General features: G+C 47.8%; 4 protein-coding genes across 11 annotated transcripts in view; 1 reads left to right on the top strand and 3 right to left on the bottom strand.

Moving 5' to 3' along the window:
• Positions 1 to 14,398, bottom strand: part of Rbp (RIMS binding protein) — a 394,065-nt gene extending 379,667 nt beyond the window's left edge. For 5 of the 7 annotated variants that reach the window (XM_077676865.1, XM_077676856.1, XM_077676857.1 and 2 more), the window contains exon 1: positions 14,084 to 14,398. In XM_077676865.1, the coding sequence (XP_077532991.1) occupies positions 14,084 to 14,194 (111 nt within the window). In that variant the 5' untranslated portion in view covers positions 14,195 to 14,398. The remainder of the gene's footprint in view (positions 1 to 14,083) is intronic. The other 2 variants (XM_077676863.1, XM_077676862.1) reach the window with 1 other exon arrangement.
• A 2,624-nt stretch (positions 14,399 to 17,022) lies between these two features.
• On the top strand, positions 17,023 to 41,916 carry LOC144147407 (carbonic anhydrase 2-like). Its single transcript, XM_077679535.1, has 8 exons — positions 17,023 to 17,159; positions 21,277 to 21,351; positions 23,397 to 23,561; positions 26,539 to 26,687; positions 27,053 to 27,148; positions 28,621 to 28,848; positions 30,996 to 31,117; positions 41,750 to 41,916. The coding sequence occupies exons 1-8, from the start codon at positions 17,072 to 17,074 to the stop codon at positions 41,847 to 41,849; spliced, it is 1,023 nt and encodes a 340-aa protein (XP_077535661.1). The 5' UTR covers positions 17,023 to 17,071; the 3' UTR covers positions 41,850 to 41,916.
• A 16,363-nt stretch (positions 41,917 to 58,279) lies between these two features.
• Positions 58,280 to 84,495, bottom strand: LOC144145299 (P2X purinoceptor 4-like). Of its 2 annotated transcripts, none has more exons than XM_077676855.1 (11): positions 84,288 to 84,495; positions 81,301 to 81,484; positions 79,823 to 79,894; positions 79,630 to 79,714; positions 75,891 to 75,993; positions 66,795 to 66,884; positions 66,076 to 66,217; positions 64,908 to 65,038; positions 63,928 to 64,075; positions 60,716 to 60,817; positions 58,280 to 58,505 (listed from the first exon to the last, which is right to left on the bottom strand). In XM_077676855.1, the coding sequence occupies exons 1-11, from the start codon at positions 84,449 to 84,451 to the stop codon at positions 58,389 to 58,391; spliced, it is 1,338 nt and encodes a 445-aa protein (XP_077532981.1). In that variant the 5' UTR covers positions 84,452 to 84,495; the 3' UTR covers positions 58,280 to 58,388. The 2 variants fall into 2 exon arrangements, with proteins under 2 accessions (XP_077532981.1, XP_077532980.1); XM_077676854.1 differs by lacking the exon at positions 84,288 to 84,495 and adding an exon at positions 82,393 to 82,595.
• A 14,453-nt stretch (positions 84,496 to 98,948) lies between these two features.
• LOC144146265 (P2X purinoceptor 4-like) lies at positions 98,949 to 115,603 on the bottom strand. The gene is made up of 11 exons (XM_077678227.1): positions 115,440 to 115,603; positions 111,339 to 111,522; positions 110,077 to 110,148; positions 109,902 to 109,986; positions 109,009 to 109,111; positions 108,629 to 108,718; positions 107,851 to 107,992; positions 107,310 to 107,440; positions 105,571 to 105,718; positions 103,116 to 103,217; positions 98,949 to 99,047 (listed from the first exon to the last, which is right to left on the bottom strand). The coding sequence occupies exons 1-11, from the start codon at positions 115,601 to 115,603 to the stop codon at positions 98,949 to 98,951; spliced, it is 1,320 nt and encodes a 439-aa protein (XP_077534353.1).
• Positions 115,604 to 144,179: the final 28,576 nt, after the last annotated feature.

Genomic DNA, 144,179 nt, shown 5'->3' with positions numbered 1-144,179 from the left:
AAGAAAACAAAAAAAAAACCCGAAAAAATAGAACAATCGAAGGAAAACGGAGGAAAGAAGTAAAACAGGCCCATCCGAGAAACCTTTCCAGGTGACTGTACACACATCAAGCGTTTGCGTCAGGTAACAAATGTTGAGGGGCTTGGTTCTCATGACACGTACCAATTCGTCGCGGTGGTTAACCCGGAAACTACTGTAGAAGCGTTGACTGCTTACAAGTAGAGTGAACTGATTCGTTGGCTTGTCGATTTTATTGTGGCTTTACTTGGTTCTGCAGCGTTTCGTGCAATTTTCTGCAATTTTCTTCAGCTACCTGTTACCTGTGCAAACTATATCCCCTATATGATGCGGTGCACGGGAATGAGAACTTTCTGCCTTTGTCATAAAGTAGGAACTCCATACGTTTTTTTCTTCCCCTTCCCTCCCCACACACACGCACGCACACGCGCACAGAGAGAGAGAGAGAGAGAGAGAGAGAGAGAGAGAGAGAGAGAGAGAGATGAGAAAGCTATGGAGTTGTTTTCTTTGACAAGTGCACACATTATGCTAGGCGAATGCTGCCCCTATTCAAAAAGAAAATCTACCCGTCTCCAACAAAGCTGCGGAGGCTTCGCTGTCTTCACTGAAGAACTTTGTTTTAGAAAGTGGAGCGAACCGTGGCGATCCGTGATGTCCATCTGAGCTAATTTATTATATTGTGCATTTACTTTCAGCGCGTGTTAAGTCTCTAAAAATACCTGCGAAGCCAGGTAGCAATAATTCTTTTGGACTGCCTGAAAATTACTTGGCAGTCACGCTCTTAATAGCCCTGTAAGTTGTTTGTCTTGTTTATCAAAATTTAAATTTACCGTTTAATGAGCCAAATAAACGGCGCCTGCGATAATAGCCTCATTGTGGAGGGCTATAGCTTAATTGTGAGCACCCGTACCACGAAGCACAGCAAAGGTGACGTCCGCATCAGCCTCTGCATTTCCCGTGCGTTGAAAAAAAATCGCCGCAGCCAGGCATCCAATTAGTTACCTGGTGCCTAGATGCCGGAACCCGTAGCCGTATCCACGAAACATAGCCCAAGCACTTCAGTCTGCTTACGGGCTTTGAAGGAGAAAGAACTAAGGCGTACCCTGGCGACACTTATCAAAAAGTCATTCGCTGCTACATCACGTTTGTACATCTGTCTTCGTTTTAGTCTTTCTTTCTCTTGGCGCAAATTTCTCCTACATGAAGACTGGCTACACTTTACGTAACAGCCTCCCAATAATCAGGGTTTCCGTGGCTGGGGTTTGTCTGTTGTACTCGCGCGCCATCACGTTCACTTGTCATGCGATTTGACGTTAGCACCGCATGCACTAGGCAAAAATTTGTTCCGCCGCTGGCAATGTGCTGATGCACCCGGTGGTACCGTACTTGGCACCTACTAATGAAGTGAACCACGTTTGGTTTTCGTACGAGCTCCAACTTTCTTTCCAAACTGATTGATTTACATTATTCAAATCAACCCACATACGCACTTTGGTGCAGATTTAACATTTTTGTAAGGGGTTCTTACTCTCCACAACGGGGGCCATCTTCGGCGCTTTTTGAACTACACCGCCGCTTTTTCAACGATGGGCAATTAAGGCTACCTTACAACTGCATCGTTGCCGTAAGACGTTGGCCGAATTTAAACCAGAGACGTTGTTTGCCAAAAACTGGAGCGTAAAAGCGCAACAAAAGACACCGGAAATACGATAAAAATGAAGGAAGCTCACACTAACGCGTAACTTGAAGATAGCGAAGCTGTACGCAACCTTCACGACCATCACAAAAGTTTAAGCCCCTGATTGCAGCCGATTTGCTTTTTCTTCGCTGCCGCAACGACCTTTACTCCATCGTTGGTTCGAAGAGTGTGAGCTCCCTTAATTTTTTGTAAGTGATAGTCATTGGACATCACCTTGAAGGGGCGTACGCTATGACGTGTCTTTCTAGTTCCGAGCAATTGTTGCCACGATTACGGCGGACGCTGGAGTCTTTCTCGTTCCGGGCAAGTGTTGCCACGATTACGGCCGCCGTCGCAGGTTTTTGTTTGGCTAAACTTGGCCAGTATCACTAGGTGGGTATGCTTGGCTTGGCAAGCGTGCGCAGGGGACGCTGGGCGGTCACCGCGAGGCCCGCGCTCACGTGCGCGTGCGCTCGACAATTTCTTGGTATTTTGAACTGCGGACACGAAAAATTACGATTTGCATAAAGAGCTTCGCTGTTGAGAAGAGCGTCATATATGTGGAAAAGACTCTCTCCTCCTTATCTCCTGGAGATAAAACCTTTTCCGTATGCACACCCATTCCCTGGCCATTCATAGCACACTTTCAGCTCATCCCCTCAAGCGGACTCTTACAGGGACTGAATTTTTTTCTCCTCAACGATGGAAGCAGACTTATTGCCTGAATGTCGGGAGGGGGCAGTTACTAAAGAAAAGGCATCACGGCACAGATTCGGACTGCGTGAGCGCCTGACTATCGCCGCTTGCGGGAGTGTGTCTCTCCGTCGCAAAACGTGTATTCGGAGTCAGGTACGTCACGACCGCAGAACATTGTATGCGGCCATGGCATGGCCATAGAAAATTACGATTTGCTACGGCACATTATAATTTAACGGCCCTTAGGAAAAACAATGCGTTTTTACAAAATGATCATGCCTAAGGAAGTGAACGAAATGTAGGGGCATAAAACAAAGCCTCGGAAAAAAACAAAGGGGAAAACGAGCGAGACACGACGAATAGGAAACTAGGCGAGCAGATGTGCCTCCACGTGTTCTGCCATTTCGACATCCGGGCTGGGTCAGGAAACTAAAATTCCATTTTCAGAAATACCGACTATTGCGAGGAGAATGATCCCCCATGATTATAATTAACCGTAAGTTTAGGTAAAATAGGTAGTGATTTGGGGTAGGTGTGTGTAGGGTTCATTAAAAAACTTCAAAAAGGTGTTTGCTTTCATATACAGTGAAACCTGGTTAAACCGTACGTGACTGGGCCGCGAACAGAGTACGCATTAACCGGCACTACGGTTTATCCGAGTGCATTAGGCTAAGGGGAAACCGAATCGGAGATTCGGCCTAACGACGCATAAAAAGAAACTACGGCTTACGCGGGTGCGGTTTAACGAGATTCCGCTGTAGTCGCAATCGCGGGCATTCAAAGAAAAGTCATCCCACCGTGGGAGTATCTCCGCAGAGGTTAATTACCTTGGTGGCCATGAGGGGTGGCAGTTGATTCTGGATATGCCTGAACCTACTCGTCCAACAGTTGTCTTCACAACACTTCAATTCTGGAAACATTATTGAACTATATATACTTGCCGCTCGAGTCACTTAGGTGTGCGTACTGTATGAGTATCGCGATGATAGCCTTGTTCTATTTATCAGTAAAGAAGAGCGAATTGCTAGTTTACTCTTCCCGACAGAGAAAGAATTAATTTAAGCGGCCCCCCCTGTTCGTAAGGAGAAGCGGAAGGGCCGCTCAGTGGCCTGTATGGAAGGCCAACGTGTCTTATGAGTACGATTACAGAAAGCGTCTCTCCCTCCCTCCCCCCCCCCCCTCTCTCCTTCCCTCCCCCCTCTCTCTCTCTCCCCCCCCCTCTCTCTCTCTCTCTCTCTCTCTCAAACTCTGAAACTCGTATTTTATAGAAAGTATCCCGAAACTCATCATATGACATTATTCAGCCACTAAGACAACCCTAATATTACGGCGAATTCTATTTACTTGTCATCATCAGCGCACTGCAAAATTGCAAACCGTTCAGAATTACGGCTTGGTGTAAATAAATGCACATCTACATAGGGAGTATATGTTACAGGAACAGGATGTAACTGTTCTTTCGATGACCCATTGATGACTAAGTGCTTGACACCGGCTGCCATCAGTTTCTTCCTTGAAGCAGCTACGGCACAGCATGCACCGGTCGCTGCACTGGGGCTGTGCGCGCCGTGGAGTCAAGATGGCGGGCAATTAATGAAACAGTTTAACCAGAGCGCGAGACGATTACCGCCGGTTATGGCCCCGTTGGAGCCATTACAATGAATGCGGGTGACGCTGCCGTGTGAGAGACCGTTCCCCCTTGAAGAGCTGCGGCTACCGTGCATGTCGATGCACCTGTAAGCGCCGCCGTTTATTCTAGGAACCCAAGAGGGAGCGCGGCGGCGTTCGACGTTTCCTCTCCCGCTCCTGTGGGACAACGGGGCGAAAGGAGGAGAGAAGAGCGGCAGGAACGCTGCTAATACCGGTTGCGCAAGCTCGGTCATAAGCGATCCGGACAGGAGGGGGCACTTTGTAATGGCGCACCCTCTCTCCCTCAAGGGCCTCGGCGGCAGACACCCGCCGCGTACAATTCCAAGTGAGTCTCCACGGGGAGGTCAGCGCGTCCCCTGCACTGTAGCGGCTGCGCAGCGGTAACGGTGCACGCACGTGAAAGTACCAATGTAGGAGGGTAAATGAAGCATTCCTCAGTGTACCTAAGTCTGTTTACGTTCTTTGAATACGAAAGCCTGGCGGTAAATATCAAATACTTTTTTACTGCCGCGTCGAATGCGCGTCCTATTTCTTCCCTTTCGTTCAATCGCCTTTTGGCGCGAATCACTGCAACAGGCAGTCTGGGGACACTTCACGAAACAGCTTCCCCAGAATCAAGTTTTGCGCGGCTGGAGGTGGGGGGGGGGGGGGGGGGGGGGGGGGGGGGCTATAGCGATATGCAGCGGCTAATAAATATTTGCGGCCAGGAAGCCACTGACCTCGGATTAAATTTCAGTGCAGAAAAATCAGGAATAATGGTTTTCAATGACGCTACCACCGACGTAGTGTCTATGAAGCAAGGCGAATTACCTAGAGTGAAGGAATATAAATATTTGGGAGTGTGTGGATAAACGAAGCGGATAACTACTTAAGCACTCACGAGGAGCAACTTAAGGTTAAGGGAAAGCGAAACGCAGCTATAATGAAGCATAGAGCTCTGTGGGGGTATAACAAATATGAAGTAGTAAGAGGAATGTGGAAAGAAGTAATGGTTCCGGGTCTCACGTTTGCGAATGCTGTACTCTGCTTAAAATCAGACGTTCTATCAGGCCTTGAAGTAAACCAGAGAACGATAGGACGTTTGGCCTTAGGCGCGCATGGAAAAACAACTAACGAAGCAGCTCAGGGAGATATGGGCTGGGCGTCGTTTGAAGTTAGAGAAGGTCAGAGCAAAATATGCTTTGAGATGAGGTTGAGGGCAATGGATCAACGAAGGTGGGCATCTAAGGTTTTTAGGTACCTATACTTGAAAAGCGTGGACACGCAGTGGTTAAGAAAGACTAGAAGGCTAACGATGAAATACGGAAAGAACAATGGGGAATCCAAAACAGCCAAGGTAACCAAAAAAGAGGCAAGGCAAATTGAAACGAATAAATGGAGGGAAAAAATGGAAGCTAAAACGTCGTTAGAGATGTACAGGGCTGAGAAGATGAACATCAGAAAGGAAAATTTCTACGATAATTCCCAGGGCAGTGCTTTGCTTTTTGAGGCTAGAGCAGGTTGCCTGCGAACTAAGAGTTTTGTGGGGAAGTATTCACAAAATGATGGGGTATGCGTGGTCTGCGGAAAAGAAACAGAAACTATGCGGCACATCGTGTTAGAATGTGAAGGTATCCATCCAAATCTACATGAAGGGAATATTGGGCTTTCAGAAGCCCTAGGATTTAAGGGTATCACAGAGGAAGTTACCTTCAAGGCTGTCGAGGGGACGAAAAGAAGATTAGAATGCTGGTGGACGAAAAGCAGAGAGGGGAATATTGCCTAGGACAGTTACCACCTGTAACAGGAAAAAAAAAAGTATTTTGTGCTAATAAGCTTTTTGTGCCTGCCCTAAGCAGCGCTAGTATTAAACCAAAAGTGTAAAACATATGTATATTAGTCCTTTTTGGTAAGATGACATGTCATCACCCCGATACAAAGGGGAAACCAATAGAAATCATCATCATCATCATCGTCATCATCATCTCACGTGCAGTCACGTTCATATGTCACGTGGCCAGCACCTGGCTAACTTTTGTTCCAACGCTAGCTGCGTGCGGAAATAGCATGGTGGTAACGTGTTCGGGGTTCAGTTCCCATACGAAATCAAAAGTGTTTTATTCACTTTTTGCAGAGGCGACCACTGCCTGTCCTGGACAATAAAGACACCTAGTTGAACAGCGATGCTCTTTGCCACAAGGCGGCACCTAAAGCTTCTGTCCCAACATACTATGGCTAGATGAGATGCCGTGCGGGAATCACGCTGCGAAACCTTGCGCCCAATGGCATGTAGAGAAATCAGCTTAGCGACAAAGATGCTACACTGACACTTAATCAAGATAGCGAGAACTTTATTGTGTGCCCGGTATGAGGTCGAGGTAAAAGGAAGATGTTGGATATCCTGTTCGGTGAAGGTTATAGACCACTCGCCACTGCTTCGAACCCACACACCGTGATGTCGTAGTGTTGGTGCTTTGAATAGATATCTGCAATTCTTTCAAGAGCGGGTACATCATCTAGTTGATGATGTGGTGCACAATATAATCGCCTCTGTGAGTCTTATTTTGAGACACAGCATCCGGCATTGTCGAACGCCGACCCTAGAACGACAAAAATTGGCAGTGGAAATGTCATTGCAATTTTGTAAATGCCATCGACTCTCAGAAAAAGCGAAGAGGATTTGTATCCCAAGTGTGGCAAAGCAGCAGAAGGCGAATGGTAATTGCAGTCGCATTACTGGAAGCGCTAGGTTCACGGCTATACCACGAAATGAAGACGATGAGGTGAATGACACGCACATTAGTTGTACATTTTTTAAATCCTTCAGAGCAAAGTGAGGATGGCGGCCCTGTGGCAAAAATGAGTGTTGTCCCAAAGGGAAGCTTCAGATTTGCGTCAGGGAAAAAAAAGTTGAAAGGTTTTTCTTTCAATTTTTCTTGTCTGGAACTATTCTGTATAATCGGAGGCTTCTTGGTTCGATTAAAGCGAAGCTCTGTGTGCCTCACTGATGGCGACGTTGCCCCAATAAACATTGCAGGAAAGCCAACGTTCTCGGGCGATGATGATGATGATGATAGTGGGTGAAGGGCAAAATGGCTGAAATGAGAAGCTTTCTCTGGTAGGAAGCCAATGCCTTCATAGTCCAAAGTCAAAGTACAACATATTACATAGCAATATTACGTCCCAACGTAACCTAACATAACATATGCTCACCGAACCTAACGTAACCTAACCGAACTCATCCTAACAAATCCACCCCAATTGCAACAAACCTAATCTAACCCAGCCCAGCGACACAAAACACAACCTGTATTAAACGTAATCTAACCCATTCTAGAAGTCCTGTCCGACGATCTATTGATATAGTAAAAACCAGAGTAAAAAAAGCATTAACAAAATTATGATTCCGAAAAATTCCGAAAGCCAAAAAAAAAAGAAAAAAACCCGCAATGTCGGACTCGAACCTGAGCCGTCACGTTTAAAAGCCAGTAGTGCACCACAGCGCTACAGGGGCAGCTACGGCCACAGCTTTTTCGGGAATATTTGTCCCATAGAATGTCCGGGTAGCGTGCTTAGCCAATGATAGGCGACTGTCGTGAGAAATTTCTGACGGTAATTCTCACGGCTGCCGCGATAATAGACACTACCTAAAAAAAAAACCGCTTCCGGTGGAGCGGGAATTGGACCCAGGTCCCCACATTATAAAGCCGACGTTTATCAGATTGCGTCATTCCGACACGGTCGAAGCAGTTCGGATTTTGGACTGTAACTTTGACTCATGTTGCACGCGAGAAAGCTTCGCGCTTGAACCATAGCTCCGTTAAAAAAGAGGCTTTTATTTTATTCATTTATTTTGACACCAAGCGTCATTGATCCAGCTGTGTATGCGGTCTCAGCTGATGCCAGCGGCGCGTGTCGTCCGAGCACGACAATCTGCAGTTTCTTGAAAAAGGTTGCCAATCACGCCAGGCTGCGACGCAGCCTAATCGGGGGCTCCACGTCTAATAAGCTCATTCGTCAACTCCCGGCTTTAATGCGCATAATGGACGCCCAGTTCAGTGATCCAAAGCATACATTATTCAGTAAACAAACGCAGATGTAGATATATTTTTCGAAGAAGCCGTCATTATTTTCAGCTTTCCTATGTTCGAAAGTGGCTTTTTTCCTCGAACGCTTAGGGCAACAGCCTGCGGTCATTTATTATTGGGGTAACGGCACAGCGAAGCGGGATCGGCAATATCCGCCGCCTTGCTCACTTATGACCTTTCCGGTTTTACTGATGAAAAACGAGCCGCGATACTTGCATCCGCGCTGCTGCTGCATTTTCGCTTAGGGGAAGTATACAAAATCTCCCAGTTCGCCAGTAGTTCGCTTCTCACGTTAAGGATCCCCAGGTGGTCAAAATTAATTCGGAGCCATCCGCTACGGTGCGCCTCATCGCCTGCGTTGCGTCGGTGCGTTAAACACCGCAATCAAATAAAAAATCAGCTTTAATTTTGGAAACATTATTGAACTGTATATACTTGCCACTCGAATCGCTTAGGTGTGCGCATTGTATGAGTATTGCAATGATCACCGTGTTCTATTTATCTATAAAGAAGAGCGGATTGCCAGTTTACTCTTCCCGATAGAGGAAAAATTAAGCGGCCTCCCCTGTCCGTTAGGAGACGCAAAAGTGCCGCTCACTGGCCTGTATGGAAGGAAGGATGTAGAAGAAAGGCAGGAAAGTTAACCTAGCTAGAACCTAGTTTGCTATCCTGCACGTGGGAATGTGAACATAGTGGAAAAAGAGAAAGGAAAGAATGAAGAAAAGTTGGAGCAGACAGGTATGCCCAGCACTAAACGTTCAATTTCAGTGATTGCCACTGAAGGCTTTCAGCCTATAGTGTGGAGTTTAAGTTCGTCGCCCGTAGAAAGCGTATGAGTTCCTTAATCGCTGTCTGAGCGGGTGACAGAGAAGGCCAGTGACGCAGAATCTTTCCCTCCGAAAAGGGTGAAGCCAAGGTGTCTTATGAGTAGGACTACAGAAAGCGTCTCTCTCTCTCTCTCTCTCTCTCTCTCTCTCTCTCTTTCTCTCTCTCTCTCTCTCTCTCTCTCTCTCTCTCTCACGTAAGCGACGTTTGGGTCTCGTTATATAGCATTAAACGGTAAGAATTAATGAATTAATCCCGACCTCTCTACTACGGCGACCACTAAATAGGCTCTGCGTCGGCGAGTGAAATCTTCAATTTTACCCATTGTCGTCTCCTTAACACAAATTTCACTGGAGTTGTCAGCTATCTGGACTGCGGGCAACAGGCCTGTTAAAAGCTAATCGCTATGGCCGCAGCCGCTCCCAGGTTACAGACGGACGTAGGGACCAGGGGAAGCATGAACGTTGCGTTGTCCTCATAATTAAATCATATAGACAGTTCTTCGCCACGTTCATGAAATATTTATTCATTCATTGCTTCGGAATTTACCCCGCAGATTTTGGCGCAAAAAAAAAAAAATAACAACAGCCAAGCTTTGGAAAGCGTAACCAGGGCTTTTTTTAACGTGGTACAATTTTATACACAAAGAACGGTCATGAACACTGGAAGTCGAAGTTTGTTTGTGAACGTAATCCGACTGGTACGAAAGTATAATGTAGCGATCACTTATCTCTGGATTTTTATGGTGGATACGAAGTTACAACGAGATATTAATTACCTGCGGATGAAGATAGCGATGTTTCCTATAGAAAACTGCTACTATGCGCGCATTTGCGGCAAATGAGGCCAAGTTGTGACCTTCAAATTGCATTGTTTACACGGTGAAACTGGGGAGGAAATAATGACAGTTCACCTCGCGACCAAATATCTTCGAGTGCATGAAACTGGAAAATGCGCCGACCAACCAATTAAGCAAGCAAGCAGGAGATCATGCATGCGATTGGTTGAGTGCCTGGTTAGGAACGTGCCCACGGCAGAAAGGGCGCGGTAAACGAAGCACTAAAGCTTCATAATGAAGCGTGTTCAAAAATGGGTCATGACACCAAAGCAGTCCTACGGTGCACCGTAAGCTTCCTCCAATTACAAGAACGGAAGACAAGGAGCGTAGTTCAAGCGGTGCGACATTGCATTCGGGTTGTTGTTGTTGTTGTGAAGAAAGAAAGAAAGGCCACCCGAAGGAGGTTTAAATGGTGGTGATAATAACGGCTTGTGATGGCTTTGCCCTTCGCAACGTGCTGCTACAGCTCGTGGAGTGGCAGAGCTTAGAGAAACTGAAGCAAAAAGTTCACCACTTTCAGCATAGCTCGACAGGGCAGCTACGCTCCCGAAGCTGCCAATCTCTTGGCCTCGGTGAGCTGTTGTGGTACCAGAATTCGAAGTTTCGTTTTTTGACCTCCATGCATCCTCCGAACTCATGTGTGCCACGATCACGTGTATCATGGTTTCGTTGCGCTCCTCACAACGGAACCATGAAACGCGTGTGCTCGGGCCCGCATGGCAGAGCGCGACAACGCTGCTACGGGCAGTGGACTCAGGCTCTGTCTTGCTACGCGTGCGCTCAACAACTACTTGATTTGATCGTCGCACCAGATACGCCTTCCATTTCCACTTTGTTTTTGTGGCTTTATTGTTAAAGTTGCTCTCGAAAAGCGTTCATTGCTGCAACTGAAGGAAAACCGGCCCACAGCCGCTACATGGCCTTAGTGACGAAAATCGAGCCGTCAAGGAACGTCAACACCGGGAAAGGGAGAGAAATCTTTTGAGCGAGTTTACAAGTTATCTCATGGGCATAGAGCAGTAATTTTTGGCTGAGGTACTTTGCGAGCCCCTAATCTAAGTACTGGGTGTGTTGGGTGACTACGTTCTGCAGACGTTTAGGATTTCAAAAAAAAAGTTGAAAAAAGTGTTTCAGGGTCCCTTTAATGGGGATCCGAGGGGATAGTCACTCAAAAGAAGCGTAGCGTAGAAGAAGAAGCATTTGCCCAATCGTGTTGCTGCAATCTTTATCAATTTATGGAAGGCGGTATGCATGGTTGTCGGCAGGATCTTGTCTTGAGGGGGCGAACCCCTAGCATTGCGTGGTGAGGGGGGGGGGGGGGGGGACGGCGGAAGGGGGCAACTGTTCCGGTGTAGCTTGGTGGTGGTGCAAACTCCCTTTTTGCACCCCCCCCCCCCCCCCCGACGCCCATGGCCATGTGGCTGCAAGGGAGGACAGGCAAGGAGGAGGAGTCGGATAGCCAGCTACACCTCCTCCGGCAGGAGTAGCCGGATGTGACGAGACCGGGAAAACCATAGAAGAGATCATTGCAATCGGTAGAGCCAAGCTATATGGTGTAGCAAGGCTCTATTCTATGGGGGAGCTCATATGTCGGGTGAGGACCATTGTCCATTACCAAAATCGTGTAAAAATTATTCACTGCGAGTTATGGCCAATTTGCGCACTTCCAACATAAAGCGCTTATTTACGTGGTTCCCACTGGCGCGATTGTTCGGCACGATCACGTCCACAGAGCGTAGAAGATCACAACAATGCAGCTGTCTAACGCAAAGAAAAAAAACATCGTTTATAAAATGCGGCTGAAATCTTGTACATCGCGACAATCTTATTGAACCTTTGAATGCGTGTGGTTTCCTTATAACAGTACGTGCTTAAGCGTACATTGATTTTTTTTTTTTTTTTTTTTTTTTTTGCAGGAAGCGTTATCTTCTGAAGAAGGCGGCCGTCCCAAAACTGGCCTCCTGCCGGCTTGCACAAATTTTTGATCTGAGAAACAGCCACACCGAAAGAGAAGGACCGATATTTTTATTTCCGTCAGAACAATCCCCACAGGTTGCGTTCTTATAAGACGTTCGGTTTAAAATGAAAAGTTGAGTTACTATTATAGAAACGATTCCCGTCAACTTTAGGCGCAAAACAAAAGGACTGCTATAAAAAGCTACGCAAAAAAAAAAAAAACCTTCGACGTTTCGAAGAGATACGTGTCGCATATCAAAACAAATTGATTCGGCATTGCTCAATCTGCAGCCGGTGTTTCGAACGCCTGACGTCAAGGAAATGATGGAATGTCAAGGAAACAATATGTTAATACAAGGCTCTCTCACCGTTGCCTTCGTGGGTGTGTGACCTGCCTTAAGCATTTTTACTCGACATCACCTAACCATCAAAATGTGTCTATTCAGAAATAGCATAGGGCATGTGGAAGGTTTCTTTACTTGAAAACATTGCAGATGACTGCAGATGTATACCCGTGCCTAGCAAAGCCTCTGTTTTCCCAGTTCGATCAATGAAAAAGCGCTATACCCAACAGGTGAGACATGGCCTACAAATCACCATGACTTGTTACTCCACTGGGGATTTATCACATATTTCTTACCCGATACCGCTTTAAAATGGCTTTCACAGTCCAGACAAGCCGGTGTCTTGGCCAATGGCACGCACGCTCAGTTAGAGCCCTTCGCGGTGGAATATGTCTGATTGGCATATGGCGAGGCACTTTATCCGTTCAACGCAGTTTTAGTTTCATGAAGCAGGGGAGTAGGTACAGGCTACTTATCTTCCGTTATAGAAACACTGACTACCTGTTGCGAATACCTGTTTTTGTTTGACCCAATTTTGAGGCAGTGCGCGTGTATAGCTCAGAAATACAGCGCGCAGCCGACAGAACAGACGACGGGTTTAAGAGTAGGCACGAACAGGTGCTTACTAGTTTTTTTTGTATATTTTTGTATATTTTTGTTCAGGCAGCGGAACACTTGCACGTCCGTACTGAAGTATACTGGAGTGCACCTGTCTGGCAAATAGCACTCTGAGCAGTTCGCTCTCTGTGTTTGTAACTTCCTACACGCCGATACTAACCTGCCAAATGATTTGTGAGCATCTACCTGCACCTTGAGGCAGCGTTCTTTCGTATTGGGGAGCTGTGGTGCTTTCATTTCGTTTCGTTTATTTAACCCGCAAAGGCCCGAGAGCATTACATAGGTGGTTAATTGCAGTATATGTGGTATGGTATCGCATACACCCTGGAAAATTGCACGGGTCGCTTCATCGCAATGCACTTGGCAGTACGATCACTGCGTTCAAAAGAGCCAATCTGACTAATAACGAGGCCTGACGTCTGACAAGACACAAAACACGACCTGCACAGTGACAGCGCACGATACAACTCGCCATTCTTGCGCAGCGTAATGTCGCAACGCTGACCGTATCTTTGTTGCGCCTCGTTATTGGTCTGCGTGCCCTTCTGATTGTGATGCTTGGTCACTGCGCTTACAACCGCGATGTTTTTGAGCAAGTAATCACAATTATGGAGGTAGTGTGTGCGTGAAGCTCGGAAGCGCGGAAATTCCTGTAGTTCACCGTCACACTATCCCCATCATCAATGTCTTGTACCAGAGAAAATTTCATCTACTTCCCCGGCAACTCATCATCATCATCATCATCATTATCATTATCACTTAAGGCTATATATATGAGCTGGAGCTCAGAGATGCTGGGAGACCACTATAATTAGGCTACCGAGCCCACACCTCCCAAGGAACGAACATAACACAGGAGGATGATGATGATGATGATTATACACAGATGATAATGGCGACAGATTTAGGGGGGTAGAAGTGACAAGGACATTGACCCCTTAGCTTCCACACTGCATTTGAGGACGACGATGTTGCGCACGCATAAATATCAGGACAGCACACCCCCAACTCCCACATGTTTTTCCCCGCGGCTGCGAAATACAAGTAGAATGCACCGCATATAATTCTGTGGGAGAGAACGCACCGCCACATATATTTCACACGAGCAAACAGATATTCCGCCTGTGATCACCGATGATAATTCGGCTTCTTGACCAGTGAACGCGAACGCGCGTTCGTGCCGGGCCGACGCACCGCTGCTCCGCATACCCGCGCTCTCCTCGTCGCCGGCTTACGCGCGCCATGTGATATCGGCGCACGCAGCGTCCCTTTTCACGGCTGTTCGCGGACAGCTTGTCCTCACGACATCTCGATATGATCGCCGCTATGTGTATCTCTTCCGCGGAGCGCACACGACGAGGAAGCGCTCAAAAGACAGAGAACATGCGCTTACGCATTGGCGGCGGCGGTGGCTGAAGGCGGCGTGGAGGAACTTGTCCGAAGGGTAGACAGTTTCGATTGCCTCGATTGGCCTCGGCCCGCTGCGTACCAGGAGGCCGACCATGGTCGTCTGCTGCTAGGTCCGGTCAACGCACGCCGAGGTGGGGCAGGCAGGGCGCCGCCGCTGCTGGCGCCGCCGGTGTTTATGTGCACTTTCGTCTCCGCTGCTGCTGCACTGCGGCCTTTGCTGCTTGCTACTTGCTGCTGCGGCCGCCTCCTTTAGGTGACGCGGAACGGCAAGTTTGCGCGCACTGGAACTCGCTGTTAAAGCGCAGCGCTGCACACTGCCGACAATGTACGGCCGCTGTCCGGAGATCGAATTACCGGTGTCGAGGGAAAGGAGGAAGCCTCCTGCCCAGAGCAGCGTTTTTGACGTTGCTTGCGTCGCTCTGAAACAGCTGCGATAAAGAGGTTAAATGGATGTTACGGCTGCCATCTGGCCTCAAAATGAGCGAGGCGTACAGTGCTCAGCTAACCAGGAGACACGGTGTCACCCGTGCGGCGCCCTCCAGAAAAACGTGTCTCCTTCGTGCTGCCAGTGACGAGGAGGTGGTCGTCAGGTGTCAAGATTTCACCGGTAGCAGTGTAGAGAATACGGTGGACTCGAGGTGTCAATTACGAAATAAACGTTACATTACGCAATCAGACAAAACCAAGAATGCAAGGCAGAAGGTGAATAGCTCTAAACATATGCGCGACACCTGCCCCGGTGGCTCAGTGCGAATGCGGTGTGTTACTACGCCTGAGGACGTGGGTGCGATCCCGGACGCGCCAGCCGCTTTTCTGTGTATCCACAACGGGACCCAGTTTTAGTGTTTTAAGTTTGTACCCTTTCCTGCCCTGGAATATTACCGAGCGTCCTGGTTTAGACAATCAGTGCCTCCAATTTCGCGCTGTTAATCACCGCGTAAAATATATAATAACAACTTAGACAGCATCCACGGTGACAACTTGTCTTATATTTTAGAAAACAAATGTTGCGAAGATGATGGCAGGTAAAGAAAGAATTAGTCAGACGATCAGAGCAGATGACAAAGAAGTCATTTGGTTTTATCGCCTTTTTCTACTATAGTACACACGCAGTAATTTGACAAAGTTCAGGTAATGTGCGGACCTGACGTTACAATTGCTTTAATTTTTATGTAATAAGTTACACCATGAAAGTTTTTTGATTAGCTTTGGCCATTTCCGGTTCTTTAAGAAGCTCACAATTACAAGCAAAAAACAGAAGTTTTCGTCGTCGTCAAAACTCCCATCGTCGTTGTCGTCGACCCAATCAATGATAACAAGTTTACGCCGTAGCAAAACTATACCCGCTTTTTATACATTTCCTTTTTCCAAGGATAGCAAACAGGGTCATAACCGATTTTACATTGTAGCCGCATCATCCGGTCACCGCTCATATTATGTTGTACCGGAAAACCAGCCTTTGCTGGGTCAATCGTTTCAGAGCACTTCGCAGATGACGACGCAAAGAAGAAAAGGCCGCGGTGGTGGTTGACGTGAAGGCGGTTGCGGCTTTCTATCGCTGGTGGAGGCAAGTGTCGTTTGTTTCCAATCATAGTAAATTGTTTCAGCGCACGCCGCAGCGTTTACTTTCAAGAACTCTCGCCGCTCGGGCCTTACCGTTTCGCCCATTGAAGAAACCGCGAGTGGTGATCTCCCAAGTTCGTGTCACTGCAGCATAGGTTACGAGCCCGCATGCTCCCTGCATGCTCCCAGCTGACACTACCGATGTTAGTCTGCATGCAGATATATACGCTCAACGTAGTTTAGGTACTTACACAGGAAAAATTCAGACGATAGTTCGTTATTTGTTTGCGTGGTCACGGCAAGTCGGCGGAACGACCTACTGAACTCGCCTCTTTGCGCTGCGTGTGTGGAGTGAAGCAAAGCTGAATCGAAGTAGCTTTCTTTTTCGTACCGTATACTGCCGCGCCGGTAAACGCAGCTTGGGACATGATTACGTGCTGCGAGGGAACTGTGTTCAGGGCACGTCACTGGGTGAATGTGCAAACGCTGCTAGTGTTTGTCCGAGCATAATGTTTACCTGTCGGCAAACATAATAGACGCGTCGGACAGGAAACGCGGCCACCAGGGATAAGCTTCTTTAAGGTGCGTCTATAACGAACTTTTGGACGTATTCAATCAACGCCACGCGTTACGTGCCCCCATTGATAACGAGGCGCCTGCGTTAAACAAATTATCTATGCAGCTTAGTGGCGCTGAGGTAAGTGTGTTCCGGCTACCTGACAGGACAGGAGATTATTTTGTTTAGTAGGCGCATTGATTTCTTCCTCGAAAGCGGGCGCAAGTACACATGCATCTGCTCAACAGCATCGTTAAGTGCACACAAGCTGACAAACACGTCTCACATTGGCGACAAACTCGAAGAGGTCTATGCAGTTGACGTCATCAAGTGCACCTTCAAAATAAATTATATAAATTTCGAAAAACCAAGCAAATCATGCTCGCATGTTGCTGCAAATATTCCAAGGAAAACTGCAGGGCGCAGGTCCACCTTGTATAATAAAACAGCGTAAAGACAGACGAAACAGAGTGGAATAAACGAGCAGGGCAAGCGCTGTTTTCTCATCTCATCTTCATGTTTAGCCTCATTGTTTCGTGCCTGTTTTTACGTTTCTTGCATCGCTTAAGGGCCACTGCTTACTGTTTCGTAATGGACACGGATAGCAACTCGCTCAACTCACTGTTTTTTTTTTCGGCTTTCTTTTCGCGTCATATACTGTGTTTCCCAATGTCGTGATATGTTACGCTGACGGATTTACGATTTCCGTATAATACAGAAGCTTCAAGAAGTTTTAACTGAACGCCTTCGCAAGAAGACGCACCGATCCACCTAACCCCTTTATCCTTCTTTTTCAGAGCACAAACGTGCTGGCACCCAGCGCCGCAAGCAGCTGGCGATGTACCGGCGGTGATGACAAATTTTCTGGCGTGGCTCTCGACAACAGCCTCGGCCATGGGAAGAGGAGGTCTCGTCTTCACCCTCCTGTGGCACATTGTCGGTACGTGGACAAGCGTCGACACGAGTGAGAGGCTGATACGTCAGTAGACACCACGCAAACTACGGAGAAGCGAGTTTACCAACATAGCTCGTTACTGTCTCTGTGGCACAAGCTGTTTCTACGGCAAAGCTCTTCAGAATATTTAGTGATTTCTTTGTCGAGCGAGGCAGAAAGCGCACTGCGGGAAAGCCAACTTTCCTGCTAAGTTTCTATAGCTCTCAATTTATTGCGAATATTTTGGGAAAAAAAATTTAGTGCAACTGGTCGCTGAGACGTCCTTGAGCCGGGTATAATTTACTTGCCCTAATTAGTGCGTGGTGGGGTTGTAAACATGTTGGAATTCCCGCCTGCAGTCAATACATGGACTTCTACGGGAAGCGTACAGTTACAAAACAAAAATAATAATAATAATAATAAAAAAAAAACGGGCCATCTGCACTTGCGTGAAACCTGGGGAGGGGCGAAGCACGCAGTGTATAAGTGTATCCAAAGATTGCAAGTCGCTCTCTTGCCGCATGGCCCGCAGTGATTGGGTGATGGAGAAGTGTCGATAGGAGGAGATATCACTACCTTGCTGCGGTGGTGGCTCCCTCTCTTGCGGTGAACCGGATTTAGGCAATTAAATGACAAACTGGCTATAAGTTGTCTTCGTGTCACACGCCACAGCATGCGAAGAAGCATGCTTTACAGGAGAAAACCTGGTGTTTGAAACCAATTTTGACTTGGAATTTTACATATTCCATGTAATTAATGCAACTTAATCCTGATTATTCCTTTATTTTAGATTAGTTTAAATCATGGTAGTTTATTTTGAACCGCTTTTACCCACTATACACTTGTTTTTTGACCATCGTTTGACAACTTGATTTACCGGGATGACAGGAGACGACGACAGGAAACGTCGACAGCCCTAACCCCTCAGGTGCTTCGCCTCTAAAATGGATGCCATCGCGCCCTGCAAAAGTGGTTGTCCAGCGCAGTTGTTGTAAACCCCTACGCAGGCTGATGGGGGATTGCAGGAAATGTTCCTCACTGTCTCGGAGGGCTTGTCGCTTGCACTCTGCTTCCCCGGCGGTAAATGCTGGGTCCTGACGCATGCGCCCGGCGTTTTGCGCGAGAACAGCTGGGTCCTCCCTAGCCAGACGCATGCGCGGGTCCTCGAATGATATTAACCCCCCGTCCATTTTGAGAGCAGCTGCAAACATAATCGCTACCAGAACACATCGTGGAGGGGAGTACCATTGTTCCTTCGCACCTTATCACCTATCATGTGGTTTTGATGCTTGTCACTGCAAAGTAGTATAACTCACACCACAGTTTTCATTAAGGTGATACAGATGCACCCCGCGCCGCTCCTGGACTCCTCCTTGCCACCGCCGACAACTCTTTTATAATCACAACGATTATTCCCCTCGCCACCACTGATTCCTCTTTCCCAAGTGGCGCAGTCGGCTGACAGCGGCTGTAGCGCCGTTATCGGATTATTGCGGAGAATCAACACCAGCGCGATTGGGTGTAAAGACGTCCGAAAGCCGCCACCACCGCCGCCGCCGAGAATGTAGCCGCGGCCGTTGCCTCTTCAAATTCCCCCTCGCCCACTAGCTGCGCGCCCCTTGCCAGCTGAAAGCAACTTGCCCCGTTGGAACGCCGGCTTGCACACATTTTTCTGCTTTAGCTTGAAAAGCATTCCGAGCAACATTGTCGCGTCGGTTGCCCTCGTTGACCAGCTGGTCATATTCCTTCTGGCGGAAGAATAATAATAGATCGTAATCTGGTCGCATATTAAGTCTTTCTCTCTTCCTTCGCCAGTGTAATTCCCGCCTAATTAAGCGCCTATCCCCCGTTGCCGGTTTAGGCGTGCACGTATTGGGGGTGAAGGGAGGAGGCATGCACGCACATCAGGGCTTAATGCCGCTATCTATGACCTCCCCGTTGTTGTGGTGGGAGATATCAACGTGGCAGTCATGGCTCAATGCGCCAAGTCAGCTGTCCTCCGCAATCGAGCGGTTTGGGTCTGGTTTCGTGTGTTGCACCGACAATGAGATGCCTACGAATGGGAAACGAAAGGGACGCCCACGTGTGTGTCCACTAGTATGGAGGTTGAAGCCCTCGAGTGTTAACTCGCTATGGGACGGACGCATGCCGCTCGCTTGGAGGAAGAAGAGCGGAAAATTAAGAAGCGTGAGCCCGAACACAAGCGTGAATGGGTGCGAAAACCACGGAAAGTCTCTGCCACCGCGTGTTGCCGCCTTAAGTGCCAGCTGGTCGTGTAGCTGCGAATCCCTCCTGGATGAACAGCGACTGGCCCGCTTGGAAAGCCGACGTGGGCCAATGTCACTCGTTCAGCTTAAAGGGCTTTCAGGGCGACATGTTCGACAGTGTCTTTCACTTCTAAGCACCCGCTCATGACCGGTTGCCGGTTTATGCGTGCGCGGGTTCGGAGAGGAGGGTGGTAGGGAAGCGGGCGGGCATGTGTAGATATAGGTCTCATACCCTTACTAATGACCTGTGCGTTGTGTTGGCGTGAGGTTCAATGTGGCCGTCAAACATTCCAATGCGACCGGTCCGGTGTCATCTGGGGTACAGTGGATTGAGTTGGCGTGCTAAAGAAACGGTAAGATGCCTACGACGCGGGAGGGAAAGAGGTAGCTCTACGTTTGTCCGCTAGGATAAAGCTCGGGTCTGTTCCAAGTTTCATTCAGGTAATTGGCTAGGAAGTATTATCAGTTGTAAATTACAAACTGCTCTGCAGGTCATCCTTCTTCACAGAGTGGAAGGGCACTAAATGTTTTGTGTTTTTTTTATTAATACTGAGCTCTATGCTGCACGCCTGATTAGCCTGACGCATGCGCTCGGCGCCTTGGGCGAGAACTGGTCGGTCCTGGCTGGGTTTTTGTTTACGACACGAAATTTTCCGACCCACGAGAGGCTAACAGCTTCGCTGTAAAAACGGCGACACGAAACACGGCTTTTCACTGCTCACACGACTACATAACCGTGGAGAGTTTTATATCAGGCGCAGTTTTATCACAAAATACATGAAACCACCGCTCCTAAAGCATTCCTGTCGCATAACAAGAAGTTGCGGCAAAGGCACCGTCAAACGGGCAGCTTCATGTTAGTCTGCTAAACGACGACTGCACTCCTCCCTGTTGCATTAAGCTAATCAATCCAAAGTTACTGAAAATAATTCTATAGAGCCAATAGGTGCCGTCGGCAATGACGTATGAGGCGCAGACTTGGCGCCTAATTACACACCATGAAGGAAAAAATAGGACGGGCCAACGAGCAATGGAAAGGAGGATAATAGGAGAACTGCATAGAGATAGAAAGCGAGCGCCTTCGATCAGAGAATTGGTGGAAGGCATCATAGATCAAATGAAGGAGCAGAAGGCAACCGGTGGACGGTCAAGGTGACGGAGTGGCTGCCGAGAGACAGGACTAGAAGTAGGCGAAGAACACTAATTCGACGGAGGGATGAGATCATTAAGTTCGGAGACAGAGAATGGGCTAGGGCAGCGCAAGACAGGAACGGACAGAGGGACATGGCAGAGTCCCTCGTCCTGCGGTAAAAACGAACATGCTGCTGCTTATGATGATAATTATGATAATTTGACAACGACGACGGCCGCGATGAAGAACATGAGGACGACGATGACGATGAAGAAGAAGAAGAAGAAAAAGAAGAAGAAGAAGAAGAAGAAGAAGAAGAAGACAATGAAGAGGAGGAGGAGGAGGAGGAGGAGGAGGAGGAGGAGGAGGAGGAGGAAAGGCCTGAACAGGAACAATGGTCGTCACTCTTTAACACGCAAGTAATGGCTGATGAGCTACTTCTGCTTCCTAGTTTACGTTGCGGAAAACCCGGGTACAACCTCCATTCAGCTCACGAGGAGCCCGTACTGCCCGTGAGATATTCAATATCTGAAGGCAAAGTCCCGTCCGCGCAGAAGAAACTTGCTATGGGTCCAGCGAGTCCCTTAAAAAAATTACGCACGCAATTTTTGCACGTGTTCTACGCCCGTGGTGGTTCGTTCAATGAACTATGGTACTCGCCTGACGCATTTTCCCTGTCAGTGTGTCGTCCTCACCTTGATTCTCGCCAGCTTTTTCCTTGCAGCTGTGCGAGGTATGGTGCGCGAGAGGTGGCACTACTACGTGCCCGAATGCCACGTTCCTGGACCCCAGCCGATTAGTGAGTATACCATACTCTGTATGGAAGCTGCATGCACACGTCTGCCTTTTCGTTTCCAGTAATTTTGTGGCAGCAGCATGCGACTTTTTTGTTCGCGTTTATAGCACGTGTTTTCGAAGTTTGATGCAATTTTAACGCAAAATGCATTTTTGGGGAATACAAGTATGGAAATTTGCGCATGTTAACCGTAGTTACAGTTTAACGCTAAATTATTTCTAGAACGGTAATAGCGAGTGCGATTTTACCATTCACTTTGAGCATGTGACGAGTGTTGGGAACCTCGGTGCATCCTGCGCTATAGAAGTCTGCGCTACAATGGCCTTCTAGTTGGTCTTACATTTCTTTACATCCCCATATGTTCGACAACGAACAAGAACGCGGACCTTCTTACTGCACGACAGATGCCACGCTTCTTGTGTAAACAACTCTATACAGAACAAAGTCAAACGATGTTGAACAAAACAATGCATCGACACTAATTCCCTTTTTGAGAGCATAGAACGTGCAATATACATTTAAACGAAACTACATTGAAAAATCACCAAAACATTACTTTTATTTTTTTCGCGGATATTAAATGTCGCGAAGACAAGGTGTGTTGCATTAGTGGCTTAACATAAAACCATCCGCTGAAGATGCAGTAGAGGCGTTCCGGAAACGACCACAAATCCACACTTAAGTAATAGCGGTCACATGTACGAATCGAGCCATTATAGTGCTAGTAATTGAGAAACATCTTTGCGACCCGCCGCGGTGGCTCAGTGGCTTGAACGTTGTTGTGCTGATCCCCAAGGATACAAGTTCAATCCAGGTTATGGTAACAGTTTTTTCTCAGTTCAGGCGAAAAACGGGAACGCCGGTGCGTTGAGAATACGGCGCACGTAATAGGTTGTTCAACTTAGCCCGTAGTCCCCTAATACCGCGCACGTGACTGGCCAAGTGTACCTTCGACGTGCAAAACGCCTGAAATTTGACATTTCGGTAAGCGTGTGTGCCTACATATACCTGAGATAGCAGGGAAGCCAACCACGCCTTGTAAAAGCAGTATTAGTAATAAGAAAAAGGTTGTCGTTATTGTGATGTTATTTTCGTCTAACATAGAACTCGTTTTTGGTCTAGTTGGTGATGTGACCCGCGCGGTGGCTCAGTGGCTAAAACGTTGTGCTGCTAAGCCCAAGGACATGGGCTGGATCCCAGCCGCAGTGTCTCCTTTTCAGATGGAAGCGAAAAGCTGAAGCGCCCGTGTGCCGAGATTTTGGCGCACGTTCAAGATCCCCAAGTGGTCGAGAGTATCGGGATTCCTCTACTACACCGTGCCTCTTATCCCAGGTGTAGCTTCGGCGCGTTAAACCCCCAAATCTGGATCTAGTCGGTGGTGCGATCCTGTGATGGGAAAAGCAGCAACAAGCTCATGCCCAGGGTCTCTTTGTTCGTTCTTTCATACGCTGACTCTTTCGATTCCCACGGTCTTATTGTCAACGCGGTACATGATGCTCAGAACAGTTACTGCGGCTGGGGACTTAGAAAGAGTCACAGAACCACCAAATAAGCTACTCTTCGTCTAACAGGCACTGCACTGCTACGGTAAACAATACAACCGTAATTACTCAAAACACTCATAAAGCAAGGCATAGAGTTTTATTGAACATGAGGCTGACGAACCAGTATTGTGACATCGCCTATACGCACACATTCTGAAGCTAGCTTTACCGAGCCACTAAACAGTCAGATATTGGAACTTTATGTGGTGAATCTACTCTTGGTCTAGGATGCGCGACATAGTGGAGAGATATCCTCAGTAACTTACACCCCTTGCGGACCTTTAAGGGGCTCTCAAATACCTACACACTGGTGTGCCCGTTTTCCACCTCTCCCAGAAAAACAACCACCACGGCCGGGGTCGAACCCGCGTCCTTAGGCTCAGCAGCAATACGCACATAGGGACTGGGTCACCGCAGCGGGTTAACATGCGTGCCCGCATATATAAGCGACGATGCTCCGCCGGCGTCCTTCAGCGCGCCGTTTCCCCTCGGTGTCCTTCGCAGTTCCCCGCGAGTGGGGCCAGGAGTGGGGCAGCTGCAACGGCGCCAAGCAGTCGCCTGTGCTCCTCCTGCCCCACAAGTCGATTGGCATCACGGTGCCACCGCTACACTTCACCCACTTCACCACGCCGCTCGCCAACCCGGTCATCTACAACACGGGGAGGACTCGTAAGCGCCGTCGTCAGCGTGGTTGACGTATAGTTTGCGCCTGCGATGTGGGCGCCCACGTACGTGTTTTAGAACAAAAATTAGTCTTACTACCCATTGTTAAGTTGGATGTTAAGTGGAGTTAAGCGGAGTTGTTAAGCGGAGTTTTATTGGTTGACCTAAACAACACCGCTCAAACGGCGCGGTCGCATTGGGGAAGCGTTCAGTGGAATTGAGAGTGGGCTTCACTGTGAAGCGTTTGATGCGGAGAAGCCAGCTCACAAAGATGAAGCTTTCATCAATTTCCTCAACTTCTAAACACAAATGCATTTCTGAGAAGACATTTTTAATGCGTAGCATTCTTTGCCGAGTACCCCTACATCCAGGACCATGTAACGCCCTTCATTTCCGTAAAAGTGCAGGTATCGCGGAAGTTCCACCTGTAATCGTTATAATAACGCAAATGGAGATACCTGGTCGGACGAAATTTTGAATAACTAAAAAATAGGAAAATATTAAAACATTGCGGAAAATGGCAAAACGTATAACGCATGGAATTTCCACAATATTGCAGATTTCGCGACAGTTTCAGCTGTAATCGTTGTAATAGCGTAAATGGAGACAATTGGTTTAACAAAATTCTGAAAAAGTAAAGAAATAAGAAAATATAAAATATTTACGGAAAATCGCGAACCGTGTATCGCCCAGCCTTTCCACAATAATGCAGATTTTGCTTAAGCTCCACTTCTAATCGTTGAAATAGCGTAAATGGAGATGATTGGTCGGACAGGAGTTAGGTAAACCAAAAAATTGGCTGGAAAAAACTCACACTCAAGACAAGCGGCATAAGAATACTACGCATTAGTAGATACTTCTCTGAATTTCTGCAGAATTTTTGCGGGGCCGTATACACCATATTGTATCAAAATAGGAAGCGCCGGAGACGAACAAGTGGCTGAAGGGAGAGGGTGTGCCGAAGTGAGGAGGAGGGTACGGGCATGCTTTTCTCGTCCTACGGACGAAAAAAAAAAATAACTGGGTGAGTTAGCCCACAACCTCTCCGCTGTAAAAACAATTACGGAAAATTTCACGCAGTTTTTATGTGTATACCGGAAGCGTGCTCTCTGAGCGCATCTGGTTCGATCACTCGAGCACTTACACTTGCGTTGCTCACCACTGGGTAACATAACAATCACCGTGTGTGCCCTTGCTTAAGCAGTAGTCGAATGAAGCGATATACCACCGGCTAATCTATTTATAATCCCTGGCGTTCCCACAGAAATATTGCATAACCCGAATCGACCAATTGACTTCTCGTACCTCTCCATCCAACAACCTATCCTGTACCATGTTTTGCAAGAGCCTTTTTTCATCCTTTCGTGCATCTTTTTCCGTTTTCTCCATTTTTTATCTCTTCCGGCAATATTCTCTTCGCAAGGATGGGATCTGTGCCCTCCCCAGAGGCAAATATTTCCCGCACTCTAAGTCAATCCCGCGGTTCAGCTTCGCCACAATGCACTTGATTGACCAATGCATGCGGCCAACAATGAAATGAATACGTCGTATAAAACCCTTATGAATACGTCGAACATACGATTTGAGTCAAATATCTAGTCTGCATTGTTGCATCATGCGATTCAAGCAATACGTTCTACATAACGCAATGCCATAGGGCAGATCGCATTTTTGAACCAAACGGTATTCGCGTTGCTGTCATTCGCAGAATTTGCTTCGTTGACGGCACGGGTTGGTCACTCGAGCGCATTGCAGTGAAGCCCACTTACTATTAAAACAAGTTGGCCAATAAACGTTGGCTACCTCTTTCCGGCTCCCCACTATCCACCAACATCAGTCTCTTCACCTGCCGCCCTCCTGGTCTCCGCGTGTCGCCTCCCCTCTCACCTTCCAGCCAACCAGCTGCCAGTCGTCCTCCTCCTGCTTTCTTGCTAACGTACTCTCCAGGGATCCATTTTTTTATCTTCCCAAAAACTCGGGCTTAATCCTTTGTGACCCCAAAATTTTAGACAGATATCCCCATAACGTTTCGCGTTAGAAATTAGAAACAGGGTATGATTGCCTCATGTGCAGGCCGAACGTCAGTTACGGTACAAAAAAAAAAAACGTTGAGCGTCCAAGGTGGCTCAGAGAAGGACGCACCAACAACTGGCGCCAGCAGCTATGCTTGATTTTATTTTTTCATTGTTTGTTCCTTGTCGTTAGCACTGTTTTCGTATTGACCAGCAGCCTACTCAAGCCTGTGCTTTAAGAGCAATGAGCCCAAACAACGAGTTCTATTGGGAAAACGAAAAAAAAAGGAAGGTCACTGCAATTTCACTCTGGGACGGTGGATAATCAGTGGAGCTGTTTGCGGGTTATTGGTTGGCCAAAAACTCCCCCTCCAACCGCGTTGTCGCGCTGAGGAAGCCTTCAGCGGGATTGTTAGTAGGCTTCACTGTGAAATACTTTATGTGGAAAAGCCAGCTTTAAAAAACCAACCTTGCATCGACTTTTTTTTTTTTTTTTGTTAAAGCCAGCTTCACTTGCAAACGCAAGTACATCGCTACAAAAAGTATTGTCAGGAACAATATCAGCCATCTTATTTAAAAATATGAAGCACCGGAGCTAAACACGGGTGTAAAGGAATGGGTGTGCCGAAGTGAGGAGAACAGGCGCGGCTTTTCTCATTCAACAGAAGCAAGACACCACAACGGGAAGTTAGCCTATGACAACTCTGCTGTAAAAAAAAAACGATTATGTACGAAGGCCGCAACCATCCAAAAACTTCGGCACATTCTTTCCTTCGAAGCTACTGAAAGGTTTATCCCGTTAGGGCTACTTTAGTTACCAGAGGAGAGCTGTCTTGTTGAGCTTCCAGAGGTATTACAAACCAGTCCAGAGTACGTTATAGTTCGTAGATCGGTTAATAAGCCAAGTGTGAGTCGAAGTATGTGCGTATTTTAAGCGTACCTTACGTACGCTGGTTATTTCGTGTACGCAGTACGCATCCGGTCATCGATGCCGAAGCCGATCGTCACAGGTGGAATCCTGACGGAGGAATACGTCTTTGACCACGCCGAGTTTCACTGGGGCCGCGACGACCACAGTGGAAGCGAGCACATCATCGACGCACTCAGCTACGCCGTCGAGGTATGCCTGCCCAGAAAAGGGTGCGGCTACCGAATGGTTCCGTCTCAGTGCTGCCGGCGTACATCAGGCCGTCAGGCGAGAAGGCGATGCGTGTACTTAATTACAAAACTAGTTCAGGCAACATAAAGGCATGCAGCGATGAGCTCAGAACAAAAAAAAAAGCTCGAGTAAGCCTTGAGGAATTTGATTTTACAGTGTTAACAAAAAAAATTTCTTGCTTTTTTATGTCTACGAAAACAAGGGTGTCATGAATAATTATGACGATTACATTCCTTAGGCCTCATTTGCCAAATAATTTTTAACATTGCGTTCCGGAGACGTTTTCAGAGTCCTCATGAGTATGATTACCAATCCACGTGACGCAGGTACAGCTAACGTTTCGACTGCGAATGCCGTCCGCACGGGTGAACTGCAAGCAGCTGTGCCCGCCTGCTTACGTCGCTCTGTCGACTCAGTTCAAGGTATACGCGCATACCCAATTATTCGACACTCTTTTTGACCAGAGGTGCGCTATAGTACGACATCAGACAGCCGCTGGGCCCAAACCTCTTAAAATACGGCTGAAGCTGATGTCGGCGATCTATGACTTCACTGTTTTTGAAATGGCGCGGGCGGTAACTTTACGGAAATTAATAGTTACGAAGATCGAAGCAGTTGAAATGAAGCTTACGGAAAGCATGAAGTACGTTCTGTTTGTTTTGTTCCCAGTGGAACAAGGGTACACTGCACCCTGCTCCACTTTCACCAAGATCGTCGTCTGTTCTTTTCGAGCTGTTCGTCTCAAGCGGATTTCTTTTGCATTGAGACTACGGAAAGCCAAACAGTCTTTGTTACGTGGTTAGGCATATGCGACAACCCGGCTTAATCGAGTACGTCTGAGCGGGTGTTGGCTACACAATTTCTTCAAAGCGACCCTGCAACACTTTTTTCAATTTTTTAAAGATCTTAAACGTTTGCAGAACGTAGGCACCCAAGACACCCAGTCCTTAGATTATGGCGTCGAAAAGTACCTTAGACAAAAATGACTGCTCTATGCCCTTCAGATAACACGTAAACTCCCTCAAAAGATTTTTCTCGCTTTTCCGGTCTTAAAGTTCTTCGACGGCTCGAATTACGTCACTAAGGCCACGTAGCGGCTGTTGGCCGGTTTTCCTTCAGTTGCAGGAATGAACGCTTTTCGATAGCAACTTAAAAAAAGGACACACAAACAAAGCAGAAATGGAAGGCGTATCTGGCGCGACGAGCAAATCACGCAGTAGTAGTAGTAGTAGTAACTTTATTTTGCCCAAAAGTTGTGGTGATTGCACCACTGAGCCGCTCTTTGCTGGCGATAACTATAGCTTTCGCAGTGGTTCCAGACGCGAAGGAAAGAGTGAAAGCGGTTATCGGAAGTGTTGCAGGGTCCCTTGAATCATGGAATCTTACATCGCAGTTGCCTTCGTGACTTTATAAAGAAATGCTGCAGAAACAAGTTCACAAGAACACTATTAACCAGACCATAGACGTAAACGTTAAAACGAAGAGCTACAGCTCATCCCTGTGGCATACCGGAATTTTACTTTCCATCATTTTAATTCATCCTTACCTACACTGACACACTGTGCTCGGTTACCTACTTCGGCACATGTACTTGATTACTTAAATGTGGTTAATGAAAGGTTCTCACAGCAACAATAACAACAGTACCAATAAAATGTCATTGATACCTCCAGCAGAGGGTAGAACCGTTCACTGGCGGGGCTGCGTGTGCGTAGATGCGCCGAAACCGTTTGTGCGCATGCGCGGATGCACCGACAAAATCGAGTGCCCTACCGGGACAAGTTCTATCCTGCTATTACTCGCGATGATATGCGTATATGCCCGCCGCTGCCGAAGATGCCTCAGATGATAACAAGTCCTAAGCTAGACTGCTGGTGATTCCCGCGCTACGCAGACGGTACGGAAACGGAACCCGCTTCTCCGTACGCTCATCTCGTCGCTGAGCTCCGTGACGTTCGCGTTTGAGCGGACCGACCTGCCGCTGCCGCTGCGACTGGTGGCATTCCTGCCGAACGACACGGACAACTACTACATGTACGAAGGCTCCAGGACCGTGCCTCCCTGCACCGAGAACGTGCTCTGGATCGTCTTCCGCCAGCCAAACTTCATCGGCAGAGAGCAGGTGAGACGACCTGTGCTTTCTTCTGGAAACAGTGCGGAACAGTTCGGGTATCAGCTCGGAATCGATAAGATTTATTTGGAGCCAATCTGTCATTCGTTTTAATGCGAAGTTTGATACTTGTGTGAAGGCGGAAATTTTGAGATACTTTCACACAGGAAGAGTGTACGTAACTCGTGTCTGGGCAATTCAGTGAAGAGTGAGAATTGTTAGGTAGAGGGAAGTCATGCTTACAAGAATGACTCCGTCAGGGCTGATATATTTGTAGTAATGAATGTGAGGGCAACAAAGCAATTAATAAAACAAATACCTAGACATAACTCTAATGCTATTACAATCGTGAGGAGGCTACCTACTTAAAGAGGCCACCTACTTAAATGGTCTTAAATGTTCATCAGGTGATATGTGTTTTAAGCACCGTACTTTACTAACCCTTTCAGATGGTGGAGGAAGCCACCGCATTTCGTACTAAGGTTCGCAGGTAATAAAGCGCGATGGTGACAGTTCTTTTAGGGGAGAAGCCCCTTAGGGACTCGGGCTGTCGGCGTTTCATGCCGTCGGATTCTCATGTGGTCGCGGTACTAAAACACCGGGACACTAGCTTTCCAACGACTGGCGCTACAACGTGACACGTACTAAATGTGTATAATAGATAAAACGGTTGAAAGTAAACTAACATGATTTGAAGATTTGTGTAACGCTCCTTGTCCGCTTCAGCAATTGTTAAGCACAAGCAGAAGCTGTTTGTAGACGGGCTATAATTAGTGTAACACTCCAATTCCCCCCGGCTCTTGACGATAGGCCTGATCAGGGGTGGTCGGTCGAAGCAAGAAAAGGCATACTTACCTGGTGCGGGGCCTCGTTGATCACCGAAAAACGAGCCTCAAGCATTACACTGGGCTCGCATTGAACCCTGCCACAACCCAGCACTGGGGCACATGGGGCTTGCAAATTGCTTAAATCCGGTTCTATGCAAAAGAGGGCGCCCCCGCCTCGGCAAGCGCGCGACCCCTCCTCTCACCGGCGCTTCTCCGGCGCCCAATCAGCGCGCCGTGCACCAAGAGAGAGACTTACGATCTTTGAATACACTGATACATTGCATGTTTGGCCCCTCCCCACGTTTCCCGTGAGTGGAGGAGTAGGAAAACTTTTATTCATATCAAATAAGAGTGCTGTGAGTGGAGTCCTCAGTCCCGGACCCCAGAAGAGCTTGCTGCCGCCTTTGCCCTCTCGACGAGCCGATGCTGACGATCAGGATCAGAGCTGGCCAGCTCTCGGTCCCACTGCTCTGAAGCTGGATTTCCTATTGTGTCAATATTCTGATTATGTTGACAACCCCACACCATGTGATATAAGGTTGAGAGCTCTCCATAGTGAGGGCAAGTGGATGTATACATTGTAGTGAATATAGCGCGAATCCTAGTAGGGTGCGGAAAAGTATTGGTCTGTAGCTGCCTAAGTGAGGTTTCTTGCTCTTTTGTGAGGGATTTATGGTCTGGCGGGTATATCTGTCGGGAAAGCCTATAATGTTGAGGGATATCTCTGTACGTGACAAACGGCTGGTTAGCCCTCTGCTGATCTTGTGGAGCCGGCTGACTGATTCTCGGGAGATGGCCCGGATTTTTTTTTAACATGCGTCCAGAGTATAGCACTTGGACGCATTCTATTTCCGCGCCATTGAAATAAATCTGAAAACCTGTGCATTGTGGACAGTCAGTTTTCTCCGTTAAATTCGCTCCGTTAAATTCATTGAGCTTTCGAAACTCCGCCTACGCCAGCCGGATGACCAAATGCTCGATCGCAAACGTTTTTTCTGCGGCTTTTCGGGGGAAAATCTAAATATTTAGGGGGTTAAGCTTACGTGCAAAATCTACACATGCACGTGCTATGAGGCGCGCGGTAGTGATTAACCTCGGCCACCTGGGGATCTTTAACGAGTGCAGACATGTCGAAACATGGGTGTTTTCGTTTGTCGCCTCCATACAAAACACGGCCACCCCAGTCGGTACCGACTCATCGGTACGCCGAGCGAAATACTACGGCGTACGTTGCCCCTTTGATAACCGCTAATCACAAGCCCAGATAGCTGTCAGTCCACGCTCCTCAACGAGCGACAAATCTGCTCTCGTTCGTCTCTATGACGAGCGCAGGTGAAGCAGTTGCGGCGGCTGTACGCGTTCCCCGAGATGATCCCGTGCAACCGACACCTGGTGGCCAACCTGAGGCCCCTGCAGGAGATCGGGCGCACTCGCATGCTGTACAGGACGTTCAGGTGAGCCCGACGCAGGACCTGTTCGCCGCCCATTTCAGGCGCATTTATGTGCCAGCCACTTTTCCTGCATCCTTAGAATCCTAACCATCCTCGAGAAAAACGACGATCACCGAATGGGACGATTGCCCTTCCTCGCCTATCGCGAAGTTTCGCTCTCTGCCTCACTCTCGACGGCATACACAGCTCTCTAGTGCTATCGCGTTTAGATCTATCCACTTTTAATTATTCTCCCAATTCCTTGAGTCGAGGATGGATTTAAAAGGAGGATGAAGTTAAAAGCAATATTTGCGAGTCGGTGGGGTCGCCGATGTGTAGGCACGTCTGTTCAACAGCCATGACGGGGTTTATAGAAGGTTTTTATCAGGGGTTGAAAGAGCGTAGTAACGCCTAACTACGAGCTAGTCAATGTCTTCGCTGTAGCCTCAATGCACTCGTGCTTTTTAACATTTGTGATGGCAGTATTCATGGCGTATCCTGCATTTAGTTGGCGACAGAAATACGGCTGCCAGGTCGGTCAGCACAACTGTCTTGTCGCTGCTGATCCGAAGAAGGCCATTGCGTGCGAGGGCGGAAGGGGGGGGGGGGGGGTGATGAGGCGAATAAGGAATGGGTGCACTGAGGGAAAGGGTCGGGAAATGTAGATTATACCCAAGGCTCATGCTAGAGTTAAGCAGACAAACGGGTTGGCAGGCATAGCGGAGAGAAGGCTATACGCCTTGGGGAGACATGGTTTTAAAAAACGTAGCAGCCAAAGTTGTGGGAGTCTGCCGGGAACACTGTGAACTGTGCACTCATGGCACGTGGTTTCTGTGATCCTAAAGTATGAGCTAATACGCAGAGGTTAACGAAAATTTTTGGTCAGTTATCTGTGAGCTCGAAATCTTTCTAGTACTAAGTCGAGAATACTCTAAACATAACTATCATTACCGCCAACAAAATTCCAGAAGAGCAGCGCATTCGAAGGAGGATGCATTTTGTATATCAGCTACCAAAACCAATGCCTCGAAAGTGAAAGTTCCACGCCATCTACGGAATAAATTAGAATCTATGCAACGTATTTGCCGTCCAAGAAAATAAGTGAAGCGTCCCAAATCCAGCCCGGTGGTGCACGTAGAAAAAGCTGGCAGACAACCGCAGCCAGCGAGTTTGAACGCCCGCTCCGTTTTTTCGAGGTTCAGCTTAGAGATCTGTCGGGGGTGGTCGCCGGAAGGCGAAATTTCCTTCTCAGATAGGCACGAGCCCGGCATTTTCCGTACATATGCAGGGCCATCTACTAGTTCGCTTGGTACAGTCCTATTCTCTTGAGCAATTGCTAAAAAGCGCCGCCGTTGGGTCTCGGTAGCCTAGAAGTGGATCAGTAGGTTTTGATGCGAAAGGCCGGGGTTTGGGCCCCAGCGATTTTAAAACATTTTGCCAAGACCCATGATATTTGTTTTTTACTGTAAGATGGACTATCCGCTAGAGGTCCAAGCTGATCACATGCATCTCGCCTGGGCTTCCACCTTTCGGCTTGTTTTTGGCTGAAAAACAGCTGCTTCAGCTCAGAAACAACTGTTTCGTACTTTTAACGTCACTTTCGACGTATCGTCACGCTTCAAGACGTCCCCAAGAATAACAACTTGCCGAAATCGTATCTTCAAAGCCCGACTGTCAGATGGTCACAGCTAGGCCTAACACCGCCTAGCATGGCCACCGTTGCTGCACTGGTACAGCCGGCATGCGCCGACTCTCCGCTCAAATCATTTCAAGCACATCAAATGCATGCTCCGAGCATCTCGATGGCAGAAACAATGGACTTCGATCCACTCAGTGGCCGAGCAATCCCTCGCAACAATCTATGGCAGCAGATACTCCGAGAACGGCACTTCTTCTAGCAACGAGCAATGATACCTGCCCACCCCATAAAAGCAAGTAAGCAACCAACCACCGTTCGCACTCCGCCCTCCCCCAGGCTCCCCTATACCGACTACAAAATCATATTCCGACCGCGTTCGGGTCTGCGTGTTGCAGCCTGGCAGGATCGCCAGATTATGCAAAGCATACTACAAGCTAGCCGAATCCCCGAACGCATTTTTCACGCCCGAGTTACAACGCAACCGCAAGTGCAGCAGAACCTCATCGTCGTCAGCACGCCTGACGAAGCTTGCGTTCAATCTGTGCGACAAATCAACACTCTACAGCTTGGAACTGCAACCTATGAAGCAATGGCATACCTAAACCCCTACCGGGCCTTGTTTAAGGAGTTATCCATGGCATAGACCAAGGCACCATGCAAGAACAACTGCACAACATGATAGCCACCACAGGACCGAGAATCATAGACGCTCGCATGCTAAGAGGCTCTACTTCTGCAGTGAACACCTTTGAAGGCCCGCACGTCCCACTTTACATTAAAGCTTACGGCCTCCTTACGCGCTGCAGACCATACCGACAGACAGTCCAGTGTGTGCTCACTGTGTGGTGAACTGGGCCACCGGTGAAACGTGTGTCCAAACCCGAACACATCTACCTCTGCTCAGTGCCACGCGAAAGACCCGGCACCGGATCACGACTGCACACCAGTGTGCCAACTTTGCGGACTTAATCACCTTACATCTAGCAGGGAGTGGCGAAAGCAATTGCGCTGACCCCCTCCACCTCTTCGAGTGCGGGAGCGGGCCCTCACCGAGCAAGTGCATCGATGTATGTATGTATGTATACTTATTTCACAAAAGAAAGAAAGGAAGGTTCACCAACAGGCGTAAATTGTCTCGCCTAGGGGCGGACACCGGAACGCCTGCTGGTGTAGGGGAGGTGGGATAGGGAGGAAAGAGTACATCGGAATTGGGGGATAGGGTAGAGGGCTAACATAAATATATAACACATGGGCAAGAATAACATATATACAACGTTAGGTGACAGAAAACAAAAACAAAAAAAAACCGAAACACTAAACATATAAATAAATATAAAAATACGGGACACGACGGAGTAGCAAAAAGGACACCTGCACACATACACTCCTGGTGCCATCAGCAACGGTCACCGCCTCCGCAAGCACCACGACCACGCCCTGCCCAACTTAGGTGAGCTGGTCAGCTATGGCCGCTACCCCACACACTGCTCTAGAACAGTTCTCACCCCGACCACTCACGCTGAAATACCCCCCCCCCCCCCCTACACACACCTATAAATGATACCGATGCACCGCACTTGAACAAGAAAACTCGCAATTGCTCGCTCAACTCGCTGACAATACAAAACACCTCGGCACCCTCAAACAAGATTTGGAACAACTTCGCGCCCAAATGCAACGGCAATCCTCCTCCTGTTCAGAAAGCACAACCTCATCTACGTCGTACACCACACCCCCTGCTAACAACTCCGCGCCTTCAGCAGAAATGCGACAACAATGTAGTTCCCTCTCTGAAACAGCATCCTCCGCACCATCCACCTCACTTCGCGCTGGCAACGCCCCCACTTCAACTATAGACGACCTCAAGCAGTTCATATTTGATATGGTCTTCCAACCCCCATCTGAAATCCAGGTTATCAACAAACGCCTTTGTGCAATTGAAGCAACCAAAAAGAAGCACAACAAAACCCAAACACCGCTCAATACCTTCAAGCTCGACGGTGAAGCTCGCCCCCGTCTAAATGATGGTGACTCCCCGTTCCCCTCCGCCTAATGCACCTACAACATCGTCACCCTCCATACTAATTTGGCAATTGAATTGTCGATTCTTCTGTACTAAAAAGTCATCACTTCTTCCACTCACCCAGCAACATTTTCCTGGTGTCATCGCCTTACAAGAAACCGACACAGACAAAGTAACTCTCCGAGATTAGGCAACATACACCACGAAATCTACAGCACGAACAGCCCTCCTCGTACAATCCAAACAAACAGCACAGTTCCATTCCCTCTCTACAACCAATGACTACACCTTTCTCGAAATACTCCCTCGAAAAAAGACTTTACCTAGTGTCTATATCCTCAACATATTGTCACGAAGCCAAAGACGACGCAGTTCTCTTGAAGAAAAAAACAAGTTTATTGGCGCGAACTTGTGCTCCCGTAACAACTCAAAAAATGCACAGGTGGTGAAGCAGCAGTCAACAAAGTGACGTGCGCAGGCGAGTGTCGGCGAATCGAATACCGCGGCGTCTGCTCGGCAAGCTTTTATCTTCCGGCGCGAGTATTTCTCGAAATGTCGATTTACATCCAGAACATTGTAGATCAAAGAAGATTATTCTAGGGTAGTGATTTTAGGGCGTAACGCTCTCCTTATCACAATGAGATAACCCGCATGGCATAAAAGTAAATAATTGAACACGCGCTCCACTTGGGACACAGATAACACCGCCGGGCGCGGCCGGGCAGTAAAAACAAAACATAAACAAACAAACCCAGTGCATGGTTCGTGGCACGTTACAGCCCTCCCACCACCCCTTCGCTCAAATTGACCAATTATTTAAGCAAGCAAGACAGTGCACCAAAGAACACAAGTTAGTAATCTTAGGCGACTTCAATGCTCAGCATACAGCATGGAGATATTTTCACAACAACCGCAAAGGCAACAAACTATACGAAGCCATCCAACAAAATTATCTTCATCTCTGCAACGTTCCACACCCCTACCCTCATCGGAAATAGCGTATCCCGTGATATCTCGCCCCACCTAACCATGACCTACAACATCCAGAACGCCATTTGGACGGGCTTGGAAGAAACGCCGAGGAGTGATCACTGCATAATATAGCTACAAATTCTTTACAAGAGAAATACTCATCAACGCATTGGAACAGCCCGCCTGACCAATTCAAGCAATTCAGAGAACACTCCCCCACGGATCCAATCCACAATCTGGAAGATTGGACCGCCACACTGCTTACAGGCTTACAGAAATGGGCAACCACGCCAAAGAATTCCCACTCACACAGGACAACCCTGTCGTAGACAACCACCTTCGCCACCTGTGAGATGCCCGTAGCGGACTGCTCAAACGCTGGAAAATACAGAAAACGAATCGAAAACTCCGAATCCTCATATCCCAGATCACGCTAGAAGCAGGAGCATACGCTCACCAACTAAGCCGGGAAAACTGGACTCAGTTTTGCCACAGACTTCAATTAACACGAGGAATCAGCCGCACCTGGCGTTTACTTCGGTCTCTTATGAGTACGAAAGAATCGATAGCGTCTACAGCACACGAACTACGACGGCTCATCCACAACTATCCAGGGACTGAACAAGACCTGCTAAAAGAACTAAAATGGTCCCTTGAAGCGCCGCTGTCACAGCCTCCCATGATACTTCCACCATATACCGGCCGCTCCAATGAGGAACTCGATGCACTTTTCACCATAACTGATATGCACCCTTCACCATAACTGACCATAACACAACCTCACCAGAAACACTACCCCCAGCAAGGACAAAATTCCCAATAAACTCCTCCGTAATCTGGATCCCGTAACCCTCGACAATCTACTAAACTCCATCAACATACAGGGAGTCGCAGTCACCTTGCCTTCACAATGGAAGCACGCAGACATAACACTGATCATAAACCCCGGAAAGCCTCTTAACCCCAAGAACCTCCGACCTATTTTCCTCACATCTTGCCCAAGAAAACTCTTCGAACATATGGTCCACAATCGCCTCTCACCCCACATCGAAGACAATTACTTTCCTCACACAATGTTCGGTCTTCGGCCGCGCTTCTCCGCTCAAGATATATTACTCCAGCTGAAAGAAGATATACTGAGCAAGTTGTCAAATTAGCGCAAACATTTCATTCTTGCATAGGACATCAAAAGTGCTTTCGACAACGTAACACATCAGGCCATCCTGCGAGGACTCAGCTCAATCAATTGTGGACAACGTCTATGCAACTATGTCACCGCATTCATCACCAACCGTACCGCCACAGAGGGCATTGGGCACCTCCGCTCGGACACTTTCACAACCATACCGCAAGGCTGTGTTATTTCACCACTACTCTTCAATATCGCAATGAAGGACCTCCCACCACTTCTGGAAGCGATCCCCAGCATGGAATGTATGCAGATGATCTTACACTATGGACCCTTACAGGATCTATCGGTGCCCAAGTATAGGCCCTCCAAGCTGTAATACATGTGACACAACAATACCTCCAAGCACGCGGTCTTGAATGCGCTCCCGAAAAATCGGCCCTCTCAACACTCAGCAAAAGAACAATCAAGAAAAACGCGCAAGATATATCCGACCCGGAAACGAGATCAACAACCAGCCAGTCCCCAACGTCCCCTACCTCCGTATATTGGGACTAACCATTCCAAAGGATGGCTCAGGTTCCCAAACGATCCTCCCCCTACAGCGGACCCTCGCACAGCTTATGCACCTCATACATCGCGTCTCCCGTCGTCGCTTCGGCCTCAAAGAAACCGACACGCTTCGCCTCATACAAGCCATCTTCATCAGCCGGATAGCGTATGGTGCTCGATACCTAACCCTCAAACCAGCCGAGCTCCATAAATTTAACTCAGCGATTCGCCAAGCATACAACACAGCCCTGGGTCTCCCAAGACCGCAACTACGAAACTCCTGCAGCTTGGCGTCCACAACACATGGGAAGAAATCGAAGAGGGACACCACACCTTTCAAATTAAATGGCTTAAACTAACTCCAATGGATAGAACACCGCTCTTGAAACTACAATCCTCTATACCGTCCAACCACGACCAGAAAATTCGCATCTTCCTGGCCACACGACAAAACATTCGCGTTGCTTCGATCCCATGAAACATGCACCTCGCCTACAACAAATCACACTGAGCACCAAGATCCCGCAACATTCATAACCAATACCACCATGTCCCATACACCTGATATACGGACGCATCACCATACCCCCACAAATCTGCACAAGCCGCCACCGTGGTCAATGGCAAAGAAACTGAGCTCACTGCAGTGACTGTTTTCCCAACTCCATCGAAACAGCTGAAGAGGTTGCCATCGCCCTTGCCGCCACATCAGGCGAAGAATTTTTAAGTATTATTACTGACTGCCAAGCCGCTTGCAGGAACAACGTAAAGGTACGCATATCGCAACCCACCTTGAAAATTCTACCACAAGCGAAACCACTCCCAGAACTGCAAATAATTTGTACTTCAGGTTACGAATCCCTCGGGGGTAATGAGGCGGCACACGCCGCTGCCCGCACTCATTCACACCGGGCCGTTTCCCACGAGGGCCACGAACCCCTATCTGAAGCAACAGTTAAGCCCACCCCACTGCAAATATACGCCGAAATACTCGCCCACTACAGGAACGAGCGTCGCAAATACCCATTCCCCCACCCGAACTTCTCTCGTGATGAAGCTACTACCTTCCGGCGACTACAGATTAACTCCTACCCAGATAACACCCTGCTACATGCCGTGTATCCCACCCTATACTTTGCCACATGCAAATACGTCCCCCAACCAGGAACCCTGTACCACATGGTATAGGAGTGCCAGCATTCCCCTACCCTCACCCCTAACCCCAACCCTACCTATGAGCAGTGGGTGGAGCTGCTGACCTGCTCCGACCTCTCACACCAGCGACGATTGGTGGAGAGGGCACGAATGGCCAGCATAGTCCAAGGCATCCCGGACTTACGTTCCGCATCGCACCGGTAGTGAAAGGCTTGTCCCAATCTCGGAACGGAATATCGCTACCGCAAATACCTGTTGCCGCGCCACGATGGCAGACATACGAGTTTCGCCCGCGTACGACGATCGAGCAGAGCGGTCTGCCTCCGCCATGAGCGGCGGTTACAATGTTATTTGTTAATCGCGTTTACGTTTCCGGCAATAAAGCCACTCTTTGTAACCGAAGGGCACGAGTCCGTTCACCCATCGTGAATCTTCTGACATCGCTACGCGGCTAGTTCGGCTTGGTAGTTCCTGCTCTACTGCGTAGCTTGTAGGACGTCTCCCTAGATTCCAAACGCTAGCTTGCACATAAGATCGCCTTGTCCCTTCCAAGCGATGTTTTTACGTTCTAAAATCATGTTCCAACAAGCCCGATATTTTATTGCCCTAAACGATGATATCGTTCACGAAATCCAGGAAGAAAAGTGCGGGGCGATCTAAGTGAGCAGCTGGTTTACAGTACATACTTTGCGGGCCCAGTGCTGTGCGCACGATATTTTAAGTCAGCAACCAATCCCGAATAGTGTTGAGGCACACACGCACACGATCCACTCCATTGCTATGGTTACCAGCTACCTGCCAAAGAAATGCACGGAGTGCTTCTTCGAGCCGACGATATGCGGAAAGTTTGAGCATACGGCCTAAATTTGCCACAGGATTGAAGTGTCCCACGGCTTGCGGTGCTAAGAGTCGTAAACACGCAGTACGTAGGGACCACGTTCTTTTCTTTTAATGGAAGCGACGTGATTATAACTGAAAACAACGAATCCCCACAGTGGCATGATAGCCAATCGTGTGCCGCGGAAGCGCGTTTTACGTCACCAAGCCATTGCTGTGACTTCACGCTTGAGTGATACGGTCACCACCTATTTCAAGAGCAATTACTGCCATGGGCTGAAGCACGAAGGACTTAGTTTTTTTAGGCTTGTAATGCAGGATCTTTCGCTTCTATTGTTACCGTTATCATTGTCAACAGGAAAAAAATTGAAGTGTACTGCTCCTCCTGCTGGGAACATTTAGGAGAGGCCTTTGCCCTGCGCTGGACACAAACATGATGATGATGATTATGACGATGGTGATGATCATGATGATCCGCCACCTCTCCTACCGCTGGTCAGGAGCGGTCAACACGGCATCGCCTCTTAGAGGAAGGATTGTGGTTCATCATCTCAAGAGGAGATGAGGAATGGCATTAGAGAGGTGCGACGGCGCCACCATTATTTTCTCATTCAATTGCCCTTTTCTAGTGCTGACCCCGACGACAGTCTCTGCTGGTATCGTGTGACTCTCTCCCTAGACCAGCTTTCTCCGCAGCGTAAATACCGGTTCCTAGCATTCACAAATTCATAAAAATAAAAAAGACCTAGGCCATTAAAAGTACGTCTTCCCAGCAATGCATTTCTGTTTAGATGCGAAGCCGGCTATAAGGGGATCGGTGTAAACCAAGGAGGTTGTAAGAACTTCTGGAGTGGAGACGGCTCTCGAGAACTGACGCCGACGGCCGCCATCTTGCCTTGGGCAAAAAACTCACTCCGTCGCAGCAGCCGCACCGCATCGGTCGCGTTCTGCCGGCTCCCTGCTGAAAGTCTTGCGGTGTTACACGCTCGCATGAGTGCATTTATGGCTTAGTTTGTCATGAATATTTTTCGGACGCTACAAAGCTGTAGAAATCAGCAATGCTGTGCTCGTTCGTCGCATTCGGCTGCGCTAGTCGCGCGAAGAAGACACCGGGGATAACCTTGGGCTTAATTCGTTTTTTGTCTAACGAGGACTACAGCGTTATAAGTGTACACTTTCCCACTATTTGTGCAGTATGGTGCCGATCCACCTACCTGTTTACGCACTTGTTCACGCAGATATGCAAATGTTTTCACTCGTAGTTGCGGTGGTCAATAGTCGCACGACTGCGCGAGATCACGTGTTTGTTTAACACTATTAAACAAACATGTTACATACTATTAAACAATGGCAGTAATGCGGAAGCAGAAATTGCAGCAAACATGATGTGTCCCGCAATTTCTGCTTGCGCACTAATTTATATGCAGAGTGTTTGCTCAGATATATACAGGGGGATCAAAATTAAGTCAACAGGTGTTTTTTTTTTAAATAACGCGCGTAGATTTACGGGAAGACCACTTCTACAGGGAAGTTGTGCGCCCTGGGGGACATAGAATTAAGTGCTAACTATTGATGTCGGTGGCTTAATTAACTAACATTGTTTAATAATGTTTTGGTGGCTGCAGTAAGCAGGCACGTTTGTTTTGCAAAGTTAGACGCTATCGTGTTTCTGCGCAGTTTCATTCGGCAGAATTCTTCTACCGCATCCGAACTGCGAAGTTTAATTGCCCTTCGCATGATTACGCATGCTAGACCACGATGAAGTTTTATACAACCTCCTTGGTGTAAACTACCGCATTGTGCGTTGCATGTAAAGTGGCTATCTGCGGAAATAGTATGATCACAGAAAACGGCTTAACTCTCGTGTACTCGAATGTACCCCGAAATACATTATAAGAAAATTTTCAGCTAAAAAGACTATACAATTACGCCGAGTTTCATTTACTTTTCATAATTGGTTCATAGCGAAGATGTTAAGTGAAGTTGAAGTTATTGAAGCTGTCAATACATGGCTATGTACGGAGGCTGCGGCTTGAAAAATCGGGTGTAACTGTTGTGTTACACAAACTATCCGGAAACAAATTAGGTCGCAGCTAGTAGCTAAGATGACTCTAACGTTACGCACAAGAAAGAAGCCGAAACTAGACGGAATCTTCGTAACGACAACCCACAACTCCGCTGTGTCAGCAGATCTCACACTGGGTGGAACTGTGTTTACTTTTCTTTAGTTTTTATTTGTACGTGGGTCCACGTAAATTAATAGGGCTCGTTTGTGGGTATGAGGGCCGCCATAAAAGCAATTGCATCCGCTAAAATCGCCGTTTCTTGTTTGTTTCTTTCTCTTTCCAGTTCTGCGCCGCCAAGGTTACGACTGAGCATCAGCCTCACCATGTCGTTCGTCCTGATGTCGTGCGGGCACATAGTGCGCACCTTAAAATCCAGTTCCTAAATGAAGCACACAAGTGGCGTTCCGTCGCAACGCGTCAGACGAATTCTTCGTGGCACATTTGGTTATATATAAGCAATACCTCTTCCAACCGAGCTCTGTTCAGCCAGCGACAGTTTTCAGGACTCCACGTGTTCCAGTAGACGCGGTGTAGTGAACCTGCGCATATGTGACACCACTGATGTGCTCTTGATAAAGCAACCCGGCTGCTTTTTTCATACTGTGATATAGGTTGTCACCCATGGTATGCATATATGCTATGATATAGTACACTCGTATATAATCCTATATGACCGATCATGATCGTATATGATACGGCAGCGCGTTTTATTATAATTATTCTTTACTTTTCTTAAACCAAATAGTACTAGCATACTTACAATCAAAACGGACGAAGTTTCACGTAATTCCTGACGGGTTTATTTCTTCTACACAACCCGTTTACAGCATACTGCGCAAAAGACGTTGACTATTTATAATCGAAATAAAGCAGAAACTCTCCGAATCTCTTCAATCTAATCTTAAAGGATTACTGACAATAAATTTCAAAGCTGAGATTACTATGTGAAAGGATATATGAAGATATCTCCCAGCAAGATTCAACACTGACCGTTCAGTATAACATATCCTAAATCCTTTTTTAATATGTGCGCGCACGAGAAAGCTCAGAGAGGATACCCTTTCGCAATCGGCATCAACGTGACGTCACCTGCTCCTCATGGCCCCGAACTGCCGACGTGAGAGCCCCCGTGACGAGGCCAACACGCTGGCTGCGGTTGGCGCGCGCTGTTCCGACGCCTGCACACGTCACAGTTTTGGGGCTGACGTCATGCTGTCCGGGCGCGTGGAGTTGGTGGAGGCCATGCCGGCCTGGACGTGCGAGCGCGCGTTCAGACCGGCGGTGGTGTGACGAGAACGGGGACGTCATGCACCTCTGGGAGCTCCTCCAAACTCAGCATTTCACTCTAGAGACACCTCCTGATCAGCCAACACGAGAAGGAAATAGTGTCCAAAGAGACACTACACCGGACCTCACGATCACCTATCACACAGGGCCAACCACCTGGCAGCGTCTAGACCATACACTAGGCAGCGATCACCGCATTATACAGTTGCAATCTTCAAACCAGCCCCCTAACCCCCCACGCAAACTCCAAACTCATATAACCGATTGGGCTGCCCTCCGGGAATTTCGTACTTCTGCTAACTCCAATGACCCAGCACTTACACCCCTAGCACAGTGGACGCAACAACTTCTCCACGATGTCCACACGCACCAACATCCCCTAGACCCAGCCATACCATCTCCCCATGTAGACGCCAGACTACACCACATGTGGGAAGCTCTTGGCAGCCTTAAACGTCGCTGGCGTAAGCAACGTTATAACAGGCGCCTCAAAACCCGCATTGCCCACCTTGTAAAGGCCATAGAAACCCACTCCCAAACACTAGTTCAGGCAGCCTGGGACACTGTATGCGACAATATTCGAAACGGCCTCAGCATGAAGCGCACTTGGGCTCTCCTAAGACACCTGATGGATCCCACTACTTCTCGAACTGTCCAATCTAATCGTGTAACGCAACTAGCCCGCCAATTAACCGACTCCAATCACACCTGGCCCCATGCACTAACCCAGCAGTACGTCCCAGTAGGCTTATCTGAGCCACTGCCTCAATACACCGGCCCCCCTAACGAACCCCTTGATCTACCAATCCTTGAAGCGGAAGTGAGAGCAGTCCTACATGACCTCCGACTGCAGTCAGCTCCCGGTGGTGACCGCATTACCAATAAAATGCTCCGTAATTTAGATGATCCTTCAATAAAATATCTCACCGATCTGTTTAACTCTTACTGGGAAGCAGGCACCCTCCCCCCCGAGTTTACTCACGCAGAGGTCACTCTCATCCCTAAACCAGGGAAACCCCTCTCCCACATTAACCTTCGGCCTATATCGCTAACTTCCTGCTTGGGAAAACTAATGGAGCGAATAGTACTTGCCCGGTTCAATAGCTACATTGAGGACAAGCAGTTCCTTTCCCCACACATGTATGGATTCCGTGCAGGCCTTGCGGCTAATGACGTACACCTGCGCCTGTACACGGATCTCCTCCAGCAACCACCCAAACACGACTATTCGGCCATCTTAGCCCTAGACTTACAAAAAGCATTTGATCAGGTAACTCATCAAGCCATACTTCGAGGCCTTGCCAGCATAGCTCCCGGGGATCGTACATATAATTATGTAAAGGCATTCCTCTCAAATCGCACGGCATGCTACAAATTCAGCGACCTCCAATCCCCCACCTACCAACTCCCGTCCATCGGCACTCCACAAGGTTCAGTCCTCTCCCCCCTCCTCTTTAATCTCGCTGTCTCCCATCTTCCCCCCATCCTGGACAATATTCCTCGGCTATGTTATAGTATGTACGCTGATGACATCACCCTTTGGGTAACTGGGGGCAGCGACGCGGATATAGAAGCAACACTTCAAGCAGGAGTCTCAGCGGTACAACAGGCAGCCCAGGAAGCAGGTTTAACGTGCTCGCCATCAAAATCCGAACTCCTCATGCTATCACCATACGCCGCCACCCCTAAAACAGCACCCAGCGTGCATGTATATCTGGATAATGCTCGTATACCAACTGTGAATCGCATAAAAATACTCGGCCTAGTCATCCAGTCCAATCGCCGAAACACATCGGTCCTACACACCCTTTCCTCACACGTAACCCAAATCATAGGCCTCCTGAGGCGCGTAACGGCTAGGGGCCACGGCCCGACGGAGAAGGACCGCTGCCGATTTATCCAGGCATTTCTACTGAGCCGCATTACCTACTCCCTCCCATATCTGTCCCTTTCTACCACGGAGGTCACCAAAGTAAATGGACTCATCCGTAAGGCGTACAGGGCTGCTCTCGGCTTGCCTCCTCACGCATCCACTGCCAAACTATGGGCCACCGGCACCTACAACTCCCTGGGCGAATTAATCGAAGCGCATCGTACGGGTCAGATACATCGCCTGGCTAAACACACACCTGGCCAACTCTTACTTAAGAAGGCACAAATGCATACTCCTCTTACATCAACCCCCACGGCTCGCATTCCACCCGATTATAGAGATAACATCACAATCCGGCCACTCCCCCGCAATATGAACCCTATTCATCATACTGCCCGACGAGCTGCTCGAGCGCGTGCCCTCGTTTCCACTTTCCCCCCCTCGCCAAACACCTTCTACGTAGACGCTGCAGCACACAGGCACAAGCCGGCCTTCACTGTGGCTGTCGTCTCCTCGCCGACTACTACTCCTCTGACGTCTCTCACTATTCCCACCACAACCCCACATGTTGCGGAAGAGGTGGCCATAGCCCTGGCTCTCGCACACCGGCCTCCCCCTGATCTAATATTATCTGATTCAAAAACGGCCATCAAACATTTTGCTAGCGGTTGTATCTCCACGCTAGCCTGCAAAATTCTGCTCCAAAATTCAGCCCCCCAGCATCCCACGGAGCTCCTTTGGTTACCGGCACACACGGGACTAGACGGCGCGGAGTGGGCTCATAGGGCGGCACGAGCACTCGTCACCCGTGCGCCTGACGAGACCACTTCCCGTCAAGGAGTTTACTCCGCCAGAGACTCCCTCACCACTTACAGGGAGGTTACAGATTACTACCGCCTCTCCCGCAACACGCTGCCCCCGGCTCACCCATCCCTAACCCCCTCGGAGGAACGGCTTTGGTGCCTCCTCCAAACGGAATCACTCCCCAACCGAGCCCTCCTTCATCACATTTACCCATCCGCCTACCCCTCTCCGCTCTGCCCGCATTGTGGCGCTAAATCCACAGTGCAACACCACATGTGGGCCTGCCCCTCTGACCCCCACCCCACCATAACTTCCCCTGACCACTGGACGGAGGCCCTGGGCCGCTCGGACGAAGACTCCCAGCGCCCACTGGTCACCCGAGCACAAGCCTTGGTGGCGGCCCTTCGGGCCGCCATGGCGGCCCTTCGGGCCGCCATGGCGGCCCCTTAGGCCAGTGGCGTCAATAAAAGTTTTTATCTCTCTCTCATGGCGGCCGTGTCCGTGTTCGTCGAAACCGAAACTGACAAGAATAGACGACGCTGTAAATAGTTATATACGTTGCGATCGGTCCTCAAATGCGCCATTCTAGGATTAGTGCACTGGAAGGCACACATAACACCCAAAAACGAAAAAAAAAAAAAAAACGGAAAACAAAAATTTCATGCCAGAACTCTTTAACGCTCGGGGGCATTTAAGGATTTCACCTGAAGTGTCCCATCAAATCAGTTCCACTGCGTTGTCTGGACATCAAAACACGAGGAGGTGGAAAGAAACGAGAGGGCCGACCAGGCTGCGCGAGATCTTACAAACCGCGCGGCTAACAGTCCTAGCCTTCTGCAGCCCCTCCCAAGTGGCTTTGGCGAATGCCTCACTGTCCAAAGAGGTAAACGAGCCCTTTTCCCCAACCCGGACAAGAACCTTTCTTGCGCGGAAGCTCAAACACTGAGGCAAATCCAGACAAACACTTACCCTAACAAATCCCGGCTATCCAAAATGTTCCCTCAAACACACAAAGATGCATGCAATAAATGCGGAAACCCTTCTAACTTACTTCATGCATCTGGCCAGCTCCGACTATGGGATTCAGGACGACTTAGTTCTTCGAGCCCGGAGAGGAGCAAAAGAGACTCTGGCCCTGGAAGGAGGGCATCACCCCTAGGACAATCGCGACACGTCATTTTTTCCTAATAAACGTTTCTCTCTCTCTCTCCCTCTCCCATACGGCAAAAAAGCGCCGTTGTTGTGTTTTGCTGTTGTGTTGTGTTTTGTTGTTGTTATGTTGTGTTTTGCTGCTGCTGTCCAGTCAAGGAAATGGTCGTTGGAGTAAAGACCAAATAAACACATGTGTGATGAGATGGAATTTTAACCCGGCGCGCAGCAGCAACCCAGTGCTCTACCATCCCTGCTACCTCCACACATTGCAAGCATGAAAAAAAGTTGTCGTTGCCGTTCTTCTCTTCTTCGTGACACATGCACACCCGGGAGATCAGCGAGGAATCAGGAATCCTGACAGCTAATGAGCCCGCTTCACAGAATTCCCAAAGCTTTGAATATGAAACGTAAAATTTGTACGATAATGCGTGTCGCGCAACACCTGAACCCGATTGCACATGGGTAGAGCAGATGAACTTTAGCCGTGCAGAACTCTGAGTCTATTTAAGATGCAACATGTGCTACTATGCTTGCTGACGTAATTCGTCCTGTAAGATGAAGAAATGAAAGGGATGAGAGGGACGCATTCACACTGCATCTGAGTAGTCATTACTGTCTATCAAGTAAAAATTCAGTAATTCGAGCGTAAATACAAGCGAAACCGAAGAAAGCGATCCAAATGCGATGTTGCAGCAAAGGAGGTAAGTTCGGATGATGATGATCGACAGCGGCACCACGCCCGCCTCTGAGCGGTTTCAAATTTACGGCGCACGGCCCAGATGCAGTGCACGGGGTCGATGATGATGACTCCTGTGATGTTGCTTCTTACAGTAACGTAGGAGGTTACATGTGGCCCCAACCGGTATCATTTACCATTGCTTACTCACGTGCGTACGTATGTATGTATGTATCTATATATGTATCTGAATGTATGTACCTACGTATCTGAACAAGAGACAGAGGCGCAGCTCGCTGGGCTATCCTGTCATCCCGATAAATCTGCCCTGCTCATTCTCCCTGCCAGGTCTTTCCGTGATTCGCCAAACATACATGTTTCATTCGGAAACCGGGTGATTCCTGAGGTGCAAACCCCAACGGTGGCCTCATTCTACAACGCAATCGAGGTAACGGTTCACCGCTTACGAAGTGGCGCCCCGGAAATATTACAAAGCGGAGCTTCCTTGCCTCGGGACATCCGAGACTGCCTTCACATACGTCCCCTCCCGATCAACATGCCCACCCAGGGAACCACACAAAGCGTCGGTACAGAAAAATGGCCGCGTATCTGCTCCTTTCGTTGCAAATGTCCACGAAAGACGATAGTCGACTGGCGCCCCTGCCATGTAAACGCATCCCTTCTCTTTCCCGCTCACCTCTCATGCTGTTCCTCTCCCGTTTCGTTGCTCCGAAGATAACACGCTAGAGGTTTGCTCTAGTCAATTTACATTTACCGCGTTCTACTGCTCCAAGCCGCGTGCCCCGATGCAAACGCTGCCGTACGGCGGAGACGCGCGTGATTCGAGGCACTCTACTACAACGTTTATAGAACCACGTTTCCCTTCTCCACGTGCATTCCACGCGGAACGTGGAATCTATCGAGTGGAACTTTTCGTTACTCTTGCCGTTTGATTTCTCTAGATTCCGCCAGGAGCTATAGTGGCGCGGGCAGCACCAGGCGACGATTTTCCGCAGTTGTAGTATTTGATATCGCAAAAACCAAGCATCCATGATTTTTTTTTAATAAAGCAACATTTCAAATATAACTTTTGCATTGATTTTCTGCCTTATATTTGCGTAATGTTTTGCTCTTGTTCAACAATCTTTACAAGTATGAACATTAACAACGGACTTAGACGTTTAGATTTGGCTGTGGCTATATAAGGCTATTGCGCAGATTCAGTTTCATTTTGCCCGGTGGCTGAATCGAGTCACAGTGTCTGTAACTGGCAGTCTTCGGGCTCTTAGTTTTGTAGCAACAGGCGCTGCACTTGTTTAATTGTTTTTGGTTGTTACGTTGTATCATTGATACCTGGAATTTTTATAATAAATTTATCCTTTCAAGACAAACAGACAGACAGACAGACAGACAGCCCAAAATTTCTGCGTTTAAGTGGCTCAAGAAAGGCTATCGTCTTTAAAATACCCAAACCCCCACCACATTGTATGCAGACGCATCGGTGTACCGACATGCACACGGCTTCGCTCTGGCTGTAATTATTCGCCCCCACCTTACGCTCCCCTTACGCCGCAATGGCGGAGGATGCGTCAATAACCCTGCCCCTTGTCAGGTTCGGGGACAATAACAAATAGAAGAAGGAACTCTTTAAACAAGACTATGTTTTATGTACCCAAAACCCAAACAGACTACACGCAATGATTTAAAGAACAATGGGGAACTAATAAACAATTGGGAATACCAATAAAGCAATATAGAAACGTTCAGGAGTGGGAGAACCTGACGACCAGCGCCGGCTTGGATGCACAGCAACTCCTGGTGTCCAAGGCTGAGACAGCACGGTCGTCCCATGGTCTGCTGGACTGAGGGACCACTCCCACATCACCAGGCTCACAATAGAGTTTTTCCTCCTCCCCCTCGAACAACCGCGAAACAGTCAAAGCCGGGAAATGAAAAACGTCGCAGTAAGTGTTCGCTGCTGGAACGGGGTTGTCCCACACGTCTGAGAAGCAGAGCTGTGGTGTTGCGGGGTTGAAGGTCTAGGTGACGGGTCGTGGCCGTCATGGTATAAAGCGGCGCTCCGAGCTCCCGTCGCGTAGTAGCGTACGCAGCTCTCTTGGGGCTTCGCGGTCTTCTACCGATGTCCGACGACCCGACCTGCTTGCGTAGGAGATGTCCTGGAGGTTTGCGCTTGTTGAGGACCTCTTGGGGTACAGCACGGGTCCGGTCGCCCGACCGCCGCGCATCCCGGTCACGCTGCACCCTCCAACTCTCTCTGTTCTCCTTCATGAGATCCCTTCTGCCGCCGGCGGCTGTCGCTGGCGGCTCCCGATTGGCCGGTGGCCGGCACAGTTCGTGCTACGGTCTCGAGCGGTTCGGTGCCGTAGCTGGTGTCCATGACCTTGACGGCGCATCTCGCGCGTGTAATCTGCTTTGTAGTTTTTTCGTCTTCTTTTAACGGCGTTCGCGTTTGTCGTTGCGATTTCTTCACATGACACCCTTATTATCAGACCGAAACCAGACACAATAATCATCGATTCTTATACGGCCGTCCAAAACTTCATTCGAGGTAGCGTTTAGGCTATTCTCCTCCGCAATACCAATACCCAACTGGCATCATCTGAACCCCGACCCATTCTGGGCTGGGAAGCAAGGAGGCGATCCACAGAGCAGCACGATAACTTACTAGCCGTGTTGGGCTAGCCTCCGCTCACCAAAACAGTGCTCGGTCGGCACGCGATCGACGGTTTCCATACCCAGAAGTCACGGAGCATTACCGTCTCTCCCGCCGTCACTATTCGCCTGCGCGCACATCACTCACCAAAGCTCAGGAGCGCCTATGACGACTCCCCCGGAACAATTCCGACGCTATTCGTTCCCCCCTATCATTCCCTGCCCTCTATGACTCCCTTCCGTGTGGGCCTCTCCTCTCACCACATCCCCCCCCCCCCCTCCATCTTCGAACATGGGGAGGACGCGCTGGGCAGCTTGCAACAGGGATGCAACTACTTTTGGTTTACCGAGTCCCCACCGTCGCAGACAGCTTTCGTCCGGAGGCCACCCCGCGTTCGTGAGCCAACTTGCTTTAGAAATATAGTGACCTCTCGCTCTCTCTCTCACTCTTGATTTGATTGTAGGGTTTAACGCACCGACACAACGCAGGCGATGACGCGCGCCGTATTGGAGGGCTCCGGATTAATTTTGGCCATTTGGGGATCTTTAACGTGCCCCGAAATCTTGTGCACACGGGCGTGTTTGCTTTTCGCCTCCATCAGAAAAGCGGCCACCGCGGCCGGGAAACGCACCCGCGACCTCGTGCTCAGTATCGCAACTCTTCTCTCTCTCTCTCTCTCTCTCTCTCTCTCTCTCTCTCTATATATATATATATATATATATATATATATATATATATATATATATATATATATATATATATATATTTATATATATATATTTATATATATATATATATATATATATATATATATATATATATATATATATAGAGAGAGAGAGAGAGAGAGAGATGATATATATAGAGAGATGATATATATATATATATATATATATATATATATATATATATATATATATATATATATATATATTTCTCTCTCTCTCTCTCTCTCTCTTCAGTTCGATCATACGCAGCACTTGCATGTTCGCTGATCATGACTGTTGTTGACGCGACGATAATGCACGCACTGATCGAAAGTACTTCACATTCCTCATTCAACTTATTAGAACACATTTAATGAGGGATGGGCACAGATGAAATAATTAATGCGTGACTCGTAGGCTCGGGAATCGCCGCATTCGTCGTATATGCTGATTCTGGGAACAGGGTATTGTGTGGCCTATAAAATAAATAATACCACTCAATCATAAAATCAACAAACAATTGCAATACAGAAATCAACTGGTCAATAAGGTTTACTCATTCATTGCTTCATCTGTCGCTGAAATTCACAGCGACCTTGTGTGGCCATCCGCCAAACTTACCCAAAGAGTTCAATATACCCGGAGTAGGATTGACCAGGGTTTTGTAAAACAGAATAAAGCATAACCATCAATCCTTTCTGATGAATCAACAATTTCAATAATTGAGGCAAGCAAATTGCATTCGATGGAAATTTCCACCCGCATATTGGTGTAATTTGAAACGTCATTGCGGGGTCGTCAGTCAAATTTACCCCTAGAAGTCCATAAGAGGGGATTTGCCCAAGTTTGAAGATAGAATAATTGAAACAATTTAAATAAATTGGTTACAACGACCTAAAATTTCACCTATTATTATTCAGTTTCAATAAAATAATAACGTGAATCAGCAAACAATTCCGCTTATGGTAAAATGCAGATTCCACGCGTTCTACCCCTGCAACTTTCTAGTGAAGTGGTAGGATGCCTATGATTAGGCAGATGGCTAATTGGCTGATAGCGGCTACTGGGGTAAGCTTCATTTAAGTATGCTTATGATTTAATCGCCAATGGTCGAATGACCTAATGTGTCAGAGGGTGCATCATCATACAACTATCATCATCGAACCAGCGAGTGTCATCGTCGCGAAGGGTTTTCGCGAGACAGAAGATCGAACTGGGCGGTCTCGGCTGATTTATCTGTGCCGCAAGGATCCCACGTACTCTCGAAGCCGGTGCCTCCCACCGTGTGCATGGATTCTGGTAACGTCCCCGTGGTGCCTGCAGATCCGACAGAGTCCAACTTGGCTGCTGGAGAGTTGGTGGCGTGGCCTGGCCCACCGCTGAAGAGCCCTCTGCTGCCTGCACGGACCGCCAGGAGCGCTTTGCTCAACGTGGAATCCACGTTGTCGCCGCCCGTCGCCCCGTCGTTGAAGTTATCGTCTCAGACGACCGTTTCGGCGTCTGCAGGCCGCGACAACAGCCGCCGCCAACAGCACGAGTGGGCAGAACCGCCCCCCGGCTCCATGTTAGCGCTGCCAACCGCGCACCCTCGGGCTTGACAGTTGTGGCGGGCGCACATGCGGTCACCGTGGCAACGCCAACAGGCCGCGGCTAGTTCCCTTCGTCAGACGTGTCGGGATCGACGTTCTCTTTTCGCCGATGCTGTAGGCCATTCGTTGCTCAGGAACCCCGATTGACATTGTCCTCACTTCGTAGTTCGAAAAACGGTGGCTTTAGGTTTGGCCGGACTCCCTTCATCACCAAGGAGAAACAGAACGCTGCACTCTGATGGCCACCCCATCCCAGAGCGACTACTGCTCACCAGGGACGACGGTTGGACTCGGCTCAATATATTGCGAAAGAAAATACGGTGCAGGATATTCCCCCAGAAAAATCAGTGGACGGAGCACAAGACGAAAGACGCAGACAAAAGAAACTAGTTTTGCACTTAATAAAGGATCTGGTTGGCAAAAAGGGCGGCCACGCAATTTTCTGCGTCATTGGGATCTCTCTCGGTTCATCTGTATTGACAAAACGTTATGAATATATCCGAAAGACACTCGAATTCAACACTATGTGCCCCCCGTCACTCATATCAATACCCTCAGCCCGCGGAGCTAACGGCCCATTTGGGGCTAAGTTGAAACTTCTTGCCTTAGTTTAAACATTCGCCGCGCACCACGGGTAAGTGGCAGTAGGTACCATACAATACGGTTCAAGGCCCTGGCCCCCTTGACAAAAGCCGCTTCGCGGAGAACGTCGAATGCTTGAAGTTTAAATAAACCAGGTTGGAACGTCCACTTTGATCTTCTTTCCCGCGCAAAGTACTGGCGACACTGGTACTTGCACGTTCATTGATAATGACTGTTGATGTCATGATGCCGATGATGGTACTTAGATTGATTGTAAGTAGCCGCTATTTTTTATTAAACCCATTGGAACACTTTTAATGAGCGATCAGCGCGGACTAACAATTAATAAATCAGGAAAACGTTTGATAACACCTGCATTCGGGATATATCCTAACCTTCGGTCATCGTTTTGTATAGCCGTGAAAATAATGATACCAATCTATTAGGTCGATTTGACAAGAATTTCAACAAATCAATAAACTTATCAATAAGGTTTTTTTCTTTGATTGGTGAATCTGACGCAGAAATTCGCGACAACCTGGTGTGGTCATCCTTCTTAAATACCCACAGAGCACAACATACCCAGAAAGGGGGATTCGCTGGGGTTTGGTATAACAGCCAGCTGAGCAAAATGCATCCATGAATCCAGAGGGAGCTCTGGGCAGCTCGGACCCAGAGATCCTACTTCTGGTAACCCGCGCAGAAAACGTCGCCGCCGGCCTGAAACCAACGGCCACACCGCGCCCGTAAACCAGGTTAAGGTATACTCGGGGTGAATGGGACCTTCTTTTTAACCCCCGGGCCGTGACTCGAGCGTCTACGACATGTCGAGAGTGGTCGACCAGCGTTGAACCCTCTTAAGCTCCCTATGGCACCAAGACTGCCAGAACAGAGGCCCTCGCTATGCATGTAGCGAATCAGAATAGGAAATGAGGGGCTCGTTGAAAATAAGACAGAAATAAGAATTAGCAGTCAAGAAGACCTCGGAAAGCAAAGGGGAGGATGTTTTAGCTCAATATGAAGAATTTGGAAAATAAGAAAGTGGAGAAAAAATGCCCGCCGGGTGGGATCCGAACCCACGACCTCCAGAATACCGGTCTGGTGCGATAACCACTACGCTACCGGCGGGGCTACTTTAGCCTCCACTTTCTGTGGTATTTATGTTCAGGTGTTTTTGTTTCCTGCACTTGGGGGTGGTAGGTCCCCTTCACCCCGAGTAGTCCGAGTGGCGCTGGCTACCACCCCCAAGTGCACGCAACAAAAACACCTGAACATAAATACCACAGAAAGTGGAGGCTAAAGTAGCCCCGCCGGTAGCGTAGTGGTTATCGCACCAGACCGGTATTCTGGAGGTCGTGGGTTCGGATCCCACCTGGCAGGCATTTGTTCTCCACTTTCTTACTTTCCAAATTCTTTATCTTGAGCTACTACATCCTCCCCTTTGCTTTCCGAGGTCTTCTTGACTGCCAATTCTTATTTTTGTCTTATTTTCAACGAGCCCCTCATTTCCTATTCTGATTCGCTACATGCATAGCGAGGGCCTCTGTTCTGGCAGTCTTGGTGCCACAGGGAGCTTAAGAGGGTTCAACGCTGGTCGACCACTCTCGACATGTAGACGCTCGAGTCACGGCCCGGGGGTTAAAAAGAAGGTCCCCTTCACCCCGAGTAGTCCGAGTGGCGCTGGCTACCACCCCCAAGCGCAGGAAACAAAAACACCTGAACATAAATACCCCAGAGAGTGGAGGCTAAAGTAGCCCAGCCGGTAGCGTAGTGGTTATCGCACCAGACCGGTATTCTGGAGGTCGTGGGTTCGGATCCCACCTGGCGGGAATTTTTTCTCCACTTTCTTATTTTCCATATTCTTTATCTTGAGCTACTACATCCTCCCCTTTGCTTTCCGATGTCTTCTTGACTGCCAGTTCTTATTTCTGTCTTATTTTCAACGAGCCCCTCATTTCCTATTCTGATCGCTATATATATATATATATATATATATATATATATATATATATATATATATATATATATATATATATATATATATATATATATATATATATATATATATATATATATATATATATACATATATATATATATATATATATATATATATCCCCAATCACGTGCAAAGTTGGCAATGACGCGATATCAGCGAGACACCCCCAGGGCGCATACAAATACAATTGCTCGTGGCAAGCGTGCGCACACCGGGACCACGGATATGCATGCTAGCTCGGCACATGAGTCTTGCAGAGTCGTGTCTATTATGCGTTTCTACGTCCCTGAGAGCAGGCTTGAGGATACGCTACCACTATGCTCTAGCTCTCTTTTGTGGGACAGAATAATCGGTAAAATCGCGTTCGATTAAACATCTTCGATGGAACGGCGTTGGATGAGACACTATTCGATGCAACGGCGTTCGATGAAATTACATCTACGAAATGGCGTTTGATGAAACGGCGTTAGATGAAGTGTCCGGAACCAGCTCTTGTGGGATCTGAGCGATGGAAGGTTCCCGGAGAGTTTATCTAACGCCGTTTTTATCGCACGCCGCTTTATCGAAGGAATTTCTGTCTTATCGAACGCCGTTTTATCGAATCACTGACATGCGTTTTATCGAAAGTGTGGTTTTGCGGATTTCGTTGTAATTTTCGGGGGTTACTTTAACCTGGCATAGCACTTACCTAATCTGCAGATAGCTTCGTTTTACATTGCCTGTGCCGTGCGAACATATAAAAACCTTCCTATATATGTTGACGCGTCCTTCCCGCATTTTCGTTGTTTGTTATCACTTTTGTTTTATGAAGATGTTTGTATTTTTTGCGTCTTCGTTGATAGCACTGAAGCATGTATTTCCCCATTTTTTTATATTACGGAATTTGATACTAGAGTAGCAACCCTAACCCCGTGCGCAATATTCCTTAGATGTGTGTCAATGTAGTTAGTTAGGTTGCTGTTGCCAGATATATCCCCTGGGAATAACTCACCGTTTCTGTGCTCATCAAGTTTTTTAACATCATCGCCATCATTTTCATCACGTCATCAACTGGCGTAGCAAATTAGGCATTTTAGCTGGGCTAACACCGCCAGACGTCATTAAAGATAGTTTTAGCTCTCTTCCAAATATATCCCTTGCGCTTCCGTTCACCATCACGTGACCCAATTTCTTGCCCTGCCCAAATTTTATTAGTCACGTGGTTTGCATGCGATTCCTACTCGGACCATGTATGTGTTCGCAGTGTTTGCATCCTAGAGCAATATTATGCGAAGAACTTTGGAAAGATTAGTGCTATATGAATGGATGAGGGGGGGGGGGGGGGATACGACAGTGAAAGTGGGGCCCCGACAGAAGTGGCCGAGTCAAGGAGAACTCGTTCTCAAGGGAGCTCGTCACAGCCAACTCGTCGTAGGTGAACTCGTCAAATAAGGCCAGTAGTGATAGGCCATCTCGCACAAGAAAAACTTGTGACCTGGGACAACTGCACCCTTGCCCATCCCGTTACAATTTACATTTCTCGTTGATCATGTTCAATTGAAAAAATACAAATTTCGTACAATTCTCTACTTATGCGTAAGCATTGCTACGCCCCTCCTTCGATTCACCAACCTTGCGTTTCCTTTGTGGCCTCGGGGGAACATGCTGGACCAGACAGAGCAGTTTGTTGTAATTTTGTGTGTGCTTTATTCAACTAATCGCATGAGGCCGTATTAGATTTCGTTTGCTCGTTCTCAATTTTTTTTTGATTTTACATTCTTATTTTCAGTTAATCGGGTGACGGCGCTGTATTGAGTATACCTTTGCGATTTCACTATTTTTGGTGGCTAATATATTAATCTTTTTGTTTTTATGCCTGAAACCAACGACGATTGCCAGGTGTTGACATCAGTAGCTCTCCTGGGTAACCTTAATTCACTTGCTTTTGTTGTACATTGATCTAGAAGTACACTATTGTGGTAATCTAAAACGCTAATGAGGCGAACTATGTTCTCCTTATTAGCATTTTTCTGCTCACGCATTCTTTTTAAACAGGACATGGTACAATTGTTGGCCAGCTGTTCGAATGCTGCAAACCTGTGCTCTTATAACCCGTCCCAAAGATTCCACCATGGTTGTGTCATGCGTGCGCCCTTGTGCGGAACACAGTGTCACCAGTCCGAATCACGAAAATTTCACTTCGTGAAGTTCCACTAACTAGTGCCTCAATTAAAAAAAATGACTGGCCCTCCCCTTTGAGAAGAAGGATTACCAGCGAAGCTGTGAGCAGTCCAAGTAGTGCACGAAACAAAACACATTTGTTTGTACTTTGCGATTGAGCGTGCTCCGTAACTTGGCTAGTCAGCGGAATAAAGCATGAAAGGCTAGAGTTTTATTCTAGCGGACAAACATGGGGCTGTCTGTTTCCCTTCGGCGCCTCAGGCATTTTACACTCTTTTTAACACACCAACCGAAACCGCTAAAGCACAGAGCACAGCAGTCAGGTCGCACTAGGCCGTGAGACGCCCACGGTGAAATCTCCCACCAGTAGAACGGGCATGCCGTTGTAGTTGTTGTTGTCCTTTTTATTTTCGTACATACCCACATCGGTATTGTCCAGGATCGGGATCCTTGATGGGCTAATGTGCCCATCAACGTTCAATCCTACTCCTCCTCCTCCTCCTCCTCCTCCTCCTCCTCCTCTTCCTTTGCTACGAAATCGTAGTTTTGGACAACTCCTCCTCCACCACCAAATCGTAGTTTTGGAGGAGGAGGAGGGGAAGAAGAGGAGGAGGAATGAACGTTCATCTTCAGCAAATTGAAGATGGCTGAGCTGTTCACTCGCGCGGGGGACGTACCCAGTTCAAGACATCCTGGACACGTGCAGCCAGCTACGACCGGGAGATCAGCTGAAGCTGGTCCTGCACGTGGAAGCATGCCAGCTGGTTTTCCCACTGCTCTTGAGGAGGCGTTGGGAGAGGGGAGAAATTTAGGGTGAGATATATGGTATAGTATGATTCGGAAGCCAAAATATTTGATGGATATATCGGTGAACTCACTAGGCCTTATTGTGTATGCCCCCCCCCCCCCCTCATCCTGCACCCCTCTAACCCTGCTCGCATATCTGGCAACCTGGGAAGCACACGTGCTTACACGTGAAAGACACCGGCCAAAATGTGGCTCTAAAACCCCTTCCAGCTGAAAAGGTAAAAACAACGGCCAAAATGTCTCACGGGCAGCCCTTTCAGCAGGAAACACAAAACACTAGCTCTTAGGAGCAAAAAAAATCCGTTCTACGCCAAATTTCCCCCGCACACGATATCTGGAAACCGCGGTAATTTAGCTTCGAAGTAAAAATTCCAAGTTTTTCTGCTCAGCTCCTCGCACCCCGTGTCGGCAAAATGGTGTTCTTTCTATTTCCGTCGGTCTTCTCTTTCGACAGAGTAACTGTAAAGAGCTCCGCGGTAAATCGGTTCTATTCCCAGAGAATCGCTAAGTGAACATGAAGTTTTATTCAATGAAAGGACAGGCAACAAGGCCACGCAGCCACGGGGTCCACAACCGGTCCAGGATGAGAAGCTTGCTCCGTCACATCTTCTATCAGGTGTCCTCCTGCGACCGCCCGTTGCTCGAGCTCGTATTGGAGGTCTGCGACTGTAGGAAGGGCACTTCGCCCTCCTTGGCACTCGATCTCAGGTCGGGACAGCGCGTCTTCAGCTTTTCGGACGTCGCCGGTGCAAGGCAGGAAAGAGGCATGGACATAAGTAACAAAACAAAAATGGCCCATTTGCATGGTTTGTTATGATGTTGCTGCAAAGATTCGTAAACGTACAGCCGAGAACAAAAACCCTGCAGGACGTGATTTCAGGCATGAAAACTAATTTCTCCGTCATGGTAAAAGCCCTAAAAAACTTGGACACGAGGAAGATACACTTAGCAAGGACGTTCTTCAGCGCTTTTACCATGCCGAAGTTGTATTACGAACTAGCCCGATAATACGGGGAAGCTATTATGTCGTATAAATAATACCTGAGGCAGACACCCATGCGTAAGCAAGCACAAGACTACGCACAGTGGTGAGCTCGCTTAGGGTGAACGCGGGAGCGCATGGCCGCCGGAATACTCTCAGAGCAGCCTACCGTATACGATGCGCGAAGCGGCACCCATGCGCTGTGTGTATTGAGCGAGGCTATGATTTTAGCGCGCGCATTGCGTCATCAGAAAGTCTGAACATCGTCTGCTAACTTTATCTTGCTTGTAACCGTGGAGAAATCGACCGCTGTAGAAATAACTGGAAACTGAAATCCCCATGAAAAATGTTTCTGAGGAAGAGGTTATTCCTTCATTAGTTGGGTGCAGTGAAATCGGTTCGACACATCGCAACTCGCCACCTTGCTTCAAACAGACTCGATAAAAAGATTACGCTCATTTTAACAGCAATTTGTTGCCTGTAAGGGATTATTTCCGCGGAAAGCGGAAAAAACGCATAAGCACAATGTTTATCAGAAATAAATTGAGAGCTTAGAAAAAGCTCGGGCACTACAACCTCGATTCATTTTACGGTTGAAAAGCACATTTGTGATGTTTATTAGGCGTGTTCATACAAGGACCGATGATTCGAGGTTCAAAGCGAGCACTTTATTAGCAGACAACGCGCAACATAGCAGAACCCGAGCAGGTGCTCCGATGACGAGATGCGCGCGCTGAAGCAAATTCTGGCTGGACACGCACAGCGCATGCGTGATGCCTCGCACAGCCTACGGTAGGCTGCTCTGATAGTAGCGGCGGCCACGCGCTCCCGTGTTCACCCTACGCGAGCTCACCACTACGCGGCAACGCACACTCAACATTCCCGACTTCAGGCAGCATTGATAAAGTAGCGACGTGTGCACACTGTTGTCAATGCCCAGGGGCATGTTGGCCCGACGCCCGTCAATCAGGTCACGCATGCGCGTATATATATACGCTCCGTACAGGGACACGATTTTGTCGCATCATTCGTTATTGATGCTAACTTTTGCTAGTTATTCGCAGGGTAATGAAAACAACACTCGGTAAACTTGCGGGTTTCTGGTCATTTCGGCTGACCCTGCTAGATTGGCCCGTTTTCACGGTCAGAATTAGGGGCGAAACAGAGGGAGGAAAGGTCAGGAAAGACACCGTGCGAGCGCTGTCTTGTTTTTTTGCCTTCTGCCCCTGTCTCTAGTGTCGTTGTTTGTTTGCAGCCAGACAAAAACTGACTAGTGAGAAGCTCTAGTTTGGTGAAAACTTCCCTCTAGGGTTCGTAAGTAGTACAACAAGGTTAAAAATTAACCTTAGGGCACGCAGGGATCACCAGGAGAGCAGCACACAATGGTTTGAAGGGAAGACGAAAGATGAAAAGGTAACCGCTTGTCTGTTGCATGAGGGAACGTAACCGCTCGAGGAGCTGATAGCGAGATTTTTTTAAAACTGAAGGCAGAGAGAAGGCGAAAAAAGAGAGGCCCCTTATGGGGAGAGCGGGACACACGGCTTAGTCCTTAGATAGGAAACTCAACATCTTCTGGTGTCACCAAAAATTGAAAAAATAAACGCCTAATAATAGGCTTCGTTTCAGCTGGCTCTGGGGATTACAGAGATTGTTTTCGCAAAACGAATTTACGCCGTGAAATTAGCGATACAATTTTTTCTTAAGTTCAGCGACGCGATGGCCTTATTGGCGGTAGCGGGAAAGCACAAATGCCGAAAGTTGCGTGGCCTGAACGATCGTTAGCACACGCTCCCATATAGAACCTGAAGATATCAACCGTTGTTTTCGGTCCACTTTGTTGTTCCAAGATTAGCTACGCCAATATGAGAAAACCCACTGCTGCATCGTGAAGTTGGCTTCACCGCCAGTAAAAAAAAAAAACAATACATGTTATAAGTTTTAACCGAACTTCACTTACATCGCTGTCTTCACCCTTCGTGACGACCTTGAACTTTTTGGCTTTGTACACGTTCTTCCTTTTGTCGAGGTAAACGACGGCGAAGTCACACATCACGGTGGCCTGCGACGGAACCAAAAATACGTTGAGCACTTTGTCTGATCTTGCACACTATAAATGGCTGCACTTCAGCTGCATGTTTAGGCAGCTAAATTTAGCGGAAGAAGCAGGGCATTTTTAAAGTTAAGCGGCATATGTCTGGTGGTACTGGCGTATGCCAGGGGGGTACAAGGGGGCTCGCCTACCCCCCCATTGAATGCCGGAGTTCTTATTGATTTTTTTTTATTTTTAATTGTTTTTTTTTGTCGCGTTTCTTTCTTACTTTTTTCTCCCCTTTTGTCCTGGTTCCGGCCTAGTCCGAAACGAAATCTTGCGTACACCACTGGCTAGTGTACCAGAGTTTTGCGCAGGCAGCAAAAATTTACTCAGCGGTGTGTGTTCAGAGTATAAAAAAATTCATAGAAATATAATGAAATACGTTAGGGCCTTCATAGACTGATATATGGCGGTAATATTGCCCCTAAAAATGTCGCCTGAGCAATTAATTTTTTTCAAGGCGAAACCATTTTTCGACAGATTACTGTATGCTTGTTTTTGTAATCCATGACTGTGCAGCGCAAAAAAAAAAAAGAAACATGACAGAGGACACAGGGATGCGACGGGCACAAGCGCTAACGTCCGAATGAGTTTATTGAAAAAATTCGGAAATTTAAACACTGGGGCGGGACATTATCACAAAGAAACAAAGATAGAAACGAACAGAAGCAAGGCATGATAAAATTTGCACACAAAATTATTCGCACAACGCTGTGACGTCGAGAAAAGGCAGCATGAGGCATTGACTAAGGTGGTACCCACCCCACTTTTAGATAGCCAATCTCCTTATCGGACAAGGCCACGGACGGTACGGACACGCAGGAGATTGGCTATCTAAAAGGGGGGTGGGTACCACCTTAGTCAATGCCTCATTCTGCCATTTGTCGACGTCACAGCGTTGTGCGAATAATTTTGTGTGCAAATTTTATCATGCCTTGCTTCTGTTCTGTTCTTTTCTGTCCCGTCACCTCCCTGTGTCCTCTGTCGTTTTTTTTTTTTTTGCGCTACACGAAGTCATAGATTAGCGCTACCAAATAGCCCAAACCCAAACTCTGATAAGTTATTTTTGTGGGCTGGCTTTTCCGCATTGGGAGTTTCACAGTGAAGCGTGATCATCTACGGAGGGAGTGTGGTTATATTCCCACTTTATGCCTCTCCACCGTCACCACCTCTCTCCAGAGTCGCGTACACTCCTCGCCACACGCGCCGTTTCTCTCCCACATCACATTGAGGAATTCCGCGAGCTTTTCGGCGGTCACTTGGGCGGCGCACTAGAGCCTGCGCTGTGATTGGTGTAACCGCGCTATAATAAAACGTCATTGCCTGCACCCACCAATCGTGTGTATCCTTAGTCTGTGACGTAGAAATGGGGCCACTGTCCTTATAATTTAATATATCAAACATCCAATATAGGTAATTAAACCCCAACATAGCCAATCCAACCACAGTGCCAGCTTCACTAGACTTCCCTCTTTTTTTTTTTAGTTCGTGTGGGGGAGGAGGGAAGTGCATATGCTGTCAGGCGACGATGTCCACTGACTCCACTCCTGCCACTGCATTAGATATAAATATTTCTCGTCTCATTTTTAACATAAAGGAACCAGGTCAATATTTTCAAGTTTGCTCCCACTGGGCTATAACGTAAGATATCATTACCGGAGTTTCGTAGATCAGAATGGCTGTAGTTGCTTGAAGCGCAGTTCAGAAAATAGCCCCTGACGTTTTTACGTTTATTTCCATTGATAGGATCAACGTTTCAGCACCGAAAACTCGAAAATTAAGAATGATACCAAGATGGGAAATAAATGATCAATTAGAGTATGCTAATGCAGACAATGGAGGGCCGCATACAGGGGGCCGATACATGGTTTCTCGCCTCCTCTATTCTTGCGTGGAAGCATTAGGAAAGTTAGTTAACGCCAGCCTGGAGAAGCGCTTCGAATTTGCCCGTTAAAGCGGATACGTTGTGTAGTCCCCACTGTCTTTAATGTAGCTATAAAATGCTTTCACTGCCAGAAGGGAAAAGAAGCCGGCCAGCACAGTGTGGAATTAGTCTGTGTGACGTTAGATAAGCATACAAAGAATGCCTGGCTTTGAATGACGTCGAAAAAATGAAGAGCCTTTAAACTAATTGCTATGTCTTCTGATATGCATGAAACGGCAGTACTCGGTTTTGATGTTTCACGGTCACCTGATTCGGGGGCAGGATGCGCTAACTGAAAACGTGCTTTAGGCGTTTCAGTTTCTGAACAAACTTGAAAAGAGCCCCTCTACAGGTAGCGTCAAGCGTGAACAATAAACCGTCTACTAGGGTCAAATGAAGGAACTAGTTAACTGGAACCAGAGAAACGCATTATTAAAGCGAAGCTTTCTATGTTTCATTGATGGCGTATGTCGCGTTGAAAACACACTGCAGGAAAGCCAACTTTCTCTGACGATGATGAGGATCGTTGGCGCGCAGTGAAAGAAAACAAAAACGCTCCCCGTGGTCGGAATCGAATCTGGGTGCCTTGTGTTATGAAGCCGACGTCTATCCGATTGCGCCATCCTGACCCTACCGAAACAGTCTGGATTTGAAAAGGGGTGCATGGACATGCAAAATTAGACAGGGAAGTTTTTCAGCCCTCCGTCTAACGACGGCGATGATTGAACGCGAAGCTCTGTTCGTCCCAAACCAAATGGCGGAGGGTCAAATTCAAAGCCGCTGCTATCAAAAGTCGCAACTGCGTGCGAGTCAAGGGCGAAGCTCCACGAATCAAAATCCAAACTGTCTGGCACTCGAAGCCCAAACTCAGGCGACAACCAAGGAATCTCTCACGAGAAAGCTTTGGGTTCAACCGTCGTCGTCGGGAGACGCAGGAGTGCGTGATTTTCTTTTTAGTAGCGTCACAAGCAATGTAACGCATGGGATCACCGATGCGACTACGGTCTTAATGTAACGAACTACACATTTCCATGCAAAATTTTCTGAGTAAGAGGGAATTTTAACGTATGGACAGCTGTCGCATCACTTGAAAAATAGAGACATAACAAAGGCTGAAATACAGGTTTAGCGCTGGTGATATGCGAGCACTCACCACAACAAGCAGGCCTAATCCGGAGCCAAGGGTAACAGCGATCGGGATTAAGCTCGTTTTCCCCGCTCTTCCCTGCACCAGCACCACGAAGTTGATGCCGTAGGCCTTGATCAGAGTCCGCGACGTCTCGTTGTGCTGCTTGGAATACCTGCGTTGACGAAACAAGAAAAGCGGAGCAGAAGAAAGAGGAGGTGTTTAAACCCCTTCCCACGCTGAAAATATCGAATACTTTCAGCAATAAAATCCCGAGTACGCATTGTGCGTTCAAGAAAGCTTGCAGCCTCGTATATGTAGTCAATGCATGCAGGGAACATATTTCCGAGCGATCGCGAATTTCAAGGACTATTTTCTTCCCTTTAATAAAATGTTAGGCCTCTCGATACAACGAATTGCATAGAGAGATACATCTCAATGACTTCGGTAGATCCTTTCACAAACAAAGAACCCGCGCTGGGCCTTGTGATGTCCTTCCTTTTTTGTACGCCATGTTAGCTTTACTTTGTCCACGGTAGTTCAAAAGCAAATAGCTACTTAAACTCTTAACATTCACATCTTGGTGATCGAAATGTGTCATAGTTATATTTTGAGAACTCTCAGTGGTTTCTCAGCTTTTGCAGCGCTTATTGGAATCATTGCTGCATACTCAAAATGCCGATAGACGCACCACCAGACACCAGCAAATTGATGAGCACAAGGTTTTTGTCTGTGGACTTATGCCCTACTTGCATCTGAAGAGAACTAACCATCTCCAACGACCATATGTATCACGGTGGTGCGTCAGTTATATGAGTAATCAAACCCGTACAGTCAGGCAGTAACACTGCGAATAAATAAAAGATTAAGTAAACAAAGCAATCAATACCAAAACAAGGAAACATTTTGTCTGGCCAGAATGCACAGTCCCACGCAACTCATACTAGTCCTCAGTTTCACTAATGGTCTTCGCTTATATTTGATTAATATATTTGAACGAGAGTGACCTGAAGTTGACGCCTTCGGCGATCGTGGCTTCCGGGTCGTCCAGCCTCAGGAACGAGTACTGGGGCAGGCAGTGCTTCAGGTCGTAGTCGAGGTCGCACTCCCACGTTATCGTGATCTGGATCACTCCGCCCTGCAAGCGTGCACCAAGGAACAGTGCATGACACTTTGCTTTTCATTCCTCGCACCCGTAATAGCGAAGATACCATGCATCTCTACTCGAAGAACGGGGATCGTTGGAGCGAATGTCTAATAAGGAGGAAGCAATTTGGCAGGTTTCTTAGACTTGCGAAATAGTGCACGCTCTATTCGCTAAACATTTTATTTTTTCACTCGTTACTCATTATATTTCCGGCTCTTTGCACAGGTCACTCCCCTTCCTTCCTATTAAAAAAGAGCGCTAATTGAAGCCGCACCCCGCTTCGTCGTAGCTGGATGAAAAGAAATAGCTATTTTCTTTTGGTTGCAACCTAGCATTTTTACTTTTACTGAACATGAGTTAATTTGACTCCTCGATGTGCGTTAGCGCGTATACAGGCTCGGTCTTTTTTGGTTTTCCCGCTATTGGGCCTATTCCGTCATGCAGTTTCTCCAAAATTGCAGGCAGCTGTTTTACAAGCCACTGGCTCGCGTTGATCTGACAGACAGACAGACAGACAGACAGACAGACAGACAGACAGACAGACAGACAGACAGACAGACAGACAGACATACAGACAGACAGACAGACAGACGGACGGACGGACGGACGGACGCAGGAAGGCGCCATTCTTTTCCCAGATAGGTACAAGCCCGGCACTTCCTGCAGGCACTCAGCGCTATTTACTGCTAATAGAACCCCTCTGTTGGGGCCCAGTAGTCCAGGTGTCCAACAGCGGATATAGGATCGAACAGCCTGGGTTCGGACCACAGCAACGCTGCTTCTTTCTTATGACCCGTTATTATCTTTCACTATAAAATGTTTTCTAAGCTCAATTATACCCATCCAGTTCGTACTTAAGGACGATTTGGTATACTCAATGTAACCTTAGGGATTGGGTGAGGTCTATCAACACGTTTAAATAACGTGCTGCATAGCACCGGAAGTGCCGGCGGGTTCGTACCTATCTGGGAAAGGAATAATATCGCCAGAGACACAGGAGGAGAGAGGGGAAACTTGATGCTACATACCTTTCGTGCTATCTGGTCGAAGTCAGACCCGGCATCTTCGACCATGTCACCAATGCGAAATATAGGGCAAAGGGGCGACTTTTCGGCGTTGTAGTGGCATGATTTGAGATAAGGAGTGTTCATCCAGTGAATAATGTTACGCCTGCGTCAGAAGAAATAGGACGGGTGGGGGACGGAAGAGGACTCAGCTGGCAACGTGGTGTGCAGCTGCCAGATATGCAAATATTAGTTACTACGAGGCTTCATCGCGGGAATGCTCGTACTATCAACGTCAACTGCATTCGGTATTGTCTCAGGAAGTTGCACACAACCAACCATGTTTTCGCGAACGAAGAAAGGGTGGCATAGAAAAAAAAAGAACAAATGCGTCAGTGCGCGTATGCATCGAAAATTGGTTCACCCTTACCTATAGTGCAAGACATTTATTACGCCGGGTACACATAAGCACATACTAAAAGTGCTCGGAACACAGTCGGAACGCATGCATCTTCAGTAGAGTAGTTAATAATATGCCACATTTTTTAGATAAAAACCATTTAAATTTCCACCTTATACCTATTATTATACCTTATACCTGTTATTATACCTCGCTTATACGAATAATTAATACTTTAAGCTTTACTCGGATATAGTCTTGGACGATGGGTGCTTAAAAATAAGAAGAGGACACGAGAAGAGGCATATGGTTACCTAATTATTTGATAGCATTACCTTCTTACCTGCGCACATTGAATAGCGGGAACTCAACGTAGTTCTTGATGAGTACCGTAAAATCACGAACGCCACTCAGAAGGGCGGAGCCATTCTTTCTGAAATATAAAACACGAACGTATAAAAACAAAGGTTTTTTAGTTGCCAAAAAAATTATTTAAAGAAGAGCTGCATTCTAGTGTCATACTCATAACCGAAGACAGCGCGCAGTGATAACAACAGCTATTAATCTCATAAAATAAGTACTTAGTGGATAAAAAAGTTTTCAGAGACTCCTCCTAGGGGTCATAAGGATGCGAAACGGAAATTTGAAGAACCGCGAAGAGACAAATGCTTTATAAAATCGCCACTTTGGTAAGAATGTGACTTGTATGATCGTATTGATACGAACGTCATGTTATGTCGATACGAACGATCTTGGACCAAAGGAGTGAAGCGGCATGCAGAAGTAGAGGGCTGTCATACGGTGGAACGATTGTAGCTAACAAAACCACCGAACGATACTGCGACGGTGCATTGAAGCACACCACCGAACGCTGCGGCGTCACCATCGGTTAGGGCCCCGCATTACCTAGAGCGGAAAGTGTCGCTGCGATCGCACGCCGACATGGGAATTGTGGGTAGTGTGCGAATCGGATTGGCAGCAAGTGGCTAGTACAAAGGGCTATGGATTAGGCTTCTCGGCTCGGAAGTGCTTGTTAGTTCTGTTTTCGGTATGCTTCTCCGTTTTCGGGATGCCACTTTCTGGCATGCAATGGCTATCACAGATATGTCTAAATAACAGCGTGATTAGCACTTAACGCATGCATGCGCTCGCGTTAGCGGCGAGTTTCTTAAGATGAAGGGGTGACCACATGCAGTGACGGCGACAAGCGGCGCCGAAAACGTAACTCAAAAGGTACAACAGCAGAGTGCCCTGGGTGACAGCGACAAGCGAAAAAAAAAAAAATTAATACACTGCCGCCAATGTACTCTGTCGTCGTCGCTCGTCGCTACAGTTCACTGTATCACCGCTGCCGCTCGCTTGTGGGCTGCTTCTGGCCAGCAAAAAGCGAGCGAGGGTCCCAGCGGCCTGTTATATACCGCATCATACCGCTTGCCGCCGCCCCCCACACGACAGCCACAAAATAAGCTACGCTAGCCCACACTATCCGTTTTCTGCACACATTCAGTTACGATTTTCGCATCGCTCGTCGCCGCCGCTGCGTTTACTTACTCCTTGAAGCATGCACTGCCTTGGCAGGCGCAATGGGGCAACATACATAGCAACTCGACAAGCCAGTATTTATTTGCATTTGAAGCATTCATGCAATTTCATAATACTTTGCGCGCGTACTTGAAGACTTACTTGCGGTAACAGGCCTCACTTCTACGTTAATTTATACCTGCTTAGACAAAACAAATAAATACAACGGGATTATATCTTTCTCGCATCTGTAATGCTGCATCGCCTGCCAAGGCGCGTAGCATACGATAATGAGACTAATGAGAGGGAGCAAGAACACAGCTTTATACAATATAAATAATTTTTTTCAGCTAAATATTACAAATAATCAAAGAAAAGCTCACCCAGTTTGAAGAATGTAATAACTTAAAAATATATCCGAGACGGCCCGCTGTATCTGGCAGCGGGAGCCAAAGGCAGGACTTCTACTTTTTTCTTTTCTTTGTAACCCTCTAATTTGTTTTGCAGCATAAGACCTCGAACACAGTGCCTTATACAAAACAAAATTTGTTGACAGCGGCACTTTCGGCAGCAATTTTTTAAACAAAAACTCAATTTGCGTAGCCACGAAGTCATTGCCGGCCATGCCATGCCGAACTTCCGGCCGAACTACACACTATGGCGGCACTCATGGAGGCGTAGAGCGCTTCCGCCGAATCACGTTGACGCTAGCGCCAGATTCCACTCTAGGTAAGCTAGTGAGAAACTCTATGGGGCCCCGTAGCCTGGGCTACGTCAGCAGCGCCACTCATGGGGGCAGCGGCAGCGCACGACAGTTGCTTTTACTCCTTGCTCTTTTTTTTTTTTTTTGGCTGTGATTAAACGTTGGCGAGGTATAGGTAACCGGACTGGTGTGGTTTAAACCACCTGAACGTATACACCGGCGCTCGTTTAGCCGACAGCGCAGGACAGGCGCTTTTCGTTATCTTTTTAACAGCAAAGCTGTTTAGGAGGAGGAGGTAAACTTTATTTAGCCAAGCTCAGTTACGGGGACGTAGTGGCCGCTGGCTTTAGCCTGGCGGCGACAACCGCAGTTCGATTCGTCAGGGAGGCTTGAATCTCCGGATCAGAGCCAAGGTAAATATAAATGGTAGCGAAGCTTCGGGCGAAAAGCGGTTCAGAACCTATTGCCAGCGACATCAGCATGGGGGCTTATGGGAGGGGCGATTGAAGCGCGACTAGGTGAGGAGGGAACAAACACTAGTAACAAAAAACCAAGTTTGATTTAACAATAAAACAACATTTACATTTTACGAACGATGTTTATTTCTGAATCACAATTATTTAGGCACAGTGTGTAAATAATTTATGAAAATGCTGTTCATTCTCAAAAACCTTTTTTTGTAGCGCCCTCTAAAGAATGGCACATGTCATTGCTCTGTGATGCCGCCCTTGTAGTGTTCGGAAAGGCGCTCCTAAAGTTCGTCTGCTAGGAAACGCCCCTGAGTGTTATGGTGGTGCGCATTTCCATTCATTTTTCCTTGTTAATTTGTTGTGCACTAAATTTTTGCTGTACGTGGAGTTGCGAGGTGCGTTGTATCGTCGGTGAACACGTTTAGTACCGTGCCCGGCGGGCACGGTGAACTACGGGACGATGCTGCCAACGGTTGGAGCGGAGCGCTTTCCTCGGTACCTACGGAAACGATGTGCTGTACAAGGTTGCAACAGAAACTCCCGTACGCCTGGCGTTTTACTGCACCATTTTCCTCTCATTTCCACAGGTAACGCGAAACTGTAGTACTGTTAATACGTGCACGGGGATTGTGTAAGGGGACGTGGTGGTGCTTCGAAAAAAATGGGTCTAAAGCTTTGTTATGTCACAGTTATCTCTTGATTTCACCTCAGGCTGGCTCGGAGCAAGTGGTGTTAATTACTCTAGGACTTCTCAGCGTAGTACCACTCGAATTTAAACGAGTTGCTTTAATTGTCGATCTCAGTGTCTTCTCTATTGCATTACAACGCTTGTAGTGCTCGTTGCTTCCCGCACTTGTATGCGCAAGCATTATTTCCATCGCAGTACTGTGTTGTGCTGCTCCGTGCTGCGCTGCTGCCAGATCTTTCCTGCTATGTGCTTTTACATACTGCCGTCGCTTTTGTTTGCATTGATCCATTTTTCCTCTTCTTACTTATCTGTTGCGACACTTGCCTAATAATGCAACCAGGAAATTGCAGGCGTGAATGCTGAGTGAACTTCTGTAGAAACCATTGGCGGATCCAGAGGGGGGGTCCGGATGTCCTGACCCCCCCCCCCCCTCAATTTGGGAATTTGTACCCCCTAGAAGATGACCCCTCAGGTCGTAGAAAAAGTCTAGTTGAATATTTTTTTTTCTATTTCTTGTATTTGTTGTTTGAAATAATTCAATGAATAAAAAAAGACTACTATCCTCATCCTCCTTTTTATCATCATCATCATCATCACTGGTAGAAGATGACTCCCCCCTCAGAAAAAACCTGGATCCGCCCCTGGTAGAAACCCAAGCTTGATAAGACGCCGGGACAGCTGCGGTGTGCTCGCTGTACTTTCGTGAATCGGCATTCCTGCCACCCGGTTTTCTGCGTCAAGATGCAGTGTCTAGTTCTTTTCTCTTGTTTCGAAGTAGTTCTTGTGTTGACGCTTTCATTGCTCGTAATGCTGTGTGTTACGGGTAAATTCAATTTTTCGGCGCGTAAGGAAAATCATAATGCATGTAGCGCCCACGAGCATTTTGTATTTATTGTATACGTGCACTGTGGTAAATTTGTTTTATGTTATCCTGGAATAAAATTCAAATGTCTTGATTATAGCATGACTATGCGTTATTTATTCTCTTAGAACAGAAGTACACAAACTGATCAAGCATTATATAACCTTGAACTATACTTAAGGCACGCATGCAACCTGCGTATGTGCGACGCAATTAAACCCAGCAGTGGCGTTGGTAGAAATTGGTATCGGGGTAAGGAATGGGCACGTTTTTTATATGAAAGGGGGGCCGGGGAGAGTGGTCAAGTGTCATTTTGTGCTCTGTATCCCAAGGCAGAAAAAAAATTCCGGTCGGGGGGGGGGGGGGGGGGGGGGCACGTTTGCCACTCACTGCAATCAAAATAAACAACTGATTGCTTTTATACAGCAGTGGAAGGTATGAATACAGAGTAAAGGTTCAGAGAAGATGCAAGAAGTTTTTATAAACACCGAGGCGAATCATCCGACAGTAGGCTAAAGTACGTTTCTCTAGTCACGAGTATAAGCTGGCGTTGACTTGAAGCACACAGGCCAAGGGCTCACCAACTTGCGTCAGATGGCAATGACATGAGCCCTCAGCGATCAGGGGCCTGCTAAGGCTATCTTGAAGTCAAAATGTCCCGCTAATGCCACCAAAATGACGTCACTTTCTGACCGGATCATACGTCACATCCTGTTTATTTTTTGTTCCGCCGGAAGTGTTCCCTCCTCACACAGATGGCGCTAAGCCCCATGAGCAGCTTAAGAGCCGCCATTTTCTGAACGTATGGGCTTCTATGGAAGCTTCGCTACCAGTTATATTTACCTTGTCAGAGCTGCCCAGCGCCCTCTGCCAGTGCTCGTCGCAGGTGATGGAGGGAAAAAGGTCACAGGAAAAGCCCACATGGTGTGGGATAAGGTGGCGGGAATGCCGCATGATGGGCAGTTCGGGGAGGGAAATTGAGCAAATCGTTTGAGTATTGTGTTCGGAATTTTAAAAATACCAAAAAAATGCCGAGCGCTCGTGTACGCGTGCCTCGAGCACACGTTCGTCAAGCTAAGCATACCCACTTAGGGAGATTGGCAAATACTGGCAAAAAAAATTAGCAGTGGCTTAGCTCGGCTATGCCAGGATGTACGTAGCGTGAGATAAGGTTCAGCTGGTTATTCTTAGCTTTACTGGTTGTCCTGATTATCATGCTTACTGCTGCTTCAATGGCACACACACGGTATACGCATTATGTGACACATGTATATTTATCAGGCGGCTCCGGCTCAGCGTCACCAATCGCCTTAGAGCGTAAGCTGGTTCCACATGCGCACGCCGGTGTCGCTGCGACGCACGAGCCATCGGCTCCACACCCGGTCACCCCTCGCATGATCATCAAGTGGACCGGGCCGCCACGTGCCGCGCTTGCGTAGCACAGCTCTCCAGGAGCCACGCGAAACTGCTCAACCTCGGCCAGTATAGCTGACGCTACAAAAAAAAAAAAAACTCCAGCGATCGCCGTATGGTGGCAACAGTTGCTCGGAACGAGAAAGACACGTTATAGCGTATACCCCTCCTTCGTTCGTGTCCTCATGTTGTCGTGCGCATCCGCTCTGTAGCGTAGAAGAGCCGCGACGTGAATGGCGAAGGTGCTGTAAGTTGATTGATTGATTGTAGTTTTTAACGCACCGACGCAACACAGGCGATGAGGGGCGCCGTAGTGGAGGTCTCCGGATTAATTTTAACCACCTGGGGATCTTTTACGTGCGCCGAAATTCCGTACACACGGACGTTTTTGCTTTTTGTCTCCATCAGAAAAGCGGCCGCCGCGGCCGGGAATCGAACCCGCGTCCTCGTGCTCATCAGCAGAACGCCTCAGCCACTGAGTCACCGCGGCGGGTTGAAGCTGCGGTAGGTGACCATTGACTCCTCATGGCCCGGCCGCGGATTGTTCGCACGTTCGGGGAAGAGGCCGCACTTCGAGAGGCTCAGCGTGTCGCGCTTGCATAGTGGCGTACGAAAACGTAAACCAAAACGACCAGCTCACTCTGGCCTTGGTCAACATAAGGTCATTGAAATGTCATGCCGCCGACGTCAGCCACGACACCACAACGATAACAAAACCGAACTTGTTGTCCGTCAATGATCACCTACATCAGCTTCGCCGTTCAAGTCTTTCGGGTCAGTGCAAGCTTCCCTGAATTTTTTTATGTCGTTTTACAACTCCATTTAGATGCCGTGTTTAGACTTTTTCCCACTCATTTTTGTTAATACCAATTGAACACGCTTGGCCTCAAATATGCCCTGAGTTTTCTTTGCGCTAAACGATGTTGACGAGTAAGCCATGCCACCAATACTGTAACTTGGAAGGTCGTGCCAATGTATACTTCTTGTTCCCTATCTTTGTTATTCTTGCAGATATACTGTTTGGAATGATATAGGGTTCCCCAGGAGCTGGCAACGGCTTCAAAAAGAGAGGCGCCAAGAACCTGCTGGTGTTCCGCAATATATGTTTGCGAATAGTTGCATTGCTTTAGGAACAAAGTTTTCTGAAGAGAACTGACGATCAGTAATGTGAAGACAGGACTAAAGTGTAAACCAGGTTTATTACGTCAGAATGCTGCATATGTGCGCTACGAAGAACAAATAGAAAATGAGCATATGAGGGAGGGTCGTAGAGGAGGAGGGGGGCAAATGGAGAGACATGGGGAAATCTTATTTTAAAAGTCTGGTTAAAGGGACCATGAAGCTAAAATGCAAGCTTGGTTCATTCGAAAGATTGACTCGTTAGAATAACACGGGAACCACTTTTAACGCAAACTTAACTCAGATAAGCTGTATAATTAGTAGAAAAGAGAGTGGCCAGGCGACTAACCCCCAAGCTCATTTCCCGCAAGAAAATCTGTGATGTCATGTGCCCAGCTGTGCGATTGGCTGATGCCGGGTAAATTAAACAGGGGTTATAAGCTTGCATAATGAGCTAGTTTTGCTTAAATGTAATGCACACTCTTTTTATGGCAGTAAGAATGGTGGGGTAAACAATGGAAGTTACGAACAAACACGTAAACATAGAAATACCAGTCCGTACTGCGCGCACTATGGTTTTTATAGCTGCAATGCAGTCCGACATTTTGGGGTTCTCCCACACGACACTAGCCTATTGGCACAAGCGACATTGTCTTACGTGACCCTGTTGGTCGAGCATACCCAATGTTTCCCAAAACGGTTACTGTCAACCGTAACAAATATAAGCGAGGTGCAGATCCGGGTAAAAACAAAGCGAGTGCAGACAGCGGCCCTGAGCGGTATTGTGGCGCCGTCTGGAGGACGGACGGTAAACGAAGCAGCGAAAGACATTTCGTTGTCCGCTGCAGTCGTGGCTGAAGCCCTAGTCAACGTACTTAACATTCGTTTCAAATACCTGCCCTGGATACATCATGGCTGACGTCATGAAACACACGCTTTTGCGGAAGAATAAAATTTTGGCTTACACTGTGTAATTTCTCGCTGAATAAAGCATCGTTTGCTGCCGGACAAGCGCTGGGGGCGCTATAAAACACCTAATCTTTCGAATAAAACAAACTTGTATTTTGTCTGCACGGCCCCTGTAACGGCGTTGGGTGACCGGCAGCCGCAGCCTGCCTGTGACCATGACAGCTCGTTCCCCAGGACTCTTCCGTGTCTGCAGGTCCGAGCTGCCGAGCGCCCCCTCCCAGAACTCTACTGTATGAATTACGAGAAAGGGGCCTTCATGTGCCCATCTAAGATGGGTGACAGCGACGTTCGCAGGACATGCGGGACAATCAGGGGTGCGCCTTGGCTCTGTCCGGGTCATGAGCTGTCGATTTGCTTTGTTGACCGCCTGGTTATATCCCCCCACCTCCCCCAAACCCTGAATTTTCCGACGAGACTTTTGAGTGCCTGGGGGGAAATAGTTTTCTCCATAAAGTTTTTGATGGCAGTTTTTGCATCTGAAATTATGATTGCAGGAGTCGGCCGGTGAGCTAGTTCCAGCGCTATTGCCGCCTCTTCCGCCGTTGCCGATAATGAACATATGAAAAACTTCTTTAGGATCAAAAAATGTTTTTGGGACAAATAAATCGCATAAATTATTTGAAGGGGTCGTTTAGTGCTTATATAAATATTTCAGCAGGGATTAAGAATTAGTGCTTTTTCCCCACGTTGTATGGCGGCGACATACGGATGGATGACAGAAATTGGAACGCCTACGGCAGAATTCTGTCTCAGCTCAATGGGGCTTAATAACTAATCTTAGGTTGAGCAATATCCCTGATCATATATAGTTACTGGCACTGTATCATGCACTGTCTTCAAATGGGATTTTGCCATTTTACCCTCCTAAAGGATTCTTCTAGAAGAAGTATTAGGGGGGAACTGTTGTTTTGATTGATTGATTGTGGGGTTTAACGCGCCGACGCAGCGCAGGCGATGAGGCGCGCCGTAGTGGAGGGCTCCGGATTAATTTTGACCACCTGGGGATCTTTAACGTGCGCCGAAATCTCGTACACACGTGTACAACAGTTCGTACACACGAACTGTTGTTTTAATGTCAAGCTCCATACAGGTGGAGAACTAGCAAAATTGACGGCAAAAGCAAAGATTTAGAAATATAAGTGTGAGCAATACATCGTTTACCCGATTTTTTTCTTTTTTTAAATTTTGCAGGACGCTTCAAATGTTACTAACCAAGATTGCATAGAAAGGAAATCTCACGTACTCCGCTTCGCAAGCCTCGCTTTCCCTGCTTTAAAGATCTGTTATTCTGTGTTGGCTGTCACTAAACAAGGAAAAGCGTTCCCCCATCCTTTCTAACTTCGGCGTCCAACAAACTTTGCTCGAATTTCGTTACACAATTATAGTGCTCTGAGCAAACTTTTACGCATGTTCGTGCTAAGGCAACAACCCACAAGGTGTTCAGTGCAGAATAGCTGAAACGTTCAAACATATCTTAGTTCATTTTGAGAAGGATGGGAACCTTGCTTTGAAACGTAAGCGGCATCTTGATAAAACTGGGAGCGCATGAAACTAAATATAGATCCACGCATAAGGTGGCCCCTGCGTTGTCAGTGAATCAGTTAAGAAGACACGCATAGTTCTGACGAGCAAAGTGCAAGCATATATGAATGGTTCGAAGTTCATGTGCTGAGGAGGTATCATGGACGACTTACAGAGGGTTGACGTCCTCTTCCATAGGACACCATCCGGATATCTCGCAAACGTGCCGGTTGTCCTTCGAACCTACCGCTTTCACACACCGTCCGGTCATGACGCCTGCAAAAACAGACGCACCGCAGAGCCTCCTCAGGCAGCACGCGGGGTGACGATGATGGAGACATTCTTTATTTGAGTCTAAATTAGGTCGTCGGTCCCCCGATTGAACTACCACCATTGAGTGCTGGCCACGCGGCGCCAGCCACGAGCGAGAAATAAACGGGGGCATCAGTTTGGGTTCACGGCAAGGAAGCGTTCGGACGTATCCCGCCTCGTCTCTCCCGTGCTATCGCGACATTGATAACCCCGGTTGTCATTCCGGTGAAGCCGCTTTACTTGGTACCGCTTCTGTGCTCCTCCTCACCACCGCTAACCCCTCTTTCACAGCTGTTATTCCCCTCGCCACCATTACTACCTCTTTCGCAATTTGCGCAATCGGCTGTAGCGCCGTTATCAGCAGTTACTCTTTGAAGTCGCTTTTTGTGAATAATTTTCTCGAAGGCTTCCCCCGAGCACGATGAGACCGGTCTTATGTTTCCAGCGTTGATTTCTTTCCCTGACTTTGGAATGAAGTGGGCCTCTTCTATCTTCCCGGCCTGGTTTTTTAAATGCAGAGCATTTCTTAGCCTCGCCTCTTCCTGCGTCGGACGGCGTCCACAGCTCCGCGTCCGCAGCAGGTGCGCCTCTCCTCCTTCCCTCCTCTCTCTCAACAGCAGCTGGCGCGCGCATGCGTCGTAGTCAGCCCGTTCGCTCCGTCGCGGTCTGGGCGTAACAGGTGGGTGATAGCAGCGCGGTGGGGCGTGAAAGGGCGCGCGCTGCTTGCGCATGCGCTCTCTCCCCCCCGTACTGCTCTCCCTCTACTACGCGCGCTGCAAATATAAAGCGGCTAGCGGTCGCTCGTGCTTCAATCACTGCGTTGCTCCTTCCTTCTTTGGTTGATGCTCGCTCCCACGTTTACTCGTGTCTGCTACTCCAGCATCACGGAAGGATCGATGGAAGCAACACTGCCTTCAACCAGTACTGAGGCCCCAATGCTCTGCATTTACTCGTGTTCCCCTCGCGGGAAGGCGCGGGAATTTTTTTTTTTTTGGAACCAGCATTCAGTGAACAATTCCGCTAACCCAACGAGTGAGGTTTCATCCAGGTTTACTAGCATCTTGACCGAAACTCTGTCTCCGCCAGGGCTTGCATCTCTTCGCATTTCCATCAAAGCTGGTTTCACCCCCGCAATCGCCATTTTTCTGTTCATGACCGGATTCTGTGCTCTTCCCCAATCTGGCGGTGTCTTGGTTTTCTCTCCGATTTGAATGGGTCTGTTTGTTAGTTCCTCCGTTGGTATCTTTTCGCTGCCCTTGTAGCCATGCGAAGCCCTAGTCAAGTTCGCCCTCTGCTCCCCCCCCCCCTTTTTTTTTTCGGGTCGATCAGGCATGTAAAGTGGCTCCATGTTTTTGTCATACGTATATCTTCTTTCCAATGAGTAGCATAGTTGATGCCACTTGGCCTTTGCTAGTTCCCATATTTTTCGGCTGCTTCGGTGATTTCTGCTATTCGTTTTTTGGGCTTCTTGTTAAGCGGCCGCCTCTTTTACCTTTTCGTTAGGCTCCTTCTGTAGCAAATGTTGGTCAATTTCTGGGGTTTCGTCACGTGTATTTATTCTCTCCGTATGTTTCCCGATGTCACCCAGGAGTTGTTTAGCCCTTGTTTCATAGTCAGTGATTCATTCTGTCTCTATCGACGGCCTATTTTTTCTCATTTTGTTCCAGTCCGTTAGCTGAAATTCCTTTCGCGGTCGCTTGCATTTGTTGCGTTCTGTTTGATTGAATATTAGAATATAATGATCGCTGCCTAGATTTTCGCACCTGTGTTTCCCCGTTCTGCCCTCTTAGCACAGGTACATGCCCAGACCTCTCACTGTCGCAGTAAGCGTGAAATGGGTCTGCTTTGGGGCTTGCTGGGCCAATGGAAATGTATATTGACCACCGCTGATTGGTCAACGCCGGCAAGCGTGTGGGAACGTTGACGTCGACATTAAAAATTACAGTTGGGCGGGCTAGTTAGAGTTCCGTATTCGCAGTTTTAGAGCACGAAAAAAAAAAGAGGTCTGCGCCTGTCCTTGTTCAGTACAGCTTGATGTCGGGCTAGTTGGTGTGACATGCTCTTGAAGGTAAGTTGCGCTTGTTATCATAACAGAGTCGGACACAGCAAAAAAAAACGTACACTTCCACAAGAATGCGGTTTTAGTGCGCCGTCTTTTTGTGAAACTGTGAGTTGCTTTCGTGTGTCCGTCTCTGTTATCATGACAAGCGCAACTTACTTTCAAGAGTCTGTCCTTGTCTGTTTCGTGCGCTGAAACTACAAATAAAGTTGGATTTCGCCTTAGCAAGCTATCGAGTGCATAGAATGCGAAGGTGAATTTTGTCTCAATGAGCACCCTACCAATGCAAAGAAGCCGAGGAATGTGCGCGGAACCTTTGTTCATTCTGGACACATACCTCGAAATCTGCCTGACAATTTATTTGTTGTTGCCAATCCCCTGGGCGATTCCTCTCGTGAGTATGTGAGGGTGGTCCACGCGAGAAAAAAGGTTATTGCTTTGTGAGCTGGATGAGGGTTTAGTAGGCTGTAGGTTTGGGAGAGTTGGTAATCCATGCTGCACTTCAATTGCGCAAAAATAGGGACGAAGACTGAAGCGCGACGACACGACACAGAGCGCACTTTCAACAAACTCTGTAATTTCTTCTTAATAAAGTTTGTTGAAAGTGCGCTCTGTGTCGTGTCGTCTCGCTTCAGTCTTCGTCCCATTTTTGCGCGATTGAAGTACAGCATGGATGAGGCGGCGAACACAAGAAAACTTATCTGTAGCCACGGCCTGTATTTACGCAGTTGCTATAGTTTTAGGTGAAGCAAACTGCATGAAAATCGAATAATTACTTCTCTGCCCTGGACTCCGTGCGGCCATAAAAGTTCTCCGCATATTTCGTTCCTGTCACTAAAGGACTTGCGGCTAGGCGGTCGGGGTAACTGATTTTGTATACGTTCGGCCTCTATCATCGCTTCTGAAGAGTGCGTTTTATTTTTCAAACATCCTCGGAAAGTGTTCATGCATGTACCCTAGTACGCGAACACAAACTTATGCGCACAACCCATGGGTCGGGTACAGATAAACGGGTTAAATTCCTAAAACTACCAAAAACAGCCTTTCGATTTACCCAAGCGGGGAATACATAAGATCATATGTCCTCCACACCTGCGACGAAACCTGCTCGAAACCGTGAGTCCACCTCTTGGCATCTGTGCGACTGACAATAAAAAAAAAAGAAAAAAAAATGAGTTCACTGGGAACTTCTGAGTTTGTACTGCAACGCAGCGAACCAGAACCTTCCGCACCGGTCGCCGATATGTGTGGACTGATTTGATCAGGCCTGAATTATCAACTTTCATTTCGCAGCGAAGATGCAGATGCAAGGGTATCAGGTTATCGCTCGCCCAGATGTCATGCGACCCAAGAGCGCTTAGCGGAGAAGCCAACCCTACAGCAAAGCCACCCATGTCCGCCAGGGCAGATGATTAACTAAGGTTTAGTGACTCCAGCTGTACTGCTGTTTTTAGAAAACATTCTCCCTCTACCAATGAGTACGGTTTGATGATAATTTGCTGCTCGCGGCGTATTGTATAACAGCCACGCCAAGGACTAACCGTGACCGCGCTTGACGGGGACTCCTTTGGTGCAGCTGGAGGTGTCGTTCTCCGACTTACACCACGCACTCTTGACGCCAGCATCCTGCAACGAAATGCACCCTCGTTATTTCTGCCTACTCAGCGCCCGGGGAAAGAACGAGACAACCATGCAGCGCTGAACAAAGGCGGGAGAAGAAGAATAACGTCGTACCTCGGGACATTGGCTCATGGTCTGATTGGGCGTCACCAGCACGTTTGTGGTGATGAAGAACTTGTTTGTGTCCTGCGAGTCATTGAGTCATTTGCTAAGTGGAGAAACGCACATATCCCCCACGGGAAAAGAATGAGAGGGGAATGACAAAGCCAGGGGAGGGTGACCTCCCGCGACCCCCCTGTCCCCCCTTCCGCAAACAAAAAAATAGAGTTCGTCCAGCCCTGTGTGACACTCCCTATGAACAACTGGCAGTGTTCCGCGAACGCAATACTGTGAATGAAATCTTGTTCCCTTTGTGACCGTATCTGTCAACACATAACCGTCATAATCAACTCCAATATTTGTGGGAGGTTTAAAAAGCTCTTGTGAATCCACGAGTTCGCATGAGCACGCTCAGCATTCATGCCCCCACTCCGCTTTCAAAAAAAAAAAAAATATCCTGGTACCAGTCTTCGGGGTTCGAGGCTAAATGGTTGAGAGGCTGAGCCATTCAGCCTTCGTAGCAGTGAGATGAGACGGCGCCAAGGGCTGAAGTGTAGATTGAGAGCATCATGATAAACGGTGCCCCTGAGAGAAAAGTTTAGACTTGTGTATCGTCTATTCTTCCGGCTCTGCTCTACTCATTGTGAGCTCGCACAAAAAACAAAAGACTGTATAGAAAGCACGTTATTGCCGCTCTGTGGGATCGGAGCTGTGGCCTCGCACGTGTTGGTTCATCTGACAAAGCAGTGCGTACAATTTCTACCACCCTTCAGAAGGGACATCATTGTGTTGTTAGGTGGGTTGCAGTGCTCAGAGGTGGCAGTGGTTTATTGTAGCGTTTAAAGGTTAAAAGCAGGCATACGACACAAAAAAAAAGCAATGGAATTGATGCGAAAATATATCACCCCGAGTAGTCGGAGTGGCCCTAGTTACGACCCTAAGCACGGGAAACAATTGCCTTAAAATACATACCCAAGAAAGTGGAGGGGAGCACAGCCCCGCCGCTAGCGTAATGGTCATCGGTCCAGACGCGTGTTCTGGAGGGCGTGGGTTCGGATCCCACCCGGCGAGCATGTTTTTCTCCAATTTCTTTTTTTGTTTCAAAAAGCTACCTGTACCAAGGAGAATAAAATGACCTGCCACATTGCACATTGTCCCTATTGCTGTCTTTGGCTTTCTTGACTGCAAACCCTTAATATATATATATATATATATATATATATATATATATATATATATATATATATATATATATAAATATATATATATATATATATATATTGCTTATTAGTTCATCCTCTGTTTAAGAAGTGTGCCTTTCTGAGAAACACTAGCTTCATGAAGGAGTGAAGTTTGATCTTTGCTTCTTGCGGAAGCGTCAAGGCACGACGACATGGAAGAATCTTTGTCATGAAATTCAGAAGCTATGGTTTCTTTATTCTTTCTCTATGGCCCCTTTCGGAGGCTTCTGTAGGCAGGAGATGAGTGCTCACGTGCGGCGGAACCACGATGTCCTCGATGTCCCAGACGCGGCGGTACCGCTGCGGATCCTCCAGCGCCGGGTTAAAGACGTCGTCCGGGAGGAACTCCGTGGACAGCGCCCCTTTTACCTTCACGGTGCTCGCGCTGGTGCACGGGCTGAAGATCTGGTAGCCCTTCTCGTAAAACATGGCGTACCTGCAGTTGGGCATCTATTGGTCATTGCTCGCAGTGCGCGCTACTCAAACCATAGAGTTTCTTACAATATACACTAGAGAGGAATCTGGCGCTAGCGTCTGTGCGGCTCACACCAAGGCCGTCTGTGTCGTCATGGGCCGCCATTATACATTGCGCCCGCCTTAGTTTCATCTTTAGACATGGCTTGTAGTGGGGTACAGCTTCATTATACTCTCTACAGCCCCCCTCCCCATTCGCCGCGGTAGCTCAGTGGCTAAGGCGTAGTGCTGCTAAGCCCAAGGACGCAGGCTCAACTCCCGGCCGCGGCGGCCGCTTTTCTTTTGGAGGCTAAAGGCAAAAAGCACAAACGACCATGTTTTCAAGATTTCGGCGCACTTCAAAGATCCCCAGGTGGTCGTCAAAGCTAATCGGGAGCCCTCCACTATCGCGCGCCTCATAGCCTGTGTATTTTTGGCGCGTTAAACCACATAGCCAAAAAATCCCTCTTTACCCCCCCCCCCTTTTTTTCCCCAGGAACAGAAAAAATATTTCAAGTGCATAGCCAGTCATTTAACAATTAGCGCAATGGCTCCACATCTTTTGGCGAGTACTACTGGGGTATTTCTCTACCCGCATATAGCAGCAGAGACAGCGGCAGCAGAAAATCTACGGCAACAGCTCCTCTCTCTCTCTCTCTCTCTCTCTCTCTCTCTCTCTCTCTCTCTCTCTCTCTGATGCCACCCTCCGCGTTTTTTGCTGTGTTCCGTGTCACCGAATTGTGTGACATGGAACAATTCGAATGACTTCGCTCAGCCTAGCCAGGGCCACAGCAGTTCCAGAGGAAGTCGTTTGGCTGTAGCTGCTTCCGTCGACGGATACACGACCGAGATAGAGCACCCGATTCGCTTGAACCAGTGCGGCAGCCTTACCCTATTACGAAGCACATGATGGCGAGCTGTACAGTTCTGTTGAGCAAACCGATCTTCTTGCTGTCGATCTGGACGAGTTTGAGCGTCTCGTACTCGAAGAAGAACGCCGTTACTTCCCGGCCGAGCGCCGAGCCCACGGCTGAGAACACTCGGCAGAAAGCCATACCCTCCACAACACAACAGCGCCGACGGCAGGCCAGAAACGATATGAGGGTTGGCCGACGGCGGCTTCCTCTCTCTCTCTCTCTCTCTCTCTCTCTCTCTCTCTCTCTCTCTCTTTCTCTTTCTCTCTCTCTCTCTCTCTCTCTCTCTCTCTCTCTCTGATGCCTCCCTCCGCGTTTTTTGCTTTGTTCCGTGTCACCGAATTGTGTGCTCCTGAGTTTAGTCTTGCTCAGTGTACGGTGACGCAAAACACGCAACAACTCATTTCTTGTTTATGAACAGGCTTTGCCGCAGGACGCGAGGACGAAGAGACGGAACGAGAAGAAGCCTGCGGTAATGCTTCGTCGCTTGCTTTTTTAAGGTTGGCTTCTCCACGTTACAAAAAAAAAAACATTGTCAGGAAAACACTTTTAGGGGCAACACAAGTAGTTTTTTTAATAAAAATATTAAATTACTAGAACCTTCTTAAGCATATGCAGAAATTTGCCAACATATTTTGCCACGCTTTTTGCTAAGAGTACAGCGAAATGGAATATGGGTCCTGCGGGCAGCTTGAAGCCGCGATGCTTAGTCGTGACTTTTTGGGGACGCCGCCATTTTTGTCGACTGCGCCAAGTATATAACGACGCGCGAGTACCTCAGCAAAACGTGCTGTTGGGTGAGTTGATTCGAAATTATGAAACAAGGTTTAGCGCTGAAGGACCGTGAAGGACAAAAACGACGCGTGAGGAATGCTCACGCTATCATAAGTGCGGGGTAAGAGGTGTGGTGCGACGATATGGCAAATGATTGTGCGAAAAGGCTGCTGGAAATGACATCGAGACCACGTCATTTACCGTAATTGCGCGCGTTATTTTTTCTTCAGCAAAATATGTTCGCGTACGGCGTCCGCCCTGGACATGCAACGTACAACTATTATGCATACATCCATGCCAAGAATGTGTGGAGCCAGGCCGTAGTGGCTACCAAAGCTCTGTTGGTGTTCTTTCGGAGCACCCGCTTAGAGAAGTGTTGTTACAAACTTCACTGCCAAACTCTGTGAATGGCTCTAAAAATTGTTGCGCATCACTTGAAATTTTTTGGATACATAGATTTGATGTTTCTTTTTTCTCCTATTACTTAACGAAATGCCTCGGCTAACCTCACCCTTTCAATTACACACGTTCTGTGTCTGTCTGTCTGTCTGTCTGTCTGTCTGTCTGTCTGTCTGTCTGTCTGTCTCTAACACACACGCACGCACACGCACACAAACACAAACACACACACACACACACACACACACACACACACACACACACACACACACACACACACACACACACACACACACACACACACACACACACACCACACACACACACACATTCATGCCAGGTATCACGCTACTCTGAATTCTTTCGCTGTCTTTTGCTTGCCTGAAGAACAGAGCGACAGCGGTACTACCCACGTCTCGAAACATTCAATCAAACTCTTTGGCACGTTTCAAATCGTTACACTTTGCTACATACTGCAATTTTATGGAACGCTGCTATGATACGTTAACTACAAGGACAAAAACAACGTGACGACGTTCAATCAGAAACGCGAAACGCGAATGACGTTCTTGTTGACTTCGCTCAGCCTAGTCAGGGCCACAGCAGTTCCAGAGGAAGTCGTTTGGCTGCTGCTTCCGTCGACGGATAAACGACCGAGATAGAGCACCCGATTCGCTTGAACCAGTGCGGCAGCCTTACCCTATTACGAAGCACATGATGGCGAGCTGTACAGTTCTGTTGAGCAAACCTATCTTCTTGCTGTCGATCTGGACGACTTTGAGCGTCTCGTACTCGAAGAAGAACGCCGTTACTTCCCGGCCGAGCGCCGAGCCCACGGCGGAGAACACTCGGCAGAAAGTCATACCCGCCACAACACAGCGCCGACGGCAGGCCAGAAACGATATGAGGGTTGGCCGACGGCGGCTTCCTTATTTATCGCCGAAGCTAGTTTTTATCATTTCAGCCGCACGCAGTTCCACTGGCCTGTTTACTCCTTCACTCAACTCAAAACTCCTTCCTTCCTGAGCTACATTGTTTGTTATCTACTGCGAAGTACTTCTTCCGTCACATTATTATTCGATGTTTTTTGTTGTACATGGCATTCATGTCACTTAATGCATCCGTTAAACATCATGGAAAGGATGTGGGGCAGAATCGTAGTCTGTTTTCTGGGTTATTTTTTTCCTTATGTGGGTCTACGACCTTTCTTTGTCGACTTTTTTTTTCCTTTATTTTTAAAATTTTTCTCCTCAAGCCTGGCCGATACGCTACCTACAGCCACGATTTCTGGGCAAATCAAATTTCAATGCTTTCTATATATTTGTTAATACAGAAAAATAATGAAGCCGTGTAGCTTACATTTATAAAATTACACGTACTGGCATGTACTGAACATTTCGTGTCAATATTTATGCTGAGTGAACTTAAGGAATCAGACTTAATCCTCCTCTTCTCCGGCCTTTCTAAGTGGCACATTCCACTGCATGTATTGGTCATGAAAACGGTGTAACAACAATGCTGACATATTTCACAAAGAAAACAACGTTGGACAGATGTCGGCGAGTAAGTAGGTAAAAAGAAGGCGCAGTAAAAAAAAAAAAACCTGCTGCGAGAAATTTGGTGGAAAAAGTTTAAGAGAAATCGGCTAGCTGACCCACTGGAAGTAATAGTACTACTTCGCGATGCCTGAATAACTTTTAATTGCCAGCAGAAGGCTAAAGAGTTGCATTTTGGCAATTTTCTCGTAATGAACACATAAATACAGTCAAACCCGTTTATAGCGAACTGCAATATGCACCGCGATTAGTTCGATATATCCAATAGTTCGATATACAAGTTCCAATGCGCGGGAGCCTACACCCCCCCCCCCCCTCACCAACTCCGCCATCCGCGTATGCAGAAACGAACACAGTACAGTAGCCATTACCATTCCAAAATAATCCATTTATTGCAAGAATTAAAGCTACTTTTCACCTTAACTGCCGACGCTGCAAAAAAAAAAAAAAAAACGGTGATTTTTGTTTTCACTTTCGTTTTGGCGGCTTCAACTAGCATAGCATTCTCTACACGAAACATTGTTTGCACCAGTTTGAGTCCGTGTCCTCAAAAATCTAAGAAGCATTGGCGGAGCACGTCGACTGCCGAAAGCGCTTCATTATAAGCGTCGGACGGATTTCACTCGCGACATCATCGGGTACGCTGGCGAGCTCTTCCCACAGTTCACCGATGCTGCTGTCTTGGTCCGGACTGGCTGACTGGGCGGGTTCCGTCGCGAGTCCCGCGCGTCGCGGAAAGTATTGGGCGTCACGTCGCCCCGTGCGAGGCGCGATGTCTCAGTCGCGGCTCTTTCTCCGTGGTCGCGGCCAATCCACATCTCAATCGCCGCTCCGAGATCATGCATTTCGGCGGCTATTGTAGGCGCCCAGAGTTCGATATATCGGATGTGAACTTCGTTATAAGGAATATGTTTCCCATGTATTTCCCCAACTGAATTATTTTCGTTCGATATATAGCATAATTCGCTCTATCCGGGCTCGTTATAGCCGGGTTTGACTGTAATGCTACCAGCTTTCACCAAAGTGACAGCGTGTTATTTTCCGACTTGGAGTCTTATTTTGGAATTTTTTCACTCACATACGCTGTTTAGACAAAGCTTGCAATTTTCATGATAAAGAATCTTCGTTTATTTATTAGTCTCTTACGATAACAGCCCAATTCGTCGCGCTTTAAAGTCTGTCCACCGGTGGCTGCTTATCGAGTACATTGTCCGCTAAGATTGACAATAAATCGTTTGGTGCCGAGTGTCTTATATCTCTTTGAGGACCGCTGAATGACCCTTCACGTCTAGCGTAACATGTCGAATGAACTAAAGATTGGCGAGAAGTGGTACAGAAGTATGGACATGGTATTTGAAGTCCATACTGATATGTCCGTGTCGGCCGTGTTACTGTCGGTCTGGCGCACTGACCTCCTTATCACTGGAGGTACTGTGCCGCCGAAGCAGTTTTTTTTCTTCTCCTTGCCTCGTGGGGTATCAGATAAGGGCCGCTTGACCTCAGCGTCAAGTCGTTTACGGTTGGAGATGGTGACGGTGTCCATGTCTAGTTCTTGAAGTACGCCGTCGTTTGCCTAGTGCGTTAAGAATTTGAACCGTAGTGTTAAATAGCGGCCCTTAAAAATAAAAAGATCCGCCACATTGCCTACATCTCACACCCGTGCAGGGTTTAAACTTTTCTTTTCAGCCCTTTGCAAGGAAACACAAGGAAAATGTGATCATTGTACTCTTTCACTTTTAGATCACGTCATTAAGCGTATGCCGCCTACTGCGCGGAACCGATGTGAAAGCTGAGTTAGAACAGACGCATACCATGTGCATTAATGCGAGATTTCGATTTTGTGTCTCAGCACTTTTTTTTAATCTGGTTTAGCACGCAAAAAGAAAATCTATCTGCGCTAGTACACACGTGCTGTGTAAAAAGCTATAGATGGAATAACGTAGGCCCGGGGTGTTTGGAAACGTGGGCTTAGTTAGATCTGGAACGTATGGCCCTTGTTTCGATTTCACTCAAATACAAAATAAATACAATTGCTATTCTGTGACAGACAAAGTGACTATCATGAATATACACAAACGTTGTGCTTATTTACACATGTACAGCCTTTGTAAAAAATTTTCCAGGCAATGCCTAAAGTGCACAGGCCGCAAAAAATTCAATGTTAAAGCCAACGTCTCGAGCAATGCAGAAACGTTTTATGCCGAAAAGTTAGAGAAGCAGCTTTCTTTCTTAGTGGGATAAAATAATTTTGTCACAGTTAAACGTTAAGCACATATTCTTTGAATTTCTTGGGGTCCAGAAGGCTTAGCTCTGGCCTAGAAACTTTTGACAAGGACTGTACCTGTCACAATATCCTTAGACGTTTAGATAACGCCATTTCATGCATATCCGCCCCCAATAAGGAGCGAAAAAATGCTATAACATTATTTGGAAGAATATTTATTTGTATCCGCACCATAATAGTTTTAAGCATTTGCAGGAACTTCCCGCTGTGTCGAGCCGCTAGTAGACCACAAATATGTGAACTTGTACCCATTGAAAAACAATGCTCCCAATAGTCATCCACGTTTGCTCCCGATCAATAACCACTAAATGCACGCCTGAAATGGCTTTTAGATCATTGTTCACCAAACAAAACGGAGCAAGACTTGCTGCTATAGGGCTCCTCTTTCAACCAGAACCTTTTATACTGCTGCTTTACCTCGCAGTTTTCTGTACTTTTACCACGTCATGATATTAGCTGACCATTGAATCCTACATTTTTGGTAGAAAGTCCCGTGTATGGGACTGACTCGTTATCCCCAATCTTAATCTCGTGGGGAACTCGATTTACATCGGTGCACTTTCAAGATTGCTAGTCCCGCTAAAATACCGTCCAAAGCGGTATTCAAGCTGTTTACTCTGGCCATTGCTACAGATATGCTAGCCCCCTTAAGCTACCTTATCTTTGCGTTGTAGGCACGGCGGACGTGTTGACGGCACGGCGACGCGGCACAAGAGGAAATACAGGTGCAGCTTTCCGGCTCGTGGCAGTCCTTTCAATGGTGATTGATCTGTAGTTATTCAGCGGAATGGAAAGCATTTTTGATTGTATATGGTTTAACGCGCCGACGCAACGCAGGCGATGAGGCGCGCCGTAGTGGAGAGCTCCGGATTAATTTTGACCACCCGGGGATCTTTAACGTGCGCCGAAATCTCGAACACACGGGCGTTTTTGCTTTTCGCCGCCATCAGAAAAGCGGCCGCCGCGGCCGAAAAACAATTTCGCACGGCTACTATCGGGGGTGAAAGCTTGCTTTGTGTACAGTTTAAATAGTAGCATGTTGCGCGACCAAGCTCCAGAGCCATGGAAACTATACCGTAGAAATGTACGGGGGGCACATTTTGACAGCGGATTACACAAAAAGTATCCGGACTCCTGGAAACTATTTTTATAGTTTTCATCTCCTGATCGACTTTTTGCTTAAAGCCAAATATCACTTTTCAGAAGTGGTTTTGCTAGTTTTCCGAGGGGTCCGAATTTTGAGCGAGATAGCTGGGGATGATAAGTTGGCACGACTTCGCAAAGTTGGCACGACTTCGCAAAGTCTCATTGCTTCATAAGCTTGCCTGGTGAATTCAGAATACCGCTATCGCTTACTTGTCTGAGGCGATTTCCATTTTATTGTAACGTATATAACAGCGAGCGCATTAAGAATAAGCTGCTGTTGAACACTTCGACGTTCTTCATGCATCTACGGTGCTTCTTCAACGGGAGAAGAGGGCTTTCTAGAAACTTTAGCACGAAGTATAAACCCGTGTTGGTATAGCGATGGCGTAGAGGTAGAACACCCGCCTCGCGTGCAGAAGGACCGTGGTTCGAATCCCGGTGCCGGACAATTCCCACCGGATTAAAAAAAAATTGGCCGCGTATCTGCTCCTTTCGTTGCAAATGACGTCAAAAGACAATAGTCTTTATCGGCTTTCGCGAAGTAAATGCCTCACTTCGCTTTACCGCTCACCTCTCATGTTGTTCCTCTTGCGTCGCGCTCCTTCCAAGGTAAAGACACCAAATGTTTGCTTAAATCATTTTAAATTTCCCGCGTTCCACTGCTCCAAACCGGGTGTCTCGATGCGAACGCTGCCGTACGGCGGAGACGCGCGTTAATCGAGGCACCCTACTGCAACGTTTATAGAACCCCGTTTCCCTACTGCACGTGCGTTGCAAGCAGAACGTGGAAACTATCTAGTGGAACCTTGCGTAACTGTTGCCGGTTGATTTCTTAAAATGGCGCCAGAAGCTATAGTGGCGCGGGCGACAGCAGGCGACGGCGGAGTGAATTATTTTTCTGCAGTTGACGAAGTATTTAATTTCACAAAAGTCAAGCATGTTTGAATTTTTATAAAGGAACACTGCAAATATCACTTCTGTATTGATTTGTTGTCTCATATTTGCGTAATGTCTTGTTCTTCTTCAACAATGTTGACAAGTATGAACATTACACCGGACCAAGACGGGTAGATCTAGCTGTGACTATATAAGACTATTGCGCAAGCATTGTTTTGCTTTGGCCGGGTGGCTGAATCGAGTCACAGACAGACAGACGGACAGACAGACATACAGACAGACCAAAATTTCTGGGTTTAAGTAGCCCAAGAAAGACTATCGTCTTAAAAAAAAATCCGCGTATTGATGGAATTGCACAAAGGGGCTTGGGGTGCGGCCTGACCCCGGCGACCATTGCCGGTAATGCACTCCCTCACCAGAGCAGGATTGGCCACCCTGGTGTGGTAACGGCCACAACCTCCCATGAATACGCCAATTAACCCTCGGCCCTCAGTCCCCAGCGGCTGCGAAGCAACTGACCACGGCGGCGGTCAGACCTGTGACGCAGCAGAGGGTGCTAAGAATCCCTGGATCCGGACAGCTCCGCCAATGGAACCTGAACCTGGCAACGTTTAACGCGCGAACCTTATCTAGCGAAGCAAGTCTCGAGGTGTTGTTCGAGGAATTAGAGGGCATTAAATGGGATGTAATAGGGCTTAGCGAGGTTAGGAGGGCAGGTGAAGCCTTTACGGTGCTGAAAAATGGACACGTCGTATGTTACCGTGGTCTAGAGGACAGAAGAGAACTGGGAGTGGGATTTCTAGTCAATAAAAGCATAGCTGGCAACATAGAAGAATACTATAGCATTAACGAAAGGGCAGCAGGTCTTGTAATTAGGCTCAATAAGAGGTACAAGCTCAAGGTGGTGCAGGGCTACGCGCCCACATCCAGCCACGACGACCAAGTAGTGGAACGCTTCTATGAAGATGTGGAATCGGCAATGGCTAAAGTAAAAACACAGTATACCGTAGTTATGGGGGACTTCAATGCTAAAGTAGGCAAGAATCAGGCTGGAGACAAGGCAGTTGGGAACTATGGCCTGGGCTGTAGAAATAGCAGAGGGGACCTACTAGTTGACTTTGCAGAAAGGAATAACCTACGCATAATGAATACCTTCTTCTGTAAACGGGAGAGTCAGAAGTGGACCTGGAGGAGCCCGAATGGGGAGCACAAAAATGAAATAGACTTCATATTATGCGATAACCCTGGCGTCGTGCAGGATGTGGAAGTGCTCGGAAGGGTAAGGTGTAGTGACCACCGTATGGTAAGATCTCGAATTAGGCTAGATTTGAGGAGGGACCGCAACAAGCTAGTACGAAAGAAGCCGATAAATGAGCTAACAGTAAGACGTAAAGTAGAAGAATTCAGGATCGCGCTGCAGAACCGATATTCCGCCCTTAACGAGGAAGCCGAGCTTACGACATGGGAAGCCAGCGACAACCTTACACGCATTATCACGGAGTGTGCAATAGAAGTCGGGGGCACTATGGCTAGACAGGATACTGGCAAAATTTCACAGGAGACGAAAGATCTAATCAAGAAACGGAAAACCATGAGAATCTCCACCGCAGCTGACAGAATAGAACTAGCCGAGCTCTCGAAGTTAATCAATAAGCGTAAGACAGCTGACATAAGGAAGTATAATATGGAGAGGATCGAATACGCTGTAAAGAACGGAGGTAGCCTGAAAGCAGTGAAGAGACGTCTTGGCGTGGCGAAAAATCAGATGTATGCACTTAAGGATAAGCAAGGCAATGTCATCACAAATAGGGATAAAATAGTCACAGTGGCCGAGGAGTTCTATAGGGATCTGTACAGTAGCTGGGACATACAGGATAATGCCGAACGAGACAGTAGTTCAGAGGAGATAGACATCCCACCAGTAACGACCGAAGAAGTAAGGAAGGCTTTGAAAGAAATGAAAGGGGGCAAAGCACCTGGTGAGGATCAGATAACAGCAGACCTCTTGAAGGATGGCGGAGAAATTGTACTTGAAAAACTGGCAAACCTGTATACGCAATGCCTAATGACCGCAATGGTACCGGAATCTTGGAAGAACGCGAACATCATCCTAATCCATAAGAAAGGCGACATGAAGGACTTGAAAAATTACAGGCCGATCAGCTTACTGTCAGTCGTCTACAAGGTATTTACCAAGGTAATCGCTAACCGAATCTCTGCAACCTTAGATTTCAGTCAACCTAAAGAACAAGCAGGGTTCCGTAAAGGTTATTCAACAATGGACCATATTCACACGATCAATCAGGTAATAGAGAAGTGCGCTGAGTATACTGAACCCCTATATATAGCCTTCATAGATTATGCGAAAGCATTTGACTCGGTCGAAACCCTAGCAGTCATTCAGGCATTACGGAACCAGGGGGTATATGAGCATTATGTAAGAATACTAGAGGATATCTACAATGGGTCTACAGCTACCATCATCCTCCATAGGGAGAGCAGTAAAATACCTATAAGGAAGGGTGTCAGACAAGGAGACACAATCTCTCCAATGTTATTCACAGCATGCTTACAAGAAGTATTCAGAACGTTGGATTGGGAACAGGTGGGAGTAAAGGTTAATGGAGAATACCTCAGTAACCTCAGATTTGCTGATGACGTTGCCTTGCTAAGTAACTCGGGGGACGAATTGCAAAGCATGCTTTCCGCACTGGGCGAACAGAGTAGAACCGTGGGCCTGAAAATTAATATGCAGAAAACTAAAGTAATGATCAATAACCTCGGGACAGCACAGCAGTTTGAGATTGGCGGCGAGGCAGTGGAAGTGGTAAGCGAATATATCTACTTAGGCCAAGTTGTGACACCAGATCCCAACCATGAGGCAGAGATAATTAGAAGGATCAGAATGGGGTGGGGTGCATATGGCAGACATTCTCAGATAATGAATAGCAGCCTACCATTGTCGCTGAAGAAGAAAGTGTACGACAGCTGCATCTTACCGCTACTCACCTACGGGGCAGAAACCTGGAGGCTCACTAAGAGGGTTCACCTTAAATTGAGAACGACTCAGCGGGCAATGGAGCGGAAAATGATAGGTGTAACATTAAGGGACAAGAAGAGAGCGGAGTGGGTCAGGGAGCAAACTGGTGTTAAAGACATATTAGTAGAAATTAAGAAGAAGAAATGGACGTGGGCAGGGCATGTAATGCGAAGGCAAGATAACCGCTGGTCATTAAGGGTAACAGAGTGGATCCCTAGAGAAGGCAAGCGTTGCAGGGGGCGGCAGAAAGTTAGATTGGCAGATGAGATCAAGAAGTTTGCGGGGATAAATTGGTCACAGTTGGCACAGGACCAAGGTAATTGGAGAATAATGGGAGACGCCTTTGCCCTGCAGTGGGCGTAGATAGGCTGGTGATGATGATGATAAACCCGTGTTCATTTCAGAACGCAAACAGAGACATCCTAAAGCAGAGATTTATGCTTAGCCTCACAACCACACGCTAAAACAAGCAAGGTACATTTGTACCCGCTTTGTGAGGAAAACGAAAAACAGCAGGCTTGCTTGCGCCTTTTGAACGAATACGCATCAGGTCTTCTTACAGTTTTACGCGTGAATGTTATGGCCTCCCTTGACGAGTCATGTGGTGGTTGTATGAAGTCCGGCGGTAAAAGCAACGCAAGTGCGTTGAGTGATTAATTGATTGCGGAGTTGAATGCCATGCCGTTCTGACAAAGCACGAAGCCTCTCAATCAAGGTCACAGAGGGAAAGAATGCCGCGTGAGGAAGAAAATGTGTTGCCAGGTAACACCGAGGATAGTTGGAGCGCTCGAAGCGGGTCGTCTGCAACCGTGAACAACTAAGCGATGCCCTCGCCCCCCACCTTACCTCCTCCATCACTTTAGTGAAACGACAATTTTTACGCGATTATAGCCTAACCTTACGATTCGCGTCGCAAGTGCATCAAAAGAAAAAAAACTTCGTGGAATGCACCCGAAGCTTATTGTTCCCGGTCTTTACTACAATGGCGTAAACGTTGGGATGGCGCCCAGCGACTTCGTGTATAAGCCAACACTGACAACTAAGTCCCAAACGTGCAGTTAGGTCTGAAGGTTGTGGGAGATATGACGGCGCCCAGTATTTTAAATTCCAGTGTCTTGCGTAGATATGTATATAATTTAGTCCCTGGAGGTGAATGGCGCGCAATTGTAAAACAAGCTTGACGGCACATTTTTTGGGCAACCATATATTTTAAATATGCGCAAAATTTCTTTTTCTTTTTTTTTTGCATCCTACGTCTTGTGCTCCATCTACTGGCTTTTATGGGGCGATATCATGTACCGGAGTTTCTTCGGTAATATATTAGGCGAGTCCAACTGTAGACCCCGCTGAGCTCAGGGATGGGGTGGCCATCAGACTTCCGCGTTCTGTTTTTCCTTCCTGGCGATCAAGGGAGTCAAGCCAAAAGGAAAGCTGCCGGTTTCAGAACTACGCAGTGAGGACAGAGTCAATCGGGGTTTCTCAGCGACGCATGGCCCACACCAGCGGCAAAAAGAGAACATCGATTCCGACACCGTTCGACGAAGGGAATGACCCGTGGCGCGCAGAGGTTGGCACGGTGATAGTATGTGCGCCAGCCACAACTGTCAAGGATGAAGGAGGGCGGTTCCGCCTGAAGTACAGGGCGTTGCGACGATATTGGAACCCTTTACAAATTTTTCTGGGGGAACCACCGCTCTGTTCGCGCGCGCTCAAACTTGCCACGAAGGTCGCAATGTGGGGTCTATTTTGTTTGATACCGGGAGCAACGGTGGTACTTACCTGTTTATCCTGAAAATAAATAAAAACGATTTTCGCCTATAGAAAAATGGCGGCTGATTTGGACGTGCGAGCCAGCCCAAGTTGATTTTGGAACGACGGAACCACCTGCAGAGTGAAACGCTTGCTTGGGATTCCCGTACGGAGCCAAATTGTGCAGCAGACGATCAGAAAATGCACCTAGAAATGAGCTAACAGACGATCAGAAAACCCGGGTTTCGGTCTCGCACGCCCAAATCACCGCCGTTTTCCCATAGGCGAAAATCGTTTTTATTTATTTTCAGGATAAACAGGTAAGTACCGTCGTTGTTCCCGGTGTCAAACAAAATAGACCACAAAATGCGACCTCCGTGTGAAGTTTGAGCGCGAACAGAGCGGTGGTTCGCTCAGGAAAATTTTTTAAAGTGTTCCAATTACTGTAGCAACACACTGTACTTGTTGAGTCACTCCTGCCGTTGCGGTGAGGCAGTGTTGACATGGAATCGGGTGGCGGTTCCTCCCTTATGTACTGTTGGCGGCGATAGTTGGCGCTGCCTGCAGACTCCGGCGTGGAGGCGTCCGACGACAATTTCAGCGAGAAGACAACTGGCGGCACCGAGACGTTTTCCACGTTGAGAAAAGCCTAATTGGCGTTCCGCGCAGTTGGCGGCAGGCTCATGAGCGGGACAGCCACACCACCACCGCTCGCCGAGCTTCCTCACCTCAGTGCCCTACCTGTACAGTTCGCGAGGACCTGAAACACGTTCTCTGCGCACTTCCTCGCTACGAACGTGAGCGTATCACGGCAAAGCTTTCTCTGGGCCTGCCCGCGTCCGCCCATATCTCTTCGAGGCACCTCCTCGGTCCCTGTCTAACAACCGGCATGGAAAGTAGCGCAACAAAAGTGCTCTTAACGTTCCTCCGGAGCACTGGACTTGTGAGTGAGTTATGAACTCTCAGATAAATGACTATATCGCCTGATTGTGTGTGTGCTTTTTGTGTGCGTCTGTGTGTTTGAGTATTCATGTGTAAGTGAGAGTTTTCATATATTTTCATCACACCTTCACCCCCATTTCGTGTAGCAAGTCGGGCGACCAGCCTGGCAGACCTCACTTGCCCATTAAAAGATGTTTCTCTCTCTCTCTCTCTCTCTCTCTCTCTCTCTCTCTCTCTCTCTCTCTCTCTCTCTCTCTCTCTCTCTCTCTCTCTCTCTCTCTCTCTCTCTCTCTCTCTCTCTCTCTCTCTCTGCACTAAAGTTGGGCCCACTCGCGGTTGCAGACACTGACTCGCGCAACGGCCTCACCATGATGGCACTAACCCATTAGATGATGATAGTTGTTGGTGATGTGATGATAATTCCGTTGAACCTTTGGTCAATTCATAAATATGCTGAAACTAAACTTGCCCCAGCCGTTGCTTTGACCCAATCCATCAAACATTAGCCCAATAACAGACATCCTACCATGTGACTAAAATGCTGCCGGGCTACATCACCTAAGATGCGAATCTCGCTGCCTAGCTGAAGTTGTTGTTGATTAGGGACACAATTTGAATGTAATTAAATGCCGACAGCGGAAAATTTAGGTTTTTTGTAATACATTTATTGAAAGTGTGGGGTTATTGTTTAAGTAAGACTTGGCAAATCTCCTCTGACGGTATGAACATTGAAGGTGTATTTGAAGGGCCGCCCCACGACAACGGCATGCTTAATCACAGCGTACTGCACGTGGAATCAACATATAATGAAAATTTTGCTTGAAAAATATTTGCTTGTTTGATTTTTGAAATGATCGGTTGATTGTAAATGATTGATGGATATATTTTATTTACCTAACGGTGATAGCAAACCTTGGCTAATCCCCCTCTGTGGAGCTCAATGGAGCTCTGTGGAGCTCCGTGGATTTGTTTGGATGATGACCACACGCAGTTGCTGCAAATTTTAAGGTCAGATAATATTGTTGAAATTGTTGCCAAATATCCCTTGTTTAGTTGTATCAATTTGTTGATGGCCATACAATGCGATGACCGAAAATCACCTATATTACGAATGCAGCCGTTCCTGAACTTATGTCGGACGGAGTATTTTTTTTTTAATCTGTGCCGAACCCTTCCTAAATGTGTTCTGATGAGTAAAATTAGAAATAGCGGCTACTTTTATCAACGCAAGTGTCGTCGTCTTCACCTAAGCAGTCATCATCACCTAACGTGCAGGTGGCACCCTCACGAGCACTTTCCACGTGATCTAACTGGAAGTTGCAGCCTGGCTTAGCTGAGCGTCAGCGATTCGACGTGCTCCCCAATTCCGCTTTTTTCAAGACGCCAAGACCCTTGACCCGCATTGTGTGGTGCCTACCACAACATTCATGACGGCCGACCCGTCTTCCTCTGCATTCGCGGACACAGCCCCGTCCGACTTCGGCGCTGGCATGGCGGTGATGGAGCAGGAGCCCGTGGCCTTACCACCCAGGAGTGCGTCGCCGCATCTAACGCTCCCGCCTGACCAGAGGAAAGCCAAGAGCGCTTCGGTGAGCGTGTAATTCGCCTGGGCGCCACCCGTCCCCTCGCCTTTGCGGTGGTTGTCGCTTGTCATCGGGTCGGTACCCGCTGCGAGTGCCACGACCGCCTACAACACGGGTGGCTGGAGCCATCCGGCTCCGAGTTCTCCGCGTATCCACCTGGCTCGAGAAACAACAGCGGGGCCCTCATAATAGGCGAAAGGCCTGGCGGGATCGTGAATGCTCCCTCCTGACGAGGAGAAACGGATTCGGCCGGCTCCAGATTGCTACACCATTCCAGAGCGGTTACCGCTCACCGGAGAAGAAATTACGAAGGTCTTGAAAAATTGCCGCAAGGGATATTCGTCCAGGAAAGCCTACAGAGCAGATGCTGTAGTTCAATTGCGCACAAAAGTAACGAATACTGGAGAGAAACGACACGAGACAGAGACACGAGACAGATCAGATGGTTGCGAAGGCCTTGATTTCGTTGAACGGTAGATAAGTGAGCGCCCTTCCAGAAAAGTACTTAAACAGGTGTTAAACAGTGGTATCTAAGATGTTAAGACGAAGCACTTCCTGCATATATGAGTGGACCTTTCTTTTTTCACCTCCGTGGGCCAGCATTCTGCAACCTCACCAGAGAAGACTGCGTGGAAGTATGGGCTGCATTGTGGCATCCGGATACGACAATCACTTATCCTCCTGCCTCCCACTAGCGAGACGACGTCGCAAAACTCTTGTTGTAACAGCGCGAAATTATTGCTTGGGCGGTGTTCCAGTAACAGTTCTTGGGAATATATTCCAGTGTTTCCGGTGCTGTCGAACTGTTCAAATCAGTGTGCAGGATTTCGCCCGGTGCTTCGGAAACCAAGAATATCGTTCGGGTTCCTCAAGTGTTACATTGCACAGGGCATTCATTCCTCCGTAGTCCTCTGACATAATATAGCGCGCAAAACGTACACACATGGCTTCCCTACGATAGAAATGTCTTCGTTGCTGCTCAAGAAAGCGTCGGTAGCACCGGAAACACCAAGAAACCCGGCCTTTGTCAGGACTCCTCGATTTGAAGTCCACTACGACTTCTACACCTTCACCAGCATGTATCGGTTATCACACTAAATAGATAGAAAATAATTGCGCTAATACTTTTTCGAAATATAACGTCCAAGGAGGAAGGCTGTGGTCAGCCTCCGACGCGGTATGCGCTGACAGAGGCTCGGATTCTCTCCACGATGGTCAGCTGTATACCTGCGGGAGGATCAAGTCGACATAGATACCACCTGCTCATGGACGGGCATGGGGTCAGGATTACGGAGACAGCGAAGACTAGGCCATAGAGAAAGAATGGGTGCCCACCACCTCGTGAGGGGGTCGCGAGAGGTATGGTTGTAGAATATTTAAGTTGTAGAAGGTTTGTTACAAGGGCTGTGTATCCAGGTGGACGATTCAGAGTGAGTGAGGAAAAATTCCCCGCATTTCCCCGAGGGGAAGAATGTGAAAGTGCGAATGCACGAGTTGAATTTGCGCGGTTCGGTAATGTTCGCGAAAGAGAGATCACACACACACACACAACTACAAAGAAAGAAAGATGCATTTATTCACAGACACCTATTTGTGTTGTCGTTGTACTTGATTGCTAGAGCGGATCTCAGCTTTGAAATTTCGTGTCAGTACTCCTTTAAGCAGGTGCATTAGCCCTTCTCACACCCGATTCTTGGCCAATCCCCCACGTGGGTATGTGCCATGTCAGCGGCCAGGCACCGCGCGCCCATCTCCCCCCGTTGCCAAGGAAGACGAGGAGATTCCTGGCCAATCCCCCACGTGGGTACTATGTGCCATGTCAGCGGCCAGGCTGCGCGCGCCCATCTCCACGTGCGCGGACATCGCCGGTGGACGCAGGTTCAGGGTCGCTTAAAAGAAGTGCATTGCACTTAAAAGGAATATGTCGTCGAGTGGGCAAATAGAGCGCAAGAGTAGCACTGCGTGCAGGCTCCATTTAGATGAGAGTAGGGGTTCTGTGAGACAGGGAGGGGGTGGCCGCGGGGCCGGAGTGTTTAGGGACGGCCCGCAATGGAGCTTACAGGTGGTAGAGTGGGCCGCTTCGTTCCTACCAATAATATCTCTTTGCATTATTTGTAAAATAGCTATTAGGGTACCAGCTACCGAACCAAGGAAAGCCCACACTTATACGTGCTTGTCCTTCAACTTGTTTTCGATGCGATCATTCAATTCTTGTCGTCGTATCTGCATGCCGTTCTGGTGATGCACCAAGCGAATCTGACCCTGCAAAAAAAGGCAGTCACACCACCCTAGAGGCACGTTTGATGATACCATTGCTCCAAACGTCTGTGGTCCGACGTTCTATATTTCTCATTATGCGGACATCCTGAGAACCTAGGCGGTCACAGTGAACAGTCCGCGCCAAGTCTTTCTGGGATCCGCCATCACTTCTGTGTCTTCGCTGGCTTGTGGCTCTGAGGGCCTCCCGCCCGGGTGGTCTTCGATGCGTTGCGTTGTTTGCAGGAAGGGCTCTTGGCTTCGCCCCGTAGGCCCCGACCTCAGCAGGCCAGAACAGAGCATGTGGGGATTTTCAGCCTGGAAGCGCACCGAGCCGAGCAGTGGACATGCCACGAAGAAAAAGAAAACATACTTTTCATGCAATTACAAGTAAATGAATTCAGAATATTTCAATTTAGTAATGTATATGTATGGTAGTCTCGTTTTAAAACGTACTTCGACAGCAACAACGTTGGCACGGAAATTTGCAAACAGAGTAGGTGTTTTGCATGAATGTGCTGCCGTCTTCCTGCTTTAGGCATAACTGAAACCAAGAAAAAAGTATTGCATCTCACGTAGCTCCCTTCCGAATTTTTATGCTCGCGTTTTTCAATGTGGGCTCAACGAACAAACCCGTCTGTTCGTCTATTCCACCCAGTGTGTCACACATTGTCGCGTACTAATATGCTGTTAGTAAAAGTTGCTAAGACCTTCATAGTTTGAAATCAGACATCTTACATGTACCCTGAAAAGGTGCCTACCTAGCAATGCAATACAGTATAGAAGGAAGCCAACTTTAAAGATGGATAATATTTACCGTTAGGGGAGACACACGGGGCCGTACGGAAATTTATAATAAGAGAAGCTAGAGCCTTCCTATATTGGTATCGGGCTTAGCGTATCTTAGTAATTATACTAGAGAGGAAACTGTTCGGAATGTATGTAGTCATAGGAGATTATGTTACACTGAACTAGAACAGACAGGTGTGTTGTTCGGGGCCGATTGCGCGGGGGGGGGGTCCCTTTTGTGATGCAAATTACTGCTGAGTAAGTCCTGTTATAAGCAGCGCTTCTAGCGGGGCTGCTTAGCGCTTGGTTGTAGAAGTTTTTGTCTGTTGAATTAATCCTTATTGATATCCCTAAACAGTATTATTTCTTCGTGAACTGGCATACGGTTTTATAAAATATCTTAAATAATTGTTGAGTCTGATTTTGAAACTTTTACGGGTCGCTGTCTGCAACAGGAGTTCTCCGGGGAACGCCTGCGCTTCATTCTATTTTTTCATTGCAAAGGGGATCCGCACTCTACATTGGTTTTTTTCCCCGCATGACACACCAGTACCTTCTAGTACACTGTAATTATGGCAAGAGTACAGCTTCTAGCTCAGGCTTGGAATAACATTTGGATCCCTAAACGTTTTTTTTTTTTAATTTTCTTTCTTCACAATGCATTTATATGTCCTTGCCTTCTTTATAAAGCAGAGAGAACCGCTCCGACAGACTCTCAGTAAAAGGAATAAGGTTCGCATCCTTTTTTCATGGCTTTAACACAACGTGTTTTATTTTCTACCGATATGACAAAACACTCACCTTGGTGTTTTGGGGGCACTGTGTTCAAACTTACGGCTACTAGATCGCTTTAATCCAAGCTAAAGGGAAGTAAGGCGGGCGAGTGCCGCCATGGAGGTGCACGAATACACGAATGGCCTTGATGTGAGCCGCATAGACTATACCGCGAGACTCCACTCTAGTGTATGTTGGTATCAGGCGGCGTAAAAACACCTGATGTTTTCGTAGCAATGCATGCCTGTGTACCAGCGTCCTGCTTGAAAAACAAGTTTCTAGTAAAATGGGAATGTATGTCTCCGGAATCTAACCTGCCTGTATATTTACAGCACTGAAGGTAAACACTTGCGGTTAGTATTTAGATCTTAAACGCATATCGAAAACGGGAATTATGTGGCAACATTTAAGAGGCAGGAGGCGGGTGTTTGCATCATTAGAGAGTTTTAGAATAACGTACGCAGCCGTATGGAAACAGTTAACGAACGCCATCAACTTGCGTCGTTCGCACTGCCCATGCGCCGTACGCTAAGCCTGTTCTGCGTTTAGCGTACGGAAGACGAGCGCACGCACTTTCAGCAAAATAGCGTGCGTACTCGAGGCCGCTTGGGTTTCCAACATGGCGGCAAGTAGCGCGACAACCATCCACGGTGTCGCTCTTCTGTGGACAGTAATTTGCTTCCGATGGACGAAGTTCCTCGCTCCTGTGTTTTTAAATACGTCGTGTGGTTAGCACGTCGCCCTCACGCAGCTCTGCATCATCGTGACATCGCTGACTGTCCGAACGAAGCTTTGTAGCCAGACCAGCGACCGAAGCTGCTTGTGTGCGTGCGTGCGTGCGTGCGTGCGTGCGTGCGTGCGTGCGTGCGTGCGTGTGCGTGCGTGCGTGCGTGCGTGCGTGTGCGTGCGTGCGTGTGCGTGTGTGCGTGTGCGTGTGCGTGTGCGTGCGCGTGTGCGCGTGTGCGCGTGCGCGCGTGTGTGTGTGTGTGTGTGTGTGTGTGTGTGTGCGCGTGTGCGTGTGCGTGTGTGTGTGTGTGTGTGTGTGTGTGTGTGTGCGCGCGTGCGCGCGTGTGCGCGTGTGCGCGTGTGCGTGTGTGCGTGTGTGCGTGTGTGCGTGTGCGTGTGCGTGTGCGTGTGCGTGTGCGTGTGCGTGTGCGTGTGTGTGTGTGTGTGTGCGTGTGTGTGTGTGTGTGTGTGTGTGTGTGTGTGTGTGTGTGTGTGTGTGTGTGTGTGTGTGTGTGTGTGTGTTGTGGAAACGTTAATTTCGCGATGAAATGCGACGTTGTGCTTCTGTGGGTGGACAGTGCTTCCCATGCTCGTGATTATCTATCTCAAGCGACGTATGACTCACCCTCGCATCGGGTATGTACAGTGTGCATGGCTAAAAGCCTTCTCGGCTTGCGCGCCAGAGTAGTCTTGCTGTTCGTCCCCGCAAACCCCCGAGAGGTGAGTGCCAAATTTACGACGGGCTGCAGGAAGCAAACGATCACCTGTCAATCGCGGTTCAAACTTGCAACGCATGTCATGACGTTGTGTTCGTTCAAAGCGCGTATCTGGCATCTCTGGATTGTTTTGAAGCTGAATAAAATGCATGCATTAAACCCAAGCATTCGGTTCAGGGCGTTCTGTGCCATTGGATGAAGGAAGTCCCACGGGACTTCAACGTCTTTTTTATGGAACGTACTGAGGTAAGATAATATTCTTATTGATTGATTTAAGTGTTCAACGCGCCGACGGAACACAGGCGATGATGCGCGCCGTAGTAGAGGGCTCCGGAATAATTTTGACCACCTGGGGATCTTTAACGTGCACCAAAATCTCGTACACACGGGCGTTTTTGCTTTTGGCCTGCACCAGAAAAGCGGCCGCCGCGGCAGGGAATCGAACCCGCGTCCTCGTGCTTAGCAGCGCAACGCCTTAGACACTGAGGCATGGCGGAGGGAAAAATATTCATAACATCTTTGGACGTGTTGAATTCAATACTAACGGGAAAGCGTTTATTTGCACTTGTTTGTTTGTACTTGTTTGTTTGCACTTGTTTGTTGCACTTTGACACTTATCTCGCAGATCAGCCGGGGAGTCATTTCGCAAAACATTAGACAGACGGCGCCGTAAGCATTAGCGTGTCGGTACGCAAAACTCATGAGACGCTCTAATAAAACTCCTCTCGCAATGTTTACTTAGCGTGACAAAAAATTTAGCGTTTATTGTACGCAAAGGGAACAAACGTTGTACTAAAACTCCCTATTATCACGTCTAATGCGGCAGGGCGATACGCCCTCCGTCTTCCGTTTCCTGCGAGGCCGTAAAAACAACCGCCCCAGAGTTCTATGGCTCATTTCGTGCTTCTGGCGACCTCGAAAGAAAACACAGCCGGATTTCCTGAGTCCTCTTGAATAAAATAGTATGACAACATGAATCGATATAATGGCGGCTCAGGACGCTACTGTAGAATCTTTTGTCAAGAAAACAAGCAAAAAACACTTTCTATAGCTTTAACAAGACGCTCACCTTTCGTTCGTCTTCCTTTGCGACTACCTTGATCTTCTTGGATTTGTAGACGTTCCTTCTTTTGTCAACGTACACAACTAGAAAGTCACAGAGCACAGTCGCCTGCAGGAGTGAAAATTTTGTATTGGAGGGCGTTACGTTACGCACCTGATCCCCAAACACGTTAAATGATGCACGTAGCTGTAATCTACGTAAACTTGTTTTAAGTGCGAATGCACTTCTTAAGCGAGCCTGAATCGTCCGCCGCCGTCGTCCGCATAGCAACAGCTGCGGGTGCGCGCGCTCCTCGTCTTCCTCCTCGTCTTCCCTAGCAACGGGGGGAGATGGGCGCGCGCTACTCTCCTCCTCCTCTCTCCGCTCAGTGACTGCGGGTGTTGGGCGCCTCCTCTCCACTTCGGGCGGGAGAGCTCTCGCTCGCGTAGCGGGCGCTCCGCATTCCGACGCGTGAGGGCGCTCGTGTAGCCCTCGCCGTAACGGCGGGCGCTACTCTCCTCCTCTTCTCTCCGCTCAGTGACTGCGGGTGTTGGGCGCCTCCTCTCCACTCCAAGATTACGATATCCACCGTAATCGCGCAATCAACAACCGTGCATTCGCACTTACACACTCTCCCCCTCGGGGAAGTGCGAGGGAATTTTTTGTAGTCACCTGTCGGAATGATCCATCGCGGGTCATCTTTTCACGGTGACTAGCTCGCAACCGGAAATATTGCACACTTTAGAACAGAGTTCCCCAGGAAGAGAAGCTTCGAAATTGTGGTGGCGTGGCAAAGTGCGTGCACTGTCATATTGGTGTGGCTAATATCTTATTATTGGGAAGCGAGTGACCTCATTGGGGAAATTTTGTCCAGCTTTGTAACTTTTCAGGTGTTTCCAATGCAGGGCGCGTTAAAATCGAATTATCTATGCCCAGTTTTGAGAACTAATTACAAACCGCACTTAGGCATGCGTAAGCCGCAGGCGGTGGCAACGGGGCATAGATTCCAACAATAATTCCTTCACTGTCAGAAACTAAACATTTCTTCGCGCATGCCGTGCGTACATGACTTTATAACGTTTTAAGGTACCGCACTATTCCATGAGAGTCTACATGAACTTGACGTTTCATGCGACAGAATTCCTTGTACGTATGTAACCTGCCCCGCTTCCACAAATGCGCCGGGGACCTGCACGACAACACTAATAAGAAGGTAAGGTAAGCTAAGCTTACATTGACGGGCTGTATCTGTCCCCTTTTAACCCTTAGTCGAGATAGCGTGGTGTAAAACATAATCCGGCTTACCGGAATTCGAACGATGTAGGTGAGGTGATTAATACTCTGTGTTGGTCATCAAGCTCACCGCTGGTTCGCGTTCAAATTAACGCAGAAGTTCTCCTTTTAGGGATAATGCAAAATGGTAGATTTAGAGGGCGTTAAAGAAACGTTTTCTACCAATCAAAAGCAAAAAAGGAAGGTTATTTGGCCTCACGTTATGCTAAATACCATATTTTCCTTATTCTAAGCACCCTGCCCTACTTTCCGAAAAAATTATTTTAAAATTTTGAATGCAAACTTAAGCACCCCCTTTTGAAAGAGACCATCGCAAGGTGGACTTCAGATGCATGGAAGCCGGTTAAAGTTGACGTTCTCATCAATTTATTGCTGAAGTTTTTAATTACAAACCACTTCAACGGAACAGAAGACGACGTCCCATGGGTTGTACTGAGAGCGGCAGCCCAAGTGGCACAACGGACTCGAATGGTAGTAAAGGGTGACTAAGTATCAGACGTAAGCGGTGGGTTCACTGTCTGTAACTAGTTTTAAGTGCGAATGCACTTCTTAAGCGACCCTGAACCTGCGTCCACCGGCGATGTCCGCATAGCATACCCACGTGGGGGATTGGCCAGGAATCTCCTCGTCTTCCTTGGCAACGGGGGGAGATGGGCGCGCGCTGCCTGGCCGCTGACATGGCACATACCCACGTGGGGGATTGGCCAGGAATCGGGCGTGAGAAGGGCTAATGCACCCGCTTAAAGGAGTACTGACACGAAATTTCAAAGCTGAGATCCGCTCTAGCAATCAAGTACAACGACAACACAAATAGGTGTCTGTGAATAAATGCATCTTTCTTTCTTTGTAGTTGTGTGTGTGTGTGTGTGTGTGTGATCTCTCTTTCGCGAACATTACCGAACCGCGCAAATTCAACTCGTGCATTCGCACTTTCACATTCTTCCCCTCGGGGAAATGCGGGGAATTTTTCTCCTGAACTTTTTCCAAATAAAACATTGTTCCGTGCGCCAGTCTCGTCGAGATACGGCCGAGAAAAGAAGTGGAGGGGGGATTTAGGTTTTCGATCTAAGCCCCCCCCCCCCCCCCCCTCACTTTGGGCATCGCGATTGTGGAAACAAGGGGGTGCTTAGAATCGAGTAAATACGGTACTGCGTTACGCGAGCGACGAAAAACGTTTTTGTGAGCTTACCACTACGAGTAACCCCAGTCCTGAGCCAAGAGTGACGGCGATGGAGACGAGGCTGGTCTTCCCTGCTCGGCACTGAACTATCACGACGAAGTTGATTCCGTACGCCTTGACCAGGGTCCGCGTTGTCTCGTTTTCGTGCTTGGAGTACCTGCTCGGACAAGGCGCTGTGCTCAACAACCGCGATGGAGAAAACATTTTGACATTTTCTAATGTGCACCACGGACCTCTGGCTTCTCTACCTTTGATCTCCTGCAGGTGCGCAGCTAGTGGAACACAGCGATGCCTACCCCGAGATCGCGGATTCGTTTCCAGTTTGTTAAGTGCGGATCACTTTAGAAGCCGGGCTTGCCGTCGTAGCTAACGCGTCACGCATAACGCGTCGTCACGCATAACGCGGCGTCACGCATAACGCGGCGTCACGCATAACGCGGCGCCACGCACCCAAGCAAATGCTTCGAAAAGATCCTAGCTTCCGCTGGTCGCGATCGAACCTTTGTCTCTCGCGTTACGAATCTCAGGTTAGTTCATCGCGGAATGCAGGGACACGTTTCCCAGATGCAAAGTGTCGGGTGTGATCTTTGTTGTGCGCTGTTGCCGCGGAGGCTGCTGTTGCTAGGCAGCATATAAAGCACACAATAGTAAAAGCTCGTTAATTCGAACTCGGTTAATTCAACTTACGGTTAATTCGAACTGACGCCCTGGCCCCGTAGTGCCCTGCATATTTCAATGGGGAAAAACTCCCGATAATTCGAACGCGTCGGTATCCAGAACGGTTAATTCAAACTGGGATCCCATGGTATGAAATCGCTCCTCGCAGAAGGAGTCGGCTCAAAGTGATTCCACTTTGTTGGAAATCCAAACCGAATTAAATTTACTAGAGATGCATGCAAAACAGCGTCGAGGCTAGATGTAGTACGTTATTTCTCAGCGGATTAGAATTCTGACGATGCGCTGGAGCTCCTCCAAGTGGCTTCTTTGTGCTCTTCCCGCGAAGTGCGGCACGATGTCCATTCATTCTAGCGCCTACCCGCATATTCGAACTCCGCTTAATTCGAACAATGTTATGGTTCCCTTCGACTTCGAATTAACGAGCTTTTACTGTATAACTAAGAAATTGAGATATAACTTATTAATTTCCCCAAATTAATGAACACTCAATGCAGTGTCCCTTTATAGGCTTTGTCAGGGGCTACGGCAGCGCCCTCTCGTGACTACTTGCGGTATCAACGCTAGGTTGATACTGAAGCAAGTAAAGAGAGGGCGAAACATCCCATTGATAGAATCACTGCTCCGCACTTGATACATTTCGCGTTTTGTGGACATGCTTTAATTTTTTTCGGAGACAAAAGAGAAACACCCGCGTGTGATGTCGGCTCATTTCAGAGAACACCAAGGAATCTGTGTTAACCAGTTGCACTTCATTTCTGTGCGCTCTGTAGTAGCCAGATGTTGTTTCAGCACAAAGAACACCAACTGGAGTTTTTTAGGTTCCGAATATTTTAGCTAAGCGTTTAGAGAAGTATACGGACTTGTCGCTCTTTCTATAGAAGCACCCTGAGTCAGCTGAGTTTTGTTCCGCACGAGCCGTGTAAAGCTTACGGTTTTGTTTGCTGCACACGGCTGCTATTTGCCGGGATCCGATTGTTCTACTGAGAAGTGTGAAATTTCTATCGGTAAATATCACTTTTTCTCAAGATATTCACCTGTCACACACAAGAAAACAAAAAGAAAAGCGCCACCTGAAGTTGACGCCTTCGGCGACCGCGTTTGCCGCGTCGTCCAGTCTGTGGAACGAATACTTCGGGAGGCAGTGCTTGACGTCGTAGTCCAGGTCGCAGTCCCAGTTTATCATTATCTCTATGACGCCTCCCTGTAAAAATGAAATTACAATCTTTGCTAGAACGTATGGCATGTGATGGACATCATATGGAATGTTTGATAATTTCCTGGCGGACATTATATTTGAACGCTACTCGTTTCCGAACTACACTGATCTCCCAAAATGCGGCACTTCAGGCAAGTCCTTCGAGACTTTACTCTCTGAATACATGCAGTTCCGGCCCACAGTGAACCAAACGGTGTAGCCCATTATTCCAAGTGTCATGAAAGCTGCAAAAATAAAACTATTGTAAACGCATAGGTCCTATTCAGTTCTCATCAATACAAATAACCGTACAAGTAGACTGAAATGCAATGGGGTGTACAAAATATGCTCAGCTCAGGCGTGCTTTTCCGACACTCAAACCTAGCAGACTGTTAATGCGGAACCTAGAAACGAACCTTTCGGGCCATCTGGTCAAAATCCGCGCCGGCTTGTTCCACCATGTCGCCGATTCGAAAAATTGGGCATAGCGGCGACTCCTTGGCATTGTAAACGCAGGACTTGAGATCCGACAGTTGTGTGTGCTCGGCTATGTTTCGCCTGCGGAGTAAACATTGTTAGACGATTACAGGAGCGAAATTCGCTTACTCAGCGTTTGCCTGCCTTGCAGCTTGTGCCTGCCTCGACATAAACGATTAGAAATTAATAATATGGTTAGCAGAAATCACTGACATAGTTTCCCTCGCTAGTAAGTGAGTGCTTCTTGCTTCACCACTGCACAAGTGTACTCGCTTTCAATTTCAATACAAAGGTAAGCCCCTGTGACGACGACGCTTGCACTTACGATGTAAAGAGCCGAACGTTTCCTATAACAGCGGCACCGCTGTAAATAGATTAAAATACACTAAAATTTGACACACTTGGGGCTGACTTAGCTTAACAGATATGGTGGTTCAAATATCTTTGAGCATTGCTGCGGCGTGTGAGTGGGTGAAATTGTTTGTTAGCTATACATCTCCTTTCGACAAATTTAGGTCCCTGCGGCCCAATGTCGTTCTAGTTTGAGAGACACCTGTTAATTACAAGGGTCAGTATAATCATCACAGTCACAAGTATCACGAGAATAAATAATACCTCTGTTGTATAGAAAGAAGAGTCAAACCTCAACTTTGCTGTGTGAGAAGCATAATAAAAACGGATGGAAGAATACTTATACCTGCGTATACACTCATTTACCTGCGCACCCCAAACGACGAGAACTCAACGTAGTTCCTGATCAGTACGGTAAAGTCACGGACTCCAGCCAGCAGTGCAGACCCATTCCTTCTGAAATAGTGAGAAAAGGGGAGTTATTATCGAGGCAAAAAATGGGGAGAGGAGACTGGTCACCTTGAATGGGGCATTGAAGACAGCCATAAACGCTGCCTAGCATGCTTTCATTCGGCCAAGGTTTCATGGTTCATAATGTATGTTCAGTGATTTCGGCCAGGTAAGGTATTGAGACTTGCAGGCATGGCCATAGTTTTAGACATTAAGTGCCCCGTGCAAATAGAGGCGCTATATAGTGGGTACAATGCAAGGCAGGTGGCTTTAAGGCCAGAACTGCAGCTGCTCACAAGGCGTTGACGTTCCGCTGCACGGGGCACCAGCCGGAGATCTCGCAGACGTGACGGTCTTCTTCGGGAGGGGACGCCATTACACACCGGCCAGTCATGACGCCTGCACAAGCATACGCTATTTTAATCGCCGAACTCCGGGCTGGAAGCATCTCCGGTGTCAACCTTACGAGGCGCCGATATCACTGCGTTCAGTTAATGAACTGTGTCTCCTGCAGGAGAGTTCAGAAATAAGGAAAAAACCAGCGATTTGTCGACTAGCTATAAAGGGTGCTCAATCAGCATTATCATAGGGCTATAATAATTTATACATTCATACCCACTGCTGCTTTTCGTGCACTGCAGCCCAAATGTACGATTCTTTTGCACTATCCCGTTTGCCGATTCTTTGATGTCACTGCTGTGACGACACACTTGCATGTTAGCAGAGAACTTATTCGATGGCGAGCACGTTACGCTATATAGCTTTGGGAACGCTCGAAATATGGATGGTGGTCTAAATATGGCTTAAAATGTGACGTTTCGAAGAATTAGGTTGCGTCAAGCCACATTGCAAAGGAGGTGTGTTGCTATTGTATTTTGTGTAAATGGGCAAGAGTGATGGATGATCCTTCAGCCTAAAAAATACCGTCAGGCTCTAAACTGTGGAAGATATGTGGAAGAAATGACTGCTCGAGTTGCACTACACAAAGCAGACACAAATGAGGACATGACCACTTCCCGTTGATATAAATACTACCCAATAGTTCGTCATAATTCAGTGTGAAGAACTAGGCAACAAGTGTTGCAACCGTCGTAGGAATGGTTTAAAGGCGTTGAGCAAAATTTCGAACTTAGGTGCTTTCCTCCCATTGGGACCCGGCTAGACTGACCATTTCTGTGGCGCCGCTCACCATTGCCGCGGCTGACAAAGACTCCTCTAGTGCAGCTTGTGACGTTGCTGTCCGGATGGCACCAGGCGTGCATCAGATTAGGGTCCTGCAGCCGAACGAGCTCCGAGTGAATTGAGCGTCTAGTCTAAAGGCGCGCAAATAAAGATGAAATGCGGCGTGATCCACTCTGGCTTACTTCGGGGCAGTGGCCTCTGGTCTGGTTAGGCATCACCACCACGTTCGTCGTGACGAAGAACTTGTCGGTGGCCTGCAGTTTGTGAAACATACAGCGCGTAGAAAATATACTTTGAAACAATTTTCTTACACAGAGCATAGAAGCATAGACCGCAAGAGGGAAAAACAGAATGAGAACGAAAGTTGCCAGAGGATTTGCACAAAATCGGCGCATGTTAAACCACATTGATGAACCCATATACGATCGACACGAAGCCGTCTACGGATATGTCTTGAAGACGGGATGGGAGCAGCAGGAGCATAATTCCGGTTACAGTACCCGAGCGTCGAGGATCGCACGCACAGACGGACGCACGGAGGTGTCTAACTATTTGGGGTCATATGCCGAAGTAAACGCATCTTGCAATTGAAAAGAGATGAACCAGAGATCAAAGTGGCACCTTTTTTGCATAGAAAAAGTTCGGGAACAAATACGTATGTACTTTTGTGTCGTGAGTGTGAAAGCGTGGATGTCTAAATGAACGCCTGAGAAGATCGGCTTCCAAGTCACTTTGTCGAAGGGTTTCGTAAACTTGCCGCTTGAGAAACTTTCCCTCGCGAGCTTTGAACAGCTTCCATCCATCTACCCCCACGTGTACCTGGTCTTTCCTCTGTTCGATGGGAGAGTTGACGACGAAGGTGCATTTCGCTGCTTGTCTGTCCGCATGCTTGGCTACAGGCATCCGCGTCCTTCATCAGCGGTGTATTCTTGTGTGGACATCACTTTTTCGCTACTAGAGAGTTTAGGCTCGCCCTACGGATCGTCCCGTGCTCTAAAACTATTCCAAAGGAACTGGTAGCACGGCTTGCGAGGACGGCAGTAGGTTTTGTAGAGTGAGCTACACTGGACGAGGTGGAGAAGTTTCGCGTGGCTACTGGAGAGCCGTGCTGCGCATGCGCAAGGAGCAGTAACGTCTCACGGCGCACAGCTGGCGCGCCGGAGCCGCCGCCTCCGCGACTTGACTGGATTGAATTAGATTGTATCGGAAAATTGGATTGCATTGCATTAGATTATAAATCGTTTTAGCAGTAGCAAGCATGATAATCAGCTAATCCTAGACAACCAGGAAACCTAAGAAGAACGAGCTGAACCTTAGCTCACGCTACGTATATCGTGGCATAGCCGAGCTAAGCCACTGCTAATTTTTTCCCCACTCAATGGGACATTTATTGCTCTCGCGTAAAAGCAAGAGGCTCGTTTGATATTGAAAGATTCGGGCTCACGTGCGGAGGCACAATGACGTCCTCGGCGTCCCAGACCTTGCGGTACCAGCGCGCGTCTGCCACGGCCGGATCGAGGGCTTCGTCGGGCAGGAACTCTGTGGAGACGGCGCCCTTCACCTTGACGGCGCTGGCGCTGGTGCAGGAGGTGAAGTGCTGGTGCCCCCTCTCGAACAGCATGGCGTAACTGCAACATCCGCGCAGTATACGTCACTGGACCGCAGTCGCACCACCCTTTAATTAAAAAACTGTGAAAGCGAAAATGTAAAAATGATAATATCCTGTTCGTCAGTGACTTCAAGTTGCTTCTCAGTCAATAAACCAACTTGAAGTCACTGACGAATAGGATATTATCATTTTTACATTTTCGGTCTCGCAGTTTTTTTTCGTTTATTTTGTTAGTCAAGGCGTTGTGCGCTGCTGAGCACGAGGGCGCAGGTTCGATTCCCGAACGCGGCGGCCGCTTTTCTGGTGGAGACGAAAAGCAAAAACGCCCGCGTGTACGAGATTTCGGCGCACGTAAGAGATCTCAAGGTGGTCAAAATTTAACCGCGGAGCCCTCCACTACGGCGCGCCTCATCGCCTGCGTTGCGTCGGCGCGTTAACCAAGTCAAGCGCCCTTCCAAGTCCACGGCATAAATGTCTGAGGATAGTGTAGAGTGTTGAATAGGGCTTATGTGTAGCTATGGTGTCGAAGGTTGGAGAAACGGGCAATCGGTTGGAGTGTAAAAAATGCATGAAAGGCGGCGGGGGTGGGGGAGCTTGCAATAAGTTGATAATTATTTCAGCGACCGGAAAAGCGGGAGCAGAAAATTGTTGAAAGTGACCGAAAGGTTATACTCCATGCATCGCGATGTTTTGGTTTTTATACACGAAGCATATCTTGACGAACCTCAGCACGTTTTTTGGCGGCTTCTTTAGACACTTTCCTGGAGTTTCTGTTTTGAAGTCGTTTTCAGCTCCCAGAAGTTTATGGAATGCATGCCGTTGCAAACCGCATTTTTGCCTTAACAAAATCTATAAACACAATGCACTTACAAGCAATACCTGTCTTAACTAATAGGTCTGATTTTGTCGTACTAACCCAGCCCTGAGCCAGCACTACTAACTCACCTGCAGCACTGCTAGGTTGGCTTAAATGTGTAATTTTTTTTTTCAAAAAAGAAACATAAGGCATACTTGAGGCCATACACGAGTACATGTACTTGAGTAAACTCGTGATTTTACTAGAAGAGACACGATCAAGGGATTATTAAGAAAACCCATTGTAAAAATTCTGCAGAAATTCAGAGAATTATCTAGTAATGCGTAGCATTCTTATGCCGCTTGTCTTGAGTGTGAGTTACTTCCAGCCCAATTTTTGGTTTTTTCTAAATCCTGTCCGACCAATAATCTGCGTCTACCCAACGATTAGAAGTGGAGCTTTCGCGAAATCTGCATTATTGTGGAAATGCAGGGCGTTGCATGGTTCCCCATTTTACGTAATTTTTTACATTTTTCTTGTTTTTTTGGTGTTTCAAAATTTCTTTCTGCCAATTATATCATTTACGCTAATATAAGGATTATAGGTGGAACTTTAGCGAAATCTGCATTATGGGGGTAATGCAGGATTCGCGAAATGCAGATTTCGCATACGATTTGCCATTTCCTGTTTTATCATGTTTTTTTTTTTTTTTCAGAATATCGTTCGACCAGTTCTCTCCATTCACGCTATTGTAACGGCTGCAGGTGAGACATTCCAAAAATCTGCATTATTGTGGAAATGCAGGGCGCTACACGGTTCGCACTTTTCCGTAATTATTTTATATTTTCTTATTTTTTTAGTTTTTCGAAATTTCGTCCAACCAATTATCTCCATTTACGTCATTATAAGGATTATATTTGGAACTTTCACGAAATCTGCAACAGTGTAGAAACGCAGGTCGCTATACATTTTATCATTTCCTGTATTTGTTATATTTTCCTTATTTTATAGTTTTTCAAAATTTCGTCAGACCAGCTATCTCCATTCACGTTATTACAACGGTTACATTTAGAACTTTCGCGAAAGTACTTATTTCGTTATATTATATCCAAGTGTAATTGCTTGCACATGACATTTCGTTGTACGTGGTCACTTTTTAACAGCGGGGCTGATTAAGCTTAGGCTTGGTCCTGTAGCGTTAGCAAAGAAAAATGCCAAGAAAAAAACTCCTGCTGCGCCAGGCGCCCGGCACGACTTACGCGCAACTGAGTAGGCGGAGCCAAGCCTCGCCTAGCTATGACGCCACTGCTCCGATACGACGACGTCCCTGCGTCGCCGCAGAGACGGCATAACTAGGCGAGGCGTGGCTCCGGCTACGCAGTGTTACGAATCGGCCAGCGCCGCCGTACTGTCCCGCATCACTCCTCGGCTGTGCAGCGAAGCCACTCGTGCGCCTTTGAAAACACGCGCCACCATGTCGGCAACAAGTTGCGACAAAGCCGCTTTGCTCTCGGCAAAACTTCGGCGGCTGCCTGCAAGGCTCGTCTCCACGCTCTTCAAGGACACCGAGGCCCCATCGATCGCAACGGAGTCCTCCTCTCTCCCCTCTCTCGGACTCAACATGCCCGAGGCTATGAACGGCTCACGAACTCTGGAAAGAGTGTTGTGTGTGTCTGTGACGTTCGCGGCGTGTTCCAGCCTGTTGCGTTTGACCGTTATCGCTTTTGGGTATAAATAGAGCTGCCCAAGCGTTGTAATTCATTCCTGTTAGAGCAGCGAATCGATGTTGTCGCTCTGCTCGAGTCCTGTATTGTAACCTCGCCCGTCGGGGCATTGTTCTTTGGCTTCGGCTCAGCTTTCGCTATGAAGTAAACAGTTACGTTAGCCTAAGGCTTCTGGACTTCTTCACGGCTGCAACAGCGGCTGGCCGCTCGCATCATACACGCTACCACTCGTATGTCGGAAGCCACGGAGATCGGATCGGGTGCCCCCGCCCGGTCGCAACAGCAGTAGCGCGTAGGTCGCGTCGCCGCGTCGCCGACAAACAGCGCCTCGTGCCTCTGCGCCGAGCACATCATTTACACTTCCGCAAAACATGGTTTGGACGAAAAAGTACGCAACTCCCTATGAAGAACAAGCACAGCGCGAAGGCCGTCGTGTCGCTGCTAGAGAACATATTAGACGACTACGATTCAACCCAGAGTATCGCGCCGAAGCCGCCACGCCTAAACTGCAGCGAAAAGCGGGAGATCCGGGGTACTGCCGTCATCGTATGGAGTACAAAGGGAATCGCCGGCAAAACGACCCCACACTTCGAGTAATGGGGAACTTTCAATGTCAAGCCCGCTTGTCCATGGGTGGCGTGCATCGCCGGTTCTAGCGCGAATTCCTCATCGCGAAACCTAACAAATCTTAACAAAGCCTAACCCGCCGCGGTGTCTCAGTGGCTAAGGCGTTGGGCTGCTGAGCACAAGGACGCAGGTTCAACTCCCGGCCGCGGTGGCCGCTTTTGTGATGGAGGCGAAAAGCAAAAACGCCCGTGTGTACGAGATTTCGGCGCACGTTAAAGATTTCCAGGTGGCCAAAATTAATCCGGAGCCCTCCGCAACGGCCTGCCTCGTCGCCTGCGTTGTGTCGGCGCGTTAAACCCCACAATCAATCATCAATAACAAAGCCTCGAGGTAGCGTACAAAACCGGGGGCTAGTTGGTACAGATTCATCTTCACAGCGCACAAAAAACGGGACAAAGGGTAGGATAACACCGGAGAAGCGGTTGTCCAGTGTTATGCTCCCGTTCGTCCCGGTATTTGTGCACTCTGAAGATAAAGCCTAGAAAACCACTTAGCAAAACCGGAAGCTAGGTCTTCCCCCCCCCCCCCCCCCTTTGCTGTTTCTCCGGCTTGGCACCACTATAGTGCAAGGTGCACCATTTCTTTGTCTCCTGTCAAGTAACGCACTGTTTCAACAAAACCAGTAGAAATAAAAAAATGAACATCACCGTTTCTGGCTTCTTCTGACACTAGGGTGATACTGCTTCGGAAATTCATTCCTGATCGCCCTATAGGTTACGATGCAAAGCGAGTCGAGTGTCTTATACCCCGTTGGCCTTACCCACAGCACCCGATTAGTCCCGGTCTTACCCTAATACGAAGCACATGATGACCATCTGCAGAGCCCGGTTGAACAAGCCGATCTTCTTGCTGCCGATCTGAACGACCTTGAGCGTTTCGTATTCGAAGAAGAACGCCGACAATTCGCTAAGAATCCACGCACGAATCGCTTCTAACGCTGCAAAGTAGCCCATCTCTTTCGGCCGCTGAGTGCTGTGAGTGCCCGAACTAAGAGCTCGCGGAAGTAATTGATGATGGCAGTTTACTGAGAGTAATAATGATGATGCCTTTGATGAGTTTGGCATGCACCGACAAGGGATCACTGGCCAGGGGTCAAACGGTGACTGTGCTCCAGATGTGGCTCATCTGTTGAATTTACTCGGCTCGTCCAACAGCAACCGCCCAGTCACTGAACAGTGGCGGCAGTGGAGAAAAAAAATTGTCGACAGGTTCCCTTACTTGGCCCCACCGAAACAGTTCAAGGAGTGAAAGCTGTGATGTAATGACATATGAATTGAGCCTCGGAGTACGAGGTGGTCGGGCTCCGCCCTAAAGTTTTGCACTCAGGTGAGGCGAAGAGAGTGGCGAGTCCTCTACGTTAGGCTATTGTAACTTTTTCCGCGACTCGATCGTCCTTTGAATGTCCGCCTTACACTTACATTCAGGAACCTTATTCGACAATCGCCGCCTTTCTTTGCTTTTTATCACTAGAATGAGGTGTGTAGTATCCGGGGTTTTCGCATCTCAGCGTTTCGGTGGTTCTACCACCAGGGGGCTACGCCACGGGTATATATGTGACGTCACTCTCAATAAATGTTACGAAGAGGGGGAGCCCACGATCTTGAAAGAAGCCGAGAAGGTCAAAGGAGGCACTGAGAAGGCCGACGAAGCCGACAAGCCTGAAAGAGGCGTCGAGAAGGACAGCGAAAAGGACAAGCCCAAGATAAGCCCAGCGGAGCGACGGACGTCCGCTGACAAGAAAAAGAAGAAAAAGAAAATGGGGAGACGAAGGTAACAGGGGGTTCGCCAGAAACAGTGCTGTGTGCGTGCCGTGAAAGTGCAGTGTTGTGCAGAGAGTGCAAATGAACTATAGAAAAAGTGTTTCATATGGACATAAACTCTGAAACAGGTAGTCGTCCCCGAAGGAAGGGTAGACAGAGCAGAGACTACATTTTGATCGAGTTTGTGTCTCTATTTTGAGTTATTTCATTTCCTGTATCTAGCATTTCCTCCCAAGGGGGAGTTTGTTTCAAGGGGGGAAGTATGTAGTATCCGGGGTTTTCGCATCTCAGCGTTTCGGTGGTTCTACCACCAGGGGGCTACGCCACGGGTATATATGTGACGTCACTCTCAATAAATGTTCTCTTTTGGCTTGACTCTTTCACCGGGCGTTTGTCTCCTGCTTCGCCCTTCGGGGCCGTCGCCGACGCGACACCACAAGATGGCACTTGAAATCTCTTCTATTAAAGACCCTTACCTATTTGTTAAGCGTTGGAAAGGCAGTTTTCCCGCGCTTGTGCCTAGCAAAATCGACATTTTGTGCTTTTGGCAGCAGAAAGTGCATTTCATGGTTTGTACTGACTGGGTTTTCAATTTCTGCAGTAGAACGGATAATTGGATTAGTTGGTAGTCGTTAATCTGGAACGTGGAAGCGCTCACACAACAGGGGTGAAAGTAGCAAAATAGAGACGACATGGCGTTAACTCGCCACAGTTTGTTTATTGAAAAGAAACACAAATATATACTTTCAACATCTCACGTGGTGCGTTCATCTCGCCCAAGATAAATTAAAAGGTCCGGAGATAGATGTGTTAGTGCCCCTACAATTTTTATGACAAAGAATATGTTTATCTGTGCCACTCATTGCGGTCGTAGCGGTTTCTTGATCTGTTATGGTTCTGCTGTTTTAATGCACTTACCCTTCGATTGTAGCTTGTACATCTGTATGTATTTAATCCCTGTAAAAAGTGACTTTCATGGTTTTACTTGTGCGTGTATTTGTTTCTTTTCAATAAAAAAATAGTCGCGAGTTAGCGCCGCGTCGTCTCTGTTTTTTTCTACTTTTGTCCCTGTTGTGTGAGCCCTTCCACCTTCAAGATTTCATTTCTGTATTCCGATTTTTTTTTGTCTTTGTTGTTCTTTCGTAACATTTACAACATGCTCAAAATTAAGTTTGCACTGTGATTGCGCCTAAGTTTTTTTTTAATATTTCGTTATAACCTCCCCTCCATGTAATGCCCGCAAGGGTCTCTAGGTTATCTGAATAAACAGAAATCAAAGTCCCTTTCTGAAGAGGAATATGGTTAAAACACCAAGCTGCTTCGACCGTTTCGGAATGACGCAATCGGATAGACATGCGCTTAATAAAGTAAGGGACCCAGGCTCGATTCCAACAACTGGAAGCGTTTTTTTCTTGAGCCGCTTGACGTGCCTTCGCTTATCATCATCCTCATCTTGTGAAACCGTAAAGTTGGCTTTTCTGCAGTGCATTATGTAGCGACATCGGATGTTAAGAGTGAGTCATAAAAATATTCGCTGTAATAAAAAAAAATTAAAGCCGTTCCACTTAATGTGAAAGCTGTCGGAAGTGCAAAGCCATGATTTGCCATAATGGGTTACTGTAGCGCCGTTATCCGCTCACTGCTACCACCTAACGCATTTCGAATTTCCAGCTTTCGCAGTGCTCGCGCGCCCCCTGCCTGAGACTGCACCAGCGGGAGTTCTCTCCTTTTTGGGCTTACTTTTCCTCCCGCACGTGCCGACATTGCACTGCCACTTTTTTTCTCTTACTATCATAACAATCGAACCAACGAGTGTTCCGAACTAAGTAAACGCGGGCGCTGCCGGTTAATTACGTATATTTTGCCTCAAATGTACCTACAGTTTTCTTTGCTCTAAACAACGGGAAGATGTATGACAAGCGACAGCGGTTCGCGAGTTTCGAACGCTTATGACTACATAAACCGCTTGGCTTTCGAAGCCTCTGGGTTACACCGCGACGACGGAACACCGTGTGGATATCTGCTTGGGTCCAGCGAGCGAGCTACGACGACAATGTGAGCCCCTAAGGTGCTCTGCTCTTAAAAGATAACTGATGGTGGGGGTGGTAAAATGCGTTTAATTTTGGTCAGACATTATGTCGTTCCCTAGCAGACTATTGTGTCACGAAATAAAGGAAAGAAGGAACGGCCGAGAGAAACGAAGAAGAAAAAGGGTGGCGGTGGCTAAATATTTTATCAGAGATTTGGGAAAGGGGAAGTGGTCAGCCTCCCATGTCTGGGAGGCCGGGAGCTCGCGCCGATTCTTGTGGTCGCTGTACCACGACGAGTTGCCCCGGTGCATAACTGGTCAGAGCTTACTCCCACTGCTCAGGGGTTGGGGAGTGAAGGAAAGGAAAGTGAACTTTTATAAGAGTACTGATGACTCGCCCTGCTCAGGGGTTGGAGAGTGATGGAAAGGGAAGAGAACTTTTATAAGAGTACTCATCAATATCTGTGTGTTTCCATGGCTTTGCCGCTGCGAGCGGCCATTTTGCAATGCCCCTGAGAAAATACAACAAAACAATCTTAAGATGATATGGAATGCACTCTCAGCATCTCACAACTTCTTTTCTGAAGCTTGAGCAGAAACATACGACGAAGATTCCACGGTACGTACCAGGAGAAGAAGCACTAAACGAAGTTATAAGATCGGGTGAACATGAACATGTGGCATATATCAACTGGTAGCTCTTAAAAACACCTGTACGCAGTCGAATCAACATGGGTATAGCGCGGGCCCCTTTGGAAGTGATTTATGCAGCCTATCTGTGGGCATCAGTAAAGCGTATCATATAATTATTTTAAAGGAATTTCATATACGCAGCAAATAAACGGTTGATGATTACAGAGAGACGTGGTTCGTCCCAGGAAAGGAAAGAGGCGAGCACGTAATGATGAAGGTGGTGGTAGTGGTGGCCCGAAAAATGGCGCATACCCACTTAGGGGGATTGGCCAAGAAGATTTATGTTTCCATTCCAATCAATCATGCGAGGCAAAATAATTGGAGCGGAAGGAAGAATTTAGTTCATGAGAGAGAGAGAGAGAAAAAACACGAAAAAACCACAGGAGCGCTTTCAGTTGCAGACTTCTTTAGCTTCAACAGCAGTTGTAGTAAACTTGATCTCGCTGACAAACTTCTGTGATTCCTGAGTCGAAGAGCACAAGTGAAGATTTGGCGATCTCTTTCCTGGAGAACAACCCACATGGCAGAGGGGCAATATTCGGAGAGATTTTTTAAAGCGTAGCTTTCTTTATTTTGCTTATGGCGACCCTACACTCGAAAACGCACTGCAGGGAACCTTTTGACAATGATGATGATCATGGGTGAAGTGAGAGATGGTTGAACTATCTTGTCGTCAGTCGAAGGAGCGTTAATGATTATGATCGTGGGTGAAGTGGAAGATGGCTGAACCTCATCAAAGTCCCAATCACCAACAATCAAAGCCCGAGTCCGAAAGCTTCGCGTTTCAAGATCTTTGCTGTTAGACAAAAGAGCGTTTAAGCTTTATTGCACTTGACCTCACCCGCGTACAGTGATTCTGACTAGTCAATGAGCGGCAGCACTTAGGCCGGCCAGTGTTGTAAAAATCAAGTCATACTGCCCTCAGTGAGTTATAGAAGCAATCTGCCTAATTTTTAAACAACCTGCTTAACCGCTACCTTCTCTGTCTAGCCAGATTTTCTGTACTCCGGTTAAGATTAAGGGCAAACAACCTATCCGCGTGGCGCATTTCCAAAACTTTCGCTGCACAGAGCCCCACGTGTCATGTATATTCGCGTGATACAGAACGTTAATTAAGGCTGAGCTCCGAACCTAAGGGGACCTAAAACATATCACATCAACATTTATAACGATAAGAACATGATGAATTGACTTGTTCCGTAATAAAAAAAATGAGTTTAGAAAAATAAATAAAGCAAAGTAGACCCGCTGGGGCCCGAACCCACGCCGTCAGGGCAAGTACCCAGAACTCTACCTCGAGGCTCCAGGACCGGAATGCTGGGACTGTTTTAGCAGCCACTCAAATAAAACAGCACGATCAGTCATATGATGCATGTGACGTGGGTCGCTGTGCCGCGAACCGTTTGGAAACACGTCTCCCGGTGGTAGTGGCTAGCCTGACGGTGGTGGCTATTACGTTTGCAAGGATTACTACAGCTTCTAACAGACCTGAATTTTTCCATTTGAACTTGTTCATAATGCCTGTAACGGCACGCACCGTTGCTATACGGCAATATTTCCATATTGAATAGATACCTTTTCGCAATCCACCTTACTGCTTCTAAACTGCTATAACCAGCTTCTAACCTAGTACTGGTAACGACAATTTCTTCTGATTTATTGAAGAGGAGATGTTAAAGGCACATGAATGCAGTGACTCTCTTTCATCGCTAATCTCACTCCAACATTTTGCTGGACCACTCTCACCTGATGTGCTCCTGTCCTGCCTTTGCCAGGCGTCGCTCATTCATATCCTCCAACTACACTTCGATCCACAACAAATTTACGTGCAACTACCCTCACACACTGCGCTTTTCTCATTTTAAAGTGGTTTAGCAGGTGTAGTTTGATCAGGGTCTTCCCCAAATTTTGTCCCCGTAGTAAATCACCGTAGAGCTTCAATCAGCCACTCTGGAGATGTCAAGAACTGATCCGGTTGCTGCACCTTCAACTGAACTGAACTGTAGGGCCTCCCTGTATTGACATGAAAGTTTTTTTATGCCTGGGTAAACCAAAACCCCACTGATGTCATATCCGTCGCAAAAATGACGGCGCCAGAAGAAGTGCCATCATTGACGCCGCGGCACCCGGTTTCGAGCCCGCGAACTCTCTCGCCGCAACGGCAGGTATACGAGGCGCTTTGCCACAGACGTAGCGCTTTGCTACAGACGTAGTCCTAAGTAGCAATGAATATTTACTTGATAGTACAGTTAAACCTGGATATAATGAACCTCTTTGTAATCAATTCCTGAATTTAACGGAATTTTTCAATTCTCTAATGCCGCCGCCATTGAAGTCCATGTGTTTGCGAACTTGATGTATCGAAGTCGCTAAACTGATCAGCCTTTTACGGAGATATCGGTCGAATAAATGCAGTAATTTACCGAATACTATAGCACTACTGTATAAAGACAGCAGCTACGAAAACATCTAGAATCGACTAAAAACAAAATTTGTCATGATTATGAGGGGAGATGCTAGTGCCATCGAGTAACCAGGTTAGTTAACGTAGCCGCCACTTTTGGTTTTGCTTTTGTAGCGTGACATCACACCAGGTAGCAACAGTAACTTTGTTTCGCACCGCAAACTACCGTGTGAGTGCCGTGTCCGAGAGTGAAGTTTTGGATTTATAGGCCTGCTTGTCAGCGTGTACCCATGCGTCTGCTGCCAGAAAACGCAAAATTGCCTTTTCAAGACAAGCTCGCAATCTTAATTTCCATCTCTGCTGGGGATAAAGTTGAATGTCGTCGTACGGTACAATATCCCAGCAAGTACTCTCTTAACAATTTTGAGCGCCGAAAAAAGCCCCAAGTCCGCGAAATGGTGCGCTTTCAGCATAAGGCAGAAAAGATACTTTGCTATGTTTGTGAATACGGGGGTAAGTGACCTTGCCTCTTTCGAGAGCTGTTTAATGTTTAAGCTAGGCAGCAGATGCTACTCACGCAGTTTTTCACTGAAATAAATCCTTGAAACGTCAGTTCACCTTCTCTGATGTATAGCGCTTTGGTTTCGTTTTTGCTCCATTCGGCGAGCCTTAACTCGACGCCTGCATGTAACGAAAAATTGCCAGCTTTTGTCAACATTGTTACATCCATGTTTAACTGTACTTCACTAAGAAGATCAGGTCAGATAAAAGTTTGTTGTTGCCACGAAGGAAAATGTCAAGCACTCTGAGGAATCCAGCCGACCGGTTTATAGGAAACTGTTTCTTTATCAAAAACGTGGCTGGCACTCCCGGGAAAGCGACGTGAATATCCGTAACACGGCGAAAAACAGCTGTAAGGCGCGGTGGGCAGACATCTCATAAGATACGTGTAGCAGGTCGTCAACGGCTTGGCGTCGCAATGTTACCCGGACAAGTTTGGCAAGCAGGCCGTCATTGTCATTAACCTGCTTTGTAACACTCTTTTCATGGTTCCCGCAAAATACATCACTTCATATATTGCCCCAGAATATTGATTCGTTAGATGAGAGTACAAATATTGTACCAATTCAAGAGGAATGCTTTCGACACACAGTAAGAAGGCATGAGGCAAGACGAGACAAAGTAATGAACAAATTGGAGACTCGGAGGTCGTTCGGTGAACTGGTTGTTCACCGAACAACCAGTTGAGCTTACGAAGTTCAGCGTTCGTGTGTTGTACTGAGGCTATGTTCAGTACGCATGATGCGTACGTTGGATAAGTACACACTGAAATATGAATAGAAAACACTGAAATAAATGTCAAAATGGACACCTTTTTTGAAGTTGTGGAAAAGCACATGTTGAGCGTTGGAAGAGACGTCTCGTTAAACATAAACCGAGAAGCGTCCAAAAGCTGGCCCAAATTGTGCCCCAAACGTGGCACGCATGGGGCACAAAATGAGACGCCATCTCATCTCAGTACAAAAAAATGGGTCAGTAAAGAAGAAATGACACGAGGCGAAGATGTTCACGACGCTCCTTCACGTCATCTTTTTTGCGCGAAATAATTGAACGTTTTTTCCAACTCACGTACAACTTATGATGATTGTCAAGTTTTTCAACAGGATTCCATCCCGAGTTCCCTTTGACCTGATATAACGACAAATATGAATGACAGGCGCCGTCAACAGCGATCATACAAGTAGCAGCGAAATAAAATGTTTCAGCCGTTCGTCTTTAAAACTTGTGAAGTAATCCCACATTGCCACGTAAGCGGAGCCATACACGATGCTCAAACGACAAGGCATCCACCGGCGAAACTCCCTCTGGGTTCACTGCAGGCAAAGGCATCGCCAAAGTCGGAGGCCTCCATGGCCATATTACACATGACCTTGCTCTCCATCGACTCCCCGTCTTGGCAGAAGTGGCTGCAATAGCTGGCGTAGAAGGTCTGCGTGGCGGTCAGTCCCTTGAGTGGGCTGAGGCGCTGCGGCGACTGGTCTGCCTCTGCGGCAGCCTTCATTGCGGCCTGAGCCACATCCAGGGCGAACACGTTGGCCACGGTTTCACGCACGAACGGGGTCTGGGCCCTGGACAGCTCGCAGTCATGGTCCTGCGGGCAGGTTTGCACGTATACAGCGGTAACGCCAGCAACGAACTTGCAGTCAATGAGAGATTGCTTGTGAGCTAGTTTATACATCTGAAGTGTGAAAGCGATGCACTATATAAGTTACCAAGGGTAAAAATCGGGAGAAAGCAAACATACATGCACACGAGTATCGCCTGCCTGTGTCGTGTGACTGTGTATAGAGTGGATGCACCATCTGTATCCTCCTGATATTCGCCGTTTTATATCTTAGCAGGGCAGTGTCTAAAAGTTTTTTCTAAACGTGCTTGAGGTACAATGCTACTACCTCACGACAGTGTCAGGTTCGAAAGCGGAGTTGAGCCATATCGGCAAGCCCTAAAGTGACGTAGGCAGAATCGACGTGGGCGCAAATGATTGTGTACTCAACACACGTTGATGTGTGCATCCTGCGCACCCTCTTTTAGTAGATGGCGCACGGAAGAATTCAAAAAATTGCAAATATTCTGGAAACACACTGGGCATCTCCAAACTTTGAGAACATTCTCGAAAACGCTCTAATGCTGTGTTGTTAACCACCTTGAACTGTACTCATGAACAATATTCCAAGATGCCGCTACATCTACCTCATTGCCGAGCCTGCTTCGGAGTATTAGGTATGCAAAGGGGCTTCCGTAATACAGCGAGGAAGCTTTGGGTAGGTTTTAGCTGCAGAAGGTTTTTTTTTTTTCTTGTATGAACGTACCCTAGCAGCTCCTAGAAAAGGCCCGTGTCCTGTGACTTCGCACTGGCTCTGCTTACTCGCTGGAAAAAATCAATTCTCAGGGGCAACCCAGTTTGCTTACGTGCCCAGGCGAAAACTGATACTTATTGAAGTCTTCTTCACCATTGTTACACTGTAAACAATGTAACAATGAATGTTAACACTGACAACGACGGCGAACGAGGTGATAGCGGACCTGAAAATACGAGACGACCCACATTAGAAGTTTGATGAATAAACGTGATGAGTTATCGTCCGCGATTGACGCGTGCTCAGCCGATGTTGTTGTGCTCACCGAAACTTGGCTGCATGAAGATGTGTAAAATAAGGAACTGCTCAATTGCAAAAAAGATTACACCATATACAGGCATGACAGAACTGGGCGGAAAGGAGGTGACATTCTTATTGCGGTATCCGATGAGATAGCTTCTTATTACGTCCGCAATGCATCGCATCTAGAATTTCTTTGTGTTTGTATCCAGATAAATTACGCAGATTTCTTGTTCTGTGCCTGCTACCGTCCGCCGAACAGTTTGCCTACTTTTTGTGATGAATTCCACGATTGCCTAAACCAATTGGTTGTTAAATTTCCTAAAGCCCCCTTGTTTGTTTTAGGTGATTTTAACTTTCCGGCAATTTCGTGGAACGAGCCGTTTGCTGTAACAACCAGTGGTTCTAAAGAATGCTCAAGTTTTATTGACTTTTGCTCTATATTTAACTTAAGTCAATTTGTTAAAGGACCTACTCGCATTACCCAGTCGTCTTCCAACACCCTTGATCCTTTACTGACGGGAGTAAAGGATCAAGGAGTAAAGGAGTAATCCTTTAGGCGGGAGTAACTATGACTCTCTTGTTCACTACGTCGTTCGTGGCTACAACTCTTCACGTCTCGAAGGCTTTCGGCCGGGGGCAATTGCACACCCCTGTGACCCGTGCGGGGGCTGATTGTACAGAGTTGGTGCTCTTACTCCGGGGGAGGTGGTATTCCCCTGTAACCCTACGGCTGGGGAGGGGGGGGGGGGGGGGGGGCGAGCGACGAGTGACCGTTAATCCGCGCGGAAGCAGGGATAACGAACAGGTTTACCCAATGGCCGGGAGCAGTAACGCGCTCCTGTAATCCAGCGTGGGAGGAGGCCGGGGTGTCAAAGTTGCCTGTAACTACGTCACTCGACGGTACACACCCGGGTGTCTCAATCGAGTTCTCTTTTTGAGTGGGACACGGGCCGGAGGATGCACACCTCTGTAACCCATGCGGGGGCCTAAAGGGTGCTGATCCATTTCGCTGGGGGAGCTGGCATGCCCCTGTAACCCTGCTTCTGGGGAGCGCGAGTGCCGAGTTACGGAGGGTGGTAGAACTGGCCCTCCAGGGTGGCCCCAACCTCCACGAGGTTCCCGCTGGGAAACGGCGGAACTTCCGAAAGGGGGTGAAGCTGGCTAATAGTGGTCACCCACTGGCTGTTCCCGAATCTGTTTCATCTTTAACGCTTTTGCCTGCTTTGAGTGACCACTTGGTTGCCGATTTCACTATACCGTCAGCCTCTCCGCGCCCCGCCAAACACTTTAAACAAATTAGAGACTACGTTAAAGCTGATTTCCAAGCCATATATAGGCAACTGGAAGCTTTTATAGATTATTTCCTTCCTGAATTTTGGGAGTGTCCGCTCAATGTTAATTGGTCTTTATTTAGAAACAACGTTCAATGGCTGACTGATACGTACATACCGCTCAGACGAATATCCTGTCCTAAACGCCAACCGTGGTACAACGTCTCACTAAAACGACTACTTAATAAAAAAAGCCTACTTTTCGCCGCTATAGGCTATCAAGTTCTGCTGACAGGTGGTCGGCTTATGCGCGCGTCGCATCAGCATATAAAAAAAGCCCTTTCTCGTGCAAAAACAGTTTTATCAGCGAACGCTCCCATCCCTCTTATCGACTGATCCCGCAAGTTCTGGAGCGCTGTTAATATGAGCAGATCTAAAGATGTAAAATTAAACAAAAATGCCCGTGTGTACGAGATTTCGGCGCACGTTAACGATCCCCAGGTGGTCAAAATTAATCCGGAGCCCTCCACTACGGCGCGCCTCATCGCCTGCGTTGCGTCGGCGCGTTAAACCCTACAATCAATCAAAGATGTAAAATTAAAAACAGCTGATGGAACACTTGTTCCACGAGAGCAGTGCTGCGTGTTGCTCAACAATAAGTTTTCTTTATCTTTTACTAAAACAATTCCTACTTCTTTTCCTGTTAAAGAAAGCTTATATCTTGAGCCAATGGAACCAATTTTTATTGACTGTGCTGGAATTTTCAAGCTAATACCAGGGGCTAAAATTTCTTCATCTTCTGGAATATATGGGATTAATTATAAGTTTCTGAAAAGTACCAATGTGAACTCCTCATTGAACATTTCTTACATTTTTTCACAGCCATTACAGTGTTCCTTACTACCCGAAGACTGGAAGGGTAGAAAGGTGATTCTAGTACACAAGTCTGGTGAAGTTTTCTTCCGTTTTAACTATCGACCCATCTCTCTTACATCGATCCCATGCAAACTACTCGAACACATCATTTACACTAACTTGATGAGTTTTCTAGAATCTAATTCATTTTTTACAGTCTACCAACACGGTTTTTGCAAATATCATTCTTGTGAAACTCAATTGATCACCTTTACTCATGATCTTTGTTCTTTGTCGGATCTTGCGTCAGTAGTCGATTGCATTTTAATTGATTTCGCGATGGCATTGGACTGCGTCTCCCATCCACTAATACTTTATAAACTTAGCAAACTGAGCCTTGACCCTAACATTTTAAGATGGATTGAATGTTTTTTTGGAAAATCGCTTCCAATATGTAACTATCAATGATAACGAATCTCCTCACTGTCCTGTTAGATCTGGTGTCCCTCAGTGATCAGTATTGGGGCCTCCTCTCTTCTTAATTTATATTAATGATCTCCCTGATACCATAACCTCATCAACACGCCTTTTCGCTGACGATTGTGTTATATATAGAAATATATCTGAACCTTCTGACCCCTCAAAACTTCAAACCGACCTTAACACAATTTCAGCCTGGTGCAACACCTGGCTAATGAAACTAAACGTCGACAAGTGCAAATATATGAGGTTAACACGAACAATCAAGCCCACCCCTGTAAACACATATTTCCTTAACGGCGCCCCTCTTTCATCGGTTACCACCTACAAATACCTTGGCGTCCAGATTTCAGATAACCTTTCATGGCACCCGCACATTGAATATATTAGCAATAATGCGAACCGCATGCTCGGCTTCCTCCGACGTAATTTCTCTCGAGCTCTCCCTTCAATAAAACTGCAGCTTTACAAAACCCTTGTACGGCCGAAGATTGAATACGCCTCTTCTGTATGGGATCCACATTCTGCCAATCTCGTCTCCACACTTGAAGCTATCCAAAATCGGGCCGCTCGTTTCATTCTTTGATTATTCCCGGTCATCCAGTGTCACTAACATGAAACAAATATTACAACTGCCCGATCTTGCAACCCGCCGTATGATGTGTTTTCCATAAAATATTTTACACCAATCATACCTTAAAACAATTCCTTTTTTCAGTTCCACCATACGTGTCATCACGCATCGATCATCAGTTAAAAGTTGGTGTGCCAAACTCCCGAACAAACCTCTACCTGAACTCGTTTGTTCCAATGACCAGCTTGCAGTGGAATCACCTTCCGGCCTCCATCGTCTTCATCAGCGACGCTGCGCACTTCAAGTCCGCAGTCAGCAATCACTTTCTGTAACCACCCTGCTAATTTCTTTTCTTTTGTTTTTTTTTAATATTGTACCCCCCCTCTCTGTAACGCCTCACCGCACTGAGAGTAAATAAATGAAATGAAATGAAATGAAATGAAATGAAATCCACTTTATGGACATGCTACGTTCAGCAACCCACTTTAAAGGTGCCATGAAGACAAAACACAGGTTTTTATTATTAGAAAGATTTCGCGTTCTATGTACCTCCCAGCGCTTCTCCGGAAGAAAAGGACGCTTTAGTCACTGCGAAATTACTCAATTTAAGGTAAAATTTTCATTCCCGCGCGAAAACGTGTGTTTGAACGACGTTTGCAAAGACATCATCAGAACAGGTCTTTCAGTTAAACTTGGTGTGGAGCGGAGACTTGCTTACTGTTAGTCAACCTACATGCGGCACCACACCACGGCGAGCTGTTTTCTGGCTTTGGTTTGTTTAGGACCGTATTTATGCCTGTTTTTGTTCATGGAGAAAATAATCGTTTCGTAAAACATAGTGCTCGCTGGACAAATATGATCACGTAAGACACCGTCGCTTGCGTCGATCGGCCAGTGTCGTCTGAGACAACCCCAACGCCCCGCAGTGCTGTGGATCTAAAGCAAGCATAGTGCGCGCAGTACCAACAGCAGTATGCATCGGTACTTCTATGTTTGTGTGTTTTAGTAACTTCCCCTGTTTGTCCCGCCATTCTTACTTATATAAAAACAATGGGGCCTAAATTTAAGCCCAAAAAGCTCATTCGGCAAGCTTATAAGCCCTGCCTGATTTGCGCTTGCTTTTTCCGACCTCCGTCAGTCGCAGAGCTGGCTGGTGTGACATCATTGGTTATGTTGCGGGAAATGAGCTAGTGGGTCGCATGGCCATTCCCTTTTTTCCTAATTATGTAGCTTATTTGAGCGAAGTGTGCATTAAAAGCGGTGTCAGCACGATTCTAACGAGGCAATGTTTTGAATGAAGCAAACTTGCGTTTTGTCTTCGTGGCCCCTCCAATGTCGATATCGCCGACCACGCACTTATTCCTCCCTACACCAGATGTCACCAGCTTAACGTGCGCCATGTGCCTGTTACGTTTTCTAGCCGCCTCAAGAAGCGACGCTTCCTCTCCCATCTTCTTTGCTTCTCCGTGCATCCGTGAACGTACCTTGACCTCCAAGTTCCACCAGCGGTTTGATCGGCCTGCGTGGTCGATTTTTCTCCCCGTCATGTCGACCGCGCGCACGAGTTGACGGGCCAGCTGGAAGCCCAAGCCAGCGTAACTCATGCTGTGGCTTCCATGCCTCAGGTACGACGGAGGAAACACAGCTTCCAGGCCCAGAAGCAGCCGATTGAACGCGTAGGAGTAGATCACGTGACCCGACCGCCAACGGTACCTGCGTGAGCGCCGACACGGTGCGGAGATCAGTTGCCCCTGTTCTTAAGTTCGTTCTCGGAAAGTTTATGGACATCGAAACTAGAAGTAAAGTTCAGCTCGTGCGATAATGGAATCATGCGGATTTTGCATCGGTGATGAGAAAAAGAAAATAGGAAAGTTCTGGCTTTTTTGGTGAGGAATGGGGTGTGGCCAACCGAATGCGAATATAGGTCGTCCACACCGACGACACGACTGGCGGTAGTTCGTAGTTGGGCTTTTTGTGCGTCAGTTAAAAGAGTGACGGCCACTGTTGCGGTTCAGGACACCGCTATTCCTTTCGCGCGTACTGCAAGCTTCGGGTAGTGCTGCTTTGCTTGGTGGCAAACCCTACCACTGCGTGCGGAGTCGCGTGGGCAACTCGTTGGATGTGATTCAATGCGTTGCAGTGTGAGCCAACGGATCAAGTTGCAACATGTCCTGTTGGGGCGGGCGCCGCAGCTGAGATCTCCTCTCCCGTCTCTTTCAGACGCAGCCAGCGCCTCTGGATTGGATTGGACTGAATTTAATTTGATTGGATTGGATTAAATTGTATCGTATTGTATTGTATTGGATTGGATTGGATTGGAAATCATTTTAGCAGCCGTAAGCATGATAATCAGCTAATCCTAGACAACCAGGAAACTTAAGAATAACGAGCTGAATAACCGTTGAATAAACCGCTGAACAACCAGCTGAATAACCGCTACGTATATCCTGGCATAGCCCAGATAAGCCACTGCTAATTTTTTTACGGGCCGTCGGCACAATAGCATTGTAAAAGGTGCGCAGCCGTTACGGCTGCTGATATTAAATTCGCCCTCTCAGTGGATAGTTCGCAGTCGTTCTGGAGTAGCGAATCCATGCTGCCGCCCTGTTCGAGTATGCTGTAACCTTACCCGGAAGGGTATTGCTCCTGTATTGCTTCGACTCATCTCTCGACATGCAGTAAACCCGTAAAGTTGGCCTTCGGATTCTTGTCGTCATCACCTAGGCAGCAAGCTTTGCTGAGCGCTCTCACCCCGCTATTACACTCATGACGGTGGTGACGGAGCCCGGTTCGGGGACGCCTTCCCGTCCCTACCAACACACATCCATATGAGAAAGGCCGGTGTTTTATGGCCCTTGGAATTAAATACACCCACACACTCCACGTATAGCGCGGGCAGCACCTGGCCAGCATGAGGCTCCCGTAGTACTTGTTGGTCATGGACAGTCTGAGAGCTTCGCGGGAGCCCAGTAGCGTCGCGAAGAAGGAGTCGCTATAATGCGGGAACTGGTCGTACAGCGAGTCGAACACCTGCAAGAACCAATGGCTAACTGGTAAAAGCAATCGAAGACACCGATGACTCGATGGCACCGCATTGGCGTCAAAAGATATCTCGAATCCCGTATACGACCCTTACAGAGTTCTGTTCATGGGCCCTTCTAACAAAACCACCTAAATCCTATGGGTTTCTTGACGTCAGCACCAAGGAAAGGTGGTAAATGCATACAGTGAAGCTTAATTTTAACTTCCAAGAACAGTTGTAAGGACGCTTGTTACCAAAAAGGTTTACAATTAGATGCCTGCGTAGATTTCGTGCTTTTTGCGAAAATAGAAAACTATATGAAAAGAGTTAAAGGATTTTGTGAGGATAATCGCCACTGGCACTAACAGGTGGAGCGATTGTTCATAGTTGTCACCCACTTGAAGGAGTCGTAAGAACAGCATTTCATGCTATATATTTGTTCCCTCGGGTTTCACTCCCTAAATAAAAAATCATACCGCTGTAACGGGCAAGAAAAAACGGATATGCAATACTGATGTGAAAACATTTTAAGATCAGCTTTCGGATCTGGCGCGTGTTGATGGCAACTTATAATTTGTGTTACCGCTTGAAAACTTCTTTCTCGGAAAAGTCCTGCAGCTCAAATGAGAAATAACTCCACTGTTTGAGAGTGTCTTTATGCAGAGGCTGAGAAGCTGAGATTCATCAGAAGATTACTACTACTTGAAATTTCCTCCGTCTTTCGCCTTGATGATGTCCACGAGTTGATCGTCGTGGAGAGGGAGGAATTGCAAAGAAGGTTAGTAGTTTGGAAGGGCAGTTACAGGTGAGCGAGATATTTTTGAGCAAACGTTAGCCGCACAAATACGGGTTATGGCATTCGTATTAGAACCAGGTGGCATCTTGTATACCTCGGGATCCAAGAATGGCTGTGGTGGCCAGAGCTGTCGGTGCGCATGCGCGGATATCTTGAGGACGGCCTCTTCTTTGGTTTGGGTGGACGGGATCGGTGAGGCGCGGATCATGCCCACCAGCGTCTCGACTGTCCGGTTGAGGACGACCTCCACACGGGCACGTTCCTCGGCAGGAAAGGCTTCCAGGAACAGCGGCGCCGCCTGTGAAGGGTTATTCATGAATACAGACTTTGGAAACGTTTCCTATGAGCACGGTTCACCTGTGAGACGAATTGTGCGGACATTACATCATTAGAACTAGAAGAGTGCATATAGCCGCTTATTGTAGCCTAAGCTACACTGGCCGGGGTTGAGCAGTTTCGCGTGGGCCGTGAAGGGCCGTTCTGCGCAAGCGCGAGGAGCATTGGATTGGTTTGGATCGGATCAGATCGGATCGGATTGAATTGGCTTGGATTGGATTGGATTCAATTGGATTGTGTTGGATTGAAATCTAATCCATTTGGAATACGGGAGTGTAGAGAATTGGGTCTGCACATTCGCCGGTCTGCGCATTCCAGAGGAGTGACGTCATAGCCACGGCAGACGCACTGGCGCTGGCTCGCGCCTAGCTGTGCGCCTCCGTTGCGCAGTAGCTAAGTCTGACGCTGCGCAGGAGCCGCTTGATAGCCGTTTCGCGTGGCTCCTGGAGAGCCGTGCTGCGCATGCGCGTGGAGCAGTGACTGGGCTGGACTGGACAGGACTGGATTGAATTGGATTGGATTCGACTGGACTAGACTGGATTGAATTGAATTGGATTGGATTGGAAATCGTTTTAGCAGCAGTAAGCATAATCAGCTAATCCTAGACAACCAGGAAACCTAAGAATAACCAGCTGAACCTTAGCTCACGGTGCGTATGCCCTGGCATAGCCGAGCTAAGCCACTGCTAATTTTTGTCACACTATACTCCCCTCTTTCTCCTCACCCTCGTCATCTTTTACCTTTCCCTTTTTGCCTAATACGTAACCTAAGTTTCAAACTACGAGGCAAGCTGTTTTGATGCCGTCTCGTGCACCGACACGTTTTTGGGGGACCATAAAAATAAATTGCGCCCACGACGCCCACTTGACTACTTGCTACTGTGCCTTGGAGCTCGGCAGTACCGCTGTGTGCGGCGCGCTCCAGCGCACGTGCCCCCAGTTGGACAGTGATGGGCGTTAGAAACTACGCTCACAGACTCCCTGATGACGTCACTTCCTCTGCTCGTCTGGGAGTCTGCATCCACACGCGAACGCTGCGCCCATCTGGCCACCCAAAGGAAAGCAGGCGCTTTTAAAAAGGCTCCTTTTAGGTCGTGCTTTTGCTATTTCTTTCTAGGGGCTACTTAAAAGCGAAAATGTTGGTCTGCCTATAAAAACATCCAAGCCGCAGTGGCTGCTTTTCTGATGGAGGGTAAAAGCGAAAACGTCCATGTATCGAGATTTCGGCGAACGTTAAGATAACCCGGAGGTCAAAATTAATCCGGAGCCCTCCACCACAGCGCATGTCACAGCCCTTGTTTAGCTTCGGCGCATTAAACGCCACAATAAATCTGTTTATAAAACCAGTCTGTTCGTCCCTCGATTCGATCTTGCGACCAAAAGTTGAACGAGTTCGTCAAAAAAAAAAGTATACAGAGCCGAAACATTCCAAACAACTCAAACCGGTGGACTATGTCATACATGTCCTCATTTCTTAGCGGAAACAAAACCGGAGGCATCTTCCACGTAAAATACAAGTACAGAACCCAGAGTTCCTGCGTTCTTTTAGTTAAATGTATATATTTGGTTGGTTCTTGCGACGGCGAGTGAACAAATCACGCTTTAAAAATGCGCAGATGGGCTCGGGAGAAATAAATGTAATCCCGAAAACAAGAGTTCGCACGCTGGTGGTGTTTTAATGCGTAGCATTCTTTGCCGAGTACCCCGGCAGCTGTAATCGCTATAATGGCGTAAATGGAGATACCTGGTCGCAAGAAATTTTGAAAAGCTAAAAAATAAAAAAAAACATTAAAAATTACGGAAAATGGCGAACCGTGTAACGCCCTGCATTTTCACGATGCAGATTTCACGAAAATTCCACCTGTAATCGCAATGAGAGCGTAAATGGAAATAATTGGTCGAACAAAATTTTGAGAAACAAAACACAAGAAAAATATATAAAAATTACGGAAATTGGAAAGAAGTTTAATGTATGGCATTTCCACAATGATGCAGATTTTGCGAAAGTTCGAAGTGTAATCGTTATAATAACGTAAATGGAGATAATTGGTAGAAATAATTTTTGAAACACTAAAAAATTAAGAAAAATATAACAAATACGGAAAATGGGGAACCATGTAATGCCCTGCATCTCCATAATAATGCGGATTTCGCGATTCTTTCAAATGTAATCATTATAGTGACGCAAAAGGAAATAATTGGTTGGGCGAAATTTTGAAAAATTAAAAAATAAGAAAAAAATTTAGACGTACGGAAATAGCATTTCGTATAACGCATGGCATTTCCACAATAATAGATTTCACTGGGAAGGAGAGGAGGAGAAAACTTTATTAAACAGGTAGATCGAGCTTGTAAGTGGGCGGGGTTCTCAGTCCAGGACTCCGTTGGTGCGGCCTGCCGTCTTCGCCCGTTCAGCGAGCCAAAGCTGCTTACTTGGGTCCGAGCTGGCAAGTTCACTCCCCAATGCTCGTATGAAGGACTGGGAATTGGTTCAAGATGTGGGTTTGAAGGGCATGTCCAAACCGTGTGGAAGAGCGTTGCTGGGCTGCCGCAGTGCCTGCACAGGGGGTAGTATATTGTGCGGTGAATGGCGTGTAGCCGTGTGGGATGTAGAAATGTGTTTGTTTGAAGTTGTCGGAGGGTGACTTGTTGTTTTCTTAATTTTTCTGCCGGTGGCAGGAAGGTGCGTCGTGTGAGCATGTAGTGTTGGGTGATGTCGTTGTATGTAATAAGTGAGTGTCTGGTCCTCTCATCGTCCTCTTGCGGTGCCCGGCGAACAAGATCTCGGGCGTGAGCGTGAACCGTTGCATTGCCGCGAAGGGATGAGTGGGCAGGCGTCCAAATGATTTTGACTGTTCTTTCAGGAGGGTTTTGGACTAGGATGCGTAGGGCTTTTGCGGAAATCCTTCCGGCTATGTACTTCCGGCACGCCGCTTGCGAGTCTGTAATAATAATCTTGGCTTTGGTCTGGGTAATTGCTTATGCGAGCACCGCTTCTTCCGCTTCGGGGATGGTAGCCTGACGAAGGGTGGCACTAGTAATAAGATCAGTGGGGGTGGCAACAACCGCTGTTTTGGTATTTGCATGTGCGTAGTCCGCTGCGTCTGTGAATACTGTTGTTTTTGAGTGACAGTACAGCCTTTCTAGGGTTTGTGCCCTGGCTGTTCTTCTGCCTTCATGGTGCTGAGGGGTCATATTTCTTGGCAGGGGAGCAATTTTTAGCTTCGACCTAATTTCCGGTGGAATGTCTCCGGCAGTTTCTACTTCCATTAAAGGGGCGTATCCCAGGTTCAAAAGTACTTGCAGGCTTTTCGGGGTAGTGCTTAGTCGCGCTTTCTGGGCGTTCAGGTGCGCCTCTGTAAGCTCGTCTATGGTATTGTGCACCCCTAGAACCATCAAACGAGACGAAGAAGTGCTTGCCGGAAGTCCGAGGGCTTGTTTAAAGGCCTTTCGTATAATGGTATCGATATTCCGCCTTTCTGCGGCCAGGAGAGTGGCGTAGGGGGCGACGTACGTGATTCGTGATATTACAAAAGCTTGAACAATATTCAGCATGTCCTGTTCCTTCATTCCGTGTTTTTGGCTGGCAATGCAGCGGAGCATCCTGACGATCTGAGTGGTTGACGAGTCTAATTTCCGTATTAGTTGCGTATTTTTACAATTTCCCTGGTAGGTCATTCCCAAAATTTTCATGTTTCGAGTTGGGAAATCATGATGCCATCCAACATGACGTGGATGTCCATGGTGGGATCCCGGTGGTGTTTTTGAACCAAGAGAAGCTCCGATTTCTGAGGCGCGCAGGTGAGGCCGCATTGATTTGCGTACTGTTACCAATCGGCGCGCCGCTGTACTTTCCCGCATCACTCCTCGGCTGTGCGGCGAAGCCACTGCGTGCGCCTTTGAAAACAGGTCCCCTCTTGTCGGTGAATCATACTTTCATGCCTCGACAAGCCAGGGCCAGACGCTTCACTTTCGGCGCATTTCAAAACTTCGGCGGCTGCCGGCGAGGCTCGTCTCAACGCTCTTCAAGGACACAGAGGCCGCAGGGGAGTCCTCCCCTCTCCCCTCTCCCGGTCTCAGCATGCGCCGATGCTATCGACTGCTCACGAACTCTGGAAGGAGCGTTGTGTGTGTCTGTGACGTTCGTGGCGTGTTGCCGCTTGTCTGCGTCTTGACCGTTACGGCTTTTGGGTATAAATAGAAGCCGCCCAAGCGCTGTAACCCATTCCTGTTTGAGCAGTGAATCCATGCTGTCACTCTGCTCGACTCCTGTACTGTTACCTCGCCAGTCGGGGCATTGTTCTTTGGCTTCGGCTCACCTCTCGCTATGAAGTAAACAGTTACGTTAGCCTACGGCTTCTGGACTTCTTCACGGCTGCAACAGCGGCTGGCCGCTCGCTTCACCACGCTGCCACACGTATGCCGGAGGTGACAGAGCTCGGCTCGGGTCGGCCCACACGGTTGCAACAACTGGTTGGCAGCGGTCGGATGACAACTTCGTAACACCTGGAGCCAGCGGTGCGAGACCCAACACCACGGACGTCAAGGCGGCTTCGGACTTCGCAGAATTCACGGCGGTCAAGGGTGAGTGCGGGACTTTTCTTCACTGAGTTTTACCAGGCTTCTGAGGATAGCTGGTAGGGCGTGTGTTTTTGTCGTGTGGGTTATTTGCACAAAACATTTTTGGAGCAGTGGGAAAGCAGTACTCTAGACCGGCCATGAATTTGAAAGCGTTGAGAAAACCGCAGTTGTTGCAGCTTGCAAAAGAGTTGCGCTTGGATGTTACGGACGCGCTGAGAAAGCCAGAGCTGATACAGGCTATACTCGCTGTTGGGGCTGATGATGAGGAGCTGTGGGAATGCATTGAGCTGATTAATGGCAGCGAGACCGCTAAACGTCAGGCTGCAGTGGCTGAGCGCCAGCGTGAGGAACGCGTGGAAAGAAAGCGAGAACAGGAGCTCGAGAGGCAGAAACGAGGTCGTGAACACAAGGAAAGAATGCGCGATCTGGAACTCAAACACGAGGAAAAGATGCGATGGTACGCCCTCGATATCGAGCGAATCCGAAGGGAAAGAAAGAGGCTCGAGCGCTCGAGCGAGAGAGACTCCAACGGGAGAACAAGAACCTAGAGCACGAAATTCAACTCGAGCAGGAAGAAGTAAAGCCTGAGTTTGAATTGTTGCTTGGGAAAGACCTCAATGCCGAGGAAAGCAGCGTGCCTGCGCTGCCAGTAGCAGACGCTCGGGAGAGCGAGCCCGAGGCGACGGTTGCGGCCCAGCAGCGCGGCGAGGTGGCTGAGAGAGAAAGCGGAGATAGCGCATTTCCGGAGGCTCACGACAGAGGGCAATGTAAGTCCACTGAGAGCGGAAATGTGTCTGTGTTGGTTTCGGATGGTTTCGGAGATCTCGGCAAGGTGTTTAGATGGTTCAAATTCGCGGGAGGCCTTGGGAACGGCTACCGGTCTGAACACGAACATTTCGCGAGATAGTGAGGTTTCGCTGGAGTGCGTAAACCATGAGGCTACCGAAAGGCAACACGAGTCCGCTGAAACGGAGGTTGTTTCTTCAGACGGCGGCAGTTCAGAAGAGAACGACGTTGTGGCAAAGCCTGGAGCCGAGGCAGCGAACGGTTTGCACGGTTCAGTAGGGAGTCATGACGATCTCGCCACTGAGCAAGCCGATTCCGTCCTGCCACCAGCTAAGGTAGCTGACCTCGAGTAACAGCCAGCCGAACTCGTAAAAATTCAGGCGTCGCGGGCGGCTCAGCCGTCTCTGGAGGCAGGGCAGCTTAGTTGTAGCGTAGTTCTGGCAGTGAGGAAGGAGAACGGGAACACGCTTCGGTCTTCGCGTGCTGAGTCTGCCGCCGAAAGCGCGAGGGACGACGAGGTAGTGACTGTTGGGAACTACAAGGTGTCTAAAGAGGTCATCGTGCCCTTGTCACTCCCAGCTGATGCTCCCGATGATAGGCCAACATCGGCTGAGCTAGTTGAGAATCCGGTGTCGCCTGTGGCTGAGCCGAAGTTGGGAACCGACCAGCCTAGAGAGGAGAACGTAAACGCGTACCGATGTTCGCTTGCCGAACGCGTTCGCGAAAAGGCGAGCAACGAGGAGAGAGAAAAAACTTCCGCGCGTAATTGTGGCACATGTTTTAGTACCGGAATGCCGAAGGGCAAAGCCGTGAGCTCGCATCGCGCCAAGGGAACGCCGCCTCCAAGAAGGAGTGCGCGCCTCTCGTTTGAACGATGGAAAATCGCTCTCGCTCCTCCGCGCGCTCGACCTTTGTCGAAAACAACGGCCGGTGTCCTTTCACGCGGTCGCAGCAGTCGCTTTCAGAGAACGGGCGCACCTAAAGTGCGGTATAAATTGGGGAAAGCTCAGGGCATTGACGAGAGCTCAAATCGCAGCTCTGTGCGCGAGAAGTGGCCTGTAGACGCCTGACTTTCTCAAGTTCATTGTTTTTCCTGAAGCAGGTTTCGCCCTTTACGATTACATTTCTTTTTGTGTGGGACATTTCCAATCACGCGAAATGTCACCTTTCAAGTTTGTGCACTTGTTTAAAGTACTGCTGGGCTTAAAAATAACTAAATTAGTTAGTTATTAGCGTAATTTTTTTCGCAACTAAAACCCTGGTAGATCTTCAGTGTGGATTTGTCTTCGAACTTGCGGGAGATGCGGTTGTGTCTTCCTGTGTGGTTCTGTTGCTTGCCTGACCAAGCCAGAGACGTTCTTGGGGAGCCACTACTCGTCCAGTGACCGGCCCGGTGAAGCTCCCGCACGGTGTCGTACAGCCCAGGCCTGGAGTCGAGCGTCTGCCGAGCACTTCACTTCGAAAGCATCCCTCCGGACAACGGTTGAAGACCCTTATCCATCGGGATCTCGGACCCCCGGCGGAGAAACTGTTACGAATCGGCCCGCCACCGTACTTTCCCGCATCACTCCTCGGCTGTGCGGCGAAGCCACTGCGTGCGCCTTTGAAAACAGGTCCCCTCTTGTCGGTGAATCATACTTTCACGCCTGGACAAGCCCGGGCCAGACGCTTCGCTTTCGGCGCGTTTCAAAACTTCGGCGGCTGCCGGCGAGGCTCGTCTCAACGCTCTTCAAGGACACACAGGTCCCGCGATCGCAGCGGAGTCCTCCTCTCTCCCCTCTCCCGGACTCAGCATGCGCCGATGCTATCGACTGCTCACGAACTCTGGAAAGAGCGTTGTGTGTGTCTGTAACGTTCGTGGCGTGTTGCCGCTTGTTGGCGTCTTGACCGTTACGGCTTTTGGGTATAAATAGAAGCCGCCCAAGCGCTGTAACCCATTCCTGTTTGAGCAGTGAATCCATGCTGTCACTCTGCTCGACTCCTGTACTATTACCTCGCCCGTCGGGGCATTGTTCTTTGGCTTCGGCTCACCTCTCGCTATGAAGTAAACAGTTACGTTAGCCTACGGCTTCTAGACTTCTTCACGGCTGCAACAGCGGCTGGCCGCTCGCTTCACCACGCTACCACACGTATGCCGGAGGTGTCAGAGCTCGGCTCGGGTCGGCCCACTCGGTCGCAACAACTGGTGTCAGCGCTGGGATGACACGGTTGCAACAGTACGCATGGACAGCGTCTGCGGCCTGTTGGAGGCGGTCCTGCATGGTTCCCAGCGATCCCTTACCCACCCAAATCGTTATATCGTCGGTGTAAATGCCGTGCTTGATGTCCGGAATTTTGTTCAGTTCTTTTGGGAGGTTAATCAAGGCGATGTTGAACAGTATTGGGGACAGAACCGCGCCTTGCGGCGTACCCCTACTTCCGCATAAGAAAACTTCGGATTGTAGGTCTCCCATTTTGATGACAGCTTTGCGGTCTGTGAGAAAACAACGGACGTATTCGTGCATTCTTTCGCCGCAGCCGAGGTCGTTGAGGTTCTTCATAATGGCGCTGTGAGCCACGCTGTCGAAGGCCCCCTTGAGGTCTAATGTGAGGATGGCCTTCGGCGTGGCCCTACGGGCTGCTTCGGATATGTCGGCTTTCAGTTGAAGTAGGATGTCTTGCGTGGATAGGTGCGGGCGAAATCCGAACATGGTGTGGGGCATTTGGTCCGTAGTTTCTAAGTGCCATAGCAACCTGTGTAGAACAACGTGTTCCATGACCTTCCCGATGCAGGAGGTGAGGGAAATCGGGCAGAGGTTGTCGACGCATGGCGTCTTGCCCGGTTTGGGTAGGAATCTCACTTCCGTCTCCTTCCATGAACTCGGGAGAATGCTGGTCATCCAGCAATCGTTCATGTAGGTGGACAGAGCAACGATGGAAAAGTCGTCCAGGTTTGCCAGGGCTTTGTTAGTTATTTTGTCCATGGCAGGAGACGTGTTCCGGCGGATCTTGGCCAGGGCCACCCGCACCTCAACCGGTGTTATTGGCTGATCAAGGGTGGCATTTGGTGCTCCACTGTAATACGGTAAACCTTCCTTGGGTTTGTCCGGGAAATACCTGTTCCTGAGGGAACACATGAGGTCCTCTCCAGATCCTTGGTACTGGTGTATTATAGTCTGCATTGTCTTGCTAGAATGTGCCATGACTTCGAAGTGCTGAGTCTTCCGTTTAGGGTGTCACATATATGTAGCCAGTTTTGGCGGCAAAGCTGCGCCGCATACTGGTCCGCTTCTGTGTTGAGTTTGGCGATTCGTAAGCGGAGCTTTCTGTTGTGTCTCTGCTTCCTCAATCTCCGCAGTAAGCTGCGCCAGGCTTCCCAGATGTGAAGCAAGTGATTGTCCACTGCCGGTGTTTGGTTTTCTTTGTGTTTTGTGAAATGTCGTTGCAGAGGTTTGGGTCCATGCGTTTATGTCTTCTATTGTGGTGGTGGGGTCTCGACTTCTTTTTTTCCTTATCGCGTCCCAGTTCATAAGTTTCGCTTCTCCTAATTTCCGTCTGTATGACGCGCCAGACTTTGGTCTCGATGATCATGTGATCACTTCCTAAGCTTTCCTCACAATTCCTCCAATTAACGCTGAAGATGTTTGATGTTAAGGTAAGCTCCGGAGAGGTATCTCTCGTCGTGCTAGTGCCGATTCTGGTTGGCGTGCATGGGTCTGTGATGAGGGTGAGGCTCTCTTCATCGATAATGTTGGAGAGCTCTCTTCCTCGTTTGGTTTGATACATGTAGCCCCAGGCTTGGTGTGCGGCGTTTAGGTCCCCTGCGATGACAAAGGGATTAGAGCCCGCTATTCTTATTGCCTGTTGAATGATATCCGCCATTGTTTTTCGGCTGGCAGTAGATGTTGAGGATACAAATGCTTCGACCTCTTTTCGTTTTTTGAGGAACTAGTTGGGTTAGAATGTTATCGTGAGTGTTTGTTGTCAAGGGGTGTTGAACAGCCGTGATATCTCTCCTAATTAGGGTGCAGACATCCCTCCCTTTATTAGTCATGTAAGTTGCGTAGCCGGGAATTTTTGTGGGCTGGGCCGTTTCTTGCAGGGCTATTACATCGGGGGGATGAGACTGATTAGCAATATATTGTTTATTTGGTTGATTTATTTAAGGTGCTTACCAAAAGCGCAAGGGCCTTCCCGAGTGATGCACTGTGTACATGAATTTAAGGCATGCAAAAGACAACATATAAGAAGAAAAGTAATTCAAAAGGTAAATATACATATACATATATATATATATATATATATATATATATATATATATATATATATATATATATATATATATATATATATATATATATATATATATATATATATATATATATATATATATATATATATATATATATGGTTAGGAAATGAGGGGCTCGTTGAGGAAATACAGAAAGATAGGTCGGCAGTTTTCAACGCCTAAGGAGGTATAGGGGAATGATTAGGCTATTTTTTACGACGGTTCGTAAGGTTAACATTTTTTAAAGTTACGTAACAAGGCAAGAAAGAAAGAAAAACACGCGCCCATAGTGGGGACCGAACCCACGCCTTTCCATTAGACCTCGAATGCCTTACCAATTCGGCTATCTGGGCGACTGGCATTCGAGGATTTCACAGCGAAAAACTGCGTGAGTTGCGCCTCCTGCTTTCGCACGAGCTGAGGCACTACGCTGCGCTCCACAGAAGCGACGTGAGCTACCCCTGTATTATCAAACCGAACTGATGTATCACTCTTGCTTTTTGACACTTTTCGGCGCCTCAACGCTTTACAAGAATCACACTTATACTGAAAGTTTGCCTTTTTGCGAACTTGATGCTCTTTACCGCACTCAAGATTGTTGACAAGATGCTAGCTGGGGTACTATACCAGGCGGCAATATTCTTTTTTTCGCCGGTGGAGAAGGCGTTTAAAATCGCGGGCTTTTTTTTTTTTTTTTTTGAAAAGACACAATTTTTTGTGTTCTAGTAGCAGCACTCATCACTGACGAACCGATACCACAGATAGAAGTGGAGACGCGCGGCTACAAGATAGAAGTGGAGACGCGCGGCTACACGCTGACAGGACGGCCTTGCAGCTCAAAACTTAAGTCTTCAACCGAGGCCGCGCTCACATAGGAAAGCTTTGTCGATCGTAGTGCGGTCGACAAAAAAAAAAAAAAAAAACGCGATGGGTAGTTATAGCTGGTGTGGTGTCACGCTTCAGAAGCAAAACCAGAAGTGACTGCTACGTTAGCCACGGGATGGTGCCGGCCCCTCCATCATTATCACCGACATGAGAAATCTCTTGTTTAGGCGATTCCAGACGTTCTCATTGCTGCTGGCTCCTTACGGTAGTCCTAGTGTTCGCTAAATTAGTTTACTCCTCCGGTCGATTTCGATTTTAAAAAAAATGACTTATCAGCTCGCCGACTTCGTTACATAAAGGTCGCAAACGCACGGGCTTCAATGGGGGAGGTAATGGGGAATTGAAAAACTTTGTTAAATCCACGAATTCGTTACATAAGAGTTTCGTTACATCCAGGTTTAACTATAGATTTGGTGTGTATGGTGGCTGGAACCTTCAGGAACTCGGCTGAGGGCAGAAAACTACACCAAAAACACTCCGGTTTCTATCAATAGCTTTGCAACGGACAAAAGCGTCGCAGCCCAAAGTATTTGCCCCACGCTACAGTTCAACGTGACATAGCGTATTCGTGTGCTTATTTTGCACTCTTAGCAGAAAGCATTTCAGCAGCAGAGAGAGTTGGCGGCACTATAAGAATGCTAAGTTCATTTGAGAGGTTCAGGACAGATCTGCCACCATCACCGAAGGATCGGTTGATTAAATCTGCCTGACATAAAATTTTTGGATTCCACGTGCTTAAATAACTTCCGAATGTTCTCAGCAGCCAAAATTGTGATATTCCAGATGTAATTAGGTCATGGACCGTCCCGAAGTATAAGAACGCTCCGCGAACTTCAATGGACGTTGAGCGTTGTTTTTTCGCACACAATTATCGACTGAAAGGGGGTACAACTTCAAGCAGCAAACCATTGAAATTGGTGTGGTTTTCTATGGCTTTCAACTTTTTTTTTGGTGTTGAATCACTGTAAATTTCGCGAAATTTTGAAATAAACACTTGGGCTGCTTATTTACCGGGAGAAAATAAAACTAATTTCCCGCTGTGCATTATTCGTCCGCGGTTGCACTGCAAGTCAAAAATTTGTGCTAAAATATGCTTCTGAATCGAGGGTATTTGGTGCCTATATATGCCTAAATGGCACTTCTCAGTGCCTATTATAGGCGCCTAAAACCTGGATTTTTCGTGTCTAAAGTTCTGGTCTCTAATCATGTCTGCGCGATTGTAGAGGGGCCGGCCCTTTCGTTCTATTAGATCCCATCATTTGAATTCTAACGTGCAACTAACAGCCTGATAACTGCGTTTTTAGTGGGCCTCCTCGATTATCAGTCCCGGATCGTCCGCGGACTGCCCGAGACGCGATCCGGCGCTCGATTTTCCCATGTATTCCTATGGGGCTTCCGGTCCGAACGCAGTCCTCGGACTGCCCGTGGACCGTCCAGGACTGGTAAATCGAGGAGGCCCAGTGTTGGCCTATACTGCATCACTGCTGCCCATATAACGTCACTGCAGCGCTAAATTTAAAAATTTTTGATACTTGTTGCATTGCTGCGGTTGAAAAAAGTCTTCTGTGACTGGAATGGGGCTGAGTGAGTTACTATAGTTCTTTCAAATTGAACCAGGTTGCACTTT

The sequence above is a fragment of the Haemaphysalis longicornis genome, unplaced genomic scaffold (assembly GCF_048455015.1).
Source record: "Haemaphysalis longicornis isolate Haplotype H1 unplaced genomic scaffold, Haemaphysalis longicornis Haplotype H1 scaffold_7, whole genome shotgun sequence".
Taxonomy (NCBI): Eukaryota; Metazoa; Arthropoda; class Arachnida; order Ixodida; family Ixodidae; genus Haemaphysalis; species Haemaphysalis longicornis.
Note: the sequence above shows the minus strand (reverse complement) of the source record. Positions and strands in the feature narration are given on the sequence as shown.

Bases quoted from the DNA above. Each gene is read 5' to 3' on its own strand.
- LOC144147407 (XM_077679535.1), top strand. From the start codon at position 17,072: ATGACAAATTTTCTGGCGTGGCTCTCGACAACAGCCTCGGCCATGGGA. The intron at 17,160-21,276 runs GTACGTGGACAA...TTTTCCTTGCAG, and splicing joins CCTCCTGTGGCACATTGTCG to CTGTGCGAGGTATGGTGCGC. The intron at 31,118-41,749 runs GTGAGCCCGACG...TTCTCTTTCCAG, and splicing joins ATGCTGTACAGGACGTTCAG to TTCTGCGCCGCCAAGGTTAC.
- LOC144145299 (XM_077676855.1), bottom strand. From the start codon at position 84,451: ATGACTTTCTGCCGAGTGTTCTCCGCCGTGGGCTCGGCGCTCGGCCGG. The intron at 75,994-79,629 runs GTTAGTCCTTGG...CTGTTTTTGCAG, and splicing joins CCCCGTCAAGCGCGGTCACG to GCGTCATGACCGGACGGTGT. The intron at 58,506-60,715 runs GTAAGTGAAGTT...ACGTCCGAAAAG, and splicing joins CGAAGGGTGAAGACAGCGAT to CTGAAGACGCGCTGTCCCGA.
- LOC144146265 (XM_077678227.1), bottom strand. From the start codon at position 115,603: ATGGGCTACTTTGCAGCGTTAGAAGCGATTCGTGCGTGGATTCTTAGC. The intron at 109,987-110,076 runs GTAAGCCAGAGT...GTTCGGCTGCAG, and splicing joins CCAGAGGCCACTGCCCCGAA to GACCCTAATCTGATGCACGC. The intron at 108,719-109,008 runs GTGAGCAGCTGC...TCACTATTTCAG, and splicing joins CAGCGGAACGTCAACGCCTT to AAGGAATGGGTCTGCACTGC.